Source organism: Neovison vison, chromosome 4 (genome assembly GCF_020171115.1).
Source record: "Neovison vison isolate M4711 chromosome 4, ASM_NN_V1, whole genome shotgun sequence".
Classification (NCBI taxonomy): Eukaryota; Metazoa; Chordata; class Mammalia; order Carnivora; family Mustelidae; genus Neogale; species Neogale vison.
This window is the reverse complement of record NC_058094.1, coordinates 214635312-214779490: the sequence shown is the minus strand read 5'-3', so window position 1 is coordinate 214779490 and position 144179 is coordinate 214635312. Positions and strand designations below refer to the sequence as shown.

Here is a 144179-nt window from a genome sequence, read left to right as displayed (position 1 = left end):
TTCCTATTTGAACTCTCTTTTAGTTTGAATAATTCTCAGTTGCTTTTTTTTTTTTTTAAAGATTTTACTTATTTGACAGAGAGACACAGAGAGAGAGAGAACACAAGTGGGAGGAGTGGGAGAGGAAGAAACCAGCTTCCCGCTGAGCAGGGAGCCTGATATGAGGCTCAATCCCAGGACGCTGGGATCATGACCTGAGCTGAAAGCAGACGCTCATTGATGAACCACCCTGGCACCCTAAGATCTTAGTTGCTTTTAATGATAGTTTTCCAGTTAGACTGTCATTCTTCTTTAATGAACATTTAATTTATATTTTATCTAACTGTATTAGGCCTATTTTACTGATAACAAATATCCTTGTCTAATTCTTAACTCTCCTGAGAATGTCTCTAATGTTGGAGATTTGAACAGTATGTCACATCTAGGACCTTAATAAAACGTTAGTCAATTATTATTATGGCATTTTATCAAGTAAATGTTGAGTGTCTGGCAAGTATCTTTAAGAGCATGATGGTGTATACAAATGGATTTCCTCAAATTAAACTATCCTTGCAATCCCAGAATAAGCCATACTTGTACATGTATTTTTTTACTATACAGAATATTTGATTAGTCTTGTATTTGCTGGGTATTTGCATTTTTAAGAGCTTTCTTGGATTACTAAAAGGTTTGTAACATAATAAAACAGGTAAGAATATTATTTATTTCTTCCTTAGAAGAATTTAAAAGAGAATTTCTTCCCTGACAATTTTTTTTTTAAGATTTTACTTATTCATTTGAGAGAGACAGCATTAGTGGAGGTGGGGAGGGGGGTAAGAGGGAGAGGGAGAAGCAGAACCCCCACTGAGCAGGGAGCCAAAAGGGGCTTGATCCCAGGACCCTGAGATCATAAATCTGAGCTGAACGAAGATGCTTAACTGACTATGACATCCAGGTGCCCCTCTTCTCTGACCATTTTAAACAATCATTTAACAACCACCCCAGAGTATTTTTAAGTTATAATTTTGTAGGATGTTTTAAATTCTTACCATATTTACTATCCTTTTCAAACATTTCTATCTAATCTTAATAGCTCTATTATCTAATGCCTGAGTTATCTGTTTATCAGAGTTTTCACTTTTGCTTACGTTTTATAACTTAAAAAATCATCCGAATCATTTAATATCCTAAATCCCAAAATTCATATATTGTACTTTGACTTTTTTTGGTCATAGTTGCCAGAATTTTCTATCTTATTAACTTTGCCAAAGAACTAAAATTTGGAATTAATTTTAGTGTTTTTCCCCTCTGCTGTAATTCATTCACTTTTACTTATATTACCATAAAATGGGAACATGTGACACGCTTTGGAAAAAGATTTGAAAGAATATGTATATGAGAGGTGCCTGGGTAGCTCAGTCAATTAAGTGTCCAACTCTTGATCTCAGCTGAAGTCTTGATCTCAGGGTTGTGAGTTTAAGCCTCATGCTGGGCTCCACCGTGAATGCAGAGCCTACTTAAAAAAAAAAAAAGGTAAAATGTATCTGATAAGAGACCTATGACTAGGCTATAACTCCTTCAACTTAAATATAAGAACTAAACAACCAAATAATTTTTTAAAAAGCAAAAGATTAGGACAGAAATTTTACCCAGAAAAAAAAAATGATATAAAGATAGCACATAAGTATATGGGAAGATTTTCAACATTATTACTCATTACAGAACTACAAATTAAAACTATAATAAGATACCACTACATAGCAATAGAATAGTTTAAATTCGAAAGACTGGCATTACCAAGTACTAGAGAAGATGCAAGTTGGGAATAAACTGAACTCTAATACACTGCTGGTAGGAATACAAAATGGTACAAGTGAATTCTGGCCTCTGACTCATTCTCTTTTCCACAATAGGTGGTGCACATTTGCAACTGAGTAGCTTTTTCAGTCTTCTTCCTGCCTTTGAAATTCTTAAAAGCCTTTTTATTGTTGAATATGTCTACTAGGCATGTCCATAGGATTCTCAGAAGGAATCTGATTCTGCACAAAGGTCTAAGTGATGAATTTATTAATATTAGCTTTATAACATATAAAATATGATCTAACTTGGTGATTATTTCATGCACACCTGAAAAGAATATGTACACTGATATTCACTGGGTTGTTCTGTAAACATCAATTAGATTGACAGCTGATTGTATTAGTCAGGTCATCTATATGTTGACTAATTTTCTGCCTGCTTGTTCTATCCATCACCGAGAAGTCTGGAGTCTTGAACTGTCACTGTGGATTTGTCCATTTCTACTTCCAGAGCCATCTGGCTTTGCATCATGTATCTGAAGCCCTGCTGATAAAGACCTACTTCTTGGAGAACTGACCACTTCATCATTACATGGCGTCACTTTTTATCATAACTTGACAATTTTCCTTGCTCTTCATTCTACTTTGACTGAAATTAACACAGCTACTTCAGCTTTCTTTTGGTTGGTATTTGTGTGCTAAATCTTTCTCAAACATTTTCTTTTTAACACATGTACCTGTTTATATTTAGAGTGTCTTCTTATAGATAGCATATAGAGGTGTCTTGCTTTTTTATCCAGTCTGATAAATTCTGGCTTTTTAATTTCTAAGTTTAAATTAATCATACTTAAAGCAATAACTGATTTCACTTAGAATGAAATGTACCATTTTCCCCCAGCTGTTTTCTAATTTTTCCACTTGTGTATTCCTTCTTTTATCCTCTTTGTCTGACTTCTCTGAGTTTCAATGAACATTTTAAATTATTTTATTTACTCAATTGATTCATTCTTTGTAACTCATTTGTTAACAATTTCAGTAACTGTGTTGGGTTTTACAACGTAAATATTTAAATAATCTGCATCTACCCTCAAATAATATTATAAGGCTTCCATGTATTGTAAAAGCCTCGTAACAGTGTCTTACAAATCACTCCCTCCCATCTTTTATGTTATTGTTGTCATACATCTCACTTTTTAAACTATGAAGATACAATGCATCATAATTATTTTTGCTTTAAATATTGTCATCTTAAACTGTCTTAGTTTTAAAAAGGCTTTATTTTACCTTGACTTTCCTATTTTTGGTACTCCTCATTTTTTGTTTAGTTCCCAGTTTCTAACCTACCTTATATTCCACCTGCTTGAAGAATTTTCTTTAGTATCTCCTGCGCATTACTATGCTATGAATATATTCCTTTAGGGTTTTTTGCTTGTTTTGTTTTTTATTTTTCTTGTTTCAGAAGTCTTTACTATTGAAGAATATTTTCAGTGAGAACAAAACTTTGGCTTGAGAGATTTTTTTCTTTTGGCACTTTGAAGATGTTATTCCTCTGCCCTTTTGCTTACACAGTTCCAGATGAGCAGTCTGCTATATAATTCTTAACCCCTGCTCTTCTGTAGACATGTGTCTTGTTTTTTATGGCTATCTTCAAGATTTTCTCTTTTAGTTTTCAGCTTTGAATATTATGTGTCTAATTGTGGATTTTTTTAGTGTTTATCCTGGTTGGTGTTCTGTGAGCATCCGGCATCTGTGGTTTCAGTCTGTCATTAATTTGGGAAAATTCTCAACCATTATTTCTTAAAATATTTTTTCTTCCTAGTCTTTCCTGGTTTTCTTTCTGAGATTCCAATTACTCAAACATTCCAATAACTCAATTACACATTAGATTGCCTGATAGTGTCCCAGCTCTCAGATGTTCTATTCTTTCCCTCTCTCCCCTCTCCATCTCTGCCTCTCTCTCATGTCTCTCTCTCTCTCACACACACACACACACACACACACACACACAGGCACACATATTCACACATTTCAGCACAGGCAAATTTCTACTGACCTGTCTTCAAGTTCACTGATTCTTTCGTTACCTCTGTTAAGTCTTTTAATGAGACTTTTTCAAGCATTATCTCTGTTACTTTGTTTCTGAAATCCAGTAATTCCATTTGATTCTTTTTTAAAATTTCCATCTTATCTGCTTAAATTTCCTATTTAGTCTCATATATTTGACTTCTCTCAGCGGCAAAACATGTTTTGCTTTTTTTTTTTTTTTTTTTTTTCTTTCTTCTGTTCCTCTGCCCAAGCTGGAGTTGGTTCCCACCAGCTCTCTCTGGTGAGTTCTGTTCTCGTTCCCTCTCATATTAAGGCTTTCTTTCAATCTCTAAAGGAGATAGAGTTGTGTCCAGATGGACTTTAGTGGCTACAGCTGTTCTCTACCAACTAGCACCACAGGATACATGTTTCTTAATAATCTTACTGGTCTTCACTATGAGCACCTGATGTAGTTCCTGGAGGAAAAGTCTGAAAAGGGGTGTGAGACACTTTCTCAGAGCATTCACACTTTCATACTAGCTTTCAGCAATCTTTTACAAGTTTGTAGTTGTACTTTTCCCTGGCCTAAAGGACAACAAGTAGTACTTGCCCCAAATAAGCACATGCTGTGATTCTGTTTCTCCATGCAGGCTCCCATCTCTTTCCAGAATTTGTGTTAGGTTTCTGCACTGTGATTTAAGTTCTCAAGTAGGTCAAGAATATTATTAATTTGGAAAAATTCTCAACCATTATTTCTTAAAATTTTTCTTCCTATTCTTTCTTGTTTTTCCTTATGAGATTCCAGTTACTCAAATATTCCAAGAAGAAACACAGCTATACAGCAATAAAGTAAACAAAATATGTTTATATGGATATAAAATTGATAGATTTCAGAACTGTATCTTCAAGTGAGAAATGAGATATATGGAAAGGTACTTAGGGAAGAAAGCATTTTCAGTATAGACTGCAACAAATACATACATAAGATGACATTAGATACCTGTTTTTGTTTCATGTAAGGATCTATGTAGCACTAAAAACATTAAGGACTGGGAGGTCACATACAACTTATTTATACATTTTATAAAATTAACACGTAGATTTCATGGATCTTTCAAGACTGAGTTGATTTCTAGGAAATGAAATACCAAGGAAGAGATTACCTCAACTTGTATCCCTCCACCTACATCCTGAGTGCCTAGAAAGTCCATGTTTTCCTTTTCCATTCTCTTGATTTGGCTTGGAATCCTCAATGTTCTTCCACCATTCTTTGTCCTTAACCAAAAGCCAACGGTTCTAATTTCTTACTAATATCCTGACAGGATTCCAAAAAGTAACCTGTATCAGCTGCTGTCTCCCAAAACTATGTTATTTGCTCATGCCGTCCTGCTAGCCAGAACATATTCTTCCTATATTGACAACTGATTTCTCCATCTTTGATGTCACATTTCTTGTACCTGATCTTTTTCAAAGGGTTTTTTTTCCTAGTAAACATATTGCCTTTCCTTAAAACATCGATGGTTTGTTTATATCCTCTATTTTATTCTCCTTTGTTTGATAATACATTTCCTACTTCTCTTCTTTTATAAACCCTTATACTAAATAACATGTTATTGAAAATCTGCCCATTTGGATGGCCCCTCTTTCCTCTGTTGTCTCTCTTTAGGCACTAATGAACTCCTTGTTCAATACTCAGTGATGCTTACTGGCACCATCACCCTTTTAGGCCTCTACAGTTTGATATTTAATATTGAAAAGAAAAACTAAATGAAATGAACTCAGCTCTTGATTATGGTTTTTCATGATGCCACATTGTATTAAGAGTTAAAATAATCCAAATTTTTATTTTTATTTTTACATGGTGGTGGAACTGACTACTCCTACATTTTATGGAAAAATATTTTCCACAGAAACCATACACATCATAGTTTACATTTTACAATCAAGATAATTCAGGTTTGCTTCTCACTTTGAGAAAATTTCATTTGCTTCAGTCCATTTACATGATATTGTCAGCTTAGAATGAGTAAGATATAAGACATACAATAAAATACTGAAACCATTTCCGTCTTGGTTTCTGTTTAATGTTGAAAATACAAAACAGGAGGCAGTTTCAACCCCACACTCACACTTCCCAGACTGTCAGTTTAGGCTATTGTCCAAACTATGCTGTAAATTCAAGCTGACTTAGGAGCCTTTGGACCATTGCAATGCTCTTTCTATCCAATTTGCAGAAACATTCATGCCTAAGGCCCTTAGCCTGCAAAAGCTAATTTGGGATTGATGTGACAGGAATTCTAAGCTTTTGCTGGAAATGTAAGAAATAAAACATGCAATGGGAGCAAAGAATGGAAAAGATTAAAGCAGTATTTACTGACTGACTTTCTCTATATTGCCTCCATATAAAATCTAGTTTCTATTTTTCTTATAGCTTGCTTTAAATTTTGTTTAACCATACAAATTTTGATTTTTATATATAAATTTTATTTAAATATTTGTTTTTGGCAGTGGCAATCAACCGAAAAAAAATATAAATACTGGAATGGCAATGTAACACTGTAATTGATACTGGCTATTGAGTAGGAAACATAAATTCAAAGCAGTAGTCTAAGTTCCACGAGCTGTGTGGCCATGGCCAAAGTATTTAAACAATCCTAGACTCAAATTCTACATCTTGGAATGGGAACTACAATAATACCTAAGTCACAACATTGTGTAAATTTATGCTGAAAATTCTCTACCTCACTTTCCTTTCCTTCACACACAGAACAATTTTTCAACTTTCTCACTTGTGGTCTGTACTCCCAGAGGACTAATCCCCAAGGATTCAATTACATGGGATCCCTTGTCTTCTACCTTTTAATTGGACTCAGTTAAGGAGAGATATGGCAAGACATCTAAGGATAGAAAAAAATGGATTAGGGTACTTCCCCTTTTGCTAAAGACAGAATGTTTGTGTCCCCTCCAAAATTATATGTTGAGGGACGCCTGGGTGGCTCAATTGGTTAAGCAGCTGCCTTCGGCTCAGGTCATGATCCCAGCGTCCTGGGATCGAGTCCCACATCGGCCTCCTTGCTCGACAGGGAGCCTGCTTCTCCCTCTGCCTCTGCCTGCCATTCTGTCCGCCTGTGCTCGCTCTTTCTCCCTCTCTCTGACAAATAAATAAATAAAATCTTTAAAAAAAAAATAAAAAAAATTATATGTTGAAATCCTAATTCCCTTATGTGATACTATTTGAAGTCGGGGTTTTGGGGAAGTGATTAGGTCATGAGGGTGGAACCTTCATGAATGGAATCAGTGTCCTTATAAAAGAAACCTCAGAAAGTTCCCTTACCTTTTCTGTTGCACAGTAAGAAGGCTGCTTTCTATGAACCAGAAGGCAGATTCTCTCCAGACACCAAATCTGCCAGCACCTTGGTCTTAGATTTCTCGTCTTCAAGAACTATCATAAATAAATTTCTGTCATTTATACGCCACTCACTTTCTGGTATTCTGTTACAGCAGCCCGAATTGACTAAAATAACGTTTCCAGCTCTAACTTGGCACTGTGGTTCCAGCAGGGATTGGGTCCCATTACTTCTCCAGCTCCTGGAGAAGCTCTCTCCTGGTAACAGATCTTGGATTCCAGTAGCATCACTTTCTTTCCTTGTCCCTTTACCTTCAGGGGTAGTAATGCTGTCCTGGTATTGCTAGACTCTAGGTACCTCCGCATCTTTCATTTGTTCCCTAATTCTGCCCATACTTTTGGGAATAATTTTTTCATCCCAAAAATAGCACTTGTAAAAACAAGACCTAGCTAGTTTTGTTATTTGGGGCTTTGATAGATATACACTTCATAATTTTATGAATACCAAACATGTTTCTCCTCAACCTTCGTCTATTTATTCAATACTTAATTTTTATTCAGGATTCTTCTATCACTCAGATTATTTACATTTCCCCTTTATGAATATTTTCTATTTCTTTTTTTTTTTTCTTCCTATTGAGAAGCAGTAAACAAAACTAAAAAATAGACCTTTAGGTAAGAAATATCATGGGTTTGGGCACCTGGGTGGCTCAGTGGGTTAAGCCTCTGCCCTAGGCTCAGGTCATGATCTCAGGATCCTGGGATCGAGTCCTGTATCCGGGTCTCTGCTCAGCAGGGAGCCTGTACCCCTCCACCCCCCCTGCCTCTCTGCCTACTTGTGATCTCTCTCTGTCAAATAAATAAATAAAATCTTTAAAAAAAAAAGAAATATAATAGGTTTGAAGAAGAAGGAGCTAATATTTTTTATTATTTTCCATGCCTTATCTAATTTGAAGATTCAATTACTCTTCTTGAGCCTGAAAAATGCTTTGAGAAACACTTTTTAGGGGACAGTCTATGATCACCACACACATAGTCGCCCATGTCTTGGATCACAATTTATGAAAATAGTCCTAATGATTTTTCCTACGTGATCTCACACATTGAAGATCATTCTCACTTTACAATTATCCCATCAATATTTTTCAGTCCTTTTCACATTGCTTTTTGAGACAAGAGTAGACAGCTCTAGTAAACATAGGTGCCCTTGGCTCCTGTGAAACCATCCAACGACTCCTCCAACTCTCTGGTTCTACAGAGGCAGAATAAATTATTTTCCTAGATCTTTAAGAACTGTGAACTCTTTCCCCCTCTTACATTCTCATAACTAAAAATAAAGGCTGCAGAAAAGAAGAATTAGAACTGTCATTTGAACTACAGGCTTTCAGAGCAGCAGTGCTGTTTTAGCAGATGCCAGTGCCTTGTATTAACTGTGACAGAAGTTGCATGTCCTGAGCCAAATGAGAAAATAAATGTTTACTATCCAGCTGGAAAGCTGAAAACCAAAGGCAGGGGGTAGGAGACAAGTAGATGGAAAACCATGGATGAACACAATGCCACAATCAGCTCAGTAAACCTGTGCACACCTACACTCATACAAATCAAAGTAACTCAACCAGGCGGATGTTCTGGATTTGTTCCTGTTGGGCGTCAGCATTTATTTATTTATTTATTTATTTTGAGGAAGCAGACAGAAACTAGCCTAAGCTTTATCAAAGTACTAATTCTCCAAATGTATACTCTGTGGTCCCTCGAACTTCCTGGTCTGAAGTTCTTACCTCTCTCAGAAGAGACTAGAATTACTCTGGGAACAGTGATATGGTAAGTAAAGAATCCTCAGACTACTAAACACACATCATATAGGGTGTACTAGGACTCTGTCATGCTTCTGGATCCTTGCGGAACAGTATTAGAAGGAGTCACTGTAGTCCTCATTTAACAACTAAGTTAGATCTGGGGTGTTCCTATCATTATTAAGAAAAGCACAGTGATGGAACTGCTCCAATGGAAGCAGCAGAATTGCTCTATAGAATATCTAAACCAACGAGGTCTCCGTGATTCTTCTAGTTTTAAACAGCTCTTGAGAAACTTGAAACTCCCAGAAACTTCAAGCCAACTACCAAATATTTGCCACACATGGACAGACAGAAGCTCTAAAAATAACTTTCCAAAATATGAGGAAGAATGAAACATCAGGCCAATTATATAAGTATATAAATTAAGGTGACCACACACTTGATAGAAACCAATACTCAAATAAAAGCGAAAAGTGGAGTTACTAATAGTTATGTCAAGACAATTGGTATAAACCATGTCCATTCTGAGCAAATCAGGATGTATGATCACATAAGCATATTTCAACATGGCTTAGACTGTGGAATATGTTGGAAGAAATCATAGAATTGAGAATAGAAATGCAGGCAGTGACGAATTATCAAGGAAGGGTCCTGAGCACCAAAGATATTTGGACTTTCTCTATAGATGCTGGAAACCATTCTATAGTCCTATTAATTTGACAGAGTAGATGCCCTATCATTGTTTTCCTTTTTATAAATCTAAAAATCAAGAGCAAATATATTTGTTGATTCTATCAGTCTCTTAAGTGTTTTACGTTCTAGAAATTTATTGCACCTACTGCACACAAGACATGGCACTTGGGTGAAGAGAGAAATGCAAATGATCATGATACAGTCCTTTACCTCCAGGAAAAAAAAAATAATGATTTAATTAAACTAACTAAATTCACTACAGTGCAGAATAAGTTAGGTAAGACAGTACAAGAAGGGTCTCTGTTTTCCATCTTTGTTTTCTACACAGTATGCAGTATAGGACTCTCTAAATAAGGACTCACTAAAATGTTTATTGAACTACCTATGTGAACGCTAATTATTGCATAAGCACAGGCATTCCCAATAAGAACTATAGTAGATATTAGAGTAAAACACCTTATTTGTAATCAAATTGTTTGCAATATATAGCATCCACTTAAAAACCAGCATGCAGACAGCTGATTGGAAATTGTATTAGCCCGGTCAGTTTTATAAAAAAAAATTTTTTTGGTGGGGGGGGTTCTATTTTCCCATGAAATCCAGCCTACAGGATCAATTGTTTCTAAGTGCATAGGTATAACCCATTTCCAAACACAAAGCAATTTAATGTGGGGGAGTTTCTTGTGCAAGCTGTTTTCTGAGAAATATAATAGGATACAAAGAAAGTGGAGTTGATTGTTCCTAAGCAGTATGTAAAAAGCTTGAGATTGTTGTACCTTTGGGAACAACAAGATAAACATACCTGTCATCTGAAATTATACCTGTCACAACACAATGAAATAGTACACATGGACTTTTCCTCAAGACTATGATACTTAGCTTTTTCACTTCTTTATAAATACTACTCTAATACCTTGATTTAAAATATGAACTTCCAAATTTCAAAGCTTAGTCATGTTGCTAGTTGCTGAAAGAAAAAATAATTAAAATGAAGGGAAAGTCATCATTATAAATTAAACAAATATGGTATAGCCCAAATACAACCCAGTTATTTATAGAAATTTGAATATGTAAGAGCTTGAGGTATTGACTAAGAAAGTGTATAGTTTCAACCCATATATTCAAGGTAGATGTTAGTCTTGTCCTTCGAAGGTATGGCTATTCATAAAGCATTTTATGATGCTTATAAATAATATATTAAAGTTGGCATCTTCTTCAATTCAACTGAACATGTCACAGATTTGTACCAAATAGATCAGAATTTTAATGTTCCCAACTGGAAAGTGGACATCTTTTAAAACTTCATGGATCTACTTATCCTGATTTAATGCAGTAAGTGGTAATACAGTAAAGCAAAAGGTTAACAAAGTTATAAAGTTTACACTGCTAAAGAATTTGCAGGACCTAGAAGAATTTGGTTATTTTTAACCTGATATGTGAGATTTTAAAGTCATACAAATTCCTCAGAAGATTCATACATTTAACGTAGCATTATCATAATATATATCCATTTTCCACTACTGCATTCCACAGAAAGTAACATAAACTAAGAAACTGAGTTTAGAGAGAGATAGACCAGAAAATTGGTCTCTGACAAAAATCAAGATTAACCTAGAGGTCTTTTGAATCCTGACTTAGGATTCCACCAATTAGGGATGGGTATGCATATGTGTGAGAGAGAAAGAGACAGAAAGACTTCACATTGAATATTAAGAATCAAATGCCACCTAAAGTCTCAAGAGCATAATAATAAATCTGTTATTTATCGATTGCAATTTTACTTCCATTATTACATCTAACCAGCTATATTTTGGTTGTTTTTTTGTTGTCGGGAATGAACATCTGAAACTATTATACGTGCATGACTCTTATAATATAACCCAATATGAAATCCAATAATAGTTTCCATTTACTTAACACTAATGGCTATAATCAAGATGATATTTATCATTTAAAATCACCTTCAAAAATCAATATACAGAAATCCATTGCATTTTTAAAATTTTATTTTATTTAAATTCAATTAATTAACATATGGTGTATCATTAGTTTCAGAGGTAGAGTCCAGTTATTCATCAGTTGCATATAACATCCACTGCTCATTACATCACGTGCCCTCCTTAATGCCCATCACCCGGCTACCACATTCCCCAGAACCCCCCTCCCCTCTAGCTACCCTCAGTTTATTTCCTATAGTTAAGAGTCTTTTATGGTTTGTCTCCCTCTCTGATTTGGTCTTATTTTATTTTTCCCTCCCTTCCCCTATGATTCTCTTTCTTAAATTCCATGTATGAGTGAAATCTTGATAATTGTCTTTTTCTGACTGACTTATTTCACTTAGCATAATGCCCTCTAGTTCCATCAACACTATTACAAATGGTAAGATTTCTTTTTTTTTTTTGATGGATGAGTAAGCTTCCTGTGTGTGTGTGTGTGTGTGTGTGTGACATCTTGATCCATTCATCTACTGATGGACATCTGGGCTGTTTCCACAGTTTGGCTATTGTGGACACTGCAGCTATAAACACTGGGGTGCAGGTACTTTTCCACACATTAATAGTAAAGTAACAGGAAGAGAAATTAAGAAAACAACTGTACCAAAATAATAAAACTGTACAACTGTACCAAAAATAATAAAATACCTAGGAAAGTTAACTAAGGTAGTAAAAGATCTATACTTTGAAAACTATAGAACGCTGCAGAAAAAGACTGAAGATAACACAAACAAACAGAAGGATATTCTACATTCATGTATTGAAAGAATAAATACTGGTAAAATATCTACACTACCCAAAGCAATCTGCAGATTTAATGCAATCCCTATCAAAATACAAACAGCATTTTTCACAGAACTGGAAGAAATAATCCTAAAATTTCACAAAAGACCTAGAATAGCCAAAGCAATCCTGAAAAAGGACAAAACTAGAAGTATCACAACCCCAGATTTCAAGATATACTATACTAGTAATCAAAACAGTATAGTACTGGTACAAAAACAGACACACAGATCCATGGACCAGAATAAAGAACCCAGAAATATTTGATTTAATTATAAGGTAAATTAATCTTCAATAAAGGGGGCAAGAATATACAATGGGAAAATAACAATCTCTTCAACAAATGGTGTTGGGAAAACTGGACAGGGACACACAAAAGAATAAAGGTGGACCACTTTCTTACATCATACACAAAAATAAACTCAAAATGGATTAAAAACCTACATGTGAGGCCTGAAACCATAAAAATCCCAGAAAAGAGCACAGGCAGTAATTTCTCTGACACTGGCCATAACAACATTTTCCTGAGGCAAGAAAAAACAAAAACAAAAACATAAACCTTTGGGACCAGATGAAAAAAATCCTTCTGCAAAGCAAAGGAAACAATTAACAAAACTAAAAGAAAACTACTGAATGTGAGAAGATATTTACAAATAACATATCTAATAAAAGATTAGTATACAAAATACAAAAAGAACTTACATAACTCAACATTAAAAAAAACAAATAATCCAAGTTAAAAACAGGCAGAAGACCCAACACTTCTCCAAAGAAAACATTCAGATGGCCAACAGACACATGAAAAGATGCTCAACATCATTCATCATCAGGGAAATGCATATCGAAAACAGTGAGATATCACCTCACAGCTGTCAGAGTGGCTAAAATAAAAAATACAAGTGTTGGCAAGGATGTGGAGAAAAAGGAACCCTCATGCACTGTTGGTGGGAATGCAAACTGGTGTAGGCGCTGTGGAAAACAGTATGGAGGTTCCTCAAAAAAATTAAAGATAAAATTATTACATGACCCAATTTCACTACTGGGCATTTACCCAAAGAATATGAAAATACACATTCAAAAAAATACATGCATCCCTATATTTATTAGCATTATATACAATAGCCTAATTATGGAAAGCCCAAGTGTCCATCAACAGATGAATGGATGAATAAGAGGTGGTAAATATATAAAATGTAATATCACTCAGCCATAAAAAAGAATGAAGTCTTGCCATCTGCAACAATATGGATGGATCTAGAGGGTATGATGCTACGTGAAGTCAGTCAGTCAGAGAAAGATAAATACCATATGATATCACTCACATGTGGAATTTAAGAAACTAAACCGGGGTGCCAGGGTGTGGGTTAAAGCCTCTGCCTTCGGCTCGGGTCATGGTCCCAGGGTCCTGAGATCGAGCCCCATCTCGGGCTCTCTGCTCGGCAGGGAGCCTGCTTCCCCCTCTCTCTCTCTGCCTGCCTCTCTGCCTATTTGTGATCTCAGTCAAATAAATAAATAATTTTTAAAAATCCTTTAAAAAAAAAAAGAAAGAAAGAAACTAAACCAATGAACAACAAAACAAAAAAAGACTCTTAAATACAGAAAACAAACATGGTAACCAGAGGGGAGATGCATGGGTGGATGGGTGAAACACATGAAGGGGATTAAGAGTACACATAGTGTGATGAGCACCAACTGATGTATAGAATTGTTGAATATTGTTCACCTGAAACTAATATAACACTTTATGTTAATTATATTAGGATATTAAAATATTTAAAAATTTAAAAATAAATCATTTTCGATGTATATAATATAAATACAAATTAAAATGCTTTTATATATTTGTTATTTTTATGATGACCCAAACATATATGTGTACCATTTTTCTCCATTCTAACCATAAGAAAAATGGCTTCCTAACAAAACATCTTTTAAAAAGCTTAAGCAAATAACTGATGTGTTGTTACTTTTTAATCAAGGTGACAAATAAGTTAATGGTTCAAGACAGGAAATGCCAAAACATCATGGAACCCCCCCCCTTACACACTAGCAAGAACAAGGCAACTCAACACCAACTGTCTAAATAGTAGATTAATAAATTAATTAAATAGTACATTAATTAATGTTCTCAATGGACTTCTTTCCCCAAACCCGTAAGTCAAGCCAGCATTTGCCCAATAGTTAGGATTTTAGTACATGCCTGTACCTGCTGAATCTACCTTGGTGAGCTTGGCCTGAATTCCTCACCAACTTCAGTGGGGCAGATGTCTACCACAGATGGCTTTCTACCATGTCTGGTGAAGAAAAGGCCAATTCTGTGTAAGATTTATAAAGCTGTATAAACATAGTTTATTAAGCTCTTTGGGGTGAAAGGCAAAATACAAATGTAAGATATTAAAGAGCTTAATCCAAAGCACCTTCTTATATCCTCCGTCAAGCTGAATAAACAAAAATGCAAAAGAACATAATATATCACTGCTGGAATATTCATCAAAAATACCACAACTTTTCCATTTTTGGTTGATTCTATTTGTACTGCCTTACGTGCCAAAGATTTCCAAATATTTGCTGAAATGTAATGCCACCTCTTCTCTTCACCCCACCTGTCACTGTCTTAATCACCTTCCATGTGTTACCATAAACAAAGCTATGCGCCCTTGCTCGATAAGAGTGATACCAAAGCCTTCAGCTGGTAAGAGAATAATTTCATACTATAAATACCCTCTCTGGATATCAAACCTCAAACGCAATAATTAAATTTTTGAAGGTCTCAAAAAGTGGGGTGGAATATGTATATATTACTCAAATGGAATTTACTTTCCAGTTTCCTCAGGACTGGCTGGAACATGGTAATAATGTTCCTGCTTCTCATGTAGATTTGACAGTCAAACCTGGATGGTTTTAGGGCCAAACTAAAGCCACTGGTAAGAGCTGTCATCCCTTATAAAACAAGTAACTTACCTTTAGTTAGTTCAGAAATGCCCTGGCACTGCCTAGGCATAATAGGTGTATTTTAGTTTGAGAAATATGGTGCATATTCTGGTATACTGTCAAGAGGGGCAGGAGACAGATTTAGTGTAAATGAGGTTACCGGTAATATCTGTCTGACAACAAATAGGTTCATGGCATCATAATGATCATCATTATCATAGCCTACACACATGATAATTTAGTATGTGCTAGTCACTGCACTAAGAATTTTACATGCATTCTTTAACACAATACCCCTACAAAGGAGATAGTAATATTATAGATCCCATTTCAGAAACTAAGTGATTAGCCAAAGGTTATACTCCTAAAACAAAGATGAATTTAAATAAAGGTTTTGTAAGGCCACAGAACTAATCTAGGGTTGATTCTTAGACCACACAGCTTGACAGACACTCTACCACTGTCTAGACTCAGACCAAAGGTAATACTGACAAATGCATACATAGCTCTTTGGCTGAATTTCTGAGGCTAATGGTGGGCTCAGCATTTCTACTTACTGGGGCTAATATTGGGGTAAGGAATCTTACTGAGATAGAGACTTCCGCTAGAGGACTTGTCTTTCACTTTGAATACCATATAACACAAGATGGAGAAAATGTCCATTGTCCATATGCAGGAAGTATGGACGCAGGAAGGACAAGTGTTATGGATATTATGGAGGAGGAGCAAAAGCTTCCATAGCCACCCACGGGTACCACCGAATGTCTGAGGCACTGCTGCAGTTGCATAGGAAAAGCCTAATCTTCAGCCACATCTTGGCCTGTGAATGAACCACACATGTTACAGTACACTTACTCCTCAGGAATCCCAAAGAAGACATTTCCCCTAGCTCTAACAAGTGTGTTGTTCTCTTTCTTAGGTCACTTTCATTATTCCATCTTGTGACCCTGTAAGACTTGGGAGATTCAAAAATTCCACCTACAGGCCAACTAAGCTTCAGAAGGAGTCCCAGTTTGACATCTGACAACTATATTGAGTGCACAGATAATGCTGTTCTGTGGTTACAAAGACTGGTTCTGAAGGTTGGGCTGGTTTTAGCCTTTCTTCCAGAAGTGGAAGAGCATATGTGGTGTGGATGAGCAGAGGGAAGCAGCTTCAGAGAGTTGTTCTGTTCATGGGATTTTTAATTAATGTTAAAGAAGAGTACTGTGTTATGCTCTCAAACCTAACAAATCGAGAGCAGCACACAAACAACTATTTTACAATCTAGAATAAGAAAACTTGCCATAAAAGGGGAACAAAGGGCTATGTGAGTTTCCAAGGGGAATAATTAATACATACAACATTGTTGGTGGATATGGCAGTAAAGAAGGGCCTTCAAGATCTGATGCCCCTTTGCTTAAAGGTCATGATTGGGGGAGGTTTGAAAAGAGAATGAGGAGTGAAACTATATAAGCCTGGGCTGCAATTAAAACATATATAGGAACACAAACCTTAGAAACAGCCCTATGGGGGAAAAAATAAGTAAAAGGATTGTACTGGAAATGTTCTACACCATGGAACACATGTGGAGGGAATATAACCTCCTAGGCAAACATGGCTCCTCATGTATCTTCCCTCTGTTCTTTCACACTGCTGGCCTGAGGACATAATTCCCCAACACATTTACATGTAAGCCCCCTTCCTATAGGGCATGAGGAAGTATCTGTTGTTCTCACTATGTTGAACATTCTTCAAGGTTATGGGTATCTTGCTCATCCCTGTAGTCCTAGCACAAAAACAGAACTGAGTACAGAACTAGCATTCAAACTAGCATTCATTTAGATGAATAAATGAAGTATTACACACATAAAATGGATGGTAAATCAGCAATCACCAAGAACAAAGGTGGTGCAGGGGTTTAGGGATCCACACTTACTCCATATTTGACACTTGCTCTTCTCTGGCCCTAGACTTGGTACTGTTGGACCTCTAGGATCTAACCTCCTCCATGTCAGGGCAAACTCTAGGGTCTGGGAATGACAAGAGAGCAAGAATTGGGCATATGGCTTTTGGCTTGATACGTAATATCTCACCATCTCAGTGTCATGGTGTTAACCCTCTTCTTTTTAAAAAAAGATTCTATGTATTTCTTTCTTTGAGGAAATGAGAGGGAGAAAGAGAGCATGAGTCAGGGAAAGGCAGAGGAAGAAGGGTGAAGCAGTCCCAAAGGGGCCTGATCCCAGGACCCAGGGATCATGACCTGAGCTAGAGTCACCCAAGCGCCCCTGGTCTTCAACCTCTTAAGACTCTTTTTAGGTCTTCCCTGAAAAGCCTGGTGAGAGAACACAAAACTAAGTTACAAGTTACAGAAGCCTACTGGACAGAATAATTCAAGCACAGAATGTGTTGCAGACTTGAAAGAAAAAATAAGAGAAGGGACAAGGTGTTCATAACAGTGAGAGAAAACAGATCTTAACGATTCCAATCTACGTCCTTCATCTTCATGATCCGGAAGAGTAAATATTTGTCTGAGAGTGTATACACAGTGAAATAACTGAGGTAGAGGACAACTATTTGTCTGAGGTGGCAGCTTTGCACATTATACCAAGAACTTTCTTAGCTTTAAAACCTTTTTTTAACATTTATGGTAGATGTTTGTTTTCGTCATGTCCAGGTAGTAGTTGACAAAAACCATTTGGATGATATACTTATGAAAATCTACCCTTGGTCATATCTATTTACAGATACTTGGCATTCTTGAGGTCCTGACAAAGCCATCTCTCTCACAGGCTTTTTAAGGTTGGGTCAGATTTAGTGTAAGCTCTACTTCTTAGTACAGCAGGCATTCGTTATCTCTTGTCATGCAGAATGTTAACTTGGACCAACCTTCCTTCTGGGCAAGTAGTTGGGATATTTTTTCTGTATTCCATTGGTCTATTATTAGAGTTCTTTATACTTTTAGAAAAATTGTAATAACAATTGTTTTTAAAAGACAGATGTGAAGTGTAAATTGAAATGTAAGAGAACAAATACCTTAGTTCATTGGACAAAGTTGGATATGTGATTAGCAGGCCCAAAGCAACAAATATAGTTCTAGAACATTGTATATGGTGTGGCCTCTCTGACCCAGCCGTCAGCAGGGAATTCTATTCTGAGTTGGTTTTCTAAGAGGAATATGTTTAGTTCTGAACTATTCACCTTTATTCACCCTACTCTTCGTATCCAAAGGCATTATTTGCAAATAGGTAGCCATGGTTAGCAATTAAGGAGAGCCATGTTTATGGAAAAACTCCTACTACAAATATACTACTATATTAGCCAGCAACTGATAATACTTAAAGTGACTAATCATCTCTTTTGAACTGAGATTTTTTTTTCTTTTATTCTTTAACACTGAGTGAGTGCTTTCTATATAGCAGGCACTCCTCAAATTGGGTTTATGCCACAAAAGGATGGATAAAGGCCCAGAGCAGGTGAGAAGGGTATCTCTTCCATAGGAAGCCAGGAAAGAATTCCCAAACTCTGACTACAACACTCATATTTTTATTAAAATATCAGCACACAAAAATAGGGAGAAGATACTATTAGGGGCAAAGATTAAATAAACCAGACATACTGAATTCCTGTATCTAATTAATATAACAGTACAGTTACACATATCAACTCATTTTCTGAGTTGTATCTATTTCAACTTTCTCAGGACTACTGCCTTTAATACTCTTTACCATTCCTAAAATTGCATATGGCAACCCCTGTCTAACACTGGCCCTCTTCTAAAATAAAAGCTTTGTAGGGGCAGGGATTCCTATTTTATTCACTCATGTATGTTATATTCCTAAATGCCTGACAAATAGTTTGATTTGGTAAATATTTGTTAAAGCAGTGAGTAAACAAATAAGTAAGAAAATAAAAATAGGATCCATGAATTATTCTTTTTTATATTTCCAGACATAGCATAGTGTCTGACACACACAGTGGCTACCCAATTATTGTTGATAGGATAAATATATGAATGAGTTGAATAAATGAATGAATGAATGAAATCACCTGTGCTTCTGACCACCTGGCTATAGGCAGGAAGTTCCACTATCCTTTCCTTGGACTTCAGATGGCTGTCACAAATCCAGGATGACCAGATATAACCACTGATTATAAATTAAAGGCTCCCAGGGTTTAATTACTCTGCTAAAGCAACTCACAGAGTTTAGAAAAATGTTTTACTTACTAGATCACTGGTTTATTATAAAGGATATAACTCAGGAATTTCCAGATAGAAAAGATGTATAAGGCAAGGTATGGAGAAAGGTCTTGGAGCTTCCATGCTTTCTGGGAGTGCCTGCTTTTCCACATTGTCACCAACTTGGGAAGCTCTCCAAACTCAATCCTTTTGAGTTTTTATGAGGACTTCATTTAGAGGCATGACTGATAAAACCATTGGCCATTGGCGACTGATTAAACTTCCAGCTTCTCTGTCATTCCTACATACCTCTAGAGGTTGGTGTAGGGGATAAATTCCAAGTTCTGGTCCTCTAATCATGTGGTTGGTTCCCTGGAAACCAGTCTTCATCCCTGGGTTACCACTGAGCTTTCTGAAAATCATCTCATTAACTTAACAAAAGACACCCTATCATTCTTAACAGAGGAAATTCCAAGCCTTTGAGGAGCACTGGCCAGGAATGTGGTCAAAGACCACATACATATTTCTTATTAAAAATCACAATATCACACCCCCAAACAAATAAGATTCTTCTGCTATAGCCTTAGAGGAGGTAGTTATTCCTCCTTCAGAAAAGAGTCATTTGAATGTTTCGCTTTTGGTCAATGTTTGTCCCCACTTCATGTTTGGCTTGTTGGAGTCGATTTTGTTAGTTTCAGAAGACTATTACCACCATGCAGATGTCTGAGTAAGATAAGCAGAAAAGATAATCTGCACAATATTTTTTTACTTCTCTTAATTTAAAAATTTACTTAATTTATGTAAGGTGCTCAAGGGGGAAGAATTAGCATAAATATGAGAAAAGGATTTGGAAAGATCAGCAAGGAGGAACAGAGATTAACAAAGGAATTGTATCCAAATAGAATACAGGTTTTAAAATATTGTGTTAAATTTGTGAATCTTTCACATACTGACAGAAAAGCTTTTTGCGACTCAGTTTGAGCAGCTACTCTTCCATTCTAAGCATGCAGAGGGAAAGGAATGTACCCCCAAGGATACAGATGTCATGAAAAGAAGGGCCATCTGTACCCCAATGTTTATAGGAGCAATGGCCACGGTCGCCAAACTATGGAAAGAACCAAGATGCCCTTCAACGGACGAATGGATAAGGAAGATGTGGTCCATATACACTATGGAGTATTATGCCTCCATAGAAAGGATGAATACCGAACTTTTGTAGCAACATGGATGGGACTGGAAGAGATTATGCTGAGTGAAATAAGTCAAGCAGAGAGAGTCAATTATCATATGGTTTCACTTATTTGTGGAGCATAACAAATATCATGGAGGACAAGGGGTGTTAGAGAGGAGAAGGGAGTTGGGGTAAATTGGAAGGGGAGGTGAATCACGAGAGACTATGGACTCTGAAAAACAATCTGAGGGGTTTGAAGTGGTGGGGGGTGGGAGGTTGGGGTACCAGGTGGTGGGTATTATAGAGGGCACGGATTGCATGGAGCACTGGGTGTGGTGAAAAAATAATGAATACTGTTTTTCTGAAAATAAATAAATTGAAAAAATTAAAAATATAAATAAATAAATAAATAAGCTAGTTTTTAAAGCAGATATTCACTCTGGCCCAAGACAATGGAGGTTAGCTATCTACTAAACTGTGATGAGAAACAATTTTTATTGGTGTCAGATGCTGTACTTTCTAGATCATCAGTCCCTTGGATAATCAAATTCAACTAACATATTAAATGAGCCCAGAATTAATCATGAAAATCCAAAAGTGAACCCACTGAGGAGGACATTTAAATGAAAGGGAAGGCTTAAAGATTATAGTGGGCAGGGCATATAAGAGCAAGGATAATCACATTCTATTTTAAGCAAAGATCATGGAAATTTCTATTTGTTTGCATTATGGCAATTAGCCTAAAATTGGAATATTCTTCTGTCAGACTACACCAAGCCAAAGAGAAATCATTACATTTGACATCACTAATAAAACAGATAGGTCTTCAGTTAATACTTAGTTTTCTCTAAAGAATATAACCTCAGAAAATCATCCATCAATAGACAAGCCTGTACTTCTCCCCATGTACAGATTTCTGTGCCACAGAAGAGAAAAATCCAAGTGAGATCATTAAAAAGAGACAACAGGTATGTGTTTCCATTAGTACTAATGGAAAAACAGTATGACCAGGAAAAGAGTGGTTTAGGAGCTACATGGCCCAGGTGTGAACTCTACTTCGCCACTCACTGTGAGACCTCAGACAAGTTACTTCAACTCTTTGGGTCTCAGTTGTCTAAAGTTTAAAAACTTACAAACTGATCTCACAGTACCTACCTTCTAGGATATTTGTTTGTGAGACGCTAATAATAAAAAGGTTATGTAAGTTCCTATTACAATCCATGGCAGAGAGTAAATAGTTGATATCTCATAGTTGAGGATGAGAATGGGGATGAGCGCAATTAATTATTTTTAATATAGCACCATAATAATAACTTTTATTCATTAGACTGTCATTTAATATACACACACATACTAATCTGCACTAGTCCACCACCCCCTACTCTCCACCCCACCCCCACACCCCTCTGACAGGAGCCCAGTGTCTTCATGCTTCTGACAAGATGCCTACCTCTCCCTTCCAATAACCCAGTTCTGACTGCCTTGAGACTAACACCACCAAGAGCGCACCACTGTGCGCTTTGTACCTATTTTCTTCAGTCACCCAATGAATCCCACAACTCCCAGATACCCCTCAACGTCCAACTATAATTCCCTAGATGGGCACCTGGGTGGCTCAGTGGGTTAAAGCCTCTGCCTTCAGCTCAGGTCATGATCCCAGGGTCCTGGGATCGAGCCCCGCATTGGGCTCTCTGCTCCTCGAGAGCCTGCTTCCTCCTCTCTCTCTGCCTGCCTCTCTGCCTACTTGTAATCTCTGTCAAATAAATAAATAAAATCTTAAAAAAAATTTCCCTAGACATTCTTTATGCCTCAGTCCTCATTTCTACCCAACTCTGAAATCCAGCCATGCTTCCCTCTGAAATTCATAGCCAGCCATCAGCAAAATTCCCTATATTCTCTTTTTCTCCATTTCTCTTCTAATATCCTTCTCTACTGAAACCTGACTTTTCCTGACAACGCTACCAATATCTGTTTTGTCTTTCACTCTCTCCCCATCACTGAGACTGTGTACGCCTTGCTGCTTACAGAACATAGTCTTTCTTTCTTCTCTAAAACAAAAGCAAAACAAAACAAACTTTGAATCTCCTGCAGTCAAGCTATACAACAACCATCACTCCTTGTTATAACCATTTAACATCGCCAAACTGCCACTCATGCTTATTCCTTGAAGATTTTAGCTTCCAGCCGACTGTCACTTTCTGCAAATATATACCTGGGATGATTCTTAGTGGTTTAAATTTTCACACAGATGATTATTCTAAGACCCAGACTCTTAATTCTTTAATTCTCTAAAAGGAGTTTATTTCCCATTCTACCAGAGCCACAATTCATGCTCATATCCCACACTTTTTCATTACCCAAAACTACAACCTCCTCATACCTCATTTTCAAGTATCCTACTCTCCATATCTCTCATCTTTCTAGCTCCTTCCATCTAGTACCACAACTCCCACAATTTTTCAACCCCACCAGTACCTATAATCTATTCATCTTGCCTTTTTTTCACTGCCCTTCATTTTCTTCAATGTTTTACTTCCCTCTCTAACCAGTTGAAATATCATGATCCAAATTAAAATGACCCTTTCATCTATCTGAAATCTGTTGTCCCTCTTGACCTCAATTCACTGTGTTAAATCCAGTGCTTTTGCTATTCTGCAGGTGAAATATGGCTAGAGAAAAATACAAACTTGCTGGCTAGTCTCACTTACAACAGGTATCCATTAACCTCACATGGACCATTCATGGCAACCCTTCCACATTTCCTCACACACAACTGTTTTGTAAGTTAACCTCTTCTAAAACCCCTAGCCCCACCTCCTCAATATTTATTATGTTCAGCTGATGACCGTGCTTTTCTTTCAGCAGGAGAACAGAAGAAGAAACCAAGGAGGATTAGTACAATTTCCCACATCTATTCACTCACCTATATCTGTGCCTTGCTTTCCTCCCTGTTAAAATAGTTGCAGCATCTAAAACCCCAGGTGAGGGCTCGCATCCCACCTGCTCTCATCCTCTCTCACCTATTCAAAGACATCATTCAAGGATTCTCCTCTTCCCCTCCGGTATCATCAATTTCCCTTCACTAGAGCAACACCCCAGAAGGACACAAACCTACTGCAATTTCTACTGTCTTAAAAAAATAATTTAAAAAACCCCTTACTTAACCACTAATCACCTTTCGTTTACTATCTCATTTCTATATGATACTTTTAAAAGAAGAAATTTATCAAGTATTGTCCCTATTCAGTATCGCCATTCTTTAGTTCTCTTGCCTCTCAAAAGCCTAACAGAATGAAGAGTTTCCAAAACACCATGAAAAGTTTCAAAGTTAACAATAATCTTTTTGGTAAATTCAAGGGTCATTTTTCAAGATTCCTCCCACTTGACATTTCTAGCTACTCAGGGGAAAAAAAAAATTAGAGCCATCCATGTCTTCTCTGCATCCCTCATACCCACATCCAACCCACCATTAAATCCTGTCAGCAGTTCTTTCCAAAGATATGTGGACTCAAACGTACCACATCCTCAGCAATCCCAGAGTCCGTCCCATCATCATCGTCTGTGGCTGGATTGTTGGCAAGACTTGCTGACTGTCTCCTGGTTCTGTCTTTGTCCTCTACGGTCTATTTTCTAGAGGGCAGGAAAACTGACCCTCGTAAAATGTAAGTGATTTCCACCCACCCCCTTAAAGTCATTTATATCAGGGATTGTCAAATTCCTGTCTGCGGGTCAAATCCAGACCATGGACCTCAGCACAGAATGATTTTTACATTCTTCAGGGCAAAGCAGAAGAAGAAGCAAGAGCATAAGTGGAAGAAGAGGAAGAAGAAAAAGGCAAAAAAGGAGGAGAATAGAGGAAAAACAGAAAGAGGAGCATATGTGAAGGGATCTTAACCTGCAAAGCCTAAAATATTTACTGTCTGGTTTTTATTTGCTATCCCCTGACCTAAACAAGCTGTCTCTCTCTTACCTCTACCTCTTTGACTTCCTCTACTTTAACCGTATTAACATTCTTGTTCTCTTTTTTCAATATTCCAAACATGCTTCTGCCTCAAGGATTCTGCACTAGCTACTCCCAGTTCTACACCTTCCCCAGATATCCATATATGGATGGGCATCTTCAACTACTTCCGGTCTTTGTTTAATGCCATCTTCTCAATAAGACCTTCACTGACTGCCCTGTTTAAAACTGCAACACTTGTCTCTAGTACTTCCTATATCCCTTCCCTGCTTCATTTTTCTCTTGAGCACTTACTTTTGGTTTGAAAACTGGTCCCCATCACAGAGGGCATAGAGAGACTGAAGAAAGCAGCAAACCACCCTAGATTGGGAAGTGGCAGGTTGAGTAGGAAAATAACTTATATTCAAGGCTTGTCTTGAGTGCTAGATAGGTAGATCTCAGCACCCACTCACTGGAATCTCAAAAGTTTACAAAGAAGCCTTAACAAGGTCTAATCAGGTACTCAGTCCAGATGGTCTTGACAACACTTGTTCTCTCAAGGCTACATGTGTCCTTGAAAATGGTCCCCACAGTGGGTGGACACACATCTAAAGACGTGGGAAGGGATGCGGAGCCTCTGACTGCCCACTGGTGGTCACATTTTCTTGATGACCTCCTCCTACAATCACCAGTTAGCATGTTAAAAATTTAATTCATATTTTATTGGCTGTCTACCCCAACTAGAATGTAAGATCCACAAGAAAAGCGATGTGCATTCACCTCACCCACAGCAAGGTACCCAGCATATATGACAGTACCTAATACATACTAAGCACTCAAAAAATATTTGCTGATTCAAAGAAATAATATGTTGTGAACTCTGCTAGGTTTTGGTCGTATAAACATGCATTTTCTCTGCCGTCTTGTGGCCACTGTTATTAAGTGAAAATGCCAAAGTTTTCTCTTGACTTGCAGTATACTTTGGTTGTTTGTTGTTACCATAACAAAAACTTACTCTACTATTTACCTAAACTGAACCTAGGGTGAGAGGCAAGCATTCTCAGCAAGGATAATACAGGAGTAAAACGTTTTACTGCACCCTTCAGCACCTGCTTCACTTTGTTCAATCCTCTCACAATAAACTGCCCCCCCCTTCTATTCATATATGCCTGCTCTTCTCTCCCCTGTTCACCTCCTCTCTTTTACTTCATATCAAAAATATTTATGAGAAAGAGGATGAAAGAACTAAAGTAAGAAAGAAAAAGCATGAATCAATTAAAGATTTATTGAATCAATAAGTAAAACTTATTTACAAATGAGGAAATAAAGAGTAAAGTAATGAGAGTGGGTAAAAGATCAAAAAAGTGAACCAGAAGGCCACTCCCATTTACTAATCACTATTCACCCTGCATAAAGGTGCTGGCACGGATGGTAATGCTGGGATGTGGGGCCTGAGAAGGATGTAAGTAAGGTTATCATGGAAAGCTTGATTCTCACATTGATCAAGTAAAAACTGTTATTTTCATTCATGACCATCAATTCCATAACTATAGATATAAATAAAAAAGGCTATAAATTGACGTTAATCTGTCCTTACTTTTGTAGCAAAAATGAAAGCACATCTTCTACTAGTGATAAATTTATAGAAACATCCTTGCCCATGATTTTCAGGACAATGAACAGTGATCTCAGACATCAGAGACTCCTTTCTATTCAAAATCCCACCAATTAATTCTACTACTTTCCATTCCTGTGAAGCAACAGTCTCCTAGACTTCTATGGTTACATTCTCCTTTCCATTCTCTGGATGATTCTGACTTTTGTCCAGGCATGTCGGAACCTGTAACTGTCAGTAATAGTCATCAGGAAACAGATGAAAAGCCCAAATTAGACAATTTGAGGTGAGTTTAATGAAGGCCATTTTCAAAGCCATGGGCAAGGTTTAGGGGGAAAAAATACAATGATGCAGTACCCCAGGGTTATTGAGAACAGGGTGATACTCTTAGTCCTGAAAAAAGACCAGGGACACGAGTAATTAACAGAACTCAGAGAGAGTACGCTAAGAAGAGGGCCACCTAAAAGGAATTATAGCCTTCGGTAGAGGGCAGAGTCTACCCACAGGGAACCTGCAGGAATTTCCTCTCAATCTCCAAATCTCTTGTTGGTGCCCCCTACTGATAAAATCCAAATAGAAGCCATAGGACAGAGAAGACTAAGGATAGAGTCTATACATGCCACTGTCCCAGGACACAGAACAGGAAAGAGAAGCATGGGGATGCATCTGGAGCATTAAATGTCATCATTGGTTAATTGTAATCTCTGTATTAAATACTTTTCGCAGACAGTTCCCACATAAGTCAAAATGCTAGGGGTCACAGAGAAAGAACTAGTATGTTAAAGAGACAGCATACATCCTCCTATTGCAAAAGACATTTAACATGTGGGATCAGATTCTCATTCCAGGTAAATCCCTATGAGGATTTCTGTAATTTTTTCAGGTTAAAAGTTAATCATGACTATGTTCATAAATCTGTCAGACAGATGACTAACAGGGCATATGAATCTTTATTAAATAACCCTCATTCTTTGCATTGAAAACATGAACTCAGTGGGTTTCTGAACTGGAATGACAACTCCCTCTGTTCCTTTGCTCCTTCCAACCTTGCTCTGTCCCTGTTCCCATTCCAGGTCACTGTTCAGCGTACTAATGCCAAGCTTGCTTTTACCCAAAGTGCCTGTTTCGTATGCTGTCATATATATACTGCCGGTTGGATCTCAGCCAGTGGAATTAAATGAAATGGTTTTCTGTCAGACTGAATACTAATTATGTCTTCATGCCAAAGCTAGGTCTGCATAATGACATCATTTGCAAGTAGGCTGGAGGCCGAGGCTCAGATAAAGTTTGCTCTGATGTTTATGGATACAAGCAAGGTGGTGCGAGGCTGTTTAGTCTACCTGTTTTGTGTTGGTTTCTTTGATAGATTCGGCTTTGAAAATCCAAGGTCTTCTCTGGGCAACAGTGCGGATTAAGTCAATACTTCACAGCCTAAATCAGCTGCACTCCCATTTCATGGCTTCAAACCCACAACTCAATTTCCCAGTGAAGCCTTTGGGATACTTATTTTTTTGCCTTGCCAAGGGCCTTATATCCCCTTCAGGTCACTCATACATACCTAGCAGGATAAAATATCTTATTTTCTAGGGCAGTATGGTTTCTAACTATCGGTAATTTTGAAATTTTCCCACTTTGTGCACTGTCTGAAACTTGACCTCATCAGCCTATCAGAAAAAATATCTTTCACCCTAAAATATATATATATATATCTTTCACCCCTTCAAAAGAGGTACACATATCTTTTCAGCATTCATTTTGTCCAATTAGCTAAATTACTAATAATTCCATGCTCTAATAACAATGGGAAGAACTCTTCCAAAGACCTCATTTTTCTCTCAATTGACATTTTAATACTTTTTCTGTAAGAGTAACCATACTCAGGGAGTAGAAGGACAAGGAATAGATTCATGTTAAGGGATGCCCACTGGGAAATTTAGGTTAGGGGAAAACATTTGTTATCTATCCCATTCAACACACCCATAACACAGTCTTTGAGTTGTATCTTGTTAGGTATATAAAGCACAGACTAACATATATGAATCCTGTTCCAACATCTCATAATTATATGGAATTAGGGAAAGAGAATCTGGCAGGTTATTTAAAGTTGTCACTTTTAGGTCAATCTATATGAACTAAAGAGGTGTAGAGCTTGGAAAACCATTTAATTCTTCTGGCCATAGAATGATGAGAATAAATGATCACAGATTTATATGGGATCTCAAATTATCTTCTCCTCTAAGGCTTTAATATATTTATATTTAAATAATTCCTTTAAAGTCTAAAAAATTTACTGCTATACAAATATAATTGCTTTCTATTGCTATCAGAGAGTAGCCATTATCTCTGAACATTATGACAAGTTCCACTGATTTTTAGAGTGCCAGTAACAAGTTAGAAACTCAAGACACTGGTAATTTTTTAACCTAAATATTTGGCCTACAATTAGAAAATTCTTTTTTCCAAATGAGTGACTTGTACTACTTAACCTCCCACAAATGCCCCTCATATAGTTTATATCTATATTTAACTGAAAAGGCACTTATGTTCCTTTTTATTTTATCATGTAGAAGCAGGCAAGAAGCACGGTAAACAAGCAAATGTCAACAAGGTTCAAGGCAGTGAAATATAAAAAGTCTGAAAACACTGAGGTCAAATCTACAGACCAGAGTCCAGGGCAACTCAGTGGCAATCCACCACTGACTCTTTTGTCAAAAATTTCTTTCTTTTATTTGCTTTCTTTTATAACCACTACAGCTACAAGGTGTGACTCCCGTGACCGTCCTGGAGTTGAAAAGACTCGAACCTTTAAAATTCATGTTCTGATCCATTTGGAGAAAAAGATCATCTTCATCTGTCCAAGACCTTTGTAGCTGTGTTGGATAATAATCCATCATGAAAGTAATCATTAGAAGATTTTTTTATTATACCTCAGTATGTAACATACACTTGATTTGCTATAACTGATTTTTTTCTTATACTTTAGAGTTTTAACGCCTTAATTTACTAGATTTTTTGAAAGAGGAGCCAAGATGCTAATCAGAGCTAAAAAGCTCCTTAAAGTTTATGTGAAGATGGTATACACACTTATGTTTGTTTTGGTCCCCATACCATAAAAGGAATTTTTTAAAAACTAAAATATCTTCAAGAAAGGATTGGCCAACTAATAGTAAGTGAGATTAAATGAACAACAGCTCATCATCAAAGACAACCTGAAAACATGACCACCATCTTCATACACTTAAAGATCCAATGAACAGAAATAAAAGTTTCAATATAAGAAAAATCCTCCTGATCCTTTATGCTGTCTTCTGATGGCATGAACTTCTTGGGGAAACATGTTTCCCTGCCTCATTGCTCCAAAAAAGAATTTACAGTTGGAATCAAGGATAAATAAAATATTGGAAATTTTTATGAATTAACAGCAGACAAGAATACATAGAAGATAATAGTCTCCTACTGGCTTTATGATTACATGTCAGGTTGTTATAGAAGAGACTTCCATGTAGAAGGCTGAACAAAATAATTCAGAAGAGTCACTGAATCTGAGTTAAAACGGAGTTAACATCTGGGGGAGCCTGAATAGCTCAGCTGGTTAAGCATCCAGCTACTGATTTCAGCTCAGGTCATGTTCTCATGGGTCCTGGGAGCAGCCCTATGTGGGGCTCTGTGCTCACCTGAGGGCTCTGCCTGAGATTCCCTCTCTCCCTCTGTTCCTACCTGCCTCTCTCTCTAATAAATAAATCTTTTAAAACAAAACAAAACAAAACTGTGTTAACCTCTTGACATAAATGAAGAAAATCTTTCTTCAATAATTCTGACCCAAGATAATCAAAATTATACTGTTTGCTGACACCCTTTCCAGTCAGTACCTCCTGAGGCTGTCTATTCTCTTGAGAGAGAACTAGTTTTGATAAAGTTCTTGAAACTGAGCCAAAATCTACTGCTATTTAATTTCTCTTCACTATTCCAAGCTTTATAGCCTCTGGAATGGCCCAGGTAAAACCTACTCTTTTTGAACATTAGCCCTCTCAGGTTTGGAGACGGCTATTATGCCCTAGTTAATCTTCTCTTGCACAATGGTTAAGAGTTTGGGCTTTGAACCCAAAGAGTTGGGTCTCAATCCCATATTCACAATAAAATAGCTTTTCCTTCCATGCAAGTTACTTAAATGCTGAGTTTCCTTAGTTTTAAATTGAGAAATAACATCTATCTAAACAGTTTATTGTAATGCTCTGAGTTTCCTCAGTTTTAAATGGAGAAATATCTACCTAAACAGTTTACTATAACCATTTTTAAAATGATATAAAAAGGTCAATAAATAAGCATAATACTTGCTGCATAGCATATGTTCAGTAAAGTTCCTCTCACATCCTCTTTATTCCTAGACATCTGACATTTTCTTTAAATGGCTATATTCCAAATACCTTATTAACACTTCACAAACCATCACTATAATTCTAAATTCTAGAGGCCATCAAACCTTTTTATAGGTGAGATGTAGACATTTATAGCAGTGTTTTTTTTTAAGATTTTTATTTATTTATTTGACAGAGATCACAGAGAGAGCTGGCAGAGAGAGAGGAGGAAGCAGGCTCCCCGCTGAGCAGAGAGCCCGATGTGGGACTCAATCCCAGGACCCTGGGATCATGACCTGAGCCGAAGGCAGAGGCTTTAACCCACTGAGTCACCCAGGTGCCCCTATAGCAGTGGTTTTTGAACCTATATGATTCAACACCTCTTTTTATAACAAATATTTTGTAATGACCTCTTTATAATCCTTGAAATTCATTAGTAGAAAACTAATCTACCTGCAAAAATGATTTCAAGTAATTAATATTGGACTGTATCTGGATTCATCCCCCTGAAGCCTTGCCCCCACGACCTGTCCATCATAACTGCTATAGGCACAGCATGGCCTATAGTATGGTTGAATGTGGCTAAGCCCCCGAGCAACAGCAAGGTTTGAACTCAGTTGGCCTGGAGCCCCATGCAGCTCTGAGGATGGCCATGGCCACGCCGGGGGTGATGAGCTGCATGTGCAGATCTGAGCCTGCAGACACTGTCACCTTTGACCACTTTAGCCCAAAGCACCTCATTTCTGACCCCAGCTCAGAAAAGCAGCATGATCAGGAGGAGCAAAGCTTTTGCTGAAGCAGAAGTGCTGTGAACCTGCAGGCTGACCTCACACTCAACACTCTAATCAAATCTGGGGAGAACCAACCTGATGCCAGCATGATGTTAAACATCTCAGGGCACCATTGCACTCTTTGGCCCCAAAGCTACCATTTCAGCTCCTCTGCAACTATGACTGTGCTAATGTGAGGCAGGGCACTGACACTGCTGTTCCCAGGAGAGTATGGGGAGCCTGGAATAGTGGGGGACACCCACCCACCATCTTCTTTCCCCTGACAAGTCCACCAGCAGCACTGACCAGCTCAGGCACCTCTGCAACAAGCGAGACTTCCCTTTCTAGCTCCTTCTCCCAGTTCTATCCAGCATCTTTAAGCATCCCACCCACCCCCCACTCCCCCCACCCCGCATCTCTGGCCAGGAGTGTTCAGGCTCCATGGGTATCACTTCTGTTCAAGGCTGCCTCCTACAGGGGATGCAACACCAGACACGTGCTATGTCAAGACAGCATGAACCCCTAGGGGGAGTCTCAGCAGACTGTGAAGTGAACTCTTCAGCCCTGCTTCTCCAAGGCGGGGAGGTCTGAGCATCAGCAAATGGTTGGGCTCATGATAAACGGCATAATGTTCCTCTGGGCAAGGGAGAGCCTCCCCTGTCATGGAGCCCGGAGTTCCCCAGTTCCTTGGAGACTGCCACTGACAATTTGCCTCCTGAAGGGGGCGCATCCCTGTCCCCAGCTCACAGTGTCCGCTTGCAGCCTTTGCAACTCTGAGCTTGACTGGCACCTACTTGGTACCCCTGCTGAAGCCACATTTTGCCCAGGTGCCCCAGCCTTCCATGGGTACTAAGAGCACGCTCTACTTTGCACTGGCCAAAGAAACTGGATATAAACTGGATATAAACTAGATATAGCCTCTCAGGGAGCTTAGGACAGGATGGCTACTCTTGATGGGAATGGAAACCAAAATGGATCTAGCAGACCTGGGTTTGACTTCCATGAGCCCCTACAACATGACTCAGTGTCCTCAGTAGAGAAGCCTGAAACCTCAGCCAAATGTGCCCCTTACAAGGCCATTTCTCTTCAGTACCTGAAAACTAACAGAATACCTCTCTAAAGAGACATCCCACCCCTCTCCAAGGCGACTCATATCCCAGTGAGAGAAAGAGCAATGGCAGCACAAACTCATATTCTAATTACCACAGCCTCCAAACCCCCTCAGGTGGTGGGTGAAGATGAAAGAACTTCCAGGCATCCAGTGCCTTGGGAGGGCGATTTCCCCAAAGACCTGCAGAGGCTAGAGAAAGAAGGCCCAGGCCCAGAACCTGTGAAGCAACTTTGGCAAGACCAAGTCATCCTTTTCCTCTTTCCAGAACATTCCTAGAAGTCGAAGAGGGCAAGGCAGCCCAGAGCCAGGAGGGGGAGCCCAGGAGGGCTACCTGGATGCCCGCCCACCCACGCAGTCCACACCCACACTGAGAATTCTGGAAGGAAAGCTGTTCCTGATCACAGGAGCCATGGTTCTCTGAACCCACTGAAGCCCTAGACAAGGGGGAGCAACACTTCAAAAACGCGAGCCAAGGCCGGAAGAAGTTTCCTGGCAACCATGTGCTCAACAGCGGAGGAGGGGTGCTGGCCATGGGCCTGGTCCCCCACCCTCGCCCCACTCCCATCCTGAGACCAGACACTCACCGGCTGCACCGCAGGGGCCACCGTCAGCTCTTCAGTGAAGGCAGGAGGAGGCCCTGTGACGAGACCACAGGCCCGCGCGCCAAGTCACCGGCACTGACGAGCACTCGGTCGCGCTGACCATGACAGCATTAAGGGCGCACAGGCCCAGGCACCCCGGGACCCCCAGGACCACCTTCTCTTCACGTTCTCTTCACGCGCCAGCTCCAGGTGCCCGTGGGCTTCTGCCTCGCAGCGCGTACTGCGTGAGCTGCACCACGTGACCCAGGTGAGGCCGACCCCGCCCCCCACCGCCCCTAGGGTCTGCACCGAGCTTGCGCTCTACGCCCTTCCCCCACGCCCTGCCCCCCCCCCCCCAGCAGAAGAAGGCCTCCAGCTTGGAGACACAGGAGGTGTATGAGGTGGGGGTCTCGGCAGAGGCCAAGCCAGGGGGGCCCCGGGCTCATAGAGGGAGGGGCTGCGTTTCCAGAAAGTGCGGTGGCCACCTGGGTGAAAGGGAATGTGGGAGGTTGGACATCCTGGCCAACTACCTTTAAAAGGACCAATTCCAGGATTACCTGCATTTTGTGAAAATGAAGTGAGCGCTCCTCATTGCACAGCAAAAGCTGGGCAACAAGATCAAACCCGGAAAAACCAGGAGTAAGTCAGCTGTGTGCAGGAGGTTCTTGCCTCGGATTTCATTCCTAAGGCAGGGGCCCTGGCTCTGCCCCCAAAGCTGGCAAGTGAAATGACTCCTGGTGGGGGATGTACTTTCAGTGGTACTTTACCAACATGAACTTCCTCTATACTTTAACCTTTTCTGAACTACCCAACCAAAAGATTACCTTTATGTCAACCCGATTTAATCTAAAAATGTTTGATATAAACCAGCGTTTAAACTATATAGGTTATTGGGAGCAGCTCACCCCTGGGTGGCTCAGTCAGTAGAGCGTGGGACTCTTGATTTCAGCTCAAGTCATGATCTCAAGGTGGTAGGATCAAGCTCCGTGCTCATCAGGGAGTCTATTTGGGATTCTCTCTCTCCCTCTCCTTCATCTGCCCCTCCCCGCTTTTGCTCTCTCTAAAATAAATAAATCTTTTACATATATATAATATATAATAGTAATAATAATAAATACACACACACACACACACACACACACATATATATACACACACACACTATATCAGTTAATGGGGTTATTTTGGATAAAAGGAAGCAATTCTATCCTGGAAGAACCAGGGTTTTCTTTCTCTCCATGATTGATCCGTGAGAGCTTGAATGCTACTGGGAACTTAACCCCTTTCTATTATTATTCTGTAGTAGAAATATACTTAATGAAAGTGTGAGAACTGTTGGAGGACATCTGGTTGTTTAGTTTTTAAAAGGCGGAGGCAACATATATCAGTGTGTGTCACCCCCAGGAATGTATCCATATTCTTTGCCTGTGGGCAGTGTCCCCTGAGGACAAGTAGAGTACTCATTAAAAGCTTTAAAGCCTTAAAAAGTAACATAGATAGAGAAGAAAATTGTAAAGCCTTGAACATTGTTAGTATTTATATTTTTAAAAATGAAAAAGATCATTAAGTTTGTGTGCTAAACACATATTTTATTCTATTTTGGAGTAGACATAGACAATTATGTTTGAGTTACGTATTTTGTGAAAACCTTAATGAAATGAAGAATTCTAAAGATAGTTTAAAAAAAAGTTAAAATCCTAAGTGTAATATAAATGAGACTTTTAAAAAAAAAGAGCAGCATATAATGTGTACTTCAATATGCAAAAGATTAAATGGCAGGCATAACAAAGAAATGATTGCACCTATACATAAAATCTCCATTAATACACCAACATCAAAAGCCAGCTGATATAGAAGTGAATAGTATGACTAGCAGTGACATAATTTTCTGAACTTGTAGATAGCTACCAGTAAAGTTCTGTTCAAAAACCAAAATATAAGCTCCCTTTTTACACATAGTATATACCTGAAAAATTAACACCTTATAATCATACTTTAAGATTTTATATTAACTGTAGTTGGATTTTAAGTCTAGGTGATTCTAAACAACGTTTGCCCATAATAATATCCTGTGGGACATTTCATGGTAATAAATGACAGAGGACAACTCTTTGAAGTCTTGACCTGGCTCATGTATTATTGGATACATAGCATGGCTGGGTAGTAATGCTTCCTATGTCAAAAGCATGGAATTATTTTAAAAAATTATACACACACACAGACACACATATATATATACCCACAAATTAAAAACAAGACAAAACAAAATAAAACTCTACTAAGAATCACTGTTTTAAGCGTTCCAGATCTATCTGTACTCTTAATCTTTACCTGAGCGATTTTTTTAGGGGCAACTAAAGTATCATTTCGGTGACTTCTCAGCAAGTTGTGGATTTTGAATCACTCCTTTGAGAAATGTCCTCAATTTTACCCTTTACAACAAGCCATATCTGCCATATTGAGGTAAATTACATTAAAACTCAATTCTATAACTTATATTTATTTTTGCTGAATTTCATTTTCTCTATTTCAGTCCATCTCTTCAGTCTATCATTTTGAATCTTGATTCTGACATATCATATTATCTCAGGTTGGTTTTCATCACCTGCAAATTAGATAAGCATTTTTCATCTGTCTCTATTCAAGTTGCTACTAAAAATGAAGAAAAGAGAAACAATGACAAAGGTGTTGAAACTTGACTAGAAATTTCCACCAAGTTGATATAGCTCCTACCCTTTTATTTGTAAGTATATGGCTAAAAGGGATCCATGAGAAATGTGGTCAATAATCTTGGTAAAACTAAAGCAGACTACATCTATAGTATTTCTCTTATATGTGAAGTTAATGTTACCAGCTACATCTTAATTTTAGGGTACAATGCTCAATAAACTTATTTTGGCCTTTAGTGGCAATAATCCCCTTTTCTAAATTATTTCACAGGCTTAATTTTAATAACTTTAAGAATTCTGACATAAATACATACAGCCTTAAAATATTACCATATTAATTTAGCTACTATAACAGCTAGGCTCTGAAAACTCAGTGGTATCATGCAATAGAAGTGTATTTCTTTCTCCAAATTCAATCTGCCATGGGGTTAGAGGGTTCTGCTTCACTAACTGATTCAGAAAATGAAGACAAGGTAGGTCATCTGTGAAGCATAGCTCCCAAGGGAAGCTGAATTTTGAGATATATCCTATAAGTGTATGGGTTAGGTCAGGAAGTGGCATATCTCACTTCTTTACAAACAATTCACTAGCTAGAACTCACAGGGTCACACCTAACACTAAGGAAACCTGGAAAATACAATCTTGCTGTCTGCCTAGAAGAAAAGGAAATGGATTTTCGTAAACTAATGGTCTGTGCCAATATCTTTCTTTGACCTGTGCTAGAGGGGCTCCTGCTCTGTGCCCCCATGCTTTCGGCATCCCCGTGTTTTGAAATGCCTTCCCAAAAATGTTCTAGTATACTTTCTATGCCTGGAATTCACCAGGGCCAGCAGTGTTCTCTAGGCAGTGCACCTCAAGCCTACACTTGGTCCCAGGTGAGTATTATTGGAAGCATCAACCTCAAAACTTTCTAAATCCCATTCCAGTAGCTCAAACCTGCCAGAGCCAGTAGTACTCTCCAGTTGGGGTCCCCTGAGTCAATATCAGGGGCCATGTGGGCCACAGACTCTGCTTCCACCTCAGGTATTTGACCCTCTAATGAGATTATGGGATTGACTAGATATTCCAATGGAACTGAGCCACCAGAATAGTGCTGACACACTGCTCTGGAATGACTTTTATCCCATGAGAGAAGGCAGGAGTCGCTCAGATATCTGGGCTAACAATGGTCCGCTGTCAGCCCTTGAGACCTACCCTGAATAGGTCCCTTTGTGGATTCTTACTCCTCTGTGTTGGACCATGGTTATGCCTCAAGTCTGTAGCAGCCAAGGGCAGCAGGGAGGGCAGCAGCCAATATTTATTGTTAGGATCTCCACCGTCAGTACCTAGGAGGTCATCCACCTTCTTCACCAGTTCTGCACCATGTTCCAGGCAGTCCCTAAGGAATGGCTGTACCTAATACCTCTGAAGGCAATAGGATGTTTACTCCACAATGCCAAAGGGATTTTCTGATTACTTGATGTGGTGAGGTTATACCTTCATCAGTCAGGATTATACCATGCTCAGTGAGGGATGGATATTCCATGCATGAAGGGATCCATTCTTGCTTGGAACACTGGGTCCTTGCCTCTCTTCTCCATTGGTGGCAGTGTGTGGAAGGCAGGGGTATGGACAACATAAAATGAGATCACATTCTAGGAGTGCAGCCTAAAGAGTTCAAGAAAAGATGCGGTTGGAGAGGTGTTATTTTATGCTCTCAAATCATTAAGTTAATATGACCAGAAAAATAATTATTGTTTATGCTTTCCTTTGTACTCTGCATAATATTTACCTTTGTGGTTATCATCAATGAAGCACAGTAACAACTTTTGAGTCATTGGGAAACAATATCATGGGCTGCACAATGAAGATGCCATTCCATGGTCAATAATGCAACCGGTATTAAATAAATGGTATTAGGGAACTGCAGGAACAAGAAGATCCATACTGTTTCCATACAAGCAGAATTCTAAGAGCCATGGTATTGTATTACTACCTTTTTCTCTCAATGGGGCATATAAAATATCCAGGAATGATTCTTTTGACAATGAATTGCATTGACCCATAAATAAATTTAGAGAGTTTTTCATTTGGACTGTTTTAATTCCTCAGGACTATAAGATGTTGTTCTTTTTTTTTTTTTTAAAGAGCAGGGGGGATGGGTACAGGGAGAGGAAGAGAATCCCAAATAGGCTCCCACACCCATTGCAGAGCTTGACACAGGGCTCAATCTCATGACATTAAGATCATGACCTGACCCGAAATCAAGAGTCGGATGCTTGACTAAACCACCCAGGTGCCTCTGTTTTTCTTTTTATGTAGATCTTCTATAATTTCTTTCAGTAATGTTTTGTAGTTTTCAGTGCATGCCTTGTGTTTAAGTGTTTCTGAAGTTTTTTGATGCTCTTTAAAGTAATTCTTTTCCCAATTTCTTTTCCAGATTGTTCATTACTAGTATTCTGAAATACAACTGATACTGGTATATTGATTATGTGTTCTGCACCCTTGCTAGACCTGATTATTATATGTTTAATATACATTGGGACTTGTTTTCATGCTCCAGGATGGAGTTTATGACTCTGAATTAGCCTTTACTTCTTGTTCCTACAGAGCCTCAAGGTCAAACAAAGGTGAGAACTTGGGGCCCTCTCAGGTCTTTCCAGGACATGTGTATAGCTTTGCACATGTTCTCAGTTCTGTGTATATATGTGACCTTCTAGATTCCCAAGAATAAACTAGAGCTTCTCCAAGCTTCTTAGGGATGGCTTATTCCCCAGGTTTTATTTTCCTTTCAAGGTTTCCCATCAGGCTTTTCATAGCCCCAACTAGTAATGCTTCCTCAAGCAGCTTCAAGTTAAACATTGGCTAATGATTTTTTTGTTTGTTTTTGTAAAATGCCTTATAGGTAGCTCACTTATAGAGAGCTCCAAGTCAGGTAAAGTAAAAACATGATCTGAGAATGAAGCTTATCCAGAAGGGTCAAATGCGGCAAATCTGTGGGAATGGGCTTTGGGGGTGCTCCAAATTTATTCTTCTGTACCTTCTGTGTGCTAGGCTCTTTGTTTTCACAGCTACTATAGTTGTTTTTCAAAGCTACTATGGAGCTGGGCAGAAGGGATGTGAATAGGACAAGTTAAAAAAGCCACAAGGAAAAAAAAAGGGAGAATATAAATTTAAAAAAAAAAAAAGCTACTATGGAGCTGGGCAGAAGGGATGTGAATAGGACAAGTTAAAAAAGCCACAAGAAAAAAAAAAAGGAGAATATAAATTTAAAAAGCCACAACACTCCCTGTTTACTAAGATTCTACTGTTTATCTTGAGCAAAAACATTACTCAAATTGCTTCACATTGTTCCAAAATTCTGAAACTGCTGATTTTTAACAGTTTTTGCCAGTGTTCTTTTTCTTATACGGAGGAGGAGATTTTCAGAAAACCTTACTCCAACATTCTGGAAATAAGATAAGCCACACATACAATGCTTAGAAAGAAGTGAGATACACACAAATATACATACGATATGAATTGATGTATACAATGTTCAAAATCAGGCATAACTAATTATGATATTAGAAGTCAGAATAATGATATAATCCTTTAGGGAGAAGCACAAGGAGTAGAAGCCTCCTTGGGGAGGGCTTCTTATGTTCAGTTTGATGATTTAGATGCTGGTTATGTCCACTTATAATATTCAAACCTGCAGATGTATGATTTGGGCATCTTTCTTTATATATTTTACACTTCAGTAATACCATAAACATAACCAAGAAATTAGGGATAGGTTTCTGTATACTAGTTGAACAGGTAAAAGTCCAGTAGCTACCTACTGGTAGCTTCAGTGATATTTGAGAATGTTCTAGTACTTACATTATTAAGTGGTTCATGCACGTACTTTTAATAATGCATCAAATTATACATACATGTGACAGATATTCTTTCTTGTGCATCCAGTATTGCATAATAAAAGTTATTTAAAGTACTGTCAGTGTTGGGGCACCTGGGTGGCTCAGTGGGTTAAGCTGCTGCCTTCGGCTCAGGTCATCATCTCAGGGTCATGGGATCGAGTCCCACATCGGGCTCTCTGCTCGGCAGGGAGTCTGCTTCCCTCTCTCTCTCTGTCTGCCTCTCTGCCTGCTTGTGATTTCTGTCTGTCAAATAAATAAATAAAATCTTTGAAAAAAAAAAAAAGTACTGTCAGTGTTGTCCAGTATCCTTTAATAGACTTGGAGGTTTAAAACTTAACAGCTGTCCACCTTTATTTGAATTTTTAAAGTATTTACAATATTTTATTTCATAATGTTGTAATCAGAATGCATATAAATAAATCCTTGCATATACATCTGATAGTTTCCTTAGGATATATTCCAAAAGTGGAATTCAGGGATCAAAGTATGTGAATATTTTAAATACACTTAATATATAAAACCAGGTTGTCTGTTGGGAACATTTTACAAATTAACTCATCATTCTCCTCAGAAACATAAGAGAGATTCATTTACTGCCTCCTTTCAAACACCAGGATGAATACGTACACAAAAATATATCAATATACTTGGGGCACCTGGGTGGCTCAGTCAGTTAAGCATCTGCCTTCAGCTCAGGTCATGATCCCAGGGTACTGGGATCGAGTCTGATATTGGGCTCTCTGATCAGTGGGGAGTCTGCTTTTCCCTCTCCCTGCTCATGTGCTTTCTCTCTCTCTTAAGTAAATAAAATCTTCAAAAAAAATCACTATATTTATATAAAATATTTATGTATTCTATGGAATTTTTTGAAGAGTTTATTAATTTATTAGAGGGCGTGCATGCATACACACACATGTACACGCACATTAGCCAGGGAGGGACAGAGGGACAAGCAAACTCCTTACTGAGTATGGAGCCCAATGGGAGGCTCCATCCTAGACTCTGACAACAGGACCTGAGTCGAAGTCAGATGCTTAACCAACTGAGCCACCCAAGTGTCACTATTATATAGAATTTAATTTCAAGTTTTCAATATGTTAAAGGAAAGGTGTTATCTCATTTTATCTTGTATTTTTTTATTAATAGCTGTGTTAAATATTTTTCCTATGCTTTTTTTTTAATTGGCTCTTTTGACTTCTGACCCCTATTTATTATCTTACTCTTATTTGAGTGTTTTCTATTTTTCTTGTTGATTTGTAAAATCATTGAGCATTTTTTCTAAAGTCTATTATCCATATTTGACTAAACCTATTATTTAATTTTCATTGATACTTTAATCTCAAACATTGCTTGAGCACGTTTAATAAGGTTTCAACTACTTCCATTTCACTAAGGATCTTTTCACTGATGTTCAGAATGCTGTATGGAATAGTTTTCTCATTTCCTTTCCCTTCTTAAAAATTTTCAGCCTCAATACCATCAAAAGTAACAGAGCTCTCACAGAGTTCTCTATGTTGTGACCCCTTCTGTGTTCTTAAAACTACCTTTGAAGAAGATGCCAAGGAATGAAAACAGGACTTCGTGCGCTCCTGCCACTCTCCTGTATTCTCTAACAGTTGTATCAACATCTAAATCTGTCTTGGAGACCATCAGCAACAATTCCACCAAGCCCTTTATGCTTGTTTGTATCAGTTACCACAGAAAATACAGGCCCCCCGGATACCCTCATCTAAAGATTGTTCTGCCTATATGGCTTACCCACTCTCACATCCCACCCAAAACCTCAAACTGAAACAGTGGGCCTTTTAGACCAAATGATGAGTCAACAGAAAAATGCACTGTGTCCTCAGCCTCTTCTGTGAACAGTCTCAAAACATGGCTCCTCCTGGGGCTGCTTCTTCCCATGCCATTCTTTCAAGAGTTGCACAAAGATCACTGTTCTTCATTTTCCCCTAAAACCTATGGTTGTAGGGATTAGCTTCATTAACTCATATTTTATTAAAGGGATACCCGTGTGTCCTGTCGATGAGTTATGTCTTCTCCCAGTTTCTTCTCATATGTAGTCAGTGACTAAATGCTACAGACTCAGCCTCTCTTTAAGACTTTGACTTTTCTTTTCTTGATTATCCAGTTCAGTAACGTTCCACTTCTTTCCTGGGACATTGTAATGTATATCACCCTGCTTCCAATTTTTTCTTCCCCTATTTTTTTCCACACTTGAAAAATACGATCCCCTCATCTGTTTTTGTTTGAAAACAGATTTTATCAAGCCGCTGACATAAAACGCAAATGTGACAATTTCATCCCTAAGTACTTAATATGCGCTCTATGCCATGTACTCTAATATATACTCTATGCCAATATTAGATAAACACCACGCATGCAATACCTAAACTACCCTTTAGTAATCTTTGAGGGACATGGTATTATCATCAAGAGAAAGATTAATGAACTTGCCCCCAGTCATAGAGTTAGTGAGTGATAGAAGTGACAGGTGCAATTTAAACTCTGATCTGCATCCAGAGACCAGCAAAGACTGCCGAACATACTGAAAAAAAAAAGAAAACCTTCATTGGCTCTTTATTCAAATCTAAATTCCTGAATTGGGTATTCAATTTCAGTCATCAGATGCATACCACTTATCCCTTTCAACTTAAAGTTTCTCTTTGCAACCTTATTTTTTCTGCAATAAGAGCTCATATAAATGCAATAGGTACATAATATTTCTTTAGGCTTTCATTTCTACATCAGTGACAGCTATGCAGAGTAAATAATCTCTGTGAACACATCCAAATCTAACATTATATGATGCTATAGTACTTTTCATGCTATAAAAGTCTCGAACTAATGCCTCTGCCTTACTAAAAATATGAAACAACAAACAAACCTTGACATTCCTTTCTTTGGTTCATATTTTACCCTTTACCCAGAAATTGCATCTCTATAACCCTCCTGGTCAAAATATTTTGCTAGTCTTCCAGAGTATGCTCACATGTTACTTTCCCCATAAAACATTGCCTGACACCACAAAAATAATTACAATATACTTCTCTCTCTGTACCCGCTATTTAGCTGTTGCTTGTCTATAGTTCTGGACACACCACCTCATGTTTTAATTAGCTTTGTACTTTCCTTTCTCAATCACTGGATAAAAAGTTCACCTACTTAAGCAACTATATTTTATCTAGGTTATTATTCAGCCTACTTTGCTATGATTATATCACAAATAATAGTCACTTGGTAAATTTTTAATAAATGAATTGATTACCAACTCACTAGCTTGATTCACTTTCACACGTGCTTAGCTAAATGGGAAAAGAGTTTAGCAGAGTGGTTAAGGGCTCATATGGTGTATATTTACATCCTGACCCTACTACCTATTTAAACTCTGAGTCTTATTTTCTTCCTCCATAAAATGGTGAAAAGAACTGTAAATAACTCTGAGGATTTTTGTGAGAATTATTTGAGTCAATTCATAAGAAGAATTGGAAAATATCTGTCATGATTTAAGCACTCAGTAAATGTTAACTGTATTACTGCACATTATAAAACAAAAATAAGGATTTCAAAAAGAGATCTAAAATGATTTTCAACAAATGTACTTTCATATGCTTTGTACGGGACTTCCTGGCAGGTGAAAAATAACAATAAACTTAATTAAGGGGTGACTTTTCTGGTCAGCATAAAGGACAGAGCAGTTTTAATCCTGGCAAGAAGAAAGGTCTGGAAGCTTTTCATATTCAATCATTTTCTTTAACATGAATAAGTCGAGTGCTCCATTAGTTCTGGAGAGGAGAGCATAATAGAATCAGTTCTATAATGGGGGCATTAAGCCCTCTTACATTATAGGAAATTATTGAAAAAGGCTGCCAGGCTCTGATTTCCTTGCCAAAATATGGCTATGGATATTCAACAGTAGCATCAAGCCTAATAAAAACTTTTACTTTAAATAGCTAGAAACCCAAATGGCAGCACAGAATGTGAACGTCAGTCTTGAGCAAGAATAGGGCTGAAAGGAAATAGACACAACTCTGTCTTAATGCAGGTGCCTATAAGTAATACCACTTACCACCTTCTTTAGATGCTTTCATTAAGATGAAATGGTATTTCCATTGTTTGTCTTTTATTTACATAGCAACTATACATAAGAAATGAAATTTAGGGGCGCCTGGGTGGCTCAGTGGGTTAAAGCCTCTGCCTTCAGTTCAGGTCATGATGCCAAAGTCCTGGGATGGAGCCCCGCATGGGGCTCTCTCTCTCCAGTGGGGAGCCTGCTTCCTCCTCTCTCTCTGTCTGCCTCTCCACCTACTTGTGGTCTCTGTGAAATAAATAAATAAAATCTTAAAAAAAAAAAGAATTGAAATTTAAGTCAACAACATCAGCAGTCTATGTAAAATAGTGACATTTGTATCTTTTAATGCTGACATGAGAGAGGATCAACTCCATCGTAGAAAATTGAGGAAAATTTAGCTCACCATTCTTTTTATTACCTTTCTTGAGAATTAGCTTATTTTCCTCCTAGTACGCTCTTTATTACCACTCCATTTCTTAAAGGCACTAATTTGCCTGTCCATTATACACTGTTTTCCAATTTGAGAGGGATAATTTTGAGTCAATCTAACACCCACTAGGAAAATTTTCATAGTGGCATTTCCTGTCTGCCTCAATCCTTTGTTATTAGTGATACTCTGTCCAGGGCTTACACCATAGAGTAAAGAAGAAGGCAGATCACTGTCCAGGGACAGAAAAGCTTCTCTGCAACAGTGTCAGAAATCCACAGGCATGGAGAGTATGTTGAGATGACTTCTTCTAGCTTCAAACCGAGGGACCAAAAGCAAACAAACAAAAAAACATCAACAACAAAACAAGACAAAACAAGAAACAAAAACAAACCATAAGTCATTGACAGGGTACATGGGCCTTCTTTAATAAAATACAAGTTAGTGAAGCTGATCCCTACAATCATCCTTTCTTTCTCTTCTGATTACTTCGACTGATTACTTGATGATCACAATTCTCACCCACCCTGTTCATATTCCCTTCGACAGAAATGAAATAGAAACACCAGGGTATTTCCAGACAGAGTCATTCCCTAGCTGGATTTCCCAAATAAATTCATATCACCAAAGCCTCCAGATAACTAACACCAGCCCTCTCTCCCACATCTCATATGCATGAGCCATTGCCTCTCCCTTCGGCCTCAGGGCGCTTTTATCAGTCCAAACATCTCATTATTCACAGGTACATTTTAAATATAAAATTCAGAAGTGAAAGTAAAATTATGCAACACCGCTACAAACACGTATCTTCCCAAAAGCTTAAATCCAACAGTTCTCTTATTTAACCTTGCATTTCATTTAACAGTCTGAAAAGCTTTTGATAACAGTGTCCCGTGTTCCCTTTGTGTATCTCTTAAGCAAGAACCATCCCTGTCTTTTCAGATTTGTTCTTCACTAAGCATTATCAGATCTTAATAATTCAAAAAGCGGGAACAATAAAAAAAATCAATTAGAGAGGCGCTTAGAGATATGATTAAACTGAGATAAATGTAGAGAAGTTTAATCCCCGCTTAGTATGAGACATATCTTCCCAAGAAGGAATGTAAGAGGTAATCCTTAACAATGTTAATTCATGCTCACTATGTCCCTTTCTCTGTTTTATGACTTCCTGCCCCTCACTTGTCCACCCCCAAATCACTGGCTCTAAAAAAGTCTTTACTTATTAATAAAGGAAATCTGGGGTGCTTGAGTGGTGCAGTCCAGTAAGCCTCTGGTTCCTGATTTTGGCTCAGATGGTGATCTGAGACCTGATATCGAACCCTGTATCAGGCTCCGTGATCAGAGTGGAGTCTGCTTAAGACTTTCTCCCTCTCCCTCTGCTCCCTGGCACCCCCCCAACCCATGTGCTCACACGCTCTCTCTCTCTCTCTCTCAAATAAATAACATCTTTAAATAAATAAATACATAAATAAATAAAAACTAACTTAAGACAGTGATTGTGAAGTTAGAACAAGTAAGAAGTAACAATTCAAAGGAGACTTGAGCCCCATGCACACAGATAATATCATATTTTATGATATACTAAGGATATGTTTCTACTAAGTGGTGAAATGCAAAAACAGAATGTAGAATTAAAGTATTTTAGTTTATTTTATATTTGTTCTTGCATCTGTGTTATTACTCTCTTAAAAGGCAGAGACTGGAGAATGGAGAAACAGTGCTATAGAATATTGTAGAATTAGAGTTAGGGGTTAAGAGTTGCCTTTGGGCAAAAGAAATCATATTTTTATGTAAAAGCTAGATCCATGAAACTTGGAAATACAGTTCCTATCCTTCACGTAGGAAAAGTGACCTAAACTAGTTCAGCTAGGTCTACAAGACCCTTCCCATAATGACCTCCAGACACTGAGACAGGGATGAACAGAAACACAGAAAGAAGGAATCATAGTCCACACAGTGTCTACCTCTTCCTCCTTCCTGACTACCCTTCTTCCCTCCTTCCCTTGGTCCTCCCTCCTTCTCTGTCTCTCCTTCCTTTCTTCCCTTCCTGTGTTTCTATTTAGCACCTTTATTCAACTGGAGTTTTGTCTCTGCTAAAAGGGGTCTACGTAGATATCAGATATAAGAGATTATATGCATGTATTTCTTGGTTTGCAAACTCGAGAGTTCCCCTGGTGAAATCTTAAACAGGCTTCTCTATACAGGTGACAGGGAGAGACAAGAAAGAACAGACCTTCCCCAGATTAGTAGGTGGAAAGGAAACTTACTTACAAGGCTTGTCTTGGATGCTGCAAGAGGATTAGATCTCTGCACCTGCGCTCCAGAAGATTAAAAGTTTATATAGAGGCCTTAATGGGATTGGGTCACATATTCAGTCCAGATGGTCTCAACACCTTGCTCTCTCAATGCTAAATCCTTGAAAATGGCTCCCACTGTAGGACAGTGGGCAGAACATAAATTCTAAGGATAGACAAGGGGGGAGGAGTCTACAATTGCCTGGGTCCAGCTCTTTGGTCAACCAGTGGTCACATTCTCAGGATGACCTCCTCTGACATTACTGGGGGTAGAGGTGAGGAAATTGACCACCAGATGATCAATATGGCCGGACCAAACACGAATTCACTAAGGCACCTGTCATTATTCCTGGTCCCTGAAGAGCTGATCACACCGGCTGCTACAGAAATGCTACTTATTTCAGTTCACATGGCACCTTCGGGTTGATTGTACCATGTCTCTCCCATCTTAGGTATGAAGCAACCATTTTGCTACTTAGACAATGTGCTAGGGATTAGGAGATGTAAGCTTACATGAAACCACCTGCACCCAGATGCATCTGCCTGCCATTTCTTCTCCAAGGTCCTAACATCTTCCCTTGGAGCTTTCAGCAGGAAATGACTTCAGTCTTGTTCTCAGATCCCAGAGAACTCATGGGGGAATTCTTCCTCATATTAGGCTGTATCCAGGGGGATAGCCAATCTGGAGAAATTGAGGATTTGCCTCCAATTGATTCTACTCCACTCTCCCAATTCTCTTACCTTTGTTGGGTGTGCTTTAGTTTTCCTCAGCAGCTAGGCTTTTAAAACACAGCTTGGAGAGAAAGTCTTTTGTTATTTGAATTATATTGTTTTATCTATCCCTGGAGACAAGGAACATAGAGTGACTGAGCCATTTTAATGGTGGAAGGGTAATGAGGTAATAAAAAAAGAAAATAAGTACTACAAAAATTATTTATTTATTTATTTACTTACTTACTTACTTAGGTTGGAGAGAGTATGCGAACTGGGGGAGGGGCAGAGAGCGAGAAAGAATCCTGAAGCATACTCTCCATTGAGCTCAGAGCCTGAGATCATGACCTGAGCTGAAATCAAGAGTCAGCCACTCAACCGACTAGGCCACCCAGACACCCCAGAAAACAAGTACTTAAAAATGAGACTAAAGATCGTAAAATTCAGGTAGGTCTGTGAAGCAATTTGAAGTTACGCTATCTTTCCTACAACAAATAGTTTACTCTTGTTTTTCTTACAATTTTTTTTAAGTAGGCGCCATACCCAGCACAGAACCCAACACAGGGCTTGAACCCAGAACCCTGAGATGAAGACTTGATCCAAGATCAAGAGTCAGATGCTTAACTGAATGAGCCACCCACCTCATGGATGTTTTACTCTCTAGCTAGGGCTCCTGGTTAAGTTCCTTTTATGGCTCCCTGTCACAGATGCTTTCTTTAGCACTTACCATCTAAAAGCAACTGCCCCAACTTCTGTGTGCTCTGAACACTAAATATGAGAGCAGGGAACCCAGGGATTAATGAAGGCTTGCCTTGTCAATGTCCCCTACTTGATCCTATGACTTATCTAGATTGTGTGGAAATACTAAGACAAAACTTCCATGAAGTCTGGAACCTTATCTTTTTTTGCTTATTACTGATTGCCTGCATTTAAAACAGAGCCTGGCTCATTGTAGCTGCTCAACAAATATTTATGGGATAAATATTATAAGATCCCTCTTTTGTATGTCTATCCCTAAAGATATATTTTAGTAATTGCTGCTAAACATTATTATTTCAAAGCCCTCTGAGGTACCAGGTGAAAAAGATAATAAATGAACAACATCAAAAAAAAAAAAAAGGTAGAAAATTACTTGAGGAGTATAAGTGGTCAGTTGGGATGAGGACAGGGATAAAATTTCTCCTAACAGCCCAGGGAACTGGCTCCCTCCATGACAGCCTAGAGATCTATAGATTTCCCTCAAATATCCAGTGAACTCTGAAGATGCTCTAATCATATAACATGTGTGTTGAAGGGAAAAGCCTTTTACAGAGATTTTAATCTATCCAAATAAAAGCAATAGCAGCTACAGCCCCTGCTCTCCCTCCAACATATTCTGAACCATAAAGACAAAAACAGGCTTTCCATGGGTAGGGTTCACTGAACTGACCATTCACAAACGTCTTTTAAACCTGCTCCATTAGTACCTCTCCATATTATATTCTGGAAAGAGAACACAGGAACAGAGTTGGGATCCAAGTGTGTCCTAGACAAATTCCTTATCTGAATCTGAGGCCCATGAGTTTTCTTATTCAGCTGATAGATCTTGCAGGTGATACTGAAGCTTACCTAGTAGCTGAGTACTTGATCACTAGTTCCTGGTACCAACCCTGGTTTCTCTTCTCCCCTAACTTTTCCCCAAATGTTTACCTGGCATGACTCAATAAAATATCCCTTTTAGTCACAAAATTAAATTCACTTCAGTAAACTTAAATTTTTAATGCCAGAGGAGTGAGTGTTTTTATTTTTCCACTAGAGACTGGAAATGGGATATTTTTATAGAATATATCTCTTGAGCTATTGCTCAATATTACAACTAGAATGCCTTTGCCAGTGGAGAATGAAACATACATCCATTATTAGTTCCGTAATAATGCTAATACCATGAGCCAAACTCAATAAACCTAACCAAATATGGATCTACAGAGTAATCTCCCGGTATGGAGTAAGTGTTACACACAATGATTCATTTTAACATGCAACAATGCAGAACAAGCTCATGCAATGAGGTAGTTATGTTCCAAGGATATTGCAGCTTTCATTAAAACGCTTTGTTTAAATGAACACATGCAAAATACAGAGCTACATTTCTCATGACTGGAGAGGACCCAAAGCTATACAGTGCTAGAAAACAAAAGATTTAGCCCATTAGAGATCCCCAAATTAATCAGAGCACTTTTGAGAAGCTCGGTTACAGAGTGCACTTCCTGAAAGCAGCCTGCTCTCTTGTCACCTCAAGGCTCTGCCGATTTTGCTATTTTTTCCTTGGAACAGCCTTCTGGTCATTCTCCAAATGGATGGCTCCTTCCCTCTGTTAGAACTCAGCTGATATACCAACTCTCGCATGATTTATCTAAGCTTCTGTCCCCTGGCCATGCTAGATGCCTGTCCTCTGAGTTCCGAATCATTACTGAGTATACCACTCTTCTAGGATTTACCAGAATATTGTACTGTGTGTTCATTTATTGTGATGCCTCACTATGTCATAAGCTATTTCAAGATAGCAACCATGTCCTTTATTTCTCTGGTCCCTGATCTTGTATGTAGCCTGGTATATAGCCATGGTATACAGCCATGTGTTGATACCTTTCCTTGGCCAGATCTTTCTCATAGCTGAGTTCTCAGTTTAAATATGACTTTCACCAAAAGGTTTTCCTTGATTCAGAGTAAAAAGATAAAGAGATCACAGCCACTAGGCAGAAAACAACACTCAGAAGAAAAGGCAATGGATCCAATTTATGGATTGTTAAAATACACAGGAGAAAACATTTTTTTTCAAGTATAAAGTATGAGAAAAATTTCCTGAAATAAAAGAAGACCTAAAAAGTCAGATTCAAAGACAAGACAATTGAAAGCAATGTGAACTAAACCATATCTCAGTGAATTTATATAAATCTTAAAACAAAGAATTTCCTAATCACCCAAGCAGTATGTGCATAGAATTCAGAAAGAAAATTGCATAAAGCTGACCTCTGATTTTTTTCCAATGTTAGATGCCAGGATATTGATCTACAATGTGTTGGGAACAAAAATATGTAATTCAACAATTCTACAACTATTTTAGTTTGTATTCCAACTGGAAGATATTTTTCATAAGCTGGAAAACATTTTCCTAACCAAACAAAATAAATCAGAAACTATAACAGTAATGTTTCCTTATTTCACTCCTATGCGAAGACAGAAAATCCTGGGAATTGAAAGCTGCCTTAGAATACAGAAATTCTAATTGACTAAGTAGTTAAATTATGGAAAGAAAGGAGCCCCTGGGTGGCATAGTTGGTTGAGCATCCAACTCTTGGTTTCAGCTCAGGTCATGATCTCAGGGTCTTGAGATTAAGCCCACTTCAGGCTCGGAGCTTAGCAAGTCTCTTAAAGTTTTTCTCTCCCACTTCCTCTTTCCCTCCCCACATGCTCTCTCTCTACGTGAATAAATAAATCTTTTTTTTTTTAATTATAAAAAGAAAGTTCTGGCAGAGAACATTAAATCTGAATAAATGTGTAAGAAGATCAATAACAATATTCCTAATAAGGACAGATAAATATTTTGTAAATCCCTAAAGAAAGCTGTGTATTTAATAGAAATAATGAATTGTTGGTAATGGACTAGCATTAAGATCATAGACATGCCTTTCAGAAGTGGAAAAAGAGGTTATATCAATGAACTAACTTTATTATGGGTTATGAAAGGAGTCAATATATTTGCTTTTATGTTTGACGTTACACATATATATGCATACACATATGAAGCCCATTTATATTTGAAATATAGCTTTAAATGTACCACTTTCTTAAGTTATATAAGCAACTATCAGTAGAATTATATAACTTCCAAGTAAGAAGAGAATATAAGGGGTGCCTGGGTGGCTCAGTGGGTTAAAGCCTCTGCCTTCGGCTCAGGTCATGATCCCAGGGTCCTGGGATTGAGCCCCACGGCAGGCTCTCTGCTCAGCAGGGAGCCTGCTTCCTCCTCTCTCTCTGCCTGCCTCTCTGCCTACTTGTGATCTCTGTCTGTCAAATAAATAAAATAAAAATATTTAATAAAAAAATAAATAAAAAATAAAGATCAAGTAGCAAAAGACAGAAAACTAAAAGAAGCAGCAAAGAGGAATAAAAATATTACTTCAAATTATTAATGCCTACTATTAACTATTATTTTAAATGTATTAATTTGAGCTACTGAATGCCTACTATGTATCAGATATGGTATAAAAATCCGGGAGTGTATAATACAGATTAAAAAAGACACTTTCCTCATCCCCAGGAAATTTAATAGTCCAAGAGCTTATACACGTACATATACAACACAGACACACACACACACACACACACTCAGACTTGAGATTACACTCTTTCCATTGCTTTGAAGGTTGCCTTTTTTTTTTTAAGACTTTATTTATTTATTTGACAGAGAGAAATCACAAGTAGATGGAGAGGCAGGCAGAGAGAGAGAGGGAAGCAGGCTCCCTGCTGAGCAGAGAGCCAGATGCGGGACTCGATCCCAGGACCCTGAGATCATGACCTAAGCCGAAGGCAGCGGCTTAACCCACTGAGCCACCCAGGCGCCCCTGAAGGTTGCCTTTTTAAGTTCCAATGCAGCTTCAGGGAAACCTACCTGTCAATATGGTATTTATAGGGAGCACATGGTCATCCCTCTCAGAAGACATGCCCATCACTTACACTAATCAATCAAATCCTTCATTCATAAATATGTACTAAAAGCAAATATTCATTGCATATTTAAGATAAATTGCCTACATAAAACAATATGCAATAAGCAAAGCAAAACTGATCCTGGGTGAAATAGGCAATTTAGACCCCAAATGGAAATTCTAAAAATTATTTTTTAAAATATAAATATTATCCTCAGGTAGATTTAAGACAATATTGCATCCATAAGCTAGACAGGATGCTATGACATAATATATGGCAAATAAATTTATAAAATAGAGAAACAGAAAGAGGAGACAAAGAGGAAGGGACAAAGGAAGAAAGATTAGCAAATACATGAAATAATAAGATGGATGGTACTAATGTTCAAGTTGGTAATTTGAAAATTAACATTTATAATTGTGCAGATGATAGAACCAAAACAAATGGAACATATGTTGAAAAAGTGAGAGACAAGGAGAACTCCAAACAGGTCAATATCCACTTCTTAGAATGGAATGACACTAGCCAATATAGTAGCCACACAGAGCTGCTGATTGCTTTAAATGAGAACACAGGCAGAAACCCCTTCAACCTCAGCCGCAACAACTCTTGATAGACACATCACCAAAGGCAAGGGAAACAAAAGTAACAATGAACTATAGGGACTTCATCAAGATAAAAGCAAAAGCTGGATGTCCATTGATAGATGAATGAATAAAGAATATGTAATATATATATACACACAAACATATACATATATACATATATTTTTAGCTAATTGAATTTAAGTTAAAAAAAGGAATAATGTGGTTAGTCTGAAAGGAGATATGTCATAATTATAAACTACACAGGATATTTCTTTTTTAAAAAATATTTTTTATTATGTTCAATGAGCCAACACATAGTACATCGTTATTTTTTGATGTAGTGTTCAACAATTCATTAGTTTTGTATAACACCCAGTGCTCATCACCACACCTGCCCTCCTTAATATCCATCATCCTGTTACCCCATCTCCCCAACCCCTCCCTTCCATAACCCTCCTTCAGTTTGGTTCCCAGAGTCCAGTCTCTCATGGTTTGTCTCCCTCTCTGATTTCTTCCCATTCAATTTTCCCTCCCTTCCCTTGTGGTCCTCCATGCTATTCCTTATGTTCCACATACAAGTAAAATTATATGATACTTGTCTTTCTCTGCTTGACTTATTTCACGTAGCTTAATCCCCTCCAGTCCCATCCATGTAGATGTAAATGGTGGGTAGTCATCCTTTCTGATGACTGAGTAATATTCCACTGTATATATGAACCACATCTTCTTTATCTGTTCATCTGTTGAAGGGCATCTCAGCTTCTTCCACAGTTTGGCTATTTTGGACAATGCTGCTATGAGCATTGGGGTGCATGTGCCACTTCTTTTACTACATCTGTATCTTTGGGGTAAATACCTAGTAGTGCAATTGCTGGGTCATAGTGTAGCTCTATTTTTAACATCTTGGGGAAACTCCATACTGTTTTCCAGAGTGGCTGTACCAGCTTGCATTGCCATGAACAGTGTAGGAGGGTTCCCCTTTCTCCACATCCTTGCCAACACTTGTTTCCTGTCTTGTTAATTTTGGCTATTCTAACTGGTGTAAAGTGGTATCTCAATGTGATTTTGATTTGAATTTCCCTGATAGCTAATGGTGATGAACATTTTTTCATGTGTCTGTTAGCCATTTGTGTGTCTTTGGAGAAGTATCTGTTCATGTCTTTTGCCCATTTATTGACTGGGTTGTTTTTTGGGTGTTGAGTTTTAGAAGTTCTTTATAAATCTTGGATACCAGCCCTTTATCCATAATGTCATTTGCAAATATCTTCTCCCACTCCATGAGTTGTCTCTTTGTTTTGTTGACTGTTTCCTTTGTTCTACACAGGATACTTCCAAAGCTTACTATAAATAAAAAAAGTTGGTTCATACTAAAATTCAAGAAGCAACGAAAAAAGGTGAGAGAACTGGAGAAAACTCTTGAAAATTTAATGTCTCATTAATAATGTCAATGTTTATATAGTAAAATTGTTTTATATATTAAAATAATTTTTGTTAGATGAGGCTAAATACAATATTGAAATTCTTTTCACTTTTTCATTTTAGTTTTTTTTTAATATAAGTACTTGAAAACCTGAAATTACATACGTGGCTTGCGTTATATTTCTATTGGACATTGCTAAAATAGTTTCAGAAACAGAGGATGAAGGGAGAAAAAGGGACCAGAGATTACCAAGAAAGTCAGAGGATATTTCTCAGAGCTCATGAATGACAATGTTCACATTGAAAGAGGCTTCCTAGTGCTAAGAAAAATAGACTCACAGCAAGACATATACTTTTGAAATTTCAAAACCCCAAGAATGAAAACAAACTATTAAAAGCTTTTTAAAAAATGATATAATATAACCTACAAAAATAAAAATGCAGCCTGACATCAGACTTACCATCATCATTACTATATGTTAAATATAATTTGTTTGAGCATGCTTTGGCTTTAGAAATATGTACGGAGTTAAACTGTCGATCAAATATAACATTATAGTAAGACATTTTTAGTAAACAAGGACACAAAAATTTACCCCAAAAATTATCAAAAATCTACTTGAAGGAAATTCAGTGGAATTTTTTAAAAGAGGAAATATTTAAAAGGGAACAACATGGGATAGAAGAAATAGTAGGAAATAAATAATGATATAGATCAAAAGAGTATGAGCTGCAAGATTTAAACCCCTGTACCTGTACTGCCCACCCCAAACTCTGGCCAAAAAAAAAAAAATGAAAAAAAAAAATTCAGAATGTCTGCAGATGAGACTTAGATATCAGTATTTTTCAAAATTCTCAAGGTCACTGCCGAATGCAACTAAGTTTGAGAATCACTGATGATTCTAAATAAATTCAAAAGGAATGTAAAAGTAATCCATTTGAAAAATGACTCTTCAAAATTCACTTTTGAGCAGTCAGCTCTACCTAATGATTTAATATTACAACCACATTACATTGGTTCTGCTGTGTGTAATATTTTATCATCATGAAAATGTAAATGTAGTTTTACTGCAGTTAAATCTTTAGGTGCAACCTTTAAAAAAAAGCTCAGTAGACTTCATTACTTAGACAAAAAATGTTGTTGTCATAATCTTCAACAATATAAAGATAATTAACAAAAACCAGGAGTCAGAGGAGAGGTAATGGCAGGGAACTTGCACCGAATTTTTTATCTTCTCTAATGGGCAGTCAAAAGATGCCATATAAACTTGATAGATTAAAAAGAAAAGAGACCAAGGTAAACAGTGGGAAAAATGTCCCAGAGAATAATTATGAATTGGGGGGAAATTGTAATTTTTAAAAGACTCCAAATAGTTTTTTCAGCTGATTTTGAAAAGTTGGTTCATCTCAAAAATCAAGAAGCAATGAAAAAAGTCCAGAGAACCCAAGAAAACTCTTGAAATTTTAAAACATGAGTAGTAAAAAACAACAACAACAACAACAACAAACCCTGTGAGTGGTAAAGAAAAATAAATACATGTTTTAGAATATTGAGAAAATCAGGGGCACCTGGGTGGCTCAGTGGGTTAAAACCTCTGCCTTCGGCTCAGGTCATGATCCCAGGGTCCTAGGATCCAGCCCTGAATCAGGCTCTCTGCTCAGCAGGAAGTCTGCTTCCTCCTCTCTCTGCCTGCCTCTCTACCTACTTGTGATCTCTGTCAAATAAATAAATAAAATCTTTAAAAAAAAAAAAAAAGAATATTGAGAAAATCATCCATAATATGAAAACAAAAACACAGAGGGGCGCGTGGGTGGCTCAGTGGGTTAAGCCTCTGCCTTCAGCTCAAGTCATGATCTCAGGATCCTGGAATCGAATCCCACAACGGGCTCTCTGCTTGGTAGAGAGCCTGCTTCCTCCTCTCTCTCTCTCTCTCTCTCTATCTGCCTGCCTCTCTGCCTACTTGTGATCTCGCTCTGTCAAATAAATAAATAAAATCTTAAAAAAAAACAAAACACAGAAATAGAAAAGACTAAAGGTAAAAGCCAGAAAATTAATCCAGGAGAACACCTGCCTAAAAGGGAAAAGAGAAAAATGCCACCAACATTATTAAAGGACAAATAACTGAAATTTTCTCAGAGTTTCCAGATTGAAAAGGCCATCCACACAAATAAAGGAAGACCTAGCTCTAGGAATATTATTGCAATATTTCATAACATCCCAGATAAAGAAAGATCCTAAAACCACAGGGAGAAAAATAGAAAGAAACAATAGTCCAAAAAGAAATAATCAAACTGATGGCATACTTGCCATCAGTCACCCTAAATCCTAGAAAACAATATAGCAATGGCTTTGAAGTTCTTTCGATAAATGAAAATAATTTTCACCAAGAATTCTATATTCTACCAAATTATCAGTCAATGGTCATCGTGGGCTAAAAGTAATTTCAGATACATAAGAACTTGAAAAATTTCTCTCTCACACACTCTTCCTTATGAAGTTGGATAACAAACCAAGGAGTAACCTAAGAAATAAGAAATGCAATAAATAGTATTTTCACAGGTCCTATAATGTCAGTGCTGTTCAATATAGTTTTTAGAAATTCTAGTATCGATCCAGAGACAAATCACATACTCTAAAAGGACTTCATGATAGCTATATAACATAATATCAATAACATCAACCTTAGGAGCATTAAAACAAAAGTAGAGATGGCCAAAATTATGAGGTAGGACTGCAGAACAAGTAAAAGAAGGGTGGAGGCACTAATTTCCTTATCTTCTAAAGTGAAGTATCAAAAATAGTGGTACTTATTTGCCAATAAAATGGTAACTGTGTCCCAGTCACCTGTAGTGGTCTCTTTAGTTTTTCCCAAATAAGACACAAGGAAAGGATATCCTGTAACATGGAGAGGTGGGGCGAGATAAACAGAAAACAAAACAAAACAACCAAGCAAGTGTCATTAATATGTGAAGCAAAACAGTAATGTCAACTGTACGGAATAAACATCTCATGCCTCCATGCCCAAATTTACCTTTGACAATGATGGTGCACCAGTATTTGGTTGTTCTTAAAAATGTTAATGCCACCAGTTTATTTTAGTCTGTGAAATTTCCCCCAACTTCTAAATTAAAATAAGTTCCCAAACTGAAGATATTATCCAACCAAAACTATTCATGCAATTCAATTAGAGTCATAATTGTATTCTATGAGAAGAGATGTGTGTTTTTTGAGCTTCCTTTATCTCATCCAAATCAGTGTTATGTCTTGTTGATCTGTACTAGACAATAGGAATGAAAGTCTTCTACAAAGAGATTCCTCCTCAAAACATATCATCTCAAAACATAACTAATAGGATTTGTATAATATGTTTTGAATGGTAACACAGTAGAAATTAAATCTGTTTTATAATACTTTTGTTGACATAGAATGACTCTCTTTGCCTTATTTTTTTTTTACTTCTACATTGTCTGATTAATAAATTGGACTCTTTTCTTGTTTATATTATTGACCTTTCCTGTCAGTTCTTTCTCTATATTTGTGTTATGTATCTTGAAAGTGTCTCATGTGTTGATATTAATACAATTCCAAAAAAAGTAGGTTCTACCATTTAATATTTTGTCATAATAGTTATACTTGCCTAAATTTTACACTTGAAATTTTATACTCCTTTAATTTTTCCTTTGTCATCTACCTTGTGTTATAGTCTAGGTTTTACATACTTCAATTCCTCAGTGATTAGAAATTTTGATTTCATTTTTAAAATAAACATTCTTTCCTGCTTTGTCAAAGATTAGTTGACCATAGAGTTGAGGGTCTATTTCTGGGCTCTCTATTCTGTTCCATTGATCTATGTGTCTGTTTTTGTGCCAGTACCATGCTGTCTTGATGATGACAGCTTTGTAATAGAGCTTGAAGTCCAAAATTGTGATGCCACCAACTTTGGCTTTCTTTTTCAATATCCCTTTGGCTATTCGAGGTCTTTTCTGGTTCCATATAAATTTTAAAATTATTTGTTCCATTTCTTTGAAAAAGATGGATGGTACTTTGATAGGAATTGCATTAAATGTGTAGATTTCTTTAGGTAGCATAGACATTTTCACAATATTTATTCTTCCAATCCAGGAGCAGGGAACATTTTTCCATTTCTTTGTGTCTTCCTCAACTTCTTTCATGAGTACTTTATAGTTTTCTGAGTATAGATTCTTAGCCTCTTTGGTTAGGTTTATTCCTAGGTATCTTATGGTTTGGGGTGCAATTGTAAATGGGATTGACTCCTTAATTTCTCTTTCTTCTGTCTTGTTGTTGGTGTAGAGAAATGCAACTGATTTCTGTGCATTGATCTTATATCCTGACACTTTACTGAATTCCTGTACAAGTTCTAGCAGTTTTGGAGTGGAGTCTTTTGGGTTTTCCACATAGAGTATCATATCATCTGCGAAGAGTGATAATTTGACTTCTTCTTTGCCGATTTGGATGCCTTTAATTTCCTTTTGTTGTCTGATTGCTGAGGCTAGGACTTCTAGTACTATGTTGAATAGCAGTGGTGATAATGGACATCCCTGTCATGTTCCTGACCTTAGTGGAAAAGCTTTCAGTTTTTCTCCATTGAGAATGATATTTGCGGTGGGTTTTTCATAGATGGCTTTGATGATATTGAGGTATGTGCCCTCTATCCCTACACTTTGAAGAGTTTTGATCAGGAAGGGATGCTGTACTTTGTCAAATGCTTTTTCAGCATCTATTGAGAGTATCATATGGTTCTTGTTCTTTCTTTTTTGATGTGTTGTATCACATTGATTGATTTGCGGAAGTTGAACCAACCTTGCAGCCCTGGGATAAATCCCACTTGGTCGTGGTGAATAATCCTTTTAATGTACTGTTGAATCCTATTGGCTAGTATTTTGGTGAGAATTTTCGCATCTGTGTTCATCAAGGATATTGGTCTATAGCTCTCTTTTTTGGTGGGATCCTTGTCTGGTTTTGGGATCAAGGTGATGTTGGCCTCATAAAATGAGTTTGGAAGTTTCCCTTCCATTTCTATTTTTTGGAACAGTTTCAGGAGAATAGGAAAAAACTTAAAAATTGTCAATTACCAACTTAAGGGCTGTCAAATGTGTGTTTAAGCTTCCCATAATTTTGTGGGATGACAAAGAAGATGCATTCTAATTTTGTTTCTTGCTTTGTGGAACTGTATTTCAAATAAGTGCAATTTTTCCCAAATACTCAAGTGGCTGTTCCTTGTTAGCTACAAAAATTCTTACTACCAACCTACACCATTCATCTGTCTTTAAATGTCATGGTTATCCAACTATACAAGAATTTTTACTTTAAAGAAATTTAATTAATTGTAGTTCTTCTTGACCATATATGGTATATCCCTTGAACAAGTCCTTTGTTGAGGTCTCTCTCATTTGCTGATAGCTCCTTCATCCACATAAGGTTTCTAAGGAGAGGCTACCCCATTGTGTAGGGTTCCCAACTGCTTATTTATGTTCACACATGCCCTATTTTGTTCCAGGAATTGCTTTTTCTAACTAAGTGCAGGAATAGCATCTCCCATGAAGTATAAATAGTATACAAGGTACAAAGAAAAAACATGACATGAAAGCTCAGAAGACAATCCTAAATTTCTACCAAGCAGCTGCTCAGTATTGGGTTTCCCTTAATTCAAGTGTACACAATATTTTGTTGACTAAACTGATAATAAGATGAACTTAATGAACTAATTGTGATTTCTGCATAAAAGCTGATCCATGTATAACAAACAGTAGATAATTTTCCCAGTCAAATTGTTAGCCATCACCCAAAATTTCCAAATATAATTGAATATCCTTTTCTTTTACTTATCATTGTTTGTTTAATGAGAAGTTAGAAGAGAATATGGTAGAGACTGTTAATCTAACTCCATCATATCTCAGATGGGCTGAGGCTCTTCTTTATCTAAGTATAGCCTGATGTATATATAATATTTAATTATCTTGGGACATGGAGTGGGACACTAGCTTTGTGAAATTTATAGGAGCAGAGGAGCAGAGGAAATACTCACCTAAAAATAAAACTGGAAGGAGGACAACAAAGCAGAGACTGAGGAAAAAAAATATGTAAATAAATCAGAAAAATGGCAAATTCCTAAAAACTGTCACTGAAGGGTAGAGGTTTACTTTCCTCTCAACAGTCCTTGATGGACATTGAGGGTGTTCTAGACCTGAAATGCATCATCATTATAGTAAGTGTCAGTGGTTGGAAAAGTAAAGGATATTGGATAACTCATTGACCTCATTAATCACTTAACAAGTGCCAACTATTAGCCAAAAAGTAGATATAGTAAGCCTCTGGAGTCTTGGAGTTCCTGTAATTACAAGCATTCAAATAAAATAATCTGATGTAAAAAATGTTGCTAAAGGTAGCCATAAAAACAACTAATTGTAATTAGGACACCTTAGCAGATTCCAAACCTCACAGTTTATGTACATTTGAAGATGAAAGCTATATCAAAGGGCTTTGTAGGCAGAGGCCATTAGGATCTAGATGCTTAGAGGTGGCATGTCAATATTTGATCTTTCAGTTAAGGTCAATACTCTCATCTATTTAATGGAAAATTCTTTGATCAGCAATTCCTTTTGAAAAGATTTTGAAAGCAGAGTTTTCCAAACCACCTATTTAGTGAGAATAACAGAATAATAAGAAGGACAGCTGACCCTACCTTGTCCAGCTTAGTGATGCTAAGCCCAAGATCTGGAATTCAGAATCAGTTCTGGCAATTTTTCAGAAATAGGTGACACTCCACTTGTTCAAAAAAAGAAAGTCTTTCATGGTTATGGTAATGGCATCTGGTACTATGGGAAGGCAGGAAGAGAAATACAACCCATTTAGTGAAATAAGCTGCACCAACCATGGCTACTGAAATGGTGAAAGATGCTTTCAGATTGCTTTCAAATCCTAGCAGAAGCTGCTTCTAGATCCTCTATATTGTTGTGTTCCTTTTTGGAAAAAGGTGTCCAACAAATTTTTTTTAAGAATTATATTCTGTAAAAGAAGTCATGTTGATGAAAATGAATTGGTGAGAACACGGTAATCACCGGTCTCACAGAACAGTAACGAATCTCAACATAACTGTAGTTGAGATAAACAATGAGGTCTTGTTTTACGCTCATGGGTACTGTGCTAAGCACCTGGAGTAGAAGGACAGTAACTTTAGCTCCTGCCTGCCTCTGGCTGGGTCAGGCATTCTCCTCCTTTACTCCCACGTTACACTTCACAGATCTTCACCACTGCACTTACTGCATTGTGATGTGACTGTCTTTATGCATCTTTCCCCTTCCCCTAATGCCACTAAACTGGATCTCCTTGTGAGTGGGGGCTGAGTCACAATCGTCCTCTCAACACTCAGCACACCATCTAAGGCTATGCCTCAAATATAGTCTGTCTCTCATTCCATAAGTATCTGTTGAACTAGGACAGGAAATCATAATCTTGTGGTAGAGACAAAGAATGCAACAACAGTAACCGTAATAGAAAAATAAGGCAGTGATTAGTGCCATAGTAAAGGTGAAGCTAAGTACAAACGGCTCTTTAGAGTTTTTTCAAGCCCAGAAGTGTAGCTCTGGGCAAATAGATTTCAGAAAGATGTTACTGCATTTTCCAGACATGTCACTGAAATAGTTGGAGATATTCAGTACTGTGACTTCTTACTGAATTTGGGGAAAAAAAAAACCAGAAAAAATTTTTTAAGTGAGATAAATGAAACATAAGAGGGGAAAACATCCAAACTTGTGAAAGCAGTAAGTGAAATCACCATGTTGACATCCATCATGGCACAAAAATCCTTGGTGTATCCAATTGAGCTCATAAGTATGAATATTATAAAAATAATATATATTGGGAGAGAAATTTGCTACTATATTTTTATAACCCTAACTTCCTTTTTTCCCCCATACAATACCAAAACTACTGGAATGAAGTCAGAAGACTTCTGTCTACTATTTCATGTATTTTGTCATCCTTTAAACCAGAGAAGAAACATTCACTTAGATTTCCCCAGGAATTATCTACTACCATAATCCTTGAGTGAATTCTTCCCCTTAAACATCTGTCATAAAGACTGCAATCAAATGGAGATAATGTATGTTAAAGCACTGAAGGAAGTTCAAAATATTATACAAATGTGTGATATTTTTATCATAATTTGAATGTATACTAGTCTCTCTGATTACATAATTTGGGCACTATTATAGACATGGAACACAGGGTCAACAACACATTAAACAAATGTCTAATCTCAAACTGTTAGTTTGGTTGGCTGGGATTTTACAGTATTATTATTATTTCTTAGCAGTAGACTTTTTCCACGATCCAAGAAAAGTCCACAAGAGCAACCCCAAGTTTCATCTTTGAGTATGAAACCAAGTATTAAACCATAGTTCTCTTTCTTGGTTAATTAAAAACCTTTTCTTTGCTTTAGAGAGCAAAATATATATTCATTTGGCTCTGAAGGTGCCTCCTCTTGTTCCTTCAAGGAAGATACTCTGATCTCTTGACCCATTAGAGACAATGGTCTCTGTTTACAACTTCTTCAATATTCTGTATATAAACATGACCCTGGGAGATCAGAAAGTAATGACATCATCAGAGATGAACAGTCTTTGAAAAAGGGTAAGAATCCAAACAAAATGGGTAGGGGCCAAAGAAAGGACAATATAAGGACCAATAAACAGAATATGTGTCATAGATAGAATCTATGAGGGCACAGAGATACTAAACACAACACACATACACACTCCACTGGTCACTGTTGGGAGATACTAGAGAACTGCTTCATTATTTTATGACTGACATATAAAGGGAAGTGACTATCTACCCTACTTTTCTTATGAAATCTGTATAACATGGCAACACAATAGTTGAAGGAGAATGTTTCTTTTTATGTAAGTTCCAGCTTGTAAATGGAAATGAATGATATAATTAACATATGAACATCATACAACCTCTAATGGAATAATAGGTTTATGCAATGATTTACAAGGGCTTCTAATGTCCCAGAAAGAGAGGCAACCAAACATCATATACCTCCTGATGGCTAAACACAGCCTAGCACCACCTATGAAGTAGTCTTGTGAAAGTAAACAAATAAATAGCAACATGAATCTAAACGAATCCATACATCTCACTAATAAATTGTAGGAAATCCCAGAGAAACACAAAACATATTAAGTGATACCATGTGGATGCAGTCAGAAAATTCATATTGTGGGAAAAACTACAAGACCAAAAAATATATATATGGTCCCTTTAAAAACAACATACCAAAAAAGAAAACACAACACACACACACACACACACACACACACACACACACACACACAATGACAGAGATGAAGAAAGACTTAAGAGACAAGAAATATACAAACCAGTTGCCATACATATACTGATTCAAAGAAACAAAATGGGGGTGGGGGAGAGAAAGAAAGGAAGGGGGTGGAGGGAAAAGGAATGAATGAATGAATGAATGATGAAAAATGCAAAGAAAAAAATATGTAAAAGGTTATAAAGGATAATTCTGGAAATATGAACACTGCTTGAATATCTGATGACACTAAGGAAGTATTGATAATGCCTTTTAGTTATGACAATGACATGGTGGATTTGTTAGAATAAAGAGATCTTATCATTTAAAATATATAATAAAATGTTTAGAAATAAAATATGATTTCTAAACTTGACTCAAAAACAATGCAGGTGAGATGAACCATGAGAGACTATGGACTCTGAAAAACAACCTGAGGGGTTTGAAGTGGCGGGGGGGTGGGAGGTTGGGGTACCAGGTGGTGGGTATTATAGAGGGCACGGCTTGCATGGAGCACTGGGTGTGGTGAAAAAATAATGAATACTGTTTTTCTGAAAATAAATAAATTGGGAAAAAAATAAATAAATAAATAAATAAATAAAATTAAAAAAAAAATAAGTCTTACCTAAATTATTATAATTTTGAAGTATTCTGTTATTATTCCCCAAACTAACCATATTATACTATACTGTCGTTGTTAAAAAAAAAAAAAAACAAAACAATGCAGGTGGGCGCCTGGGTGGCTCAGTGGGTTAAGCCACTGCCTTCGGCTCAGGTCATGATCTCAGGGTCCTGGGATCGAGTCCCGCATCAGGCTCTCTGCTCAGCAGGGAGCCTGCTTCCTCCTCTCTCTCTCTGCCTGCCTCTCTGCCTACTTGTGATCTCTCTCTGTCAAATAAATAAATAAAATTAAAAAAAAAAAAAAGACAATGCAGGTAGAGTAAGTAGAGGTACAGAGTAAACAAGATTGGTCAGGTATTAATAACAGTTGAATGCAAATGAATTGTCAAAGAATGGTATATTGAATTTATTATACTGTTCTTTTTGCTTTTGTATATATGTAAAAATATTCACAGTAAAACACGTTTTTAAAAAGTGTAAGACTGTAGTCAAGCTTCTGAGAAATAGACTGGGAAATCCTAAAAGCTTCATAGATCATGGCCCTTAGTAAAATATCCTACTTTGCACACACTGGTGAAAAACCAGAAGAAATCAACATCCTCTCCCCAAATGGCCATAAGAAACTAGAGAGTCAAGAGCCAAATATTCCCTCTTGTCCTCTGGGAGCATTTCATGTTCATTTTTGATTCAAAGATATCTTTAATAAAATGGGATGGTTGATACAATCTAAATGGAAATTAACAGAAATCTAGGTAAGACAATTCACTTCTGTATAATTCTAAGTCAATATAATAGATTTTTGGAAATAACATAAGCAATAGGAGATAGTATAATAGGCAGTAAACCCAAAAGAAGTCTACCAGAGAAGTCTACCAAAAGAAAGTGAATATTGCAGTGAATTCATAGCGAAGTATCAATCGGGACAAGGTAACATGTTAGTACGAGTCTAATCTCAGTCAGAACACACCTCTGTATCATCCCCACTGAAGGTAGTTTACCACATTGGAAAGGTTCTAGAAAGAACCTTTCCAAACATCATATAACATATAACCTTTCCAAACATCTAAACCAAAAAGGTTTAGAAAGCCTGAAAGACCTGCCATGTCAGAAAAGTTTGAAGTAAAAATATGCTTATTTTAGCGGAGAGAGGCTTCGGAGGGGGTGGGGGCCAGATAGGTCCAGGCAGAGGACCTATTTCCATTGTCATAGAAAATGAGTGTCTCCTCCTTGTTAGGTCCAATGGGAAAGGATTACAGGCAGCCCAAAGCCAGAAACCATGGAAAACTTCTACTACAGGTTTGGTTGCCAAAAATATCAGAGGTCATCTCTCCCTGGAGGCATGCTCATATGCAGTGGACAACCTCTTTGCCTTGATGTCATAAAACAAATGATATTCAAGTCCTTATGAAGAACTATATCATAATCATTCTGCTTATTTGGCTCCCCCCACCCCGTTCAAAATTGGCAGGTACTTCAGGGATTATTACTAACCTATTTGTGTCCAAATCACAGCTTCTATTCTTTAAAATTAGCCACCTTTCCCTCCTCCTGCTTGATGTGTTCACTGTTGTCATGATGAGAGGCTTGGAGTATAACATTTGATCCCACATAGGCGGTTGTTACCTAGTTTGAGCTCAGCAAGAGGAGATGGGTGTTGAGAAAGGAAGAAGCTTCTATATATACACACCTAAGCATAAATGATGGGGAAGGGAAGAATCAAGATAAAGAACATGGCAAGTAAATTGTAGCCATTACTTTTAAAGTTTTTGAGTGGAAATAAAAGGCTTACATTGCAGTAGGTGTAAGTGGAAACTCTACTCTGGAGATTTAGGTTTCTAATTTACAGAAAAACATCAGGAGCTTTGAGCCCTTGGGTATACTTTGTCTATGTCTTTTCCAGGATCCTGCATTATTCTTTGTCACTCCTTGACCTAAAGATGATGGGTGACTACTGTCAGTCCTCTAAACACAAAGGAATACAATTAATGATATTGACTAACATTGACGTTATTCTGACAGGATGGATTTCCTGCCCTCAAAAGCCCTTTGAATGTTGTTTTGAAATGTGTAGCATCACAATTGAAGATTCTTTTTCCCTTTTCCCCCCAGTACGCTAAACTAACCAATTTGCTGAAATGATAGATACCACGAACTTTCTTCCTAAGCAGGATTCATTCTGTTTTTATATTACTCTAGATATTTGGCCAGATTTTACGAATGCATGACATGACTAAATCTAATAAAACCTAATGCACACTGGAGACAAAATATTAGACTTCTATTTATGTAAAGTTATTTCTTTAATCATGTCATGCCATCACTAAAGCTAAACTAACCCAAAATGAATAATATAAACAATAATTGAGTTTTATAAATGTGTTTCAATTTCAGAGCAGAATTTAATTTTCTCTAGAGACATCAAAAACCAAGCTCTGGCTCTCTGCTTTATTAGGTATGTAACGTTCGTGTAGTTTCGGTTTCTCAGTAAGTAAAATAGACATTCAGAATGGGATCACCTTCTTGGTCCCTCCTAGTTTCGACAGTATTTGAAAGTGAGTTGAAAAATTAGAGCTAAAATGCATCCTATATATTTTTAAAAAATGAGTAAAAAATGTCATAGAAACACAATAAGTGGAAAGATATTAGATGAAAATGTACCCAAAAGATAAGACCCTGCTTTGGGGGAGGGAGATGGAGAATAACTCACACATAATTTCTTTTTCTTCTGTTTATTTTTATTTGTCTTTTCTAATGGGGAAGGCACACACCTTTTCCAATATTTAAAAAGCAATATTTACTTCAGGCTACTACTTTATCTAAGAGTATGATATATCAAATGTTGTCAGCACAGAAAATAAGGTTTGTTTCCCGTGTGCTCCTTGTTTAAGATAATGTTCCAAGCAGAGCACCGCAGTTATACAGTGTTAAAGAATAAAGTTAACAATATTTGTAGTGCATTGGACTAGTTATGAATAGGAGAATCGGAGGCTCAAATGGATCAAACAAGTCATTTAGATATCACAATATTTTATGTTATAATTTAAGCATGTAACACTTAAGTTCCCATTCAAGATATTTAGCTAGATTAAAAATAATAAACCAGTAGGTTTGGCTTTTAATATATCTGTCTATATCCCACATACCACTGAGGCTTATCATGGGGGTTGGTTAAGCAGGATTTTGTTATTTCAAATATTTATATGGAGTCTGAAAATTTATTTCTATGTCTATATCTGAGGTCCAGGACTCAGTTCCAAATTTGCCATTAAATAATGCACAGTGCCCTCAAGATGAGTGAAGAGGCTGGTAATACGTCTTATATTCACATTGCTTTAGTAGAAAGGAAAAGATGGTCAATTCTTCTGGCAGAGAAGGCGATCATCAAAGAAGTAATAGAGGATGTGATGCTTGTACTGAATCCTGCCAGAGAATGACTATTTCAAGGCAATGACAGATTCAGAGTCAAATTTCACAAAGATGACAAGGATAAGCAGTATAGAAAAAGAATTGAGGGGTTGGGGAAAGGAAGGAAGGAAGGAAGGAAGGAAGGAAGGAAGGAAGAAAGAAAGAAAGAAAGAAAGAAAATAAAACATAAAATATTAAAAAATGAACCCGAGGCTCAATTTTATATTCCTCTCATGGTACTCATCTCTCAACTGAGAGATCATATCAGTTGGAAAATACATAATGAATATTTCCTTATATTTTGCCCAATTTCCAGGATCTATCCAGCAGACACAATCATTCCATGCTGGGACTGGTTCTCTTTCAGCATGACTTCCAAACTGTAGTATTGACAAAACTCATTGAGCAAAGATTTCCCATTCCTCTCTTTCCTTAGAATTCAGGAATGACTATAACACATGGAAAAGTGGAATATTCTGTTGTAATGAAGAGGATTCTGAAGATGAATCTGGGCAAACTTTCTATTTTACTCTCTGTGGCTGAGATAGAACATCCAATGTAGGAATGTAGAGATAGGGAACATTCTGGACTGTCTCAAGGAACATAGGTCATGAAAAGCATAATCATGGAATCACTCAGAAGAAGAAGAGTAGTAAGGGAAAACACATCAAATTCATGAAACATATGCTTCAGAGAATACAAATGAAGGCCAAGAATAGGGGGAAAAAAAAAAAAAAAAAAAAAGGAAAGAACAATGACAGCAAGTAGACCAGATAAATTAATGTTACATTTTGAGGTGAGTCTGCTCATGCTAAAGACTGGCAGTAAAGATAGGATTCTGAGGGCTCCAATTTGTGCCATGAGGGCAAGAGGACACCTGTGCCTATTTGAATGCATCTAGGACCCCTGCAGAAACAGTTTAGTAATGAAAGCCCTGGAATTAGTAGAAATAACAGAAGTGGGGCCACATCAGGAGAAAAGATCCAGAAAGCTGCTGGAGAAGTTGGTGCATACCAATAGGAAAGACATTAACAAGACTTGGAACGGGATGGGGGTGGGGGAGGAATTAGCAGCCGGACCATTGTGATCACAAAAAAGGGCCAGTCTCATCTGCATATTTGATAGAAAAAAAAAAAAAGTAGCACCATATGCTAGGGTTTGGGGATAACTGAGGACTCCCTACATGAACTTGGACAAATTCATTTTACCTTGTTTGCTTCTGCACCAAACAAGGAACATAATTATATCTTCTACAGCAGGGCTGTTGCGTTACCTCAGTTAGAACGAGGGAAGGCATTGAGACCATAGATGAAAAGCTCTCTCACAGCCCAACTTATAAGTCAGGAAAAGGATGTGTGGTCCCCCAGCTGCAGCCATTAAACAAACCCTGTTCCCAGCACAGAGCTGAGGTCACGGGCTGAACTGGGTACACAGAGAAGGACTTTGGCAGCAGCCAGAGCTGCATGAATCAAAGTTGTGAAACAAAACGACCATCAGCTGCATTTAAGCCCCATTGTGGAAGAGAATCAATATTTGACAAACATTTTGCAGAGGACACAAATTAGAGAAGAAAAACACTTAAAAATATTTCACAGGAGCCAAACAGCAAGAAATAGTATATGCAAGGAAATGGTCTTAAGCATCTCTGACGGCATTTCTGGGCACAAAAGCTGGCAAACTCATGCTCCGTAAATGAGAACCTGAAGCTGGCTGTGAGAGGGCTCTGATATTTATGATAGATCCTGCATCATCTATATCAAATACTCCATCACAATGAGAGGCTAACTATATCCAACAAGCAGTCCAGGCAAAGCCCTGTGGTTGCTGATGCTTATTCAATAAACAGTGTGATACGTAATTCTAATCAGTATGAAGCAACTGCATGTAGGCATTCAATGACTCTGTCATAGGCTGAATGTACAGCAGGAATAAATATGTCTTGGTAATTCACTGAAGAATAAAAATAACTTAAGCTTTGGTATGTCATTCAGACGCTTAGTATATTCCACACTATGACACATGTTATTCTTTTTTTTTTTTAAGATTTATTTATTTATTCGAGAGAGAGAAAGAGAGTGCATGCATTCGTGAGCAGGGGAGGGGCAGAGAGAGAGAGAGAGAGAATCCACAAGCAACTGCCCGCTGGGTACAGAACCTAATTTGGGGCTCAACTTCTCATCCCTTAAATCATGACCAGGATACCTGTGTGGTTCAGTCAGTTGAGCGTCTGCCTTTGGTTCATGTCATGATCCTGGGGTCCCTGGATTGAGTCCCACATTGGGCTCCTCCCTCAGTGGGGAGCCTGCTTCTCCCTTTCCCTCTCCCTTACCCCTCGTGCTCATACTCTCTCTCTGACAAATAAATAAATACATAAACTCTTTCAAAAAAGGGAATTTATTTAAAAAAAAAAAATCAAGAATCTGACGCTTAACCGAGGGACCATCCAGGCATCCCAGATACATTTTATTCTTAAATTAGGGGTCAGCCAACTTGTTGTGTAAAGGACCAGAGAGTCAATATTTTAGCTTACAGACCATATAATCTCTTTCTTATCTGCTCAACCCTATAGTTTTTGTATAAAAACAACCATAGACAACATGTTAACAAATGCATTTGACTGTGGCCCAATTAAACTTTATGGTCACAAACAAATGACAGGTTTAACTTGGCTCACTGTAGTTTGCTGACACCAGTACTATTGTGTAAGCCTAACTATCCCCAGGGCCGCAACATGTCAAGTGAATATCAACACTTAATAGCTTTAATAGCTTTGTCCTCTCTTTCATTGCCTGCCCCACACTCTCCAGATTACTCATCCTGTCACTTGATAGATCCCCTGTTTTAACTCTGCATAGTTAATATGGATGTGAACTTGTTATTTTCCTCTTTATTTCCTGTTTCCTGTACCTTCTCCCCACTCTCCAAGAAGATATAAACATAACAAAAGCAAAGACCTTGAAATGATCCTCAGTCCCTGGAACAGTATCTGGCACTCAGCAGAACTAGTAAATGATGTTGGTTTATATTATATACTAAGATACTGAGGGGTTTTTTCTCTTATCTCAGACTTTTAGCTAGCTAATAGGCAACTGAAATGCCCATATTCTAAAGAGACATCAGCATATGTAACCTCATAGGATTTATTGCAATGTGGATGAAACTCATCCCCTTACTACCCACACCCTAGAGAGAGAAAAGACTGGATATTAAATGGGATGTCAAAGAATCAAGGAACCATAGGCTTGGGGGTGGGGGAGAGTATTTTACCATATTTCTGTCCTACCTTTCTCCAAACCAAGTGAGAGTGGCTCCAAGAGATCTACCCTTCAAGATAATGGGAGGTCTGGAAGAAAAGAGGACAGATGCCTCATTCCCCAACCGGATTATTACTGAGCTTCAGAAACTCACAGGCCTAAGCCCATGTACTATGAGAACTGTACATTTGATACTGAAACTTGGGGACAAAGAATGTCATAGAGACTAATGCCTATGTCTAGCCCAGAGTATTCTGGAAGAGGAGGTTCTTGAGCAACCTGATGGCAAAGCAAGAAAAGAGGGATTTGATGTGCACTTCTGGTAGTTGGAAGAACCAAATGAATGAAACCAGGCTCAGGATGTCTTAAACACACCCCGTGAAGATGTTGGTTGGTGAGAGTGAGCCATGAGAGGACAGAGACTAGACCTTTGCTTGATTTTCATCCAACTTTGCTTTGCTCGGGCAGGACCTGAGTGGGATAGACAACTATACCCAGTCAGAGAACATATCCTCCATGTCAGAAAACCACTGAAAAGAGAGATCTTTAAAAAGGGCTGACCACAGAATCCCAAAATATATACTTAGGAGACAGGCACTTTTTGTGTGCCTTGTTAACAGATAGCTACACAAAACCCCAGCCAGGTAATAACTTACCTCCTTTTACTACCACCCATCTGTCCTCTTAACCCAAAATAATCTTGAGGACTGGACCATTGGAGGAAAAGTGAAACATAAGAAAAGGTTAAGGGGACAGATTGTACCCTTTCCTATGCATCCCTAGGGCCTCAAAACAGTGAGAAGTAGAAAGTGCAATCAGATTTTCAGACTCTACTTTTAAATCATATAGAATTAGATTTTGGTACCTAAAAGAGAGTTTTAAAATGACCAAAATGAGATTCTTCTAATAACCAAAATGATTAGGAAACCATGGAATCTATAATGAAATGTCATCAAAGGATATGAAAATGAGATCTAGAGAATATTTAAATATGGTGATTGCAGGAAAAAAAAAAAAGAAACCAACAGGACATTAAAAAGATTATCCACCATGACCAGGTGGGATTCATCCCTGGACTACAAGGATGGTTCAACATTCGCAAATCAAGTAATGTGATAGAACAAATTAATAAGAGAAGAGAGAAGAACCACGTGGTCTTCTCAATTGATGCAGAAAAAGCATTTGACAAAATCTAGCATCCGTTCCTGATTAAAACGCTTCAAAGTATAGGGATAGAGGGAACATTTCTGAACTTCATAAAATCTATCTATGAAAGACCCTCAGCAAATATCATCCTCAATGGGAAAAAGCATGCAGCCTTCCTGTTGAGATCAGGAACAAGACAAGGATGCCCACTCTCACCACTCTTGTTCAACATAGTATTAGAAGTCCTAGCAACAGCAATCAGACAACAAAGAGAAATAAAAGGTATCCAAACTGGCAATGAAGAAGTCAATCTCTTTCTCTTTGCAGATGACATGATTCTTCATATGGAAAACCCAAAAGACTCTACCCCCAAACTACTAGAACTCATACATCAATTCAGCAATGTGGCAGGATACAAAGTCAATATACAGAAATCAGTGGCTTTCTTATACACTAACAATGAAAATACAGAAAGGGAAATTAGAGAATCGATTCCATTTACTATAGCACCAAGAACCATAAGATACCTGGGAATAAACGTAACCAAAGAGGTAAAGAAACTATACTCGAGAACTATAGAACACTCATGAAAGAAATTGAAGAAGACACAAAAAGATGGAAGACCATTCCATGCTCTTGGATCGGAAGAATAAACATTGTTAAAATATCTATACTGCTTAGAGCAATCTATACTTTTAATGCCATTCCAATCAAAATTCCACTGGTATTTTTCAAAGAGCTGGAGCAAATAATCCTAAAATTTGTATGGAATCAGAAGAGACCCTGATTCGAGACCCCAAGGAAATGTTGAAAAACAAAAATAAAACTGGAGGCATCATGTTACCTGATTTCAAGCTTTACTACAAAGCTGTGGTCACCAAGATAACATGGCACTGGCATAAAAACAGACACATAGACCAGTGGAACAGAGTAGAGAGCCCAGATATGGACCCTCAACTCTATGGTCAAATAATCTTTGACAAAACTGGAGAAAATATACAGTGGAAAAAAGACAGTCTCTTCAATAAATGGTGCTGGGAAAACTGGACAGCTATATGTAGAAGAATTAAACTCGACGATTCTCTTACACCATACACAAAGATAAACTCAAAATGGATAAAAGACCTCAATGTGAGACAGGAATCCATCAGAATCCTAGAGGAGAACATAGGGAGTAACCTCTTCAATATCAGCCACAGCAACTTCTTTCAAGATATGTCTCCAAAGGCAAAGGAAACAAAAGTGAAGATGAACTTTTGGGACTTCATCAAGATCAAAAGCTTCTGCACAGTAAAGGAAACAGTCAACAAAACAAAGAGGCAACCCACGGAATGGGAGAAGATATTTTCAAATGACAGTACAGACAAAAGGTTGATATCCAGGATCTATAAAGAACTCCTCAAACTCAACACACACACAAAACAGATAATCATATTAAAAAATGGGCAGAAGATATGAACAGACACTTCCCCAATGAAGACATACAAATGGCTATCAGACACATGAAAAAATGTTCATCACTAGCCATCAGGGAGATTCAAATTAAAATCACATTGAGATACCACCTTACACCAGTTGGAATGGCCAAAATTAGCAAGACAGGAAACAACATGTGTTGGAGAGGATGTGGAGAAAGGGGAACCCTCTTACACTGTTGGTGGGAATGCAAGTTGGTGCAGCCACTTTGGAGAACAGTGTGGAGATTCCTCAAGAAATTAAAAATAGAGCTTCCCTATGATCCTGCAATTGCACTACTTGGTATTTACCCCAAAGATACTGATGTAGTGAAAAGAAGGGCCATCTGTACCCCTATGTTTATAGCAGCAATGGCCACGGTCATCAAACTGTGGAAAGAACCAAGATGCCCTTCAACGGACAAATGGATAAGGAAGATGTGTCCATATACACTATGGAGTATTATGCCTCCATCAGAAAGGATGAATACCCAACTTTTGTAGCAACATGGACGGGACTGGAAGAGATTATGCTGAGTGAAATAAGTCAAGCAGAGAGAGTCAATTTTCATATGGTTTCATTTATTTGTGGAGCACAACAAATAGCATGGAGGACAAGGAGAGATGGAGAGGAGAAGGGAGTTGAGGGAAATTGGAAAGGGAGGTGAACCATGAGAGACTATGGACTCTGAAAAACAATCTGAGGGTTTTGAAGGGGCAAGGGGTGGGAGGTTGGGGGAACCAGGTGGTGGGTATTAGAGAGGGCACGGATTGCATGGAGCACTGGGTGTGGTGCAAAAACAATGAATACGGTTATGCTGAAAAGAAATAAAAAATAAATTAAAAAGATGAAACCAATATAAAACCATTTTTGTTTATACCAAAGTTGAACTCATTAAATAAACTCAAAAGCATTTGTCTTTTCTTCCCCAATTTTACTAGTCATTCAAAAGTCAAATGTATGTGTGTGGCCAGCAACATACTCAGGGAATGTGGAATGAAACTTGCCCTTCTGATTTGTCCTCCTTCTACACAGTGTCAGTCAGGCACATGGCTTGCTCACCTGCGGGATTGCTACTATCTCTCTCTTTCTTTTTTTAAAGATTTATTTTATTTATTTATTTTAAAGAGAGAGAGGTAGAGGAGGGGCAGGTGGAAAGGCAGAGAGTGAATCCCAAAGCAGACTCCCCACTGAGAATGGAGCTCAAGGCAGGTCTCAATCCCAGGACCCTGGAATCATGACCTGAGTTGAAATCAAGATCCCACCACTTAACAAACTGAGCCACCTAGGCACCCTGCTACCATCTCTTCAATAATGTTCAAAACCAAGCTTTTCTCCCTCCCAAATAAAATATCTCTCCCAATCCCTCTATTGTCCAAAGCACAAGCTTTAAGAATTTTGTCATTTTCTTGGTCTCTCTCTCCCTTGCTCCCTAGAGTCACCGTTGTCTTTCACTTAGCACTTCTTCCACATGTTTCTTGCTTTCAACCATCACAGTTCCCATCCCCATCTAGGTGGGCTGGACTATAGCGATGATCAACACTGGTTTTGCTCACCAACTAATACCCACTGCTACTGAGTCATCTTCCTATATGAGTGCATACTATCAAACTTTCACCAACACTATTTCCTGCTGCCAAAACCTGGCTGCCAAGTCTTGCACTGACAGCTCTTTGGAGCCTGATAAACTGGTATATTTCCTATCTGATTACCTCTCACGACTGTATGTTGTGGGGGCCAAGGGCAGGTTATCCCGAAATGTGCCACTTTGACATATTATTTTAAATTAGATTTACTTAAGAAACAGCAAGTGCCACACTGCTCTGACCTCATTTTTTTCTCCAAAATGCAGAAAAATCATTTTCCCATAGGAAAGGTACCATCTCTGTACCAAGAGGTAAAGAGACATTCTTATCACCAGAGATAGGGAATTCAGGGCCAAGAAAATTGTATAAACAAACCTTGTCGCTTTTATTAATTTATTACCCTGGCCCAAATTCTGTTTAGAATTCCTTACTAACGATAGCTCCCAAACATAAATTTTCTTTGTCCTGTCAATTCCTCACAGATCTATTGTTTCTTGGTCTAAAAAGTATGAAAGCTGCCTGCCTTGGTCATTTCCTTGATCTCAATTTTATTATAGGGTCTCTGTGAACATATAATTAAAAAAATTTTCCCCTTGTTAATCTGTCTCACATTGATTTAATTCTTAGAAGGCTAGAAGAAACTTGAAGGATACAAAATATTTTTTCCTCTCCAACAATGTAAAACAACCTTTTACCTACTCACCTTTCCCTAAATGTGCTTTTCCTTCCCACATTCTAACTTTGCCCACTGCATCTCTCTCTGCCTCTGAAGAGCCTTTTGAGAAAAAGTACAGCCATGAGACTGAGAGAAAATATTCCATACCTACCTAATTATCATCTGGACTGAGAGCCCCATAAAAAGGGGTAACATTAGAATGCATTACATGCATTCCACAGGATTCCTCTAAACTTTAGAATCACAGAAAAAGGAAGCTAAATCCTAAAAATAATTCCTTAGGAGCAGTAGTTTCCAAGCATGCTATGATTCTGATTTAGTGGCTCCTATAAAGAACTCCTCAAAACCTATAAATATCTAGTTTAAGAAAATTACTAATTAATTCTGTTTATCAGACTGGTATGGGAATCTTGGTTATCTGCCCAAAGGTGATTAGCCCTGGGGCCTAAGAATCAGTGAATAAAGAACCCAATATAGCTCACCACCCTGGTATTGTCCCTAATTGTTTTCATACCATGAGGAAGATCATACTGTTTTTACCTAGCCATATACTACATCTTCTAAGAAACATATTAGAAGCTTACATTACAGGCTTTTTTTTTTTTCTTGTAGATCAGGACCATCCATCTTTTTCAAAGAAATGGAACAAATGATTTTAAAATTTATATGGAACCAGAAAAGACCTCGAATAGCCAAAGGGATATTGAAAAACAAAGCCAAAGTTGGTGGCATCACAATTCCGGACTTCAAGCTTTATTACAAAGCTGTCATCATCAAGACAGCATGGTACTGGCACAAAAACAGACACATAGACCAAGGGAACAGAATAGAGAGCCCAGAAATAGACCCTCAACTCTATGGTCAACTAATCTTCGACAAGTGAATAATCTAAAGGAATTTAGTCCATTTGCATGTCTACAAAGTTCTAATCTGAATAAATTATTATTTCCCTTCTGAAGAGAAAAAGCAGACATTATTAAGAACCCCTCTCCCCCCAACACACACAGTAACTTCTGCACATAAAATCCAAATCTAACAGAAGGACCAATGAGAAGAATTTTCAGCTCCCTGACAAAGTGGAAGGGGAAGAGGATTAAAGGGCCTAATCAGAGTCAAAATTCCACCTAACTGGGAGAATGGTCCCTGGCTAGAGAGTATTCACCCTTCATCTTGTGAAGTCAGCCAAGACACTGTCACAGAGTCACGGGCTGTTAGAGGAACAGCATCCGTGAAGGGGCATCTCCAGAGCTAACAGGTGTCTCAGCACCACAGCAGTAGATTGATAGTGTAGAACAGATAACATGCTGAGCCTTCCCTTTACCTCTCCACCTTCCCACCCCCATCTGTTAGGTAGGACAGGAAGTTCAGAAACAGCTCAATGAAAAGCTTCTCTACTTTTCTCTCTGGAGAGTGCTTTGTATTTCAGCTAGGCTTTATTGTATTAGTGCTGTCATAATATTGTGGTAATTGTCATAGCACTTGGTGATTAAAAAAAAAAATCAGTTAGGCAATTTTGCTTGTGGCTGTGAACCAGGTGAGACTAATTAGCGCTTAAGAAAACCAGACTGTTCTCACTATTCTTAATGAGTTTGCACCAAGAGATGTTCCTCTGCTTCCCTATGGAAACAAAAGGCCAAGTTTTACTCCTTTGGGGATGCAAAGGCCACACTCCAAAACAAATTGGGAAAATAAGTGTCCAGTGCTTTATTATTAACAAAGACCAAATATACTTTCATAATGGATTCAAACTCAACTATTAAAAAAAAAAAAAACAACAAACTAAGAGTGACTTAAGTAAAAGTTGTTTTCTTAAATAAATAGAAGTCCAAAGTTCGTTCCACAGATGATTCAGTGGCTTAGTAATATCAGGGCTTTGAGTAATCGTCTCTGAAATGACCTCACCTTTCCCTCATGGTCACAAGAGGGCTGCAATGTTACCAAGCAATAGATCTTCATAGAGCAATAGCCAGGGTAGAAATAAAGAGGGTAGAGAGAAAAGCAGTATTTGTACCCTCTCTCTGAGGGAAGAAAATTATCCCCAAGAGATAATAAGATTCCCTTATGTCACTACGAGAATTAGCCACATGTCCTTCCCTAGTCAAATTACTGGAAAATAAGAATTTGATTACCACAAATGGCTTAAATCAATCATAGTCCATATCCTGTGGCTTATAATCTTGCTGCTAGAGCAAGGACTAATTGGGTAATGGTCCCTTCCGTAGGAAAATGATGATATTTATACAATTAGCAAGGCAGTGTCCTTCACCTGATATGGGTTACAAGGGGTAAGCGACGCTATCTACTTACACTATTTAGTTTTCATCAATAGTTGTTAAGTGTTAGCCCAAGTTTTATGATGTTTGAAGTAAATAAAAGGTCCACCACTGGAATGTTGAGATAGAGTTGCCAGGAACAGTTTTTAGGATACAGCTAAACTAGGAATGTAAATAGTAGAATGCCTGAAATTGCACTTGGAAGGAGTCACTAATGAAACATCTTCCCCATTAACTTCAAGACACCTTAGAGGATGTAGGGTGTCAGAATTTCAAGGGGGAGAAGTTATTTTCTGGAAGACATCAACAAAAGGTTACAAGATAATAGAAACCTATGTGGGCATGCTAGCTCCCTTTTACAGAAAAAGAGCCAAAGAGCCTCAATATTGAGAAAAGCAGAAGGTATCAGGGCAGAGAGAGGGGAAGCACAAGTCCAAAGCCTGTACATGAAAATAAGGAGATAGGACACTACAACCATATCCCACTCTCCTACCAGTGGCTAGGAAAGCTCTGAGCTACCATGAAAGGGAAAAGAATTAAATGTTTCCTTAAAAGATGAATGGGAAGGTAGGTGGTGTTGCAATCATCTCCATACGGCAGCAACCATAATTAGAGCATCTTAGCAAATTCATTCTTCACGAGGCATGACCAATGAGCTTATTAAGACCAGGCCCTCATAACATTAAAAATAATAATAATAAAATTAAGCATACTGAAATTAAAATAATAAAGATACCAGGCCCCCAAAATTGTAGTTCTCTAAGCCACCAGTGGTCTCCAAGTGTGATCCATAGAACAGCCACGTGACTGTCACCTGGGAACTTGTTAGGAATGCAGATTCTCAGGCCTCATCTCAGCTGTCCTAAATCAAGCTCTGGTGATGGACCCTGACCATCTCAGCACTCTAAATGACTTTTCCAATGCTTGCTAATGTTTGAGAGTCATCCCCAATTAAAAGTATTTTAATCAATTTTTAATACTAGGCCAGAATTGGAAAGTTGAACTGACCAGTTTGGTTCTAATTGTTGATTTGGTTTCGGTTCTCATTCCATAACACATTCCCCAACTGATATTTCCATGCACTAAGCTGGTTTTGCATGTGACCTACCACTATATTGGGAACTGAATCTGGAGATGAACTTGCCTAAAAAGTAGTGGTTTTACATTAAAATGAGCTCACCATTGTACCATGAGAAATCATCAAAACTAGAAACGGTCAAAGCAAATTAAGTAGTAAACAGTTCCCTAAAATTCATCTAAGAGTGGCCTTTCTCTGTTTGGCAGAAACAAATGAACATGTTTTTCCCGCATTTTCTTGACAAGATTATTTAAGAAACTTGGGTCCAGCTACCTTGTCTCTTTAAGAATTCCCATGTGAGTTCTTGGCTGTGCTATAGAAAGGGGGATACTGTGCTTATCTCCTTTCCCCAGGAGAGCATAAACCAAGGCTATCATCAGTGCCAGATTTATGCTATTCTCCAAAAAAAGCCATAGTTAGGAAAACCTATTTTCTTCTCTCCCAATAATAATGCCTAAAGATAAGGATAGTTAGCTAAAGTAAGTACTTACGTGTTACAGAGCTTAATTTTCCCTCCTCAAAACTAGGATTTTTTTTTAAAGCAATGAAGATTACCCTACAACTAAAATATAAAATGCACCCCTAAATGTGAGAAAACTTCAGCATTGTTTCTCTTGCCCTTGGCCCAACTGCTCTATTTAACTGTTTTTTGTAGATAGCTTTGGGTGTTGGTGGCCGATAAAGATGGTATTCAGAAACAGCTCTTCAATGATTCTGATGTTGTCTTCTATCACTTCTTATTTCCCTACTCCTACCTCACCCACCCACTTGCCGTCCTATTTCTAGTAGCTAACAATCTACTGGGCAAACATGTGGAATCCGGAGAAACACAGGTCAAGTTGCAATACAAAGGACTCCAGGAAAACAGTCCAAAGGAGAAACAATGAATCCCATCTGAAAGCGAGATTTTAGAATCAAAGATCACATCTCTTCCAGTCTAAGGAATTCAAAGACAATGTCTTGTATACAAAACCTCTATCTTTAGATACACAACCACAACAATTCATCTTCGCCTTATACATCCTAAAGTTCTAGGGGGCAGCTAAAGGAGCTAAGACTTGAAGACGAGTGGGGAGAAAACTAAGACTCAGGGGCTTCCACTGAAAACAAATGGACGTAAGAGCTGACTGAGGGGCAAGGGGAGGGGATGGGACACCAGGAGACAAAAGTTATCATTCTAGCCAAAATATGAGTTGTTGAAGCTATGGTCCAATTTCAGATGGATTGCCTTGTAGCTCAGAACTGTTGTGATCTGTTATGGCTTCTCTTAGAGCTTTAAGAAGTCTTATTCAAACATTGAAACAAGGGGCACCTGGGTGGCCCATTGGATTAGGCCCCTGCCTTTGGCTCAGGTCATGATCTCAGAGTCCTGGGATCAAGCCCCACATCAGGCTCTCTGCTCAGCAGGGAACCTGCTTCCCATGCCCCCCACCCCCACCTGCCTCTCTGCCTACTTGTGATCTCTCTCTCTGTCAAATAAATAAACATAACAACCTTAAAAAAATAAATAAATCTTCAAACATTGAAACAGAACAGCTACTGACTATGTGCATCATTTTTTTTATGGGTAGTGAAAAAACTCTTTCACAGATTTCTGTGAAAGCAGATTTCTTCAGTCTTCTGTACCATAATGTTATAAAGAAAGCAGCAATAATTACAGTTCCAACTCTAAAAGCCAATTGCAACTACAGTACTTCAGAATCAATTGTCCCAAGATGTGCATGCAGATTATTTCAAGCTGAAAATAATCAAGGTCTCAAGAAACAAGGAAGAAATTTTAACCTTCTGTCTAAATGCCTAAAACAATTTAGATAGAGAACCTGCCCTAGGAAAAGAGTTATCACCATCGACAGCTACAGCGTAAAATGAACTAGGTATGGCAGACAGGGAGGAACCTAGGAAGGTCTGTTCGATCAAAGTTCAGTCTATGTTCCATTTCTTCTGAATGGCCAGAAAACATTTGTTTATCAAACATTGACTCTTTTTCATTTTCCTGTGAATTGTTTTCCTTCCATTTGAAGTCCCAGACCCCTACCCACCTCTCCTTAGTTCAGGATGACATTTTGCCTGTTTTTGGACTCGTGTTTGTGTGGATTCTCCATACGTACATACTTAAATTTGATTTTCTCCTGTTAATCTGTCTCGTGCCAATTGGATTCTTAAACCAGCCAGAAGAATCTTGAAAAATAAAGGGAAATTTCTCCTCCCCACCATCATACAGTTTTTGGTTCACCTTTCTCCCAGTGGCTTCAGGCCAGTTTTAGTGAGGGATAGGACTTTGTACAAAAGTCTCACAGCAGTTACAAATTCCTAAAGCAAGCACTATCTATATAGAACATTTAAGAAAAAACTTTAATAGCTTCAGAGTATAAGATTCAAAGTATAGAAAATTATAGAAAATTAAAGAAGCAAATAGACAAGGTTTATATCAAATGACTAGGCCAAGGTAAAAAACAAAGGAAAGAATGCAATGGAGGGCAGAAAAAAAATTTAATGTGAAAAGCAGTTTCTTCTTTCTTCCTTTCCTAAGAGAAAAAAAAAGGTTATTCTGATACTTCCATGAACACAGTGCTAAATTTACCCGAAAAAGAAAGAATGGCCCATGTTAAAGAGAACTCCAAAATATTCTACATGTTACTTCAAGCCTGAAGTTCCTCTGAGCTAAACTAAAACTCTAAACATATTCTATGGCCAACATAAGATAATCAGTTGATTATGGGGCTCAGTACTCAGAAAACGGAGTTCAAAGTAGATATTTAGAATCTTACCCTGAATAAGTTGTGGTAGGAAGGGAGCTTTCCAAGATAGGAAAGCTGATCTGAGATTCTACCCCTCATATTCATTGCTTTGACCCTCTTATAGCTAATTGTAATCCTGTACCGGGCTGATCATCTTTTCTCATCTAGAAAACAGGTGCAAACTTTGCTGAAGTGATACTAACGGTTAAACTTGGAACACTAAAGAAACAAAGCTTCTAATAACCTTTAACAAGCTTGTAGTAAGATTAAATTGGAGCAAAATAGCAGATGTCACCTGTAATATGACAGATTTAGGTATTGCAAAGGTATACTAACTAGCTTTGATTGTTATTCCAAAACTTAGTATTAGTGAATGAGGTATGATTCAGTGGGAAAAAGTATCTATCAATTTAGCCTTTCCTAAAACTACTTGTTAATTGTATTTATTCTAGACCAGAATTTCTCAACCTTAGATGCATGTTGTAATCACATGGGAAGCTTCAGAATTATTTTTATTAACATCTGGGTTCTACACTAAAGTTCATGATTTAGTTTTTTGGGTTAGTGTCTGGGGTAATCACATTTTTAAGAGCTTACTAGGTGATATGTCATGCAGCTAAGGTTGAGAACTCTCTTTGATTCTTTAATTAGGAAATAATATGGTTTAAGAGACATGGGCATTGATTAAAAACCAAATTTTCCAGTTGTCTTAGTTATTATTAATAACTACTGATTATGTACTTTAAAAAGACCTACATATTATATTAAAATTATCATGTAAAATGCTTAGTTCCTTGACATAGATATAGATGGTTAATGTTAATTGTGGTCACAAAATAAAGTTTTATTCTTCCCCTGCCTGTTCTAATACCTGAGAAAAATCTAATTTGTTTTATATAGCCTTAAAGGTCTACTTCTCTCTTGACAAATTTCTACATTTTTACTAAATTTGCCTCTATTTTGACATAGTAGTTTATACCTGAAGTTGTTGAGTGTCACTGGCATTCAAATGCTCCAATAGCTATACTCATACATTGCTTGATCTATTGAAAGAGCCAGTCTTTTTTAAAGATTATTTATTCATTTATTTATTTGAGAGAGAGAGAATAGGCCAAGGCAAGAGCAGAGGGAGATGGATAAACAGACTCCCCACACAGCAGAGAGCCTGATGCAGGGCTCGATCCCAGGACCCCAGGATCATGACCTGAGCCGAAGGCTGACTGAGCCAACCAGGTGCCCTGCGAGCAAGTTTTGTTTAAAGAATCTGATACTCAGCTGATCCTTCAATAGTCTTCAAATGACATATAATATAGATCTAGAGAATAATTTACAGCTGAAACTTAGATTGGACTCAGACATTTAGGATATTAATGCTAGAGAACCACAGAGAAGCAAGAAAAATAACTCACCACATTGTTAATGACACCAGAAGATCTAAAAGCATCAACTCTGAATTGAAGAGTATCTACTTTGAGCCTTGGTGACATGAAGGCTGAAGTAGCATCTGACTGGCTATCCAACCCAGCAACTAGATTTTTAAAGAGCGCTGGTTCATGGATTACTTTGCATTTGGAACTGACAAGGGAGCTTCATGTAATTTACCTATTGAAATGAATAAATAAGGGCATGTCAAAGAATAGATTCTATGTTTAAAGTTAGCATGGTTACACATTTATGTGTAAATCAGTAAAGAGCCTTAGAGAAGTGTGACTCTCAAGGTGGACATTCACTTGAACACAAATAATATCTCTGAGTCTGAAGCTAGTATAATTCCTCTCAGCAGTCCAAAACTCTGTATTGAGGTATCTCTCACCCATAGAGCTACTGGCAGTGAAAGGGTAGCCCCTAATTTACTCACACCTCCATCTACCACTCTTCAGCCGTATGGTGAACTTCAGTCTCTGATGAGAGGACACAATGGAACTAAATGGAATCCAGCTGGGTTGGATGGTTTTGCTGTTTATATTATAATATATTAATAGTAAGCCAGTTGAGTGAGGTGAAGTGAGGAATCAGGGCAGGCCAGGAGGAGCTATGAGACACCTTACCTGAGATAAGAACATTTCACCAGCACAACAGATTAGTTCTCGTGATATTACAGTTGTTGGCAGGCAATGGATTGTAGTGTAGAATTGTGGCATATATCAGTGTATCAGGACTTATCTAGAAACAATCAGACAAATATTTGTTACTTCAGTAGGATGATTTCTTGGAAGGAGAGCTAGTTATGTTGTAGCATGTGCTCTCTCTCCTACACACACACACACACACACACACACACACACATATAAAACTTTCCACTATCTTTTAAAATGAAGAAGCTTTACATATAGCCAGCTGGTATCTATATGTTAATGCCATATGAAATTTATATTCTACACTGCTTTCTCCAGAGACTCTTAAAAAGGAACTGTGCATAAATCAAAGATTAAGGATATAAATTAGACAAATCTACGTTTTAGTCTTAACGTTGCTAGGTCATTAGCCGTACAGTCTCAAATTACTCAAACTTCCTAAACCTCAGTTTCTCTCCCCTATAACATAATGAAAAATAGGATTTGCCTCAAAGGGCTAAGGAAAATTAATTGTTAGCACATTGCATCCTACGCTCTATTCTATGGGTAATTTGTCCTCATAATTATATTATGAAGCTTATAGAAACTATTACTTCTAGCTTGATCTATTTTAATGAAATAACTTTTTCAAGAGAAGAAAACACAAAACTAAGCACCTTAAATGTTATTCTCAACATGTTCCACCATTTCGTTAGAATCGTGGGAGCCAGACATTCTTCAGATCACCTAAAATGACGCCAACAGAGGCAGCACAAGAGTTTGGGTCTTCAGCTTCGGTTAAACCACTGACATTATAGATCAAAACAACATGACAGGGGCACCTGGGTGGCTCAGTGGGTTAAGGCCTCTGCCTTCGGCTTAGGTCATGGTCCCAGGGTCCTGGGATCGGGCCCCACATCGGGCTCTCTGCTCTGCAGGAAGCCTGCTTCCTCCTCTCTCTCTCTCTCTCTGCCTGCTTGTGATCTCTGTCTGTCAAATAAATAAATAAAATCTTAAAAACAACAACAACAACACGACAACTTGCATTTTCACACAAATATGACTTGTTATGCTTGGCAAATCTAGTCTCAATTCTCAAGTAAAGTCTGTGGGCTCCCCCACAGCAAAATAGACTTCATGAGGTCACGTATTACACTAACATAAGGCCCCTCACTTCAAAACACACCAAGAATGCGAGTGTTGATTCAGCCATGCATCTCACATTATCTTTTGCACAAAGAAGTTGATTTGGTAGGTGATGAGAGTAAGGTAGTTAAGTAGTTGGACCAAACTCTCAAAATGACTCTCAGAAGCAACTAATAAAAGCTGCCGCATCTTTCAAACAAAAGTACTCTAGGCGTTGCTTTACCCCTCCTGTGAGCTTAGTCAAGTGAACAGCATACTGACAAACACGCAATGAGGAGTCCTACCTGAATTGTACCGCTGCATTTATGAAACCCACCTTCAAAGAGAGCGGTATTATTTACTGAGTCTAAACCAGCTGGGTCAAGACTCAAATGGGATGGGTTAACCAACTGCCCTTTCCTAAACAACTCTGTGGTTACCACCATCTTCTCTTCCTTACACCACTGTCTATTAGGCAACTGTAAAGAGGAAGCCCTGAGAAGAGGACTCTCCTGAGCGGCCCAAGAAAGAGAAGAGATAGGAGAAGACTCGTAAGTGGTCTTGCTATCTCTATTTGGGGACTGGGTAGAAACAGGACCCAAAAAAGAAAACCCCAAAAAGCAATGTACCCCAAAGTATGCACTGCCAATCAGACTATCAGAAGCCCCTACAGGTGCTGCTTGCCCAACTCATCTGCTTGCTACAACTCGCTTAACAGTCTAGAGGATGTGACCTTTAGAGCCATGCCAAATCACTTGGCGGGCCCTGAAGTCAGGTTGGAAATAATGGAAGCAAGAATAATAGTCTACGTCTGGAATTCAGCCAGCCTCTCTGATTTAACAGAGTTGTAAAGAGGAAGGCATCAAATGTTGAAAGATTTTCATTTTTCCTTAAGAAGGCCTATGTTGTATTTCTTTTGAGAAGTTTGATGAAGATTTGAAGGGGGTTACTACTTACAAAGATTCAAGGTATACTTTCCTGTAATCAACAGCTGTCTTAGATGGTAAATTATTTCATTAAATGGAGTTTTAAACCAAAGACATGAGAGTTTAATTAGAGACTCTTCTTGTCCTACTGAAGTTACCAGGCAGCTGTGCTGATTTTTTTCTTTGCCAGGATTTTCACAAACTCACAGGGGAAGAGACTTTGAAAGGAACATTGAACTTATTGTGAAGGGAGACACAGCTACCACTCTAATTGGCCACTGGTTGTTTTCCAAGCTAGCCAGGAGCACTGGCTGGGTAGAGGGAAAGGTCCAAGAGAAGAAAGCAGGGGCCCTGGCTAGTGATAAAAATTGCCCCATACACTTAGAACCTGGGGATACCACCTTCCACATTTTGCTTGCATAATTTTTAGCACCCCATTTATTTAACCCCTTAGGTCACTTTTTCCTGTCTCCCAGTATTTCAATTCTCTGACTCCTGAATTTCTAGTCTGACAACTCTCAAATATCACTGTGAACAGATTTTTTTGCAAAGTTTTTTAAAATGCAGATTGTTCCCACTCCTGCCCCGAACTTGGCTCAAAAGTTCTGGGTATCTTTGGGATATCCAGTTTAGTAAGCTCCCCCCAGGTGACTGGATGCAATTGAGATGTTTCCTGGTCCCAGTGTTTCTATTCTTTCTGCTGTGTCATCATGATTTCCTCTGTCCTGGACATAAACTTCGATTCATCTATTACCTGCTTTTCTAATTCCCCTGTTTCAGGGATCACCTGATAAACTAGGAATCTTTGATTGAAAAGACTTTAGGGCATATTAACATACAGAAAGAAAAGCAAAACCCATGTAGCAGTCACAGTCCCTAAAAGGATGCTTGCATTTTTACCAAGGAAGGTCAGACCCATGTCCCTCCAGATGCTGGGGAAGCCACCCAATTCTGGAGACTTGAAATTTCCTCTAGGGAGTCTTTACAGTACCAGAAATTTAAGACAGAGGTGGCTCTATCAGCTAGACTAAACCTTTGATCACAATACTATGAAGGGCCTTTGAGATACTTTAGATCTTATGGGTCAGAAAAGCAGCACCCAGAGAAATGAATAGAATTAATAGAATCACGACAAATTCATTAGTTGGTGGTTAGTGACATTCCTGAAGATAAAATCCAGGTTGGCTGCTGCCTTTCTATGAGTACTGTGTGTAGGGGGAGGGGGAGGAGGACTGGATGCTGGAAACTCTGAAGAACTTTGTTGATGCTTGAACAAATCTGGTTTTCCTGGGGTTGAAGCCAATTTGTTTTGTGTCCCCTCCACTCCGCACCACCATATATAGGCCTGCAGAGATCCACACAGGCCTTCAAAGACTGGAAAAAGGCAAAGGGGTCTGAAGAACATCGTGCCTATAAAATCAATTTGCTATGGCATTGCCTGAAAAAATGTGGCTTTCTACCTAACAACCTAACATACAAAAAACTGAGGTCCAGGGATTGGATGAAGGAACTCAAAATCACCCTATGTGTTCAGGATCAGAATTATGTAGAAACCCCCATCCAGTTTCAAATGCTTAGCTAATTGACTGTTGTTGCTTTTCTTGTCCAACATAGCTATGGTCATGCTTGAGTATTCCCCAGAGACATAAGTCTACTATTTCAGATATTTTCAGGAGGCTTTTCTCTAATTGAAAAAAATTTTCATAAGAATAAAGAAAATTTAAAAATAATAATAAAACTAGTGCTATTTAAAGCTGTGTGCCTCAGCTATGAAGTCTCACTTTGACTTTGCTCTCCTGGCTCTTGAAGTTAGCACCTTCAAAAGCAGCCCACCAGCTCCAATCTCCTCCCCTAGAGGCCAGTTTCTTGTAAAAAGTGTGTGTACTATTGTATGCACCAGCCAAACGTAAGCAGTAAATGCCATCTGACTTTGTCTGGTATGTCTGTGGTGTGTGTATCTGCAAGTGTGTGTGTATGAAAGAGAGACAGAGTGAGAGAGAGAGAGAGATTGAGTCAGCTTTGATTTGAGTGTCTTTTAATAATTGAGACTCTTGAAGAGGAAAACCCCCAAATTATTAATATTTTAATTAATAAAATACATGAAAATCATCTCAGAACCAAGGATGTCTTGGGTGAAACACTTGCCCTGCTTTCCGTTTCCACGGGTGGTCATTTCTATCCCCGCCCCACTCTTGGTCTCTTGACTCACTCCTTGGGGAGGTAGGGAGACTTTTCAGATTATTCAACCAGAGCATAAAAGCAGAGCCAGGCGGGTGCACCACAGCCTGTGTCACTTGGGAGCGTCTGTCCTGAGAGGTCTCCCTGCTTTTCTACAGTAGAAATCTTCCTGTGTATTGGCAGGCCATTCTGTTCAATTCTAGAGTCTAGTATTAGTAAACTAAATTGGGAACAGATCTCAAGACTTGTTATTTTTCATTTGCTCCATTTCTTTTTTTTTTTAGTGTTTCCAGCTACACTGGGTTTTTCTGAGATGTATTTCATATGGAGTACAGGAAACCTCCAGAAAGCCTGTGGGAGACAGGGCAGATCGACATACAACCCCTGCTCATCCAAGTGGAAGAGAAAGTCTGGTCCTTGATTTCGTGGCAGCTGCTCCAAGATTGTTCTTGGGACACCTGGCTTAGTAACTCCTGTGCACTTCTTTTAACTCCCATTCTGGAGCCTCACCTAGGATCTACTGAGTCAATATTGGTGGTGGGGCCTAGGGATTCACATTTTTTTAAATTGAAATATAGTTGGATGAGCACTGGATTCGTATGTTAGTATTGAATCACTAAATTGTACCCTTGAAACTAATATTACACTGTGTGCTAACTGGAATTTAAATAGAAAATAAAAAAAAGAAAGAAATGTAACCCATATACATATTATTTTAATTTGGGGGGTACAACATAGTGACTCAACCTTTATATACATTATGAAATGATCACCTCAGCTAGTTACCATCTGCCACTATCTAAAGTTGTCATGTTATTATTGACTGTATTCCCTATGCTGTACTTTGGAGCATATACTTTTAACAAGCTTCACAGGTTATTCTCTTTTATTCAAAAGCTGGAGAACGACTACAACAGAAATAACTTCTTTACTCCACAACACTGTCCTTACATAAGAACACTTGAGGTCTCTACTGGGGCACCTGGGTAGCTCAATTAAACATCTGCCTTTGACTCCATCATGATCTCTGTCTCAGAATCCTGGGATAGAGCCCTGAGTTAGGCTCCCTGCTCATCGGGGAGCCTGCTTCTCCCTCTGCTTCTTCCCCTCCCCCCAACACCTGCTCTCTCTCTCTCTCTTTCTCTCAAATAAATAAATAAAATTTTTAAAAAGAGAACCCTTGAAATCTCTCAAGGAAATGTCAAAAGCCCTCCTAAAACAGGTATTTCTTCCAGCAAATCTGTCCTGATTAACACATTTAAATAAATAAGCAAATAAACAATTATAAATAATATATAAACATAAAATTAATAAATATATTATATAATTATATGTTAGATATATAATATATATAATATATAATATATAAATTGGTAACATAAATAAATACATTTTAAAATAAATAAATTAAATAAATTTTCATTTTCTATCCCAGCAGTGTTTCTTAGCTGTATGTTATACATATATATATTAGTATATATATATTAGTTATAAACTAATATGGGTCTGTGGAATCTCCAAAATACATTAAATTTTGCAAGTATGTGAATATGTGCATTCTCCCAGAAAGAGTATAGATTTCAATATTCCCAGTGTTCTACAATCCAAATTATTCTTGGAGTTGCAACATTAGAAAATAACATCCATCCAGAAAGACTGATTTGTTCTCAACCACTCTTTTGGGTGCCAAAGCACAACAAAGTACAAGCCTTAGCAGTTAAACTTTTTTTTTTATTTAAAGATTTTATTTATTTATTTGACAGAGAGAGATCACAAGTAGGCAGAGAGGCAAGCAGAGAGAGAGAGAGAGAGGAGGAAGCAGGCTCCCTGCTGAGCAGAGAGCCCGATGCGGGACTCGATCCCAGGACCCTGAGATCATGACCTGAGCCGAAGGCAGCGGCTTAATCCACTGAGCCACCCAGGCGCCCAGCAGTTAAACTTTTGTTGAAGAGATTATTTGTCTGCATGTTAGTTCTCTCTAATTAAGCATACTTTGATTAATTTGAATTAAATATGCCTACATCTTAACTCCCCATGTTATTCGCCTATACAAAGAGAGAACAAAAGAACAGGAAGGTCTGAGCTCCTTTTTCAGTGTTAGCCACCTCTGTGGAGCATAGGAGTCTTTGCTTTTCTGAGGAATAAATTAACTCTAACATTTTCTCTAATGAGAGTCACAGATTCATCTGATACCAGGTGCAAAAAGAAATCTTTGAAACTCTCGACAGATTATGAATAAAGGAGGACCCCAGGGCACAAAGCAGATGCTGTAAGTAATCATGGAGACAGAAATTTTAATCAGTTCTTCTGTTTTTCAGAGACAATTCTGTTTCTTGGATCAATAGAAAGTTGTTGCAGTGTTGAATTGCCCAGGTGTGGCAATATACTGTCTTACCCTCCTAACCTTGGGGAGCTTAGAGCCCCGTATCTACATCTTTTTTATAAAGTCATCTAGAAAAAACTATTTGTTTATTTTTTAAAACAATAATCTTATTAACATATAATCTGTTAGGCTTTGGATTTAAACAAAGGGATTTTGGGGGAGTTTTTAAGGGTTGGGGAAGGTTATATTACTTCTTCCAAATTCTCAATATGGCAAAAATATTTAATACATGAAGCTGATGAGTATCATAGGCATATACATGTAAAACAATTGCTATTTTGTACATATTTGATGTTACTTCCTTTCCCTTAACCATGTTGAACGGAAGACTAAACATCCTTTTTTAAGGATCTGAATTTCATTCTAATGGTATAGTAGGCAGTTTTTAAGAGGGCCCCCAATGATCCCCACCTCCTACTATCTATGACCTTTTGTAATCCCTGCTCTTGTGTGTTGGCTGAACACAGGGACCTCCTTTTAAATGACAGAATATGGTAAAAGAATATGGTAAAAGTGATAGGATGTCACTTCTAAGATTAGGTAACAGGGGACAGTGACATCCATCTCTTTCTCTGTCTGTCCCTGCATTAGAGGAAGCAAACTGTCATGTTGTGAGTAATGCTATAGAGATGCCCACGTGTCCAGGAATGGATTTCCGCTCAACTACCAGTAATGATCTGAGTGAGGCCTGCCAACAGCCATGTTAGGCTTAGATAGAGGATCCACCCTAATTGAGTATGGAAAGGACTGTGGTCATTTGATTATGGTTAAAGCCTTATGAGAGACTCAAAGCCACAGGACTCGACTAAGCTGCACCATTATCAACAGAAACTGTAGGTACAAATTACTTGTTGCTTTAGGACACTTAGGCCTGGGGTATTTTGTTACATAGCAGTAGTTAACTAAAATAAATGGAAAGAAAGCATAATTCACCATCATGAGGAAGAAAAAGTTCTGTTTCTCCAGACAGTGGTAACCCATTCAAACTTATTCTATAAATCTGTGGGTTTTACAACAAAAACTATTACAGAGGCATTGAAGTTGAAAGAATGAGACGGACATACAGAATCAGCGAGGTAGCTTTTCCAAGCAGCACTTGTACTACTACCCCACCTGCTAGGAAGTAAATGATGATAGTTTAATATTTACTAAACTGTTAATATGTACCTGACTCCATATAGTGCTTTCTATGGATCATCCCATTGAATCTTCACACTCACTTCAAGCGTTCCCACTATGGACATTTGACAGCCGAGGAAACAGAGATAAAGACAGGTTAAATATCCTTACCAATCTATATAGCTGGCATTTGAATACAGAGCCTCCTTTTTTTTTTTTTTAAGATTTCTTTAATTTATTTATTTGACAGGCAGAGGCAGAGATCACAAATAGGCAGAGAGGCAGGCAGAGAGGGAGGAGGAAGCAGGCTCCCTGCCGAGCAGAGAGCCCGATGCGGGGCTCGATCCCAGGACCCTGGGATCATGACCCGGGCTGAAGGCAGACACTTTAACCCACTGAGCCACCCAGGTGCCCCTGAATCCAGAATCTCTTAAAACTAAGCTTGTACTTTGAGGCAAAGCACTCTAAAGTGACCTAGAGAGGACTAGCATCAAGTGAACACACAGCTTTCTTTGCCAAGACCATTCAATGATAATGGGAAAAATCATTTTTCAAAGTGCAGAAAATCCTAATTAACTCTAGTAAATGAACCTGTGATTGCTTCAGTTCATTCATAAAAATACATACAACAGCAAAAAGAAATATATTCCATTCCCATGTAACATCTTTGTGTACTACAGTTGTAGTCACATGCATCCAAGAGATTTCAGAATTATATTGACTGGTGCATAGGACATTTATGTAATGACATTTAAACTTTTTTTCCTTCTCTGGCTAAGAAGAACATTTTTGACCAGAATTATAGAATCATAATTGAAAGAGAATAGGTCTTTTCAACAAGTCCAACAATTTTGATAAGTAAGAAAATGGAGGCCTTTATTTGTGGATAGCCACATAACTAGTTAACAGTAACAAGACTCAGAACCAGATCAACTGAATCATAGTTTAACTTATAGCCCAGTACTGGGTTACTCCAGTAAAATTTATGTAGTACTGAAAATTCATCAATTTCTTTTTTTTTCCAATCAAAAAGTGGAATCACATTAACCAAGAATGAATTATTAAGCTCTCTTTGGAGGCCAAAATAAAATTTAAAATTTATATCGAAAGACCAACAATAAGGCTAACAGCTAATTATTCAATAGAAATAATGGAATTTTGACAGTAATAGAAAGTTATCTTTAAAGTGCTTAAAAAAAATACTTCCCGACATAGAATTTTACACTCAGTAAAAAAATCCTTCAAAAACGAAGATGAAAATTAAATTTCTTAAATTTAGAAAGCTAATAACTTATCACTAGCAGGAATACTGAAGAGAGATTTTCAGGCAGGAAAGAAATAGTTCTAAGCAGAAGCACAATCATGTAAGAAAGAATAAAGACAGAAAAGACTAAATAAACTGGTTTAAAAAAAAATGAGTCTTGACTACATAAACAATCCTAATAATGACTTCAAAGGTCTAAAGTATATTTAGTATAAAAATGTGTGACAGGAATAGTACAAAGAGCGGAGATGATAATTAGAGTAAAAGTGCCCTAAAGTTTGCATTTTTCTGGTACTTGGTAACAAACATATATAAGGTGGATCTAATAAGTCAAAAATACATGTGTAATCTCTAGACTAACTACTAAAAGAATGATAACACAGTGTATAACCATATACTAAAGAGAAGGGAAAATTGAGAATTTTAAAATATTTGATTATTCCAATATTTATTAAGAAGTTAATTTGTTTTTTTAAAGTCTTATCATAATTAAATAAGCCCAGATGCCTTCACTGATGAATCCTTCAAAAACATTTAAGGAATTAATAATTTCAAGGAGGTGTTTGTTTTAACATTTAGGACTCAATCAACATAATTAACTATATTAATAGAAATAAGAAAAATAATATATTCATCTCAAAGGTGCAAAAAAAGTATTCATTAAAATTCAATGAGCACTTATGATACTTTTGGCAGACTATGAATAGGAAGTTATCTTTAAAAGCAACTTGCAGAACATGTAATACTTAACGTTGAAATTTTTGAAAGCTTAATCTTTTAGATCCAAGGTGAAATAAGGATCCCTCATTATCATAACTTCCATTTAACCTTGTGCTGGATGTCCTAGATAGTGCAATAAGGCAAGAAAAAGAAATAAAAGTAAATGGACTGGAAAGAAAGAAATAAAAATGTGATTATTTGCAAGCAACATAATTTTTATACATAGAAAATCCCCAATAACCTGTAAGTTATTAAAATTAATAAATGAATTCAGCAGAATTATGAGACCACGCAAACACAAGGCCACTATTAAAAAGTAATTATTTCTATAAACTAATAACAAATAGAAGATGAAAAAGTTCAAAATCTGAAATAAGTCTATCAAATAACATCAAACACTTATGAACAACTCTAATAAAAGATGTACCAATACATCTTCAGAGAAAACTACAAAATATCAAGGAAGTTTAAAAAGATCTAAATGAATAAATGATTATATTATGCCATGGATTAGAAGGCCCAATTTTACAGAAATGCCAAATACCCTCATATATATTTATTCAATGCAAAACCAACCACAAACCCAATAATACTTTTTTTTGTCAAACTGACAAGGCAATTATAACATTTACATGGAAATCTAGAGTCAAGAATATTGAGGACAATTTGGAAAAAGAACTACAAAAGGAGAACTTACTAACAGATATCAAGACTTCCGTTAACGTGTATTGAGACTTACGTTAAAGCTATTATAATGAAGACACTGTACTACTGACACAATGTAAGCAAAAAGATCTATGCAAGGTCCTAAAACAAATCTCCACAAATTCAAGAAAGGTGTTGACTACAGTTCAGTGGGGGAAAACTTGCCTTTCCAATAAACAGGGCTGGAAGAATTTGCTATTCTTATGGAGAAACATAAACATCATACACAAAAATAAATTACATATAATGCACTCAAATGTAAAGGTAAAGCAATACATTTTCTTGAATATCAGAGGATATCTAAATAGGGCATTAAAAACACTAACTAAAAGAAATATTGGTTAATTACACTCCATTCAGTATTCATAATTAGACGATTACTAAACTAAAATCATGACATCTGTTCTATTTGAAAATGAAAGGATAAGTCAGAGTGGTAGAACATCTTTATAATATATAAGAAAAAATACTCAAATCTAGACTGTATAAATAATGCATCAATTAGAAATTGATTGGCAAAGGACCCGAGTAAGTACTTCTCAAAAGAAGATATACAATTAGCCAATAAACATATGAAAAGATGCTTAACAACAGTGACTCCACACTCCCTTGAATGGCTAAAATTAAAATTGATCCTGAGAGGGTACCTGAGTGGCTCAGTGGGTTAAAGCCTCTGCCTTCAGTATCCTCTTCGATATCAGCCAGAGCAACTTCTTTCAAGATATGTCTCCAAAGGCAAAGGAAACAAAAGTGAAGATGAACTTTTGGGACTTCATCAAGATCAAAAGCTTCTGCACAGCAAAGGAAACAGTCAACAAAACAAAGAGGCAACCCATGGAATGGAAGAAGATATTTGCAAATGACAGTACAGACAAAAGGTTGATATCCAGGATCTATAAAAAACTCCTCAAACTCAACACACACACAAAACAGACAATCATATAAAAAAAAATGGGCAGAAGATATGAACAGACACTTCCCCAATGAAGACATACGAATGGCTATCAGACACATGAAAAAATGTTCATCATCACTAGCCATCAGGGAGATTCAAATTAAAACCACATTGAGATAACACCTTACACCATTTGGAATGGCCAAAATTAGCAAGACAGGAAACAACATGTGTTGGAGAGGATGTGGAGAAAGGGGAGCCCTCTTACACTGTTGGTGGGAATGCAAGTTGGTGCAGCCACTTTGGAAAACAGTGTGGAGATTCCTCAAGAAATTAAAAATAGAGTTTCCCTATGATCCTGCAATTGCACTACTTGGTATTTACCCCAAAGATACTGATATAGTGAAGAGAAGGGCCATCTGTACCCCAATTTTTATAGCAGCAATGGCCACGGTCGCCAAACTGTGGAAAGAACCAAGATGCCCTTCAACAGAGGATAAGGAAGATGTGGTCCATATACACCATGGAGTATTATGTCTCCATCAGAAAGGATGAATACCCAACTTTTGTAGCAACATGGACGGGACTGGAAGAGATTATGCTGAGTGAAATAAGTCAAGCAGAGGGAGTCAATTATCATATGGTTTCACTTATTTGTGGAGCATAACGAATAGCATGGAGGACAAGGGGAGATGGAGAGGAGAAGGGAGTTGAGGGAAATTAGAAAGGGAGGTGAACCATGAGAGACTATGGACTCTGAAAAACAATCTGAGGGTTTTGAAGGGGTGGGGGGTGGGAGGTTGGGGGAACCAGGTGGTGGGTATTAGGGCACGGATTGCATGGAGCACTGGGTGTGGTGCAAAAACAATGAATACTGTTACACTGAAAAGAAATTAAAAAAATAAAAATAAATTAAAAAAAAAAAAAAAGCCTCTGCCTTCGGCTCAAGTCATGATCCCTAGATCCTGGGATCAAGCCCTGCATCCAGCTCTCTGCTCAGCAGGGAGCCTGCCCCCCCTGCCTGCCTCTCTGCCTACTTGTGTTCTCTGTCTGTCAAATAAATAAATAAAATCTTTAAAAAAAATGATCCTGAGAGTATCAAATATTGGCAAATATGTGAAGCAACTTAAATTCATTAACTACTAGTGTATATTGATAAAACCTCTTTCAAAATAATTTGACATTACCTACTAATGTTGGGCATGTGCATACTCTATGCATACTAGCTGTTTTATTACCACAACTTAGCAGCTTAAAACTACACACATTTATTATTTTATACTTTTAAGATCAGGAATTTGAGAATAACTTTGTTGGGTCTTTGGTTCAGGGTCTCAAAAGGTTGCAGTCAAAAGTATCATCTGTTTTCTTTCTCTTTGTTGTCTGATTGCTGTTGCTAGGACTTCTAATACTATGTTGAACAAGAGTGGTGAAAGTGGGCATCCTTGTCTTGTTCCTGATCTCAACAGGAAAAATGCAAGCTTTTTCCCATTGAGGATGATATTTGCTGTGGGTCTTTCATAGATAGATTTTATGAAGTTCAGGAATGTTCCCTCTATTCCTATACTTTGAAGCGTTTTAATCAGGAACAGATGCTGGATTTTGTCAAATGCTTTCTCTGCATCAATTGAGAGGACCATGTGGTTCTTCTCTCTTCTCTTATTAATTTGTTCTATCACATTGATTGATTTGTGAATGTTGAACCATCCTTGTAGCCCAGGGATGAATTCCACCTGGTCATGGTGGATAATCTTTTTAATGTGCTGTTGGATCCTGTTTGCTAGGATCTTGTTGGGAAAAAAAAAAAAAAAAAAAAGTATCATCTGGACTGTGTTCTTATCTGGTAGTTCAACTGGGGAAGAATCCACTTTCAAGCTCATTCAGGTTGTTGGAAGAATTTGTTTCTTTGTCACTGTATAACCAAGTGTTCCTGATTTTGCTGCCCTTTTTTTTTTTTTTTCCTGGAAACTAGCCTCAAGTCTTAGAGGCGAGCGGGTGTTTTCTCAACATAGTTGCTCACTTCATCAAGCCAAGTAGAACCTCTTGCTCCACTCTGTTTGTATGTACCATGACATAATCACAGGAGTTACATATCACCTTTGCCATATAATGTAACCTAATCAAGGGAGTGACATCTCATAACCTTTGCCATATTATATTGATTAGAAGCAGGTTATAGGTCTTATCGTCATTGTGGGAGTGCTGGAGATAACAGAAAGACATGCATATCAGGAGGCAGAAATCACTGGGTGTAATCTTAGGGCCCATCTGCCACATTGTGCCCAAACAATTTGACTACTGGACTTGTTATAAGAACATTTGCAGCAGCATTATTTGTAAATGTCAAAAACTATAAATGACCCAACTGTCTGTCAACAGTACAATGTATAAATAAATCATGGTATACTCTAATAATGGAAAATATACACCAATGAAAAAATAAACCATTGCTTCACTCAAAAATATGGCTAAATTCCTCAGACAAAATGATGAGTCAAAGACACAAGACACATGGTATAATTTCAATTAGCAATAATCGCGCCTCGGATAAACCTCATTGGCTATGATACTGCCACTGCACAAAGCTGACACATGGTATAATTTCATGTATATATAACTCAAAAGGAGACAAAAATAGAAATAAAATCAAAATTGTATAGAAATTTAAAAATTTAAAATTTAGAGAAATAAAGTTGTGGTTTTTATGGAGAATGACTGGGGATGGCCATAAAAGAGGGTTCTGAGGTGGGAGAAATGTTTATATCTTGGTCTGAGTGTTGGTTACATGGATGTGTACACCTTGCAAAAATGTATCAGTGGGGCACCTGGGTGGCTCAGTGTATTAAGCCTCTGTCTTCAGCTCAGGTCATGATCTCAGGGTCCTGGGATCGAGGCCGGCACCGGGCTTTCTGCTCGGCAGGGAGCCTGCTTCCTCCTCTCTCTCTCTGCCTGCCTCTCTGCCTACTTGTGATCTCTGTCTGTCAAATAAATAAATAAAATCTTTTTAAAAATCTATCAAGCTCTATGCTTAGATTTGTGTATTTACTATGTATATCCTATACTTCAATATAAAACGTTTCCAAATCTCTCAATTATTTTAAGTCCCTATACAAAAACAACAACTATTTCTGATTCTTCATCTCTTTAAGACTTTCCCTCCTTAAAGTTTTCTGAGAAAAAAAAAATGAACAGTAGACTTCATGAGTGGCCAATATGTGACTTTGGAGAAACAAAAGGAAGAGGCAACTGGCTACAAGCTTCTCTCTCCTGTTGCCTTGGATCCCTTATTTCAGGCACGAGGATTTCTCTTGTCTCATAATCTTCATTCCCATTTCCCAGAGAGCCCATGACCCCATAGTTATGGTCTCCCACTTGGTTGTTCAGCAAAGTGACCATTCAACCCAAAGTATTATGACTAGTCTTTGAGAAGAACAATATTATCAAAGAATGAAACAAAATTTCTCTTTAGAGGCTTATGGATGAATGGAAAGGAGAATTGCTAAGTGTTAGGAAACATGAATTAAATACTATAAATGATCAAGGAAGGAAACAATTTATATAGAGCATACAGGACTGTCTTCTCAAAGGAAGTGTTATGCAAACTGGTATTCAAAGATGAGTGGGAGATTCTCTCAAAGAGATGGTTTTAAAGAAACCTTTAACATCTACTACTTGCTGGGCACATTTCCAAATGCTTTATATATGTGCGCGTGTGTGTGTGTACACACATATATAAGATATATATATATATATATACATATATATATATATATATAAAATGTACTTGATTTTCATATCGTTCTAAGAGGTAGGCACTATACTGTCAACTGTACTTCGCAAATGAGGAAATCCACAGATGTAAAAAGAATTTGCCCCAGGACACAAGCTGGAAGCAGATACATAGGAGTTTGAAGAGGAATTCTGCAAGTCTGTGCAGAAGGGGGGTGCACTGCAACAGCAATGATAAAAGCACCTGCATCTAGGAGAGTCGAGGGCCAGCATCAGAGCATGGCAGCATGGTGGGAGATGAGGCTGGCCTGGTAGCAGGGATGAAAATGTTGTTCCACAAATGACGTTTTGGACTTGATTAAATGGGGAGCCATAAAATCACTTTAAGGTATTGAGTCATGATACGATTTTTATTTAGAAAGATTATTTTAGCAACAACTGGGGTAGGAGGTAGTGACATTACTACTAAAGTAATAGTCTGGGCAAGAAATAATTAAGACCTCTTGAAATGAAGCAGTGAAGATAGAGATGAAGAAGAGCTTACAGTTGTGGGCAGCTTTACCTGGAACCTCTGACAGAAATTACAAGTAGGCAGAGAGAGAAAGGAAAGCAGGCTCCCTGCTAGGCAGAGAGCCTGACATGGGGCTCAATCCCAGGACCCTGAGATTATGACCTGAGCCAAAGGCAGAGGCCTAATGAACTGAGCCACCCAGGTGCCCCTAGATCATTAGTTTTTAATCCAGAGTCCACAACAGACTCACTGGGCAGGTGTTCAAGATCCATTTTCCCTCCACCCACCCATTCGAATTTAGTAAGTCTGGTGCAGTGCTCCAGCTTGTGTACTTTTTTTTGAAAGGTCCCCAGAGATTGCTGTTACACCCCCTGGTTAAGAACAACTGGAACAAAACTGGAATTTGATCTGGTTCTATATTCCTCCACCAATGAACACTCGCCCACCTTTCCCAGAGTGTCCCCTGCTTCAGAAAATGAAGAGTCATGTCGGCACTAATGTCTGCACCTGAGATTGTCTCTCAGTCTAAACTTTTACCTGGGGGTGTCCTTTTGTGTCTGCCTATGTGCCCAGGGATGATCCTATCCTCTGATTCATATGCCGTATGACCTTTGGATGTTTGTGGTCCATGCAGCAAATAAAAACAGGAAGAGTGGCACATCTACTAAATGTTTATTTCTGAAATGTGTCAGATAATGGTTTCAGAGTGAATGATTCAGTCTCTAATAATAACACTCTATTAACTAATGAATCCAATTTAATCTGAATTCATGGGAATATTCAAACAGTTTTATACTTGTCAGTACTGAAATTTAAAAAGCAAACAAACCAGCAACAGAAGCATGGGAGGCAGCTGTACAAAGCATAGTGCCAGAGTGGCCTCATTTCATACCTGTCCCCTTCCATCACTGGATTCATCTTTCAGGGCTTCCTTCGGCCACCTGAGTCTCTTTCCTCTAGGCATACACCCCTGTCTGCTCTTGAAACATGCCGATATAACTACCCATTAACTACCATTCCCTTTGGTTGCTGAGAATTTCAGAAACCCTACTAAATCTGGGGCATATTCTTCTTCCTTAGAAGCTCTCCAGAACTTTTGGCATAAAGTCCAAACACCCCAAAGGCTTAGAATAGGGTGACTGTGTTATTTATCCTCCAGTTCAAATGATTTGAGAATGAAAAAGGGGTGCTAATGATAATTAGAGTTGGAGAACAGGGTACACCAGGACAGCCTTGTCAATAGGGATCTCCATCAGCCTCCACACGAGGCAATCCATGATCTGGCCCCTCATTACATAACCAGCACTTCATTAATGTCTAACTTGTGTCAGGCGTGACACATACATTCTTTCCCATCACTACAAAAGTTGGACAATGCTTTGTTACCATTATTTCACCTATGAGGTAAAAAAGAAATCCAAGAGTTTGTAGAACCTCTTACAAACAGAAAGAGGCAGAATCAGAAATCAGAAACTGATCTGTTTGGCTTCTGTGTCTAAACTTTTCCTCAGATGGATGCTTTCCTTAACAACCAATAACTTTCTAAAATAGAATAAAAGAGGATTATTCAAACCCTCATGTATACCAAAGCCTGTTTCTCAAAAGTGCCTATATAGCTGTTTTCCTGAAGAACAAATCATTTGTAACAAAGCTCAAACACATTTGGATAGAAGTGTATAAAGTAAAAAATAGGAGTTCTCCCCTGCTGCTACTCCCAACTAACACAGTCACCTTCTCAGAGGTAAATGTCGTTGGCAAAATCCCATTTATACTTCCAATAATTTTTAAGATGAAAACAGAAATGTGCGTTTCTCTCCTTTCCCACTTCACTTGGGATATACCATGTGAAGACCTTTCTGAATGCTTAAGAAATCTAGACAAAGATACAAACTACTTCTGCGTATAAATCTGCTGACCAACAAGATAGTTCACATTAATTCTTTAAAGATGAAAGGACACTTAGCAATACACTTAGGACAGTTGAAGAAACAACATACATACATTTCATGCTTAGTAATTTTGTTCCTGGAGTTGGCAGCTTCAAAGGGTTCAAACCATAATCACCAAAGTCTGCTCCATTAGGTAGAAGTTGAAATATATATTTTTGACTCCTGGACAAGGGTGATCAGGAAGCCCCAACTCCACCATGAATAACCTGGGTCACCACACTACTATTCACTATATCACACTATTATTAACACCATTATTATTTCTGACAGGCAGATGCACACCTTCTTGCTATGTTTTTACAGGGAACAAACCCTTTTATGTCTCCCCTTAGAAGAGCATCTCCCCACCCAACCATCATGACTTTACCTGAACTTAATTACTTCCCAAAGGTCCCATCTCCACAGACCATTTCACTGGGGGTTAGGGAATCAACCTGTGAACTTTGGAGAGCACAGCACAGTTCAGTCCATAGTAGTGTGCTCAGCTCAGTCCTTTTCCTGATTTTGGGAGTGAGCCTGCCCATCAAAATCATGAGTCTTCTTTTGTTCCTTCATGCTATAGTCCTCCTGCACCAGGTGGGATAACTTGCCCGATTCTTGAGTTTGGTATTAATTCCATTTGCTTTATAAACCTAAAGCTAGGCCCTTCATCCTGGTCTTTAGCTCCCATAATGATATTAGTGATATTCTGGCCATATTTCCAGAATTAACCAACACCACCAATTCACCCTTTCTCCAACGCATATAAGGTGGTGAATGTCTTCAGCCATATGCTCCAACTGAGCATTTAGGTTCTTTGAGGGTATTTCCCCCTCCCTATGAGCACATTCTCACATCTCTCTCTCTCTGTGTGTGTGTGTGTGTGTGTGTGTGTGTGTTGGAGAGAAAATTGGTGGTAGTGGTTCATCCCTGAGTTCATCCTGTACATAACTGTACTTGGCTAGTACTCTGCACACACACCACTACCAGCACACCCATGGGCAGCAGTCCCACAGTGTAGCACGAACTTGCCTTTCATGTAATACATCCTCCACAACACATGCCTCTGTAGCAATGAAAGACTCTGTGCATGACTCACCAATATTCAGGGGGAAGGTCACAGGCAGAAAAACTGAGTAAATAAGGCACATCCTTCAAAGAAAGGACACAGCTGCCAAGAGGAATCTGAAGGGTCAATCCCATCAGTAAGGATGCGTTCAATCAGAAGTCACAGAAAAACCTTCACTCAACAGCTTAATAAATTAAGAAATATTTTTATATCAAATAATAAGATGGGGGGGGACAGCTCCAGGATTGAACAATTGCAGCAGTTCATTTGAATATCAAGAACTCTGGATCTCTTTCTCTGCAACCTCTCTGGTGTGCCCACCACAATAGTCTCTCTCATGATCACCAAGTGGTTACCATGCTCCAAGCATCTCATCCTCCAGACATGACAAGATTCAGTGGGAAAGAGGGGCACGTCTTCTCCTGTATATCCTTTTTAAAAAACAAAAATTCTTTCACCCAAAGTCCCTCAGCCAACTTCTTACATTTCAGAAGCCAGGACATCCTCATGTTCCCCTCCCTGAACCTTCCAGCGAAAAAAGGTAATGAAATTACTACGGTTCACTTAGGCAAATCAACTTCTATACCTGAGATACAATGGAAAGTCAGGATCTGACCAGCAGGAAGGAGGAAAGCCTATTGGATTGGCAACCAGTAGTGTCTGTTACATTTCCTAGTCATGATGGATGGATAATGTAAGAATATATTGATTTTGGTAGAATGGTGGCTAACTTCTAATCCCCCACCCTACCCCCACTCCCCTCATGTGTGCCTCGGGACTTCAAGGTAGATTGGAGACAAGGACTAAAAAACATTTGGGATGTTATCAACTGCATCAGCATATTGAGATAGGAAGGCAGTGATCACATTTAATTAAATTATGTAAATCCTTTCCCAAATGGCTGGTGCTCTTGTTTCCTTTCATAAATGGATAAAATGAACAAATAAATTATAGGACTACTCAGATTTCCTTGGGAGCTGTCGCAGGGTCCTTGCCAATGAACATGGAGAGGCAGATATAAAGCATTGACTTTAATAGAATTTCAGTAAGACAGTGGCCCGGCCAGCCTATACTGAGATTTAAATTAGATGTGCTGCTGCCAACACAAGAGAAAATCAGTTTGCTGTTCTGACAGCTCCTTTGCTGCAACCATTTATGTAGAATATACACAATTATTCAAGAAATGTTGGCAGTGATGTTATTCATATTAATTAGATAAGAGCCATCTGATGATGCTAAAATACATCCTATTTTCAGCTAATAATTAAAGACTATTGCATAATAATCAGGCTCTTGAAACATTTCCTTAAACATTTCAACTTCCATTGACCATATTAATTATGTTTAAGTTATAATAAAAATATCTGATGTTCCTGCCTTTTTTTTTTAAGCTATGATGTTAGGAGCCAATTTGTAGATTGCCTAAAAGATAAAGGTGATGGGTTTCTAGGTAGTGCTCATGGTGTGTGGAACGCAGAGTGATATAGTGTAAAAGTAAGATTTCAGGAGAGAAGATTGACTTCAGGTTTCATCTTTGCTGCTTAACTCTTCCTTACATGGGTCAATCAATTACTTCCAAATTGCTCACCTATAAAGTGAGAATTATCTATTGCATAGGTTATAAGACACACTGTGCAGTTCCTGGCACATAATAGGTACTTGGGGATAATAGATATTAGCATTTATAATGGGTTTAAAAGCACTTACATACACTTGTGTACTAAGCTAAGTAATCTACATGTAGAAAAACAGGTAGTATCAACATTATTTTTACAGCCATATGAACTAAATTTTCTAAATTGGCAAGAATTTAGACCACACATTCAAAAGATTAAACTTAGAATCTCTTGTGATGGTTAATTTTATACATCAACCTGGCTCAACCACAATGCCTAGATATGTGTTCAAACATTATTCTGGATATTTCCATAGGGATGTTTTTAGATGAGGTTAACATTTAAATCAGTGAACTTTGAGTAAAGCAGATTGCCCAGCAAAGTGTAGGTGGGCTTCATCTAATCAGTTAAAGGCCTGAATAGAACTAAAGACTGAGGTCTTAGAGCAAGAGGGAATTCTGCCAATGCATGACCCTCAGACTTCAACTGCAGTATCAGCTCCTCTTGGGTCTTCAGCCCACCAGCTCACCCCGCAGACTTTGAACTTGGCTACTTCCATAATCACCTGAGTCAATTCCTTAAAACAAATCTGTTCTACATATAAACACATCTTATTGGGTCTGTTCCTCCAGAACCTTTACTAATATACATCCTCAGGCCAAAAAAATCCCATTCTGTTTTAGATCAAGACAACACTTAACAATGTACTATTAGCATCATGGTCCCTCATACTAGTTCTGCTAGGTTCTGCTCCTACCAGTTATATTCCTTGACAGTGTATAAAAGACAAAGTAAATTTTGTGTACCTTCCGTGGGAACAAGTCATAACCTCCAAGTCTCATAAATTCCCTTAAAAAGGAAAATTTAGTCTTTGCAATACCAGATGTTTATAGCTCTATTTACTGATTTCCCCAAAATATATATATCTAAATTAAAATATCCACTCATTTTCTCTCTACTTCAGAATTCATTTAGGCTTCCTTGTCAAAATGTATTGTCCCAATCTCTTAGGTTCTCCATTGTCTCCTGCCCTCTATCTACTGTCTATCTATCTTCTGGTGTATGCTAGGGGCTGTTTCTATTTCTTTCTTTCTTTCCTTCTTTTTATTTATTTTAGAGAGAGAAAGAGAGAGCATGAACAGGGGAGGGGCAGGGAGAAAATCTCAAGCAGAATCCCTCCTGTGCTTGGAGCCCAACATGGGGCTAGATCTCATGACCCTGAGATTGTGATTGGAGCCAAAACCAAGAGTCTGGTGCTCAACCAACTGAGCCATCCAGACTGTCCAAAGTTTTCTTTCCTAAGGAAGAGAGGAACTCGAATAGAGTAGAGAGCCCAGATATGGACACTCAACTCTATGGTCAAATAATTTTCGACAAAGCAGGAAAAAATATACAGTGGAAAAAAGACAGTCTCTTCAATAAATGGTGCTGGGAAAATTGGACAGCTATGGATAGAAGAATGAAACTCAACCATTCTCCTATACCATACACAAAAATAAACTCAAAATGGATAAAAGACCTCAATGTCAGGCAGGAATCTATCAAAACCCTAGAGGAGAACATAGGCAATAACCTCTTCAACATCGGCCACCATAACTTCTTTTAAGACGTGTCACCAAAGGCAAAGGAAACAAAAGTGAAAATGAACTTTGGGGACTTCATCAAGATCAAAAGCATCTGCACAGCAAAGGAAACAAGTCAACAAAACAAAGAGGCAACACACGGAATGGAAGAAGATACTCACAAATGACACTAGAGACAAAAGGCTGATATCCAAGATTTATAAAGAACTCTCAAACTCAACACACATAAAACAGATAATCGTGTCAAAAAATGGGCAGAAGACATGAACAGACACTTCTCCAAAGAAGACATACAAATGGCTAACAGACACATGAAAAAATGTTCATCATCATTAGCCATCAAGGAGATTCAAATCAAAACCATATTCAGATACCACATTACACCAGTTAGAATGGCCAAAATTAGCAAGACAGGAAACAACATGTGTTGGAGAGGATGTGGAGAAAGGGGAACCCTCTTACACTGTTGGTGGGAATGCAAGTTAGTGCAGCTACTTTGGAGAACAGTGTGGAGATTCCTCAAGAAATTAAAAATAGAGGGGCGCCTGGGTGGCTCAGTGTGTTAAGCCACTGCCTTCGGCTCAGGTCATGATCTCGGGGTCCTGGGATCAAGTCCCGCATCGGGCTCTCTGCTCAGCAGGGAGCCTGCTTCCTCCTCCTTCTCTCTCTACCTGCCTTTCTGCCTAGTTGTCATCTCTCTCTGTCAAATAAATAAATAAATAAAATCTTAAAAAAAAAAAAGAAATTAAAAATAGAGCTTCCCTATGACTGCAATTGCACTACTAAGTATTTACCCCAAAGATACTGATGTAGTGAAAAGAAGGGCCATCTGTATCCCAATGTTCATAGCAGCCACAGTTGCCAAACTGTGAAAAGAACCAAGAAGCCCTTCAACAGACAAATAGTTAAAGAAGATATGGTCCATATATATAATGGAATATTACGTAGCCATCAGAAAGGAGGAATACCCAACATTTGTATCAACATGGATGGGACTGGAAGAGATTATGCTGAGTGAAATAAGTCAAGCAGAGAGAGTCAATTATCATATGGTTTCACTTACTTATGGAGCATAAGGAATAACATGGAGGACATTGGGAGATGGAGAGAAGTGAGTTGGGGGAGGGGGAGACAAACCCTGAGAGACTGTGGACTCTGAGAAACAAACTGGGGGTTCTGGAGGGGAGGAGGGTCGGGGGTTGGGTGAACCTGATGGTGGGTATTATGGAGGACACATATCACATGGAGCACTGGGTGTGGTGCATAAACAATGAATTTTGGAACACTGAAAAAAATTAAATTAAATTTTAAAAATAAAAATAAATAAAAAAAAGAATGTGTAATTTCTAATGACAAAAGTGGGTCCATTTATATAACCCTTAAATACAGTAATACAGTACTTAAATACAGTATAGTCTTCTTTTGGAAGTAGACTATAGCAGAGCAAAATAAAATTTATGAAATTTAATTGGGTTACTTCACTGAAAAGACAGACCAGCGGAAAAAATGGTTATTTTTTCCTTCTTACTCCAGGGAAGAAGCTAAAGAGCTTAATATTTATCTAGTCCTGGAAGTTTATCTTTCTGAACTCAGTTTATGTCCATAAAAACACAATTCATGGTAAAACTGTGTATCCTGGCTAGTGTAATGGTGATAAATGCAATTCAGATGGAGACAACTGCAGAGAAGTAGGTCAACGGTCAGCTGCACTTTGAACTGGTGTTCAGACTGTGGAACTACAAGCATGTGTGATAACCAGGCCACCTGTGTATTAACAAGGTCCCTAGACCTTGGTATTTTCCCTTGAATGTAGGCTAAACTCCAGGAAATAGTCTTTTATTTGGGAATAACACATTTGTGTTCCACTTTACCAGCAAGGATGAACATAGACACTCATGCAAGACCACAAAAACCCCATTTTGAAATATCTATCAGAAAAAACTACTCAAGGTGTGGACTTGGGGAACTATCTCTCGGACCATCTGAAATGTATCAACTGTTTAGGTATTAGCTTTGGGGGTTATCAATACCATATTAACCTTTTGAAAATAGTGTGAATATTCCTATTCCCAAGTTTTAAGGGAAAAAAAAAAATACTTGCAGCAGGCAAAATTATAAAGATGTTCCCCCAAGATTCTGTCTCCTGGTTATTTAAACACTGTCTAGGTAGGGCTGTGAAGGGGTTTGCAAATGTAATTGAGGTTACGGATTAAATTAGGGAGAGGAACCTGTCTTATCTGGGGGAAGCCCAATCTAATTACTTGACCCCGTAAAGCAGAGGAGTTTCTCCAGCTAGAGGCAGAGGAGAGCTGAGGTAGAAGAGATGAGTCAGAGACACTCAAGTAGAGTCTCAAGGAGTTGCCCCAGGCGACAGCCGGCAAGCCAACCCGGACCTCATTCCTACAACCTGAATGAGTCTGGAATCAGGTTCTCTACCAAAGCCTCCTGACAAAAGCCTAGAGCATTGAGAACCTTGATTTCAGTCCTATGGGACCTGGAGTACAGCTCTTTGATTCCCTGGATTCTTGACCTACAGAACTGTGAAACAATAAATCTGCATGACTTTAGCTTCCAAGTTTGTGTCTTCCACTCCCTCCATTCATTCTCTCCTGTACAGAGTAGCAAATGTGGTGTTCCAAGGATTCACAAGAGGGTCAGTCTTTGCTTTGCAGATGTATCTTACAAATTTTAATTAGCCAAGAAAAATTATCCAAATTAGTATTTTTCCCTAATAGGTGATTGGTGAAAGATTATGGAATAATCTTTCACTTCAATAATCTTTCACCAATAATAGATTGGTGAAAGAAATAAGCGCTCATTTATATTGAGAAGGTGCAGCTCCAAATTCTCACTCTGCCACTTACTAGTTTCTAAGGGTTTGGACACGACTTAATCCCTTATAACTTACTTACCACGTGGGAAAAAGGGGAAAAATATACCTACATCACAGTGTCATTGTGAGCATTAAAAGCAGTTTTTTAAAATGTATCCCTTATTTATGAATGATTTTTAAGGATTTTTTTTTTTTAATTTGACAGATAGAGATCACAAGCAGGCAGAGAGGCAGGCGGAGAGAGACAGAGGAGGAAACAAGCTCCCTTCTGAGCAGAGAGTCCTATGCGGGGCTTGATCCCAGGACCCCAGGATCATGACTGCAGCCGAAGGCAGAGGCTTTAACCCACTGAGCCACCCAGGCGCCCCTATGAATGATTTTTAAATGGTATTTAAAGAGACAAAAGGATAAGACTCTATTAACTAAATTCATCATTTTGTTATTACAGAGGCATTTATTGTAAAACAAAAAATAAGAAAAACAGGATGAGACAGATCTTAAAAAAAAAAAAAGAAAGAAAGAAGATCAAAGCATAATTGGACATCTTAGAATAGTTCCTCTTAATAGTTTGGAGTATATTTCTTTCCAGACATTCAATTTTTGCATCATATAATGCATACGTAATAAATTATGTGCATTATAGTATTGCAGGAAAACTTAATCATGGTTTTTATTTTTACTACTATAAAAAGATGAGGAAGAATGAGAATGGCTTCACTTTTTCTTTTCCAGGGAAATCAGAAATTGAGTTTCACAGGTTCCATTTGCCAACCTGTGACTTCTCTTCCAATCTCCTAAGGAGAAAAAATTTTCCCTTGACAGAGAAGAGAGGGTCCCCTCGGTCCCTTGTGATGGGGCTCCTCCTAGACAGTGGAGAACGAGGCTTGGCACCCAGGACTGCAATGCCTGTTCGGAAGGTCTGAACCAGGTCCTGCAAACATCCTACTCTAAAACAAACAAACAAACAAACAAGCAAACACACACAATCCTGGTGACAATGTCAGATTACCTGCCACCTATAAACAGCAGTGAAATTTTAAAATGTGACATTTCTTATGTCCGGAGAGTGGAGGAAAAAAAATCTTACGCATGTAATAGTTTCATAAAAATGCTATAACCTGCTTTTTTTCATTGGATATCAGCATTTTTCAAGCCAGTAAACAGAAAGGTATGAAATCATTTTAATAGCTGCACATTCTTTTGGATGGATGTTCCATAATATTTTTATTAATAACATATTTTTGGACATTTCATTTAAATCCAAATTTTCATTCTTGTAAACAACTGTGCTGTCAAGCTTCATTGTCTTTAACATAATGAAAAAAATACATCAAGGTGACCTGCGCTTTACAAAGACCAAAGCTGGGAAATGGAGAGGCATGACTGACGGAAGTCACAGCGAGGCCACTTACCTGCATCACAGTGAGGAATGGGAGGTCTTTACCTTAGGTCTGTCACTGACATGTGGTCTCATCCAGCTTTGTCATATCTCATTCTCTGTGACTTATTTTTCGGGGCTTTTTAGTTTGGTTTTCTCAAAGAGGTGGCATCTTGAGAGCAAGGCAACAAAGGCATCACTTTTCATAGACTCAGGCTTTCTCCAGTGCTCAGCAAAGAGTAAGTGTATAAACCTATAGAATGACGACTACAATTACACAGGTTTTCCCCACTGTCTAGAAGGAGAGTGCACCTATGAAAACCTCTGTGGGCTGAAATGGCATAAAGCAAAGAAGCCATTGCCATTTATGTATATGGAAAAAACTTTGAGCATTCCTAGACCCAAAAATCACCTCTCTTAAGCTTTTCTGATATCTTAGTATAATCTCATTAGCAGATGGACAAGAGAACCCCAGATAAAGCAGGCACTCACAGATGGTTCACAGCTCCAGGGGCTTGATGCTGAGAAGCTGGGCCACGATCCTGGGGCGGGGGCGCGGCGGGACAGCCTCACTGTGCAGGGTATGCACTGCCTCTATGCGGGCTAACCGAACTCTGTTTTTGCTTTTTATCTTTTTCCCTGAAAGAAGAAGTCCTCTTCAGGTTTCTTTTGATTAGCGAAAACAGGTGCTAATGTAGGTCCTTCATAAAAGCAAAGTGACGATGGAATATTCCTCAGCCATCAGAAAGGATGAATGCCCACCATCTGTGCCAACGTGGATAGCACTGGAGGGGATTATGCTGAGTGAAATAAGTCAGGCAGAGAAAGTCAATCATCATAGGGTTTCAGTCTTATGTGGAATGTAAGGAATAGCACAGAGGAACATAGGGAAAGGGAGGGAAAACTGAGTGGGGGAAGAAATCAGAGAGGGAAACAAATCAAATGAAATTCTTGACTCTGGGAAACAAACTGAGGGTTTCAGAGGGGAGGGGAGAAGGAGGGGGAGGATAACGGGCTGATGGGTATTAAGGAGGGCACGTGTAGTGATGAGCACAGGGTATTATACACAACGAATGAATCATTAAACACTATAACAAAAACTAATGATGTACTATATTGGATAACTAAGCACAGTAAAAATAAATAAATAAATAAATAAATATAAAGCAAGAGATACTTGCATATGTTTTGTTGGCTAAACCCATGTTAAGATGATGGGATTGCTTTATATTTTATTTATTTTTTTGAATTAACATATAATGTATTGTTTGTTTCAGGAGTACAGGTCTGCGATTCATCAGTCTTACACAGTACACAGTACTCACCATAATACATACCCTCCCCAGTGTCCATCACCCAGCTACACCATCCCTCCCTCCCCGCTCCCCTCCAGCAACTCTCTGTTTGTTTCCTGAGATTAAGAATCTCTCATGGTTTGTCTCCCTCTCTAGTTTCATCTTGTTTCATTGTCCCCTCCCTTCCCCTATGATCCTCTCCCTTATTTCTCAAATTACTCATATCAGTGAGATCATATGATATGTGTCTTTCTCTGGTTGACTTCTTTCACTCAGCATAATAGCCTCTAGTTCCATCCACGTCGTCACAAATGGCAAGATTTCGGTTTTTTGATGACTGCATAATATCCCATTGTATATATATATATATCACATCTTCTTTATCCATTCATCTGTTGATGGACATCTAGGTTCTTTCCATAGTTTGGCTCTTGTGGACATTGCTGCTATAAACACTCCGGTGCACGTGCCCCTTCGGATCACTACATTTGTATCTTTAGGGTAAATATCCAGTAGTGCAATTGCTGGGTCATAGGGTAGCTCTATTTTCAACTTTTTGAGGAACCTCCACACATTTTTCCAGAGTGGCTGCACCAGCTTATTCCTACCAACAGTGTAGGGGGGGTTCCCCTTTCTCTGCAACCTCGCCAACATCTATCATTTCCTGACTTGTTAATTTGAGCCATTCTGACTGGAGTGAGGGAAGTATCTCATGGAGGTTTTGATTTGTGTTTCTCTGATGCCAAACGATGTTGAGCACTTTTTCATGTGTCTGTTGGCCATTTGGATTAGAATTACCTTTAAAATGGTATTATGACTTGGCTCTCCCAAGACCACAAACCAGGGATGCTTCAGTGCTCCTTCCAATATCTAAGAGATGATTCTGTGACAAGTGTTTTGCCAACTGCAGTTTATCAAGGCAGCTGGGGTGCAAACGGACCTTCCAGCACCAGCAACGATGTACAGTTTGGCTCAGGAGGCTGTATATCTGTTTTTTTTTTAATTCTTCCTCTTTTCTTTCCCCAATAAATTCAATAAATACATGTGATATAATGTGATAGGCTCATGGTTTACTATATTTTATTATTCAAACATTTTTGTTTTATGTATTATCCATTCCAAGTGGTTGATTTATATGAAAGTGGTTACTTATATGAAAGTATGTCTCCAAGTGGGAACTTCATATACATTTAAATAAGTCTCCATGTTGAGCAAAAAAATTATTTGGAGGAGGGAAATCCCATGTATTGAATATGGGCAACAGTGTGTTGATACAGGGCCAGAGCAAATCAATGAAATATTTCATCCCATTGTTTGCTGGTCAGATGTGGTCCCATTCTCCCCTGCCTGGTACACTCACGCTTTTTTACTGGAATGGCTTGTTAGCTAGACAATTTCAAATGGACAGCCAGTGTGCACTATTGCCGGGCTTCTGGCCTCTTTACCCCCCAACCCCCAACTGTGACTGTAAGCAGTCACAGCAAGTTCTCAAGATTAGACAGTCACTAATTATCTCTGAATAGATAGGAATAAGGCCTGAGTATAGAATCTAACTTTATCATCAATAAAATATATTCTATAAAACCATAGTCTTGCTAAAATGTCTTAAAAGTTCCATGTAAGAGAAGAGAAAAGCAGCCAAGAGAAAATCAATAGCCTCAGAGGACCAGACTTGCAGGGTAGCACTGCGAAGTGATCCCACCGCTCTCCAGCAAAAGGGACTCTCCGCACCTCACCTCTTTGTGTCCCTTCAGTGGGGTCTCAAAAGTCCATCTTCACACACATTCTTCAACGGATGTGGAAAAATCAGCATTCTCCCTCTCCCTCTGAACCTGTTATAGGTGCATTTTCTGTTCTCAAACTGAGGAGAGCTTTGAAAGGGAGAAAATGTTCTAAAGAGGAAGTAATCCAAAAGGATGTGTACAGCATGGAGAGAGGTGTGAAATTGAGCCTCAATTCCTGCTGGAATAAAGAACAGAGAGAGGACCACCACCTCCATATGCACAGGCACACCGGCACGCAGGACGCTGCACGCACGAGAGTGCACACACAGCATTTTTTTTAATCGCCAATTTTATAGAAGCTCGGATGATGAAACAGTCTGTTCCTGAGAACATATCCACGAATCACTATGCAGTCACCAGTAGCTTAGAGCCCCACAAATGTCATCTTCCTGATCTGTCTCCCAAAGAAGCAAAATTCATAAACTAATACAAAGACCAGCATTGAGGGAGACTATAATTATGTGGAAGATTAAAAAAAACAGCTATTATTTTAATTGACTTGTAGGATTAGTGGAAGGAGAGAAAGAAGATACTGCATATCTACCTGGAATGCCACATATGTGCATTTGATCTACTTTGACCTCTTAGGTCTTTCACATGTACGTACTTGAATACCACTGGAGACCCAGTATGTTTTATCAGGATATTCTCTAAGGGGTTGGAGATTGAGTCCTATAGCATGGTCAACATATGCCTATTGAGTGATTGTGAAACACATGATACCAAGACAAAAAATTCCATCAAACTATTTGATTCCCTGGTTTGTCTCAGGGTAGACAAATAGAGGGGACACAGAAAAACTTACTTGGGGCCAAACAGAATTTTAGCCTTCTATAGAAGGAGGGGCCAAATTAACAGATGGCCAGAGTGAATTTCATATTAGTAACATATATAACAGGTATATGAACTCAAAATAGCACTTTATGCAGAAAAGTTGGTTTCTGTATTAACTCATGAGTGAGATATCTTGTAAGCCTTCAGACAAAAAAATTAATATGTGATGTGCTAGATTCTGTTCCGTGAATCATTCAGTATGACTGTAACTGAGCATGACAAATGGAAAGATGCTGTCATTCTTCCTATTTTCTTCTTTGCAGATGAAATCTTTGTTTCAAATTAAAAGAAGACACCTGCCCTTGAGATTCTGAGAGCTGGTCTTTGCAGTAGGTGGACTGCACCGTACAAAGTAGATTCCCAAGTAGGAAATTCTTCCTGTGCTATTTTGGCAAAGTAACATATCCAGAATTATTTCTTCTGCATGTCAAGGCAGCATGGGGCACCGATATTTTTTGTTTTGTTTTGTTTTGTTTTGTTTTTGTTTTCTGGTAATAATGTTTTGTGGGGAGTATTGCATACTTCCATGAAAAGACATGTCTTGTCTGTTTGTCTCTCTTTTTTTGATGTTAACAATTCATAATGACTGCCTAGAACCATTATTTCAGTATGGGTTGCAAAAATAGCAATATTCACTTCTGTCATTCCTTCTTTATTCATTTGCTCAAATGCATCTACAAAGAGAAGTTTTTCCTATCAACATTTGATTACATTGAAAGCATAATGCATAAAGGAAAGACAGCAGAGGATCTCCTTCTCCCTTTGCCTCTGCCCTCCCACCTGCTGCTGTGCTCTGTCTGTCTCTCTCTCTTTGTCAAATAAATAAAAATCTATAAAATAAATAAAATTTAAAAATTTAAAGAAGAAATCATAATGGAAATTAAAAAATACTTCCAAGTGAATAACGACAATTGTGCTGCATATTAAAAATACATTAATGTAGTTAAAGTTTTCCCAAAGGAAAAAAATGTTCCTTAAAATCATATTTGAAAATTTCAAAAACCTGAAAAACAGTAAGCTATGCATCCAATAAAGAGTTAAAATAACAGAAAAACTCCAAATACAGGGGAAGGAAAGGGATTGTTACAGTCTAAATATTTGTGTTCCCCAAAATTCATATGTAAACCTCCTAACTTCTAAAGGGGATGGTATTAGTAAGACCTCTGAGAGGAAGTTGGGTCACAAGGGAGAAATCCTCAAGAATGGAATTAGTGCCTTTATAAAAGAGGCTGCAGAGTGATCCCCCTCCCTTCCATGATATGAGGTCATAGCAAGAAGGTTCCAGTTCTGCACCAGGAAGAAGGCCTTCACCAGAAGGCAACTATGCTGCTGCCTTGACCTTGGACTTCCAGCCTCCAGAACTGAGAAATGAGTTTGTTTTTTTAAGCTACCCATTCTGTAGTATTATGCTATAGCAGCCAAAATAGATTAAGAAAAGGATTTTTTTTAAGCTGCAATTAATGAAAAAAAAAAAAACCCCACAAAAATACAAAGATATAAACTGCCAAACCAAGCAAACACAGACACTGAGACAATTTTGTGTTGTACATGTGCAACATGATGAAGTTAATGAAAAAGTACAATTTGCCAATATTTAAAATAAGAAATAAAAATAAATTGAGGATAGCTGAGCTAATATATTTTCATGAATTTGAAGCCTAGTGAAAGAGGGACTAGTCTTTGTCTTCTTACCCTTAAATCTGGAAATGTGGTCATTCAGACCAGAAGCAGTGAAAGGTCAGCCCTGGATGGGAATCGCATTCGTGTTGGAATGTGAGATACCCAGGGGAAAGCTGGAAGACAGAGGATCGCCAGGGCAGCAGGAGGACTCCAGGTGTGGGGAGAAAAGCCACTGAAGGGAACATGTTAAAGATACACTTTCCACAACCTCTGGATAACATGCAATCATGGTGCCATACTACGCAGTGGGCAGATTCCTGTTCTGTGGTCTGACAAGATTATAGATGTGAAATGCAGTGCTATAACTTTTAACATTTTCTCCTTATTCAACCTCCCTGTCTTTCTTCTATGCTTTCAAATTCCAAATCTTGAGAAAAATAATTGTCATATTGTTCCCAGTAGTTGAGATAGTTGGCAAAATAGATCTCTGAGAAGATGAAACTTTCAAATCTGATCCTGGAAAATGTTGAATACGGCTTACTGTCAAGATGAGTTACAGCCTTTAGTAACTAAAAGAAGAAATCATGAAGAGATGCTAAAAATCTTCTGTACAGAATGTTGCATTTTATTAATGAGCTCAGTGAAATCAGTCCAAGAAACCACAAGAGAGATTTTTCCCCCTAATTCAGCTTTATTGACTTCTTTAGATTCAAAACACTAATATTTATGTGGCAGAAATTTCCCATTGTCTCTTAAAAACTGGTTTATTTTGTCTCATATGAGAGATGAGGCCATGCAAATAGTTCAGTGAATAAGCATTTTGCACACATTTTCATGGAGTGGTAAACATATTCATCTGGTAGCACCCCTGCCTTGGACTTACTGTCAGGAGAAAACTGGATAATTCTCATGCTCAGGAAGAGCAGATACGTGCCATCCTAAACAAAAGATAGGGATTGAAAGAAAGATGGAATAGCTATTCAGTAAAAGAGAGAAAAGGAAAGAGAGAGAGTTTGAGATTGCCTGGGAAGAGACCGGAACAAACAGTTCACCAAAGATATGTGGATGGCAAAACCAAAACAAAACAATGACGCCTCCCAAGGTGCTTGCCATATTTAGTCAATCAGGGGATTGTGAATACAAACCATAGTGAGTTACTATTACACGTTCACGGAATGGCTAAAAGGGAAACCAACTGTTGGTGGATGCTAAGGCAGCCGGTGATGTGGGGAACAAAGACTCGCACCAAGAGTGGAGCAACGGGGTCAACAGAATGTATTCGCTCTCAAAGGGAGGAGAGGGGCCTGACCCTAAGGGAGACGGTAGCTGGAGCTTCTGTCAGGCTTGGCCTTTGAGGGGTTTTTGAAGGATGCGAGAAGGTTGTAGCTGTGCCCATGGCAGGCAGTTGGGGGGGAGCATAAGAAGGGGGTCAATTCTTGGCCAGGTAGAGCAGAAGGTGGCAGGTTTTGTGAGGGTCTTGGTCCGGGGTTTGTCAGGGATGTGGGTGGTGGTCTGGCCAGAGAAGAATATGTTTTGTAGTTGTGGTCTGTTCTCTGAGAATGTGAGGCACCAAGACCAAAACCCAAGAGTTAGGGCCAAGTACAGACACCAGTGGGTTTTGTCTTTAAGGCTGGCTTGGGGTGGGGGCGGGTAGGGCGGAGGTTCTGCGTATTCCCTTCAGTGAGGATGTAGAACAGCTAGATCTCACCTACACTGCTGGTACTGTATGGTGACTTAAAAAAATAATTAAAAATTATATATAAAAAAGGATGTAAAATGATATGGTCATTTTGAAAGAAACTTTGGCAGTTTCTTATGAAATTAAACATATGACTCAGTAATTCCACTTCCAGGTTTGTACCCCAGAGAAATGAACACATACATCCAAGAAAGACTTGTACAACAATGTTTATGGCAACTTTATTCATAGCAGCTTAGAATGAGGAACAACTCAAAGGCCATGCATGAGCAAGTGAAAGAATAAACAAATTATTCAATGGAAAGCTGCTCGTTAATTAAAAAAAAAAAATGAACTGCTGGTACAGGCAACGCCATGGACATATCTCAAAAAACATTCCGGAAGCCAGATACAAAAGAGTACATACGGCATGATTCCAATCCTAAGTGACTATAGGAAATGCAAACTAACCCAGAACAGAAAGTCGATGGGTGGTTGCCTGGGGACACAGGCCAAGGGGTATTATGTGCAAAAAAGCATTAGTGATGAAAATATTCTGCACAGTGAATGGGGCAATGGCTACATAAATGTTGACATTTGTCAAAACTTAACAAAATTCACACTTAAAATGGGTGAATTGTAATTGAGTGTGAATTATAGCTCAAAAATATGAAAAAAGTTTTAAACACATACGCACACACCAAAGACACTTGGGAAGAATGAAGAAGATGATGAGGGAATTAGAACAAGTATTGTTTGTTTTAAAAACATCTACAGATGCAATAATTGTCATAAAGTTTTAGGCGATGTAGAAAGAACAGAAGGGGAAGGAGCCAACTCTTTGGCTCTGAAGCAAATGGGCAGAACACACCCAGTATGTCCCCAGAGGTTTTCTCCTTGGTTGTTCTGATCAACAACTTTATCATGACTTAGGTTCTTTTGCTCTGATATTTTATAATTCTGTATTCTTCAATAATGTATTGAAATTTATTTATCAAAACAACAGAAAGCTTATAGCTAGAAAGGATAGGCAGCTAATACTTTAGATGACAGGTTCAGGATTCAAAATCATCTTGACATCCAGGAACACTGGACTAAAACCAACATGACAAAATTGGAGAGGACAAGCGTCTTGAAATTGGGCTTCAATATATAATGCTGCAAATACAGTTTTGAAATAAGTTGACTTCCTTGAAGAAAAGAACTTATATTTTCCAAAGGAGAAAAATTCTCTGTGATAGATTATATATGTGCATATGATCTCATTTATTAAAAAAATTTTTGGAAAATGCAAACTAAGCAATAATGACATAAAACAGGTCAGTGGTTACCCTGGGTCAGAGGTAGAGAGGATATTGACAGAAAATGAGCATCAGGGAACTTTTGGGGTAGTAAACACACACATATATGTAATTTGTGGCTAAACAAACAAGTCAGATTGTCAAAGAATGACTAAAAATTCTATGCAATATTAGACTACATGAAGAAAAGCCAACATCCAGAACTTTGCAAATCATAGCCTTATTGAGCTCCGAACCAGTCAGACCACACTTGAAAATTTATGTTCCATCATGAATGGCAAATTATAAGGAGGCTACCTATAAAAAAGAGACAAATCTGATGAGTGATTCTTTGAAACATGTCACGGACTAGAAGACTAAAGTGCACGGAGTCATAGTAGTTTCTAAATACTTAAAACATTGCAACTTAAAAGAGAAAGATAAACAGAAAGTGTATTGTTTTAAAAATTAGGATCTATATAAGTTACACAGAGGTGGAAATACCTTGACATAAGAAAGGAGTTGGATACAGCAGCTAGTTCATGATGGTCTGGACCATCTCTTTTTTTTAAACTACCCTATAATCCAGTAATCACACTACTGGGTATTTACCCAAAGAGTACAAAGACACTAATTCAAAGGAATACCCACACTCTTATGTTTATAGCAGTATTACTTGCAATAGTCATATTATGGAAGTAGCCCAAGTGTCCACCAACTGAAGAACTGATAAAGAAAATGTGGTGTGTTACTCAGCCATAAAAAAGAATGATATCTTGCCATTTGCAATGATATGAGTGGAGCTAGAAGGTATAATGCTAAGTGAAGTAAGTGAATCAGAGAAAGACAAATATAATGTAATTTCACTCATACGTGGAATTTAAGAAACAAAACAAAGGAATAAAGGGGAAAAGAGAGTGAGACAAACCAAGGAACAGACTCTTAACTATAGAGAACTAACTGATGGTTACTCGGGGGAGGGGGTAGGAGGATGGATTAAATGCGTGATGGAAATTAAGGAGTCCACTTGCTGTGATGAGTGCTGGGTGATGTATGGAAGCACTGAATCACTATATCGTACACCTGAAACTAATATTACACTGTATGTTAACTATACTGGAATAAAATTAAAGAACCATCTCTTGATGTGCCATATAACTTGTTCTTGGAAGTAATTGTGCAAAAGATATGAGACCGAATTACAGAGATATCCCTATAGGAATCCTACCACTGGGGAAGAAGTGGGAGTGATGTCACTGGTTAGAAAGCAGAGAAGTAGAATTTAACCCACCTTAGTGGTGGAAGATCTGGAGAGACAAAGAGAAAGAGCAGGTGAAGGGAGGGAAACTGGCAGGGAGAGGGGAAGATGGCATATGTAACCGTGCCATGATGTGAAATTTTGAGGAAAAAGAGTCAAATATGTGTAGCATCCCATGATTCACCAACCTTTCTAAAATGCAGTGTTCTGGTTGGAGACTGGCATCCAATTAGCCCGCGTAGGTAAGAAAAGACTTGATAGTAGGATGGATAGTTTAACACTTGCCTATACTGAGCCAGAAGCTAGAGTCCACACCATAGACTCAAATGCCTTGGTCCCTTATTCATACCATTTTAAAGGGAGGTAATTTAAGGGAAGACAGACACAGGATTTTCCCATGAAATTAAGAAGGAAAACAGTTCTGTGAAGAGAAAAAGAAGGGAATGTAGGAAGAGTGTTGAGGGAGAAAGAAGACTGTAAAGATCAAATTTATTGTCAAACCTAAATCCTAATTTGAGTTTGATAAATTTCATGCTCTGCTCTAATTTGTGTGTGTCATGGAAAATTGAGAGGAAGTAACTGATGGGCTAATAAAGAATTTGCGGACACTAGGGTAATAACAATCACAGCAACAGCAGAAGAGAGAAAGAAGGGATCTTCTAAGGAAGGGCTGGTCTTTGAGTTGATCCCATGAATAGACTCCAGGCACTTGCCAGACTCCAAGTTGATGTTTTGAGAAAGAGAGAGAAGGGACACAGGCATGTCTGAGGTTCTTTTTGTCACTCTATTTGTGTTTCTCTGTGTTTGTTACGATGGATGCATTCTCTGCTTCAGTGAACACAATGAAGTAAGTGAAAATTAAATGTTGACTTGGTCTGATTAAAACATAAGTCTATACACAGCCCTGAGAGAGAGAATCAGAGAATGAGAAGAGAGATTTACTAAACATTTTATATGCAGAGATTTGGCTTCTAAGTATCCTTATAATGGGTTGAAAGTCGTAAAGTCATAGGCATGACAGTTTTACTTTAAGAGCAAGTTACATCCTATGCATTTAAAATTCCAGAAGCTGAACTTACTAAAGCCAAAGGAAATTAAACCCTTAGAGCTTAAGGCAAGAGGCCAAAAAGTCCAAGCTCTTCCTACTGTCTTTTATAGAGAGGAAGAAGTGGAGGTTGTAGTCATACAACTGTATGCTCAAATAGCTAAGATGTGTATGAAAATATGTAAAACTTCAGCCTCAGTCAAATAAATGCAAAAATATATGAGATATTATCTATCTAATGGGTTGGTAAAAATAATGACCATGAATAATATTCATTGGTAATAGGGTATGGCAAGATTGGCACCGAAGAGAATAAAGTTTGCAACTTTCCCAAGTACAACCTCATATGTTATACATATTTTTCAATCCACCTGGGTGGCTCAGTTGGTTAAGCAGCTGCCTTCAGCTCAGGTCATGATCCCAGGGTCTTGGGATCAAGCCCTGTGTTTGGCTCCCTGTTCAGTAGGAATTCTACTTCTCCTTCTCCCTGTGCCCATCCCCTCCACTCGTGCTGGGTTTCTCTCTCTCAAATGAATAAATAAAATCTTAAAAAAAAAAGAAAAATATTCTAAGGAAATTAAGAAAGAGTACAGAAAAATGAATACAAAAATGTCTAATAAATGTCTCATAAGAGGGAACTGTTTTCAATAAACTATAGTTCATTCACAAAGTGAAATGCTAGAAGAACTGTTTAAAAGGGTGAGTTTATCATTACATATAATATACAATTTTGTATTATTAAATGAAAATGAGATTGAAATGTGTTGACAGCATGCTATGGTATACTATATATTTCATATCTTCCCACTTGGGTAAATAATCTGTGCCAAACTCTATGTTTGTAACTGTTAATTATATCTGGCTAAAATTATGTCCATTTTCACTTTCTAGTTCATAAATATAGGCTTTCACTTAATGAATTAGGAGCTGGCATTATTCCGTAATCAGCAAAATCGAGGAAATGATTCAATGCGGTGGACTCTGGTATTCCCTAAGTGAGGGTGTAGTCACACAAGCATGTGGCAGAAGCAGAATGCAGGTGAAGGTTGTCAGAGTTGAGAATTCTAAGCATCTCTGAGGCTACATAATTGGATAATCACGTGCGTGACAATTGCAAGAGATTGAGGGGAAGAAAGAGAGTGAATTCTATTATGAATTTAACAAACAATCCAGAAAGTGATGGACAGCAAGAAAGGCCATAGGGCCGCCTTGAGGTGACATGAATCTCAAATGACTGAGGCTTCTGCTGTGAAGTTGGAAAAGTGATGGTCAGGATGGCACCCCAGGGGGCTCAGAGAATATCCACACCACCAGACCCTGCTGCTCAGGGGTTGAGGGGCCTCCAAGGGCAGGGCTACCTGGGAGGCCCTGCTCTCCGGGGAGATCTAGTCAGAAGGGCCCTGCAGGGATATTTCAATTCAAATCAATACTTATTGAGTCTTTCGCACATGGCGAAAAGACTAGTTTTTTTTTTTTAAATTTATTTATTTATTTATTTATTTGACAGAGAGAGAGATCACAAGCAGGCAGAGAGAGAGAGAGAGGAGGAAGCAGGCTCCCTGCTGAGCAGAGAGCCCGATGCGGGACTCGATCCCAGGACCCTGAGATCATGACCTGAGCCGAAGGCAGCAGCTCAACCCACTGAGCCACCCAGGCGCCCTACTGTGCTAGTTTTTGAAGAACAACTCAATGCCCACAGAAAGCACTAGGGAAATGGTCTGAGCAAGGAGAGGAAGTAAGGGGAGAAGCAGTAGATAGTATCATAGGGATAAAAGCTCATCATCAAGATGTCTGGTCTGGATGTTTTCTTCTGGATGGTGAAGAAGGATGGTGATGATCATAAGATTCCTATCCTAAAGGTTGCCCTGTAGGATGCAGGGACAAGTGCAATAACGAATAACAGGTTTGAAAATGCCAAAGTACTGAATCAACAAAGATGGAAATGTCAAGGCATAAATATATCCTAAAAGCTAGAAGGCCAGATTTTTGTACCTGGCTTTACCATTCTCTAGAGACTTGCTACTCAGAGTGTGGTCCACAGACCAGCAGCACCGGCATCTCTTAGAAGCTTGCTAGAAATGCAAAATCTTCAACCTCATTTCCGATCTATAGAATTTGCTTTTTAACAAGTTCCCGAGGTGATTCACAGTCATGTTAAAGTCTGAGAATTATTGCTCCAGAAGACAGATTCCCAACTACTCAACCCCAGCAGGTGGAATGAGAGGTGGAGTTACAATCAGGTCCTGGAATTACACATAAGCCTGTATCTTCTTCTGTCTATGCAGCAGTCTGTTGAGCTGCCTATTTGTGGGAGTGTGCAGGGCTAGAGAAACTTATTTCCTCTGTGATTCTTTAGAAAAACGGGGTGGGGGGTGGCTATTAAAAGAGGACACCAGAAAAACAGAACTGCAAGGCTGTGACTGCATACTCCAGGGGACATTTGTGCTTGAGTGGTGAGAGGTTGTTGGGAGAGCCATAAGGACTTATGTCCTATTTAAGAGGGAATTCTGTTTTATAGAGAAATCAGTAATGTGTACTTAGACCATATGCATGAGTTTAATAAGGCAGGCTGGCCTCTGCTGCAGCCAGAACCTTTAGGGACCAGCAGGCCTAGAACCATAGGATTAGTGAATGTTTCTCACCAAGGACTAGGAGAGCACTGGAAAGGGGAATGGGGCGGGGTTTCTTGCCCCACCTGTCCCATGGTGGACATTATGGCTCTGGCAATATAAGTCCACTCTTTAGGACTCAGGCCAAGACACAGTTTATAAGTGTATTGTTAAGTACAGTATCAATCTGGGTGATGAGATGGGAGGACAGTGGGGAGAGGGTTACTCAAACTCACCCCCGTTTCTGAGAGGGCCACAAGACTTTGTCGAAGATTCAAACTCAGCCCACAGGAAGCCACCCCAAGCTCGGGACAGACAGCATGAAAGGAGCAGAGAAACCTACCCTTCAGATGCCAACATATGATAGGCTCCCTGTCATGTGCGGAGGAGCAGGTGATATTCCCATAGCTGCGGGACAGAAGTAGGGCTCCACCCATTCAAAAGCCAGCTCCTCTTCTTCCCACCTTCTAGTAAGGAATGGCCTTCTCGAAGAAATGTTTGGGAGAATCTACCCCTTGGGGCAGTGAGCATTCACAGCTCATTGGACAGACATCTTAAGGTTGTCTTAAATTCCCAGAATCCTTGGAGAAGCAAAGTAAAAATCACTACCCTTCATGTCCAGTAGAGGGCCAAATGGCATCTGGATGATACAAAGTAATTGGACCTGTGTCAGATCTTTTCCTGAATCTTCTACATCATGAATCTTAATTATACTTGTCTTTTCTTTGACTTCATGACAACCCATCAAAGAACAACTGAATTATGCTAGAACAATGGGTAAAGAGTGACAGCCCTGAGTCATAGTCAATTCATTTTCTTCACTGAAATAATCACTGATCCTTGCAACATCAATTGGATTGAAATATGGAAGATTTGATTTGTTCCTGGAGGTTACTAAAATAGCTAAACCATGACATATCTGAGAGAATTATTCCTGTCATTGTAAAAACAGATTCAGATAAACTGGGCAGTGATCTACTTCATTATTTGGCCACTGTTTATCATGATAGCTGAAATAAAAATTAATCACAGAACAGTTGATTTAGATGTACTATAAAAACAAAGCCTGGACGTATCTGCCATAGAGATGTGTTATTTTTCCAACTTTTATAAATAATGGATCGATTTGCTGGCAAAAAGTCTCTACAGGCCAACTACCTTATCAGTTTACAAACCATTCCACCATGGGAAAGAAAGGGAAAGAGATGTTTTTTCCCAAGCAACGTTGACAAGCATGTATGTAAATACGTGAACAGCTAACTAAACAAATAAACTTACGTTTTCATTTTGCAAGGCCTCCTGGAAAAATAGAAAGTGTGTATTATGTTTTTATGATAGAAAGTATTGGCAAATGTTCAGCTTAAGATTCTTCCCACTAGTTTTTCAATGCATTTTACATCTACCTAGCATTCTGGGCTATATACATAAACCAGAAGACCAATAGCCAAAACAGAACATGGTGTCTATCCAACAAGTGAACCAACCGGCAATTGTAACCTGCAATCATCCTTTTCATGCTTCCATCCCGAAAAATGTGTGTAGTCAGGCAATAACAAATTGTTAGCCCCCAACAAGGAACAGAATCAGGATGTGCTACCCATTGTAAACATTTAAAATGGTATAAAACTCATATGAAATCTATTTTATGAATTCTATAATTGTAATTATTTAAATGTTAATTCTTCAAATGTCAAGCACTTATATTGCACAGATTTGTTGGAAGAATTATCAGTAGTATAAATGAACGTGAAGGTGTAAGTAGTGAAATAAGAGGAAATCATTTAGAGGCATTTAAAGGTTCAATTAGACAGTCATATTTATACCCTCTTGTGCCCTTGTTTTTCTTTTGCTGAAAAAGAATTAGTAAAACCGATTTGCATTTGTATGAGATTATAGTTTCTGAAATGCTTTAAACACATTAAACTGTGAATATTTTGAGTATGCTTAGAAGCAAACATCTATACAATGTCATATTTTAAGCAAAGAAGTAAGAAACTAGCTAAAAATTTTTAAGACTCACGTAGATCTACCCATAAGTGTCAATGGACAAAGAACTGGAAAAAAGGGTGAATGGCTCCCAACATCTAGAAAGACAATAGAAATCTGGCAAGCCAATTCATACACCAAATAACAAGACTGCATGATTTACTGATAGATGATAAATCAATAGAATGACAGATCAACCAACCCATTGATCAGTAGATAGATAGACCACAAGAATCAACATAAGACATTTCATAACCCATTAAAGATTAATATGATAATGACTGACATCATTATAAAATTGTCCCATGGCTTGCATTTTGGGGGATGCTCTAAGACAAGGATCCAGCATAGATACACGGACTCTGTCAGATTTTAAGACTGAACTGATATAAAGTACAAGCATGTAACAGGGCCAGTGTTTCCCAACAAGTACAATGCGTGTTCTTGGAGGTTCCCCAAATGGCTAACATAGCATATGGACATTAAATAGCATCACACCGCCCAGGGCCAATGTTAGTTCCTCTCTGGTCAATATGATTAAGTCAAGGAGCAAATCTTATCGTAGTGCTGTTGTGTCATCCAAACCTCACAGCGGGAGGCAGACTACCTTTAGTAAACAAACAAATGAAAAACAAAACAAAACAACAAAAAACAGTATGGAGTTGTGTGTTTAACAGACATCCGAACACACTTGTACTTCTTCCTGTGTTGTAATCTAGAGGTTTAGATCAGGGTATTTCAACAAGGATTCTCCTGAAGCGTATGTCTTCCTCTGTGTGGACTTAAAATAAACCTCCACCGGGCACCTGGGTGGCTCCATCAGTTAAGTGTCTGACTCTTGGTTTCAGCTCAGGTCGTGATCTCAGGGTCATGAGATTGAACCCTGCACTGGCTCCGTGCTGGGCCGTGGATCCTGCTTAAGATTCTCTCCCTCTGTCCCTCCCCACTCCCTCTCTTAAAAAATAAATAAAATAAAATAACATAAAATGAAATAAAATAAAATAAAATGTGCTTCCACAGTAACTCGACTTCAGAACTGTGTGATGTAAGGAATGTTCTTCGTTTTCGAGACTTCATACTTCTGTGGTCAGGCTCCTTATCACATCAGAAAAACTTTAGTTTGTGTGCCAACACAGCTGGTGGTGATATTTAAGTTCCATTCGGGCTTTCTCTTCTCTCAGATGTCCACCTTCAGCCAGGCCTGATGTTACACAAGGCATACCTCTAAGGTAGGTTTCCTCTCACTTCTGCCAACTGGAAGTTGGTCTGGATGTCATACCACGGGATGTGACAATGACATATTACCTAACCAGAGAGAATGGTAACCACTGCACTTTAGACTTATTTATAATTTATAATTAAAATAAAATGTAATAATATATTAGTTAATTAAAAGACACTAATAAATATTTTCCAAAGGGCATATGACAAAGATAAGTATCAAGTGAGTTTTGTACACTTGTCTGGTCAGCATCCTGAAGCGCATCACTGGTTCATGGCCAACCTTGCCCTCAGAGACCATGGCCCCCCAGAGCCCTTCACCTCAGTGAGTCTGCAGGGCCGCAGGCGCCATATTGAAAGGAGCCCAGTAATCCCGCCCATGCTGCCCCTCTTCCTGAGTGATGTCTCCTGCCTCCTTCATGCCAGAGCCTCTGCTGGTGTTTGCTCCACCTTCTATAGGAAGCCTGCTTCACCAGCCTTCCGAAGCTGTAGGCTTTCTCTCACGCTGGTACTTTACACGGGCTTCTAAATTATAGCCTAAAACTTTGTGCCTATTTGACATGTCAGTTTCCTGAAAAAACACCCTTCTTTCAGCGTGAAGTGACGGAGGACAAGCCAGTCCTGCTGACCTCGTGCCCATCTCCAGCCTCAAACCGTGGCGAGGCACTGGCTTCTGGGAGCTGTGTAGCACGCACACGCTCAATGGATGCATTACTGGATGACCTCCCTAATTCACTGCGACTGCCTGTCCCATGGGAAAGCCGGAAAAATCCCTTCATCTTTTATCCATGCTGAGAGGTAGGGGGAGGATCTGGTTATAGGTTCAAGAATATAACTGAATGCATCTCCCAGGTGTATTCGTGAGGAATCCAGGATGAAACGAAGCCCTAGCTTCTTGTGCTTTAAAAAATCCTTATTATGGACAATCTCCTATTTTAAACGTTTAGCTGAGAACCCTGTACTACTTTCAGGGAATTTGCTTGTACTAACAGCCTTGCATTTGTCATTTAAATAGGACCCTCGATCATTTTCCCTTAGTTTGTTAATGGCTGTCACATATAAAATTACAACAAATAAGAGAAAGAGGTAGAATATAAATGTTCAGAGGCAACACAGCATGGCAAGGAAGGAGGTTACCCAATACTGAGGTGGTTCCCCAGGGGATGAGGAATGTAGGGTAAGTCCCACCAGGAGCCAAGTGACTGTTCAGCCCACATATCATGTATATATATGTATGTGTATAATTTTTTTCTTGCAGGTGTAGTCTTTTAGAATTTTCGTGATTCACTATGTGGTAGAGGCCTCTGCTGCTAATAATTTAAAATGCCATCCCTCTTTTTGCTGCATTCCTGTGAAATCTTCCTCAGCGTCTAGGTGCTTAAACCACAGGAAGATTTAACTTCAGCAAAGTAGTGGGGACAGGCCAAAGGGGGAGCTTCCCAGGTGGGAAGGCAAATGAGCAGGGGAAGAGGGAAAGAACATATTCTGGTTCCATAAATAGAACTGTTCTTTTCTGAATTGCACTTAAACAGCTGTCAGGATGGACAGTGGAGAGCTAATAAAGAATTTTAATCAGGGGAGGGATATGAGCCCATTTTCTTTGGTGGAGGGTCCAGCTTACCGCATCAGTATTTGGGGGATGAGTTGGAAGGTGCTAAGCATGTGGGTGAAAAAGGCATAAGACAGAGATAGGAGAGAGTACAAGGGGAATATACTGGGGAGGTATTTAAAAAAAAAATAGACAGTACTTAGAAAGGAATTAGAGAAAGATTAGAAGAAAAAAGTGTCCCGATGACTCTTGGGTTTCAGAAATCACTTATACTGTGGACTCATTACTTATAATTTTTGGCTGCAAGTCTAATGAGGCGTCTGCTGCTTTATATAATGCCTGTTCTGACATCTAATTTCAAGGCCTTGGATGAATCACATAGCCCTTCTGTACTTCTTGATCATCAGATGAAAAAGGCAGTAACCTTCAATTATTTCTCCTACCCTGACCCCATTTCCCAAGCCATCCTCTTTCTCCCAACTAAAGCAAAGGGGGATTACTTCACTCAGCAGAAGGATCAGATAATCTCGATACTGGGAGCTCTCCACTCATGGAGGTGAGAATGGGGAAGAATACATCTTTGGGACAGTCTTGGGAGAGTAGGCAAGGGATGAGATGTAGCCATAAGAGAGGGGATGCAAAAAGCTCTCCAGTTTTTTCTATCTGAGGACCAGCTGATTTGGCGCAACACAGTATTTCCTGATGGAAATTAAAATGTATGTCTACAATACATATTACCAAGACTCTATTACTAGGCTTTTAACACGACAGAGTCAGGCCACTGTAGGATTGTGTGACCAGTGTCACCAAAACACTTGGGCACAAGTTTGTGGATAGGATGGGAACGTGTGAACCTAAACCTGGGCTCTGGGTCAGCCTCGGTTCAGATTAGCTGCATCATTAGCGGCAAGTCATTTCCCACACTAAGACTTAGTTTTATTATTTTATAAACTAAGGAATCTTTATAAAATAAAGAATAAAATAAAATAATGCTGATATTCTGTACCTCAAAGAGCTACTATAAAATGTGCCTCATGCTCTAATTTTCATCACCTCTAGCAAATGGGAACCACTGACTCATTCAAGGTATAATAATTTAACTGAAATGTGTTAGGTCAACAGAAATAATGTGGTTAAAAAATGAAACTTATAGTTTCCTTCTTCTCGCCAATCCAGCAAACATCAGAGAGAAGGAAAAAAAAAAAAAAACAAAAAGCTTTGCTTAATAGTGAAACAGCATGTTTTAACAGATGCCGTGATTTACAACATACATCATAGGGGAAGCATTGCCAAGCAGGGAAAAGTAAAACTTTTATTTTTTCCACTTGGAATTAAAAGTGTGTTTCATTGCATTCTATGCCCACGGCTTTAGGCTTTCAACCAGGTGTTAGAAAGCTGATCAAAGAGAGCACAGAGCGTTTGATGACACTGCATTACTTCCCTGGGCCTTACTGCTGGACGGGGAGTTCAGAGTTGTGCCCTCTAGTGGAGAAACGCTCGGATTACAGGTTTCTTTTACTAGGAAGGACAGTGGATCTAGATCCTTTCTGTATGTGTGAGAGAGCTACCTTTCCAAATGATTTGTGTCTTTCATATAGAACAATAAAGAATATATAACGATGGTTAGTTCCATCCTGGATGATGGCTTTGTGATTTCTTCTGTCTGATACAGCATAAAGAGCACAGGACTTGGAGCCGAAGGGCCTCAAGTCTAAGTGAGATCCAGCCCATCATGTAATTCTGATAACTTAGGTCCCAGTTTTTCCAGCAATTATGTGAGGGTCACCTTCCATGCCAGGTCGTTGTGTTAATTAAATGAAGTCCTACATCTGCATGTGCTTTCTAAAATGGAAAGTAACAATTTCTGTTATTAGTAAAAATTTTACGAAAATGTTTAGTTTCTTGGATACCTAAATCACTATTAATATGAAAATACATCTCTGAATAATAGGTAAATCTGTGTATATTTAAATTTTAAAAAGCTTCTTCTAGATTCCTCCACTTCATCAATCACCTCTCACATTTATCTGGCATTTTCTCTGAATTCAGAGCTGCACTATCAAGTCAAATATCTTTTTTCCACTGTATATTTTTTCCTGTTTTGTCGAAGATTAATCGATCATAGAGTTGAGGGTCCATATCTGGGCTCTCTACTCTATTCCGCTGGTCTATGCGTCTGCTTTTATGCCAGTACCATGCTGTTTTGGTGATCACAGCAAATATCTTAGATGAATTTTGAATGACTGACTGAAGAAACCACAAATCAACTGAAGAGTTAATAAGAAATCTACCAAGTTCCTGGACTTCAATAAAAACAAAAATTACAGTAGGTCACAAAAATCAAACAACTTAAGAAAAGAAATACAGGGGCGCCTGGGTGGCTCAGTGGGTTAAGCCGCTGCCTTCGGCTCAGGTCATGATCTCAGGGTCCTGGGATCGAGCCCCGCATCGGGCTGTCTGCTCAGCAGGGAGCCTGCTTCCTCCTCTCTCTCTCTGCCTGCCTCTCTGACTACTTCTGATCTGTCAAATAAAGAAAAATCTTAAAAAAAAAGAAAAGAAAAGAAATACAACCTCTAAGAAACCCACTTTAAATATGAAGGCATAGAGTCAATTAAAAGTATGGAAAAACATGCCATTTTAGCATTAGTGCCATTGAAGACGGAATTCTTTCCCAAAGAGTTTCTCTACAATTTACTTAACTTCTCTGTGGTAAAAATCCCTAATATATCAGTGACTATTTATGGAAGATCAAATTATGTATCATTTTATTTTCTTCTTTTTATTATTCTATATTAATGATATATCACAAACTGATCTTTGTTAAGATAAAAGCTTTATCTCAAACCAGTTAAAACTAACCGGTAATTCTGTGAGAAGTGAGAAAGCGGTGGAAATGGACAGAAATGTTTGTCATTTTATTTAGTGTTAAAAAAGAATATTTACTTACTTATCTGAGAGAGAGAAAAAACTCACGCATGAGGCAGAGAGAGCTGGGGGAGGAGCAGAAGGAGAAAAATCTCAAGAAAACACTGCACTGAGCAGGGAACCCCCTGCTGGACGCTGAGATCATGATCTGAGCTAAAACCAAGAGAAGGTCACTTTAGGGGCTGAGCCACCCAGGTGCCCCAAGATGTTTGTCACTTTAACAACCTCACTTAAGGAACAACTTGCCCTCTGCTCCCCTAATACTGCCTCCAAGAAGTACGAGCACCCTGCTACATGCAGACAGTAGCCAGGTGTATTTGCAAAGCCTTCTTCTGTTTCCCCAGGTGCATTTATATACCACCTCTGTCTACACAGGAGCCCCACTCCCCCTCCCTCTCCCTATCACGTGCTTTTGAGATTAAGAACTTTTGCAATGAAAAGCATAGTCAGTAATCATGTAATCAGATATTTTCCTGTTTGAAACTAATCAATTAACATTCCACCATAACCAAACACAGCAACTGATCCCTCTGGGTCTGCCTCTATGGTAGCTCTACCTAGTGACAGAAGAAAGCCCTGTGCTAGATTTGCAAGGGAAAAGATGAGGAAGGAGTGGCAGGAGCAGGTCAGTGATGCTGAGGACAGGAGGAGGGGGCTTCATAGGGGCTGGATTTGAAGGTCTGAAGCACATGGAAGAAACAAAGTACATTTAGGTGGGAAGAGCTGGAAGAAACTAGGGCTAACCCTGTCCCTCCAGAGCTTGCATCCCCACTTCGAGGTTCTGATGCTAATGGAAACCTCAGGAAACCAGAGAGATCACAGAATGGCTTCACTCCGGGCTATAGGAAAGTTCTAGCTTTCCAAAGGCACTGGGCTGTCTTCCTGAAACTCCAACTGGCCAAATCAAGGCCCTTCATCTACTCTCCCACAATACCCTGGAACTTTCCTTCACAGGACTCACTACAATTTAAGTATAAATTTGAGTGTTTGTTTAATATATGTGTCCTCATCAGACAATAAACCCTGCATATTTTTTTTTTGTTTTTGCAACTATGTAACCATGCTAAGCACCAAGTAAAGGCTCAGTGTTTGTTGAATGAATAAACGAATGATCCAGATGATAAGATCATTCTCGTACTCCTCCAGGGAAACCCTTCTGCATGGCTTTGCTATTTCTCTCCTGTGCCTCTGGCTTCTTATGTAAATAGGAAACTGAGTAATAACCAAGGGCTTACTGACAGAGGAATTAAAATGTACCAAATTTATACATGATTACCCAATATCCAGATGCACTCTGTGGGCACACCCCCAAAACTGCTTGCCTAGCTGGCATTTCCAAACCTTTCCTTAAAGGCTGTCTCAGACTAGGCAGGTATGCACAAAACCTCACTCATTTGAATTATAGACATTCAGGCTCAGAATTATTGTAAATTATCTTATTTGACTGGTTACCCTTTTATAATACATTTTATAGCTACCATCCTGGATTTTGTGAACTATAAAAGACAAAATAGAGAAGAGAGAAAGCATTTCTATTTCTCTCCATCAGCTCCATCAACGAAAAGTTGTAATTACTCGTACGAGTAAATCCGCACTGCTCTCTCTGCAGTTTTTTAGCTCCCTTGAAAGCATGATAGACCAGGATTAAAAGCAGACACTGCGGGCGTGAAGCTAACTGTGTAATGACAGAGGGGTCTACTTGAAGCCTGATTCTTCACAACACTAAAAAATGAATCCGCTCAGCACACATGATCTCACTCACAGTGAGAACCATAAAGCAACAAGACTAGTAAAAGTGTTATTACAAGGGTGTCAGAAGGGTGCTCCTTCTTCATCTGTTCCCCCCTCCCTGAATATCCAAGCTTCTCTCTTGATGGTCCGTCTGAGTGCTGCTTTGGGAATCAGAACAGTAGCAGGATTGGGGGCAGAGCTCTCCCAACCAATGTCTTTTGGATAAAGGAAAAGATAAAGAAAGAAGAGATGATTGTAAAAGATTCATTTAACCTCTTAGAAACCTAGAAAATATGATTTCTCTCTGAAGATATAAAAACGAATCTTTGAATTTTGCTAATCCATTCCAAAGAGTGAGTTTTTATGGTGTTCCTATCAGAGAACTGTGGCCACGAGCAATCCCTCCTTGGGTTTAGTTTGCTTTTAGAGCCCTCTTCTGTTTTTCTAGAACTATTTCCCTTGTCAGGTGTTTTTGGTCCTAGAAACCAAAAGAGGTAATGCTAATTCTCTTAAGAGAAAATTGAAGTCATGAATGTACTTAGCACCTGTCTTTTAGAAAGAACCCATGGAAAAGATTTCCCTTTGGAAGATAGTTTGGTGGTTTCTTACAAAACTAGCCATACCTTTACCATATGATCCAGCAATCACATTTCTTGGTATTTACCCCCGAAAGTTGACAACTTAGGTGCCTACAAAAACCTGTACATAGATGTTTACTGCAGCTCTATGCATCATCGCCAAAACCTAGAAGCAACCAAGATGTCCTTCAGTCAGTGACTGGATAAAGAAACTGGGGGACCTCCACACAACAGAATATGATTCAGCCCTAAAAAGGAATGAGCTGCCAAGCCATGAGAAAACATGCAGGAACTTTGAGTGTGTGTAACTAAGTGAAAAAAACCAATCTGGAAAGGCTACGTGCGATAGGATTCTAACTGTATGACATTCTGGAAATGGCAAAACTATGGAGATGGTAGGAGAAATCAATGGTTGCCCAGGATTGGGAAGTGGGGAGGAGGGATGAGTAGGTGGACTACAGGGAATTTTTAGGGCAGTGAAACTACTCTGTATGATATCCTGAGTGGCAGAGACATATCCTTGTTTCTACATTTGTGCAAACCCATAGAAAGAACAATACCAAGAGCTAATTGTAAGGTAAAGTGTGGACGTTGGGTGATCACGGGGTGTTGAGATAGGTCCATCAGTGGAATCTATGATGGCGAATGTGGATAGTGGAGGAGTTTGCACATGTGAAGGGACAGAGAGTATGTGGAAAATTTGTGTGTCTTCCTCTCAATTTTTCTATAAAACTAAAAAAGCTCTTTAGGAAAGTAAAATTGGAGCACCTGAATGGTGCTCATGGGTTAAGCCTCTGCCTTTGGCTCAGGTCATGCTCCTGGGGTCCCGGGATCAAGCCCCGCAACAGGCTCTTTGCTCAGTGGAGAGCCTGCTTCCCTCCCTGCCTCTCACCCTGCTCATGTTCTCTCTCTCTCAAACAAATATTTTTTTAAAAATTACAAAAGTAAAATCTTTTAAAAATAATTAAAAAAAAAAAAACATTTACCTTAAAGTAGTTTCCTACCCAAATGCGTATCACAGGGCATTGCTTTTCCGCCCCCGGCCCCCCAACTATTACGGCCCGCAGAGCAATCTGCAGCAGGGAAGAGTGAGCACTGGAGTCTCTCTGAAGGAACTGAGGCCTGCCTTGTGCAGAGCTCCTTGCTCACTCTGCTCAATTCCCAAGGAAGGATCGTAATTTCTCTTTCTTTCAAAGAGTCCCCCCACCGATGTCCTAGGCCCTCTCCCACTTCTCATCCTCACAGCCACAGCTGAGTACTAGACGGATCAACACTATTCGGCAGGTCATGAGGTTGAAATCTTACGATGCAAAGTTTCTTCAGGAGGAGAATCCCCTTCTCACCACAATCTTTACATCTTGGGGGGAAAAATGACCCCTTCTTATTAGTGAAAAGGAAAACTGAAATTAAAGGTTGCCCTGTATACCTTGCAGGCGTCTATCCACTGAGCACCAGTGTGCTGTGACGTGGCTACAACGGATTGGTCAGCACGAACTAGTGGAACCCAGCTGGGCCAATTAAGTGTTCATCCGCGGAAATCTGGACCAGGTAGCGAGAGACATCCAGTCGGTCTCTGGGATGTGACGGATGGTGAGCGTAGAATTATTTTAATGGTTGCACCCTAGAAGGGAGGACCCCAAACAAGGAACACCCCTTGCTCCTACCCACCCTGAAACACAGCTCGTCATTTCTTTCCAGGATGTGTGAGATACCGCAAATTCTTTATTTTTTCTACAGGCTACTGCTCTTCATTTCTGTAACAAATAATAATAATTTATGTACCATGCCTTTTTCTAAAAACTTTTTAGGGTGGCACAAGGAGGAGAAATTACTCATACTTTGTCTTTTTTTTTCTGACACTACTAACCACTGTTGCTGGTAGTGTTGTGAGAGTTGGAATGTTCAGTGCTCCCCACACTTTAAAGAACACTTCCTGCTCTTTGTTCAATCTCCTTCGGCTTTTCCCCAAGACAGGAAGAGTTCCTCGTTGGATGAGTAGAATCTGAGCCCGTAACTGCGTCTTTTTTTTTTTTTTTTAAATAGTGGGCTGGGGTGCTACATCTTAGAAGACCGGGAGCTTTGCTCACTAGGCTTACTAGGCTCTTGCTTACTAGGCTCTTTACCATTGGGCCTCTTGTGACCTCTCCTGGTCTATCTACATGCTTGCCTGGGCCAGACCCAGACATGGACTCTGATCCTGCATTTCTGCTCTTGTTTGGATCAGCAAAGCAAGCTGTACAGATCATGACCATGACCTTGGCTGGGTACTTGGGTTGGCATTCTGCTATTCAGATCAGCCATTTTTATTTTATTTTATTTTTAAAGATTTATTTATTTGAGAGAGAGAGATAGTGGGGGGAGGAGTAGAGGGAGATAATCTTCAAGCAGACTCCCCACTGAGCGCAGCTCCTGATCCTACAACCTTGAGACCACAACCAGAGCTGAAACTGAAGGGCAGATGCTTAACCAACTGAGTTATCCAGATGCTCCAGATCAGCCATTTTAAAATATGTATATGCTATGACCACTACTAAGAGGAGCCCCTACTTAGTTTTCCATACCCAACCCATATAAAGAATATTCCAGCATCTTCTAATAGAGAAACAATGCATTGAATTGGTTTATAGGACATTTGGTCATTTATTTTTTAAAAAGTGGTACTTTATACCCATTTTGCATCTTTGTCTGAACTGCTTAATTCAAAACTAGATAGAAATTACAGTAAGGAGTAGAATATTAGGCACTAAAACTCACCTTAAACAACTTCGGGGCATCTTTTATTTTGGTGAGCTGTATACAGGTTTTCACTTCGAGCTACTAATTAGCTCCTCCTGAGAAGCCTATAAAAGTCCCAGCACTCAGACAGTACCCAAGTCAAATTAAATCAGAACTTCTTTGGGTATGAACCAGACATCAGTGAATGTGCAGTGAAGGTTGAGAACCATTGCTATGTCTCTTCCTCTACTAATGACCCTATGCCTCTCTTTTTCTTCTTTTTGGTAACAGGGATTTCCTAATCAACTCGTGGCAAGGAACCCAGCAAAAGCAAGGAAGGTCGAGGGAATGGAGAGAAAAAAAAAAAAAGTAGGAAGCTTGTAGGAAGCAAACCCAGTGGGTGGTAGCAGTATGAGCAAAAGTCTTGTGTAAGAAATTTTATTATAAAAGAGAAGCACAGAACACTTTGATTGAAATTGCATTGTTCATACAAGACAACGTGTGACAGGAGAAAAGGTAACGTTCTGAAGTTCGGTGGAAAAGCCAGCTGACACATTGAGGGTGAGGGAGAGCTGACTGATCATGAATAACCAAAGTTGAGAAAATTAGGGGGTCTTCTTGGGCTGTGATAAGATAGCATGGACTGGGCAGCTCAGACAACAGAAATGTATTTTCTTACAGTTCTACAGACTGGAAGTCCAAGATGAAGATGCCAACATGGTCAGTTTCCGGTAAGTTTCTTGATAGGTGCTCAAATGGCCTTTCATCTGTGTGTGTGCAGCGAGAGAGAGCTAGTGTCTCTTCCTCTTACAAAGAAGCCACCAGCACTATGGGATTAGGGCCCCACACTTAGGATCTCACTAGACATTTACCAACTCGTTGCAGGCCCTGTCTACAACCTATGGATGGGGATGGGGATGGAGATGAGGGAGGACAGAATTTAGTCCCTAACAAGGTGTTGTGGCTGAGACTAGACAAACTATAAGTCAATGATGATTGCTAAAACATGATTATATCTCAAGGTACATGAAAGGAATACTGCTTACTTATCAAGGTCTACCTGGTGGCAGAAGCCACATTATAGTAGAGCACACATCACACAGGGCCCTTACTAAAGATTGTATCATTAAGTGAACGGAGAGAGACAAGCAGGGTTTACAGAGAAAGCTTCTGGGAGTTTGTGATGACTGAGAAAGGGGATTTCCCATTCCCAGTAAGAGCTGATTGTGTCCAAATCAACTCACCACAATAGCAGATCCCACATCCCCCCGTGTCCTGAACTCAATCTCTCAGAAAGTCTCCAGGTTCTTGCAGCTGGATCCCAAACGCTTCCCTGCAGCTGCTGTTCTAACCCTGACAGCTGATTGGAAACCTAAGGTCATGTTCGCATTATAGGAAGATAGCTCAGGGGGTAGGATGTCTCCCCTGGAACACAAGCCCCTCCCAGCTGCCTATGGGTGTCTCTGTGACATGGGACTTTGTGCCTCCTCTTCCTTAGCTTTGGCTGGTCAGCTTCTCAAAAGCAATTTTTCCCAAGGAAAGCCAGTTTCTTAGCCCCGGGCTTCTCAGATTTGTAGAGGCATATCAAACACCTGGAGGATTTGTTAAAACGCAGATTCTGAGGTTGATGGCTTTGGGAGAGATCTGAGTATCTGCATTTCAATCAAGCTGCTGGTGATGCCAATGATGCTGAAACTGGAACCCTATTTTTGAGTGACAACTATGTTTCCAGCAACATCCTTTGAGATGTGGTGGGGCATTTCCCACTTCCCCATGTTGGTATTGATGATCATCCCTCCAGAAGTTTTCTTGTGTGTGATCATCATCACCATTTTGTGTCTCAGAAAATTAAGGCTCAAAGAGGCCAGGGAATCATAGAGAAAGACGCAGGGGGCTCAGTTATGGTTTAGTGCCTTTTTTTTTTTTTTTGAAAGTGACCATGTCCCTCTTCTCTCTTCTCTCTCTCTTTACAAATTCATTGCTTTTATTCTGAAGGATTATAATTCTATCTGATCATGTAAGCTACTCCTGGGAAAATCCTGCATTTTGATATGAATCACAACTCACCAATCAATTCCCTGTCTTTCCCAGACCCGAGTAGCTACCATTTAAGGGGTGGCAGCAGGGACCAACTTCAGAAGCAGCTAGGAGGCTACCAGCCTGGCACCCCTGCGATTTTTAACATTTTCCTTTCTTCCTATTTTCATACCTCTTGGCACCCAGATGTAAAAGAATGGATATAAAGGAATTAATGAGTGGGTAGGTAAGTAAATGAGCTTTCCATGTTCGATCTAAAGGTTGAATAACGTTGTTTTCCTCTACGAAAACCAGGGGATGGATGGATTGGCTAGAGAGGCAGGTAGGCAGGCAGATAGAGGAATAGAAATATCACACAAACATATATGTGCATCTCTAGATACACACATGAAAATACATTTGCCTTTCAGGATCATTTACATATTCAAATTTCAGTGCACGTGTAATGTACATAAAAATAGATAGGTGTGTATCATACAAAATAAGCATAAAGAAGCCTTTTTATCCCTCATGCAGGTCCTTGAATGCACTCATCAGAAGCACTTTAGAATGATGCCAAAAATCCCATGATTCAAAAAAGAGAGAAACTCCTGAGCTGGACTGTATCCTGCCCACTTAGAATAATTTAACGTAGGTTTCCAAGTGATACCGTCACCCACCGGGCTCACTTCACTGAACCTATTTGCATATTCATCTGAATGCAAAGCCCAAGATTAAAGTGAATTACTGTTTAGCTTTCTTCCCCTGACTTCTCTGCGGGACCCACCTCACAGACATGCATGCGAAACCCCTGGGGAAGCATTTACTAAATGGGTTTACAAATTTGTTTATGCATAGAAGCCTCATCCCCCAAACAATAAAAGTCACCATGATCATGCCACTAACTCAACTCTTCCCATTAATCGGCCTCTTCCAACCATTTCACTCTCTCCTCTGTTCTGTACTGCTTTAATCTTAAACTGGATCATTATCCTATTTAACATTTTATAAGTCATTTCCCACGCAGAGCGAGATATCCAGTATTCATTAAGTACCTCTTCTCTGCTTAGCTCTGTGTCAGGCGCTGGATAGACAGAGATAAGTTTCCACGATGTGCTTTATTATTGTAAGAATAAAACATTGCACACATTACAATTTCAAATAATATGGAAGAATATTAAGATGACTCCGTTCGGCCTGTATCTCTTCTGCTTTAACCACTTTTAATTATTTCTTCTGTTTTCTCCCAGAAAGTGTATGTTTCTCTGCGTGTGGCTGAGCATATGCGGCACATGCTTTAGCTATATACACAGCTTTCTATATTTTCCGAGTAAATTTAATCCTTCCAAAACGAAACACATAACTTCTCCTCTCTGGGTGTTATCCTCAAAATAGCACATGACATTGATTCTTGAGTATACTGAGTGTCTGGTAATGGACTTGGTAACGTGCCAGCCTATGATATTCTATTCCCATTAATCCGTTCTAGTTTGGAGAGTTAATTCTGCGTAAGACCTTTCCCCTCAACACCTACTACGTTGCACTACATTTGGTCAAGTTCCAATAAAAACATATTGAATCAACTTATTTCTGAAACATGAGTCCCCCTCTTGAAAAGGATCATTCTGTAATCTATTTTATACTTCTGTGTTGTACTGGGTTTGTTTAAAGTTGAGGCAATTGTTCTGGTCACTTGCAACAATGTGGATGGAACTAGAGGATACTAGGCTAAGAGAAAGACAAAATATCAAGTGATTCCACTCCTATGTGGAATTTAAGAAACAAAACAGAGGAACATAGGGGAAGGGAAGGAAAAATAAGATGAAATCAGAGAGGGAGACAAACCATAAAGGACTCTCAACTCTAGGAAACAAACTGAAGGTTGTTGGAGGTACGGGGATGAGGTAACTGGGTAATGGGCATCAGGAAGGTCGTGTGATTTAACGAGCACTGGGTATTACATGCAACTGATGAATCACTAAATTCTACTCCTGGAACTAATAATATACTGTATGATAATTAAATTGAATTTAAATTTAAAAAATAAATAAATAAAGGAAGGAAGGGCAACTGATAGAACTAAAACCAGCCTAACTGCTGATTTTAACATGGGACCTGAAATGTGAGTAATGTTTCTAAAATTCCATTTATACCTCATCCGGTCCTTGATTCACTTACTTGAAAATAGCTGCAGGAATAGGCTCCATCCCCAGAGAGCTATGGTCCTGGGAGGAATGCTTGCTTTAAGAAGGACAAACAGAGGCGGATGCCTGGGTGGCTCAGTTGTAAAGCATCTGCCTTCAGCTCAGGTCATGATCTCAGGGTCCTGGAATCGAGTTCCGCATTGGGCTGTTGCTCAGTGGGGAGCCTGTCTCTCCCACTGCCCTCTCCCCTGCTTATGTGCATTTGCTCTCTTTCTTTCTCTCTCAAATAAATAAATAAATAAAAGGACAAACAGAGGGAGGGAGGGCCAGAGCTTGGAAAGGTTCAGGAGGCTGGGCTGGGCTGGGTCAGGAAGTAGCCACACTTACAAACATGGAAAGCAATGGTGTGTGTGCAAAATCCAAATGGGAGTAAAACCCAGAGGCAGCCGTTTGGGAACAAAGAGCAACCTAGCTGGTCAGCTAAGTGTACCTACGAGAGAGGGAGGCTGCTTGAGTGGAATCCAGATGTTAAGAAAAAATGAGGCTGTTTGGAGGTTAGTTCAGGTGCCTTAAAGTATGTGTATCTCTTTTCTATGACATGAAACATTGTGGTTGCTGATATTAAAAGTACTGCCTCCTTACATGATCCTATAGTAGATGAAAAAGAGTTTTAAAATAATAACACTAATGTCATCACGGACAACCAGAAGACTGAATAAACCTGAAAATGTGTTCATAACTTTACACCAAATACATGTCCTCAAGAGACTGTTTCTAAAGCCACATGAGATCATTCAAGATCTCTGGTATTAGTACCACTGACTTGCTATGTAGTAAAGTTCATTCATTTCAGTTTTTTAATTTGTAGGAGTTACTCAATTGTATGTTTTCAATTTGATTCAATTTTGCAAATGTAAATTATTTCTAAGTTTCAAAGGTCAACACGATTTAACAAGATATTTTCAGGAAGATTTTGCTTTTATATCAGTTCCTCTTTTGACTACAATATTTTATTATATACATGCACCAATGCATACACAAATGGTTATGTATTAAATTTACTCTTTTGAACCTTGTTTTTTTCACTTAAGAATACATCCTAAAGATCATTCCCTATCAGCTGATGGAGAGGGTCTCATTCTTCTTTTATGGCCGCATAATATTCCATTGTGTGACTGGACTCTTTGATAATCAGCCAGAACCCTATTAAACTATATCTACAATGTCTCTAAGCTTTTAGATTAAATCAGTATTTTTAGCAGGTAAATTACATGGATGCAACATAGGCAATTTAGCTAATACTGTGTTTTCAAACATTTATTTCCAGTATTTTGCCATTACCACAAAAAAAAAAAAAAAAGCAGCTCTGGCAATAATCTGTTAGCACAATCTATAAACAAGTCCATAGTTATTTTCTTAGAACAAACTTCTAGAAGTGGAATTTCTGGGTTAAAATCTTTATACTTATTTAATGTTTTACCTCTATTGATTTGGGTCCTATTGATAACCTATCACATATTGTGCTAAACTGGGTAATAATTCCTGATTTTATCATGCAGCAACATCATTCTGCCATCCTAAATATAGGTATTTTTTTTTCCAAATCTAAGATTTCTACACATCAAAAAGTCAATTTGAAAACAGAAGTAAAAACTGCTCTAACATAAAAGTAGGGACCACTATGGAAAAAATAACATTGGATTTTATACCAATAACATGGAGCTTAGTTTGGTTTGTCAAACTGACTGACTAAATAAAAGCTTTGATTGAAAATATCATACAAATAAATTTTATCCACATAGATCACTTCTATTTAAGTAGATGTTGGAGTACAATTCAAATATTTACTTTGGGTTTTAAGGATAGGTCTTTTTCTATTTTATACATGGCCTATTGCACATGGTACAAAGGTAGAAAACCTTGAAAGTATTGCTAAGTTCCTTAGAAACCTAAAGTTTGATGTTACTGAAAAAAGAAATGTGTTCTCTACTATTTTCATTAAAAAACCTCCAATAGGGATAAAGTTAGCTGACTCTGAGTCAAGAATAAATTTAAGAAGATAAGAGAGCTGGGATTGCCTTCCTTCCACTAAACAATCATAAAGGTCTTGAATAACTTCCCCCAGAGAGATATCCCCCAAAAAACCTATACAACATAGAGGAATTAACTCTTGAGGATTCCATGGAAGGCCATTTGTACAGAAAGCTCTAGAGAAAATGGAGATGACTCATCAGTGCTTTGATTCTGACCAGGGAAGCAAATAATGAACCTAATACATACTAGGAACTGCATCTGAAGTGATACATTTTGAACGTATTAGCCAGGGCCAATGAGGAGAGCAGGGATAAAGATTAAAAAAACAAAACAAAGCAAAAAAAAACCCTACTATTTACCACAGACAGATTTGATAGAACAGAGATTCCTGGCCAACAGAAACAATGTTACTTGGGATTCCAGAAAACCACCTATGGAGCCATCATACAGAATATGAAGGCAAGGAAACGATGGTATTAGGGATCCCACTGGGCTTTACAGCATGTCATATTTAATAAGAGATGGTAGGGGGCAGAAAACAGACACCCCAAGAAAATGGGCTGTGGCGAGCTCCACTGAATGGAGACCTCCTCCCCGTAGCAGGTGGAGCTCTAGAGATAAAGATTCTATGTCATAATGAGTACATTCAGTTATCTTACGGGACCAAGCACATAACGTCAATGACTTGGAAGCCAAACCAGAGGATAGGGAGTGATGGGTAAGATGAGGCCCAAAGGAGCACTCTCCCACCTAAAGACAACGATGGATACTCTGTCTCAGCTAATGGTTGCCACTAAGGAATTGGCACTAGAATTGTCATATTATCTGATTTTTCAAGAAAGGTTGGAATATTTTTGTGTGAAATCAAACTCTTCTGTTAGCAACATTTTTTTTTTAAATTTTTAAAAATTCTCTGTAGGCCAATCAAAACATGTCCACAGGCCCCCGGTTTGTTATCTTTAAAATATGTCATCAGGCTCCTGGGCCTGAGGAAGCTGTTCACTCCTACTGGGTCTTACCATCCCCTTCTCCCAAGAGGAATGAGAGATGCGGGAAAACAATGACCATCACAAGGGAAAGCAATTTATTTTTTAGGGGTAAGACATAGTCCTCATTTACCTTGAATTTCACAAGTTCTACCACCACCTAAGTTAGTGATGTTAGCTCAAAATACACTTCGAGTTTCTTTTACTTTTTAAAAAATGTAAAGCTAAAATAGGACTATAATTTGCCAAATTCCAAACTGGTTCATAATGGTGCAATTCAAGCTTTTTGCATCATGTTAATGAAAATGGCATACTGACTGGGCATTTCACGCATTCAAAGATGCTGATGCAGCCCTCTAAAAATAAGTGAAGAGGAAAGACCCAACCACTGCCCCACCCCCAATAATCAGTTGATTAATCTTGCCACTGAGATGACCAGATATTTTGGTGCCGCGTAGATAGAGACAAGACACCACTTGCAAGGTCAGTCCAGTAAGTTTCAAGAGCACAGATTGGAGTTGATATTTTATAGTTCCCAGTATAGTATTAAATGTATTTCTATCTCCTTTTAGAAGCCATAGCTACTTTTAATGTGAAAAAACCTTTTCTTCTATATGGAAAATCACCTGCCTCTTACCACAATATTTCTACAAATGCGATTTTTTTCTTTTCTCTCTTTCTTTCTCTCTTTCTTTCTTTCTAACAATGAGGAAATTTCTAGCTGGAAAACACATTGGAAGTCAGCCTGGTCAAATATTTAAATTCAGTCAGGAAATTCATGCTATAGAACCCCCAACAAATGAGCAGTTGGTTTCTGCTGAAACAACTGGTGATTCTAACCAGTCTCTAAGAATTGCGGCTAGGATGGGGAATGGTAAACATGTGACTTGGAATCCTTCCCTCCACCTTCCCCCATCTCAGATCTGTGCATAATACAAGGAAAGATCCTTGCATTAAATCTCACTTACCGTGCTCTGCTCTCTCCTTAGTAAGCCTCAGCACCAACAAACACCCAACAGGCTGGCATCCCAAGCACCATTCGTGACTCACAAGTATCTGATTATTTAAAGCAGTGAAATATCACATTTGGCAGCTCTCCTGAGAGGCAGCTGCTGTGTTTAGCTAGTGTGTGAGCAGTTGGTGGGTCCTGCCCACTGGCAGGCCAAGTCAAAAATAGTTTGTGCCCACGTCAACAGTCAAAACCGCACGGTTTAACTGAAATCCCAGAACTTGTGGGGCTAACTTGGCCAAAATGAGGAGTAGAAAGCTGTATGAAATTCAGGCCCATAACCTTCCTAGTTTGTTTGCCTTTCTGTCTTCTGAAGAACAAATCAGTGGTGTGGTAGAATTGGCCTGAATTGCTTGAATCTGGGATGAAGATAAAATCCTATCATAAATCAGATGAATTCATTATGGACAAAGGATTTCAACGACTAAATAATAAATTATTTCAGTATTTTTTATAGAAAAATAGATTTGCTGTGGAAATTAGGTGTGTTTTT

General features: G+C 38.5%; 1 long non-coding RNA gene, 1 other non-coding gene and 1 pseudogene across 3 annotated transcripts; 1 reads left to right on the top strand and 2 right to left on the bottom strand.

Moving 5' to 3' along the window:
- Positions 1-26446: 26446 nt before the first annotated feature.
- LOC122905451 lies at positions 26447-32905 on the top strand (annotated as a pseudogene).
- An 11392-nt stretch (positions 32906-44297) lies between these two features.
- On the bottom strand, positions 44298-91373 carry LOC122905106. 2 transcript variants are annotated; one of them, XR_006384318.1, is made up of 3 exons: positions 91207-91373; positions 83422-83536; positions 44298-44411 (listed from the first exon to the last, which is right to left on the bottom strand). It is a non-coding gene; the product is annotated as an uncharacterized LOC122905106 (long non-coding RNA). The 2 variants fall into 2 exon arrangements; XR_006384319.1 differs by lacking the exon at positions 91207-91373 and adding an exon at positions 84105-84152.
- A 5810-nt stretch (positions 91374-97183) lies between these two features.
- LOC122905643 lies at positions 97184-97329 on the bottom strand. The gene has a single exon (XR_006384377.1). It is a non-coding gene; the product is annotated as a U4 spliceosomal RNA (small nuclear RNA).
- Between the last annotated feature and the right edge of the window lie 46850 nt (positions 97330-144179).